This window comes from Zingiber officinale, chromosome 6B (assembly GCF_018446385.1).
Source record: "Zingiber officinale cultivar Zhangliang chromosome 6B, Zo_v1.1, whole genome shotgun sequence".
Lineage (NCBI taxonomy): Eukaryota > Viridiplantae > Streptophyta > Magnoliopsida > Zingiberales > Zingiberaceae > Zingiber > Zingiber officinale.
In genome coordinates, this window is record NC_055996.1 from 4,602,781 (window position 1) to 4,746,959 (window position 144,179).

General features: G+C 38.7%; 2 protein-coding genes, 1 long non-coding RNA gene and 1 pseudogene across 3 annotated transcripts; 2 read left to right on the forward strand and 2 right to left on the reverse strand.

Annotated features, from left to right (window-relative positions):
• Window positions 1-15,103: 15,103 nt before the first annotated feature.
• LOC121990073 lies at window positions 15,104-59,733 on the forward strand (annotated as a pseudogene).
• LOC121989884 lies at window positions 54,812-55,120 on the forward strand. Its single transcript, XR_006114356.1, has 2 exons — window positions 54,812-54,894; window positions 54,986-55,120. It is a non-coding gene; the product is annotated as an uncharacterized LOC121989884 (long non-coding RNA).
• Window positions 59,734-124,235: 64,502 nt separating the features above from the next.
• On the reverse strand, window positions 124,236-125,956 carry LOC121990078 (probable NOT transcription complex subunit VIP2). The gene is made up of 3 exons (XM_042544321.1): window positions 125,777-125,956; window positions 125,335-125,682; window positions 124,236-124,245 (listed from the first exon to the last, which is right to left on the reverse strand). The coding sequence occupies exons 1-3, from the start codon at window positions 125,926-125,928 to the stop codon at window positions 124,236-124,238; spliced, it is 510 nt and encodes a 169-aa protein (XP_042400255.1). The 5' UTR covers window positions 125,929-125,956.
• A 1,592-nt stretch (window positions 125,957-127,548) lies between these two features.
• Window positions 127,549-143,177, reverse strand: LOC121989885 (MADS-box transcription factor 2-like). The gene is made up of 4 exons (XM_042544186.1): window positions 143,155-143,177; window positions 128,129-128,194; window positions 127,832-127,893; window positions 127,549-127,730 (listed from the first exon to the last, which is right to left on the reverse strand). Exons 2-4 carry the CDS (start codon window positions 128,177-128,179, stop codon window positions 127,568-127,570), a joined length of 276 nt encoding a protein of 91 aa, XP_042400120.1. The 5' UTR covers window positions 128,180-128,194; window positions 143,155-143,177; the 3' UTR covers window positions 127,549-127,567.
• Window positions 143,178-144,179: the final 1,002 nt, after the last annotated feature.

The window sequence follows — 144,179 nt, forward strand, 5'->3', positions numbered from 1 at the left end:
CCAAATTACATTTTGGGCTCCTTCTTATTATGAGTGTGTTAATCTCCCTGTGTTTAAGATAACAAATGTCCACTGATTGAGTAAGTTCCTGACAACTCATTTAATTAATATCTAACTCCAAGAGTAGTACCACTCAACTTCATCGTCATGTCGGACTAAGTCCACCTGCAGGGTTTAACATGACAATCCTTATGAGCTCCTCTTGGGGACATTCTCAACCTAGATCACTAGGACACAGTTTCCTTCTATAATCAACAACACACACTATAAGTGATATCATTTCTCAACTTATCGGCTTATTGATTGATCGAACTAAATCTCACCCATTGATAAATTAAAGAAATAAATATCAAATATATGTGCTTGTTATTATATTAGGATTAAGAGCACACACTTCCATAATAACTGAGGTCTTTGTTTCTTTATAAAGTCAGTATAAAAGAAACGACTTCTAATGGTCCTACTCAATACACTCTAAGTGTACTAGTGTAATTATATAGTTAAGATAAACTAATACCTAATTACACTACGACCTTCCAATGGTTTGTTCCTTTCCATTATGGTCGTGAGCTACTGTTTATAATTTATAAGGTACTGATAACATGATCCTCTGTGTGTGACACCACACACCATGTTATCTACAATATAAATTAATTGAACAACTACATTTATCATAAATGTAAACATTTGACCAATGTGATTCTTATTTCTAGATAAATGTTTATACCAAAAGCTAGGCTTTTAGTATACACTCTAACAGTTTTGTCCCAGTCTCAAGCCGACAATCCTTTTTGATTGGTATATCTTGTAGAAGTAAGCATGCAGATCGTTGTCTTCGAGGCCGGCTAGCTATTTGTGCTTTTTTGTTTTAAATTCGAATGTCACTATCTACTTTGAAACAGAACTATTTAGTCTTTGTGTATAGTTGAATTCTCCTGTAAATATTAAACTTTGTAGTTGAATTCTATTGTTTTGGTATGAGTTTGAAATCATTAGCCGAGCTAATTAAATGCTATTTTATATGTTAAATTCGAATCAGAACATGGTAAAAGAAAATTAATAGTTTTGTAAATATAAAAAAATAATTTTGTATATAGATTTTTAATTTTTTATTTTAAGAAGATAACGCTTTTAAAGCGTTGCAACAACATTGTCTTTGCCAAAAACAGCAACGCTTTTAAATAATGATCTTTTCGCAAAAAAAATAACGTTTTTAAAGCGTTGCAAAAGTGTTTTCTTTGCAAAAAAAAAAAAAAACAACAACGTTTTTAAAGCGTTGCAAAAACATTGTCTTTGCTACAAATGACAACGTTTTTAAAGCGTTGTCGTTGAGCGGACTTTTAACAATAGTGCTTTTAACAACGCTTTTTCACCAACAAAGACAACGCTTTAAAAGCATTGTCTATTAGCGTTTTTCTTGTAGTGCACCTAGACAAGCTCTGGGCGATCGGAGCCCTATTTTCCAGCCATTCAATCACTTTCAATCACATGCACCACAGAGTTAGAAAAAACAAGTAATAATATGTAAAGTAAAGTGAATTGTGACAGTCTCTGGACTGTCCGGTCCTGACTTTGAGTTTCGTTGAAACTTTAGTCGGACCGACGTCCGTCTGGACTTTTACTCTGCATCCGAGACTTCAGGACTTTCACCTAGTGCCCTCGACCCTAGGATTTCCCGCCTAGTGTTCACACCCCCTAGGACTTTCACCTAGTATTCTCGACTTCAGTATTTTGCCCAACGTCCTCGACTTACTAAGACTTTATCTAGTCCCACGGGCCAGAACTTCATTGCCTAGCCGCAGCTAGGACTTTTCACTTGCCTAATGTCCACTAGAACTTCTTTGCCTAGCCTCAACTAGGACTTTCACTTTGCCTAAGATTACTTAAGACTTTTCTGCACACTCAACTAGATTTGTTATATCATAACACAACTTAACATTGAACCATGGCCAAATATTAAAATACAAGTTTGATTAATTGGTGCTGCCATCACTAACATAGAATACATGGGAAAAGTATTTGCTTAGAAAACATTACTTTAAAAATTACTTATTTTGCAAAATATTTTGAAAAGTGTTTTGAAAATTGCTTTCCAAGTATTTTGACAATGATTTTAAAAAACTTCTTTGAAAATATTTTACAAAATACTTGCAAAGTTTTATATTTGAAAAGTTTTATGAAAAATACTTGTAAATTTTTATACTTGGAAAATATTCTGAAAAGTACTTGCAATTTTTTATACTTCAAAAATATTTTGAAAAATCTTTACAAGTTTTTATACTTGAAAAGTGTTTTGAAAAATCCTTACAATTTTTTATATCTTGAAAAAACTTGTTGTAAAATTCCTCTTAAAATATTGAGAGAAATTTCTTCGGAAAGTCTCTTGAAAAATTGCTTGAAAAATACTTACCTAAGAAATTTTCTTTATACTTAGTGAAAACTTTTGTAAACCCTCCTTGATATAAACTTGAAAACTATTGGTGTATTTATTAGTTTACCTGACTTATTTACTTGTCTTACACTTTTGCTGTAACTTATTTACATGTCAATTTTTGATGAATTCCAACGGGGGAGGGGAAGGGTTTAAGATAAGAAAAATCATAACCCAAAAATAATGTTAAGAGAACAAAATAATAATTGAAATTATTTTATCATACATGCTTGTATTGTTTTTTATTCTTGTAAAAATTTCTAACTTTAACTCAAGTTGTCATTGCATCAAAAAAGGAGAGATTGTTAGTGCAGTTAGCACTAATAGTTAAATTCAGATTTTGATAAATGACAAATGGTTTAAAGTTAGATGCTATGTTTGTCTAACTTCTTTACAGAGTGTGCAGGAATTGATGGGTCTAGAGGACCTAACACCATGCTGAAGTTCAGATGTGTCATTTTAGCAGGAAGTCTAGTTGGGTCTGAGGGACCTGATAGCTGGTTGAAGTCCAGCCGGGATGTTTGGTTCCAGATGATTGGTTGAAATCTAAATGTGTGATTCCGATAGGAAGACTTGATGGGTCACGAGGTAAGTCAAGAGACTACAAATTGTAAGTGAGGTAAGTTAACTTGAGTGATCCAGTGAGGATGAGTTCTAATGAGACTGTAGGCACTGGTCCAATTTATCTCCATTTTAGAAGTCTAAGCTGAGACCATGACTAGATTCTGGTCTTGGTAAGACATAATCTAACTCATAAATAAATTATTTATTCATATTTTTTCTAACTCTGTGATGTAGATACATACACAAATATTCAAATCTTGTACACGTGTCCATTGACAGAGCCTGATTCCGAGTCCGGAATTAAAAGATATGACCTTTAGAAGATTGTTGTGTTGAATAGTGATTGAAGACGACTCAAGTGGATGAAGTGAATCGAACCGGATAGAACCAGACTAGACCAAACTAAAATGGACCGAACCAAATCAGATCAAACTAAAGTAACGAATAAGATCTGAATTATTTAATTAGTTTTCTCTACAGAATTATCCGTAAGATCTAAAGTTAGAAAGTTTATCCCGAATTCAATGGATCTGATAAGAACATGTTCATCTATAAAAGGAGGCTAGATCTCCAAGAAAAAAAAAATATAACATTTCTACGTGATTCCTCGACCATTTGAATGCTCCGACTTTATATTAATACTGCGTTGCGATATTGCTACAATCGACTACTACAGACGGATCAATACCAATGCATGACACATTCAGATCTTCGTCTAAGTATTGAGTAACAATTTTGATTTAAAGTTAATTATTACTTAAAGAAAGTGTAGGTGTTTTTACACTTTCTTATTTGTTTGTGTATTTAATTATGATTGATTAGTAAATTACCCGGTCGAAAGTTCCAAAGGGCCTGGGTCTTGAAGTAGGAGTCGTCGAAGGCTCTGAACCAAGTAAAAATACTTGTGTTCTATTTCTTTCTATTTTTCTTACTTAGTTTATTTTTCCATTGCGCACTAGTTTTAAAAACTGAAAAGAAGTTTTAAAATACATGTGATTCAACCCTCTCTCATGTGCAATCGATCCAGAGTTTCCCCTGAGTGCCCCAAAGATTCTTCTCTCATAGTAGAAATACCTGCCTGGGTAGGGAATGCCTCTCTCGGAGTTTCCATGAGCCATGTCGACTTCTATTGCAATGTTGGTGAGACTTCAACGAGTTGGGATGGTAGCTCATTTAAGGGGTTGAGCCCAAGCAATGCCGACTATTGGGGTTACCCTTGCAACACAGCCTGTATTATAGCTGCTACCAGTTTATTGAAGTCTTCCATTGTCATAGTGATTACATTTGATTTTTCACTATCCTCAGCATTGGATCTTTTGATGTCATCCATCTTATAACGTCTTAGCTTAGTTTTTAACTGAGAGTTTCAATAGATGGCACCAATTTGATTCTACCTGAGAACACCGATAGTCAACTCGCAGGTGAGGTGTCGCTAATACTGACTTTTTGGCAAATCACCATACCATGTAATCTTGCGAAGCCTTTTCAACTCACTTGAGAAGAAGAACATGCCTAGAGGAGCGGGTTAGAATGATAGCCAGGGGATTCTCTAGCGCAACCACTTCGATGCTCAAGTAAGCCTTTTAGAGTGAGAGTAGTTATCTATAAAATTAGGGTTAGATGTGTTATGTGCGCGTATCTTTGCTCACGAGGGCCGACTACCTTTTATAGGGCCAAGACTGTTTGCTGCATTCTCCCTGTTTCTTGTAGGTATTACCACATTCTTAGAAATAAATGACCCTTTATCACCCATTTATTTTGGAGAAAATAGCTGCACTATCCGCTATTTTTGCAAAAATAGTTGTGTGGTCCATGCTCTCCCATGAATAATGGTTCGTCTGAGAACCGAGTCAAGGGCTAGGATTTGAAACTTGAGAGACGAGAGTAAGTTGAGAAGCGGGAGTCGGGAATTGGTAGTCGGTAGTCGGGAGTCGTTAGCTGCGATTCAACACTCGAGAGTTGGGACTCGGGAGTCGGTAGCCGAGAGTCAGTACTTGGAAGTTCGTAGTCTGCCCTTTCTGACTTTGACTACTACTATGATAAGACTTTTGACCTTTTTCGGCTATGTAGCCTTCATTGATTATCTCCGTATTAGTGGCGTTCACGGGACACCTCCAAAACTGTTTTCATGGACTTGCTAGCTGGTTGAGCAGATCCACGAGATCTCCCCCTTTGACTCTCAAAGTGAGCGGCATATGAGATATACTGACACGAGGATCGATGAGCAGAAGAGGAAGATCTCGATCCAGGCCGTGCCAATGCCTATTGTGCTTGAGGATAGCAATGTAAAGTCGTATCTTTGTAACATAATGAACATGCTTGGCCACGCGAATTTTTTCAGATGAAATGACTGCTGCACTTCATTTAGCAGATGGTGCCGTGCTAGTTGTGGATGCTACGAGAAGGTGTGATTTTGATGCTTCATCACCCTTCCAAGCCTCAAATATTTTGAATCTCTAAACAGCAGTAAAGCATTATGTTCCATCATGTTCAGAAGTGAAGGATCTAATGGAATCAGGGAAAGCAAAGTTAGATGAGGGACTGCTCAATGAGGCTTATACGTTTTTCTAGAAGCCTTCTCTATACTTCAACAAGTGACTAGTCCTTTGCATTGAGATGCTGTTGATAAAATTATTGTGTTAATGGGTGAATATGTTGACATGTTGAGTTAGTGGTGGTGTTAGTGGAGTTGGTGGTTAATGTTGTAGTGTTAGTGGAGTTAGTGGGTTTTATTAATATGTGATGTATTAGCCTATAAATAAGAGATGTAATGATCAATGAATAGATGTGTGAAAAACTTATTTTTTATCCTCCTTGTGTCCTCGACTCGTCTATTTTTCTTATCAGTGGTATTAGACGAGGTTTCGAAGAGAGTTATGTCTTCCGAAAGTTTTGTACAACCTGCCATTGCTCTATTTGATGATCACTATGACCATTTGAGCATACTCATGGAGAATTTTTTAAGATCTAAAGAATATTGGATGGTCATGATTTCTTGAGTAGCAGAACCAATAGAAGGTACTGCGCTAATAGATGCACAATTGAAAGATCTTAAAGCAAATAATTATCTCTTCCAAGCAATTGATCATTCAATCTTGGAAACCATTCTCTGCAAGGATACCGCCAAAGATATCTGGGATTCTATGAAAAAAAAGTACCAAGGTACAACAAGAGCTAAGAGGAAGCAGCTTCAAGCACTTCGTTCGGAGTTCGAAATGCTCCGAATGAAATAAGGAGAATCAGTTTCAGATGATTTTTCAAGAACGATGGCAATTGTTAACAAAATGCGGATCCTTGGCGACAAGACACAGGATGTTCTTATCGTCGAAAAAATTCTTCGATCTATGACACCAAAATTTAATTTTGTTGTCTATGCCATTGAAGAAGAAAATGATGTAAGTCTACTTTCGATTGATGAATTACAAAGTTCATTATTAGTACATGAGCAGAAAATCAATCAATGTGAAAAAGAGGAGCAAGCATTGAAGGCTTTATTAGAAAATCACTCTACAAATGGTAGAAGTGATAGAGGACGAGGAAGAGGCAGAGGACGAGGAAGAGGAGGTAGAGACAATAATGATCATGAGAACCAACAACAAAATCAACACCAAGAAAGTTATTTTGAAAGAAAGGATAGAGGGCGTAGAGGCTATTATTCTACAACTAATAGAACAAGGTCAGCATACAAGTTTAATGTTGAATGTTACCGATGCCATAGGTATGACCATTATAGATCAGAATGTTATACTAATTTGAAGAAACAAAATGAGATCAGACTAACTTTGCAAAAGAAGAAGAAGCACCCCTTTTAATGGTATGCCATGAGAAAGAGAAAACTCAACGGAATATATGGTATTTAGATACAAGTTGCAACAATCACATGTGTGGAGAAAAGGATACATTTTCAGACTTAGATGAATCCTTTTGCAGTTCTGTCAAATTTGGCGACAACTCTACAATTTCTATTATGGGAAAAGGAAAGGTAATCATACAAGCAAAAGGAGACTCTACCCAATATAGATAACCAAAAAAGAGTATGACTTAGATTCCGTCTTTCCGAGACCGGAATCTAGTCACGATCTCGACTTAGATATCCGAAATGGATCTAAGCCGGATCGACGCCTAATGTTCCCTACCCGGGAACGCGTCCTCACAGTCACTCCCCTCCAGTGACTTACCTTACTTACCTGCCAGACCTCCGATCAGCCCTTCGACCCGTATGGACTTCTCGCCAAGCGTCCGGTCAGCCCGTTGACCCACTTGGACTTCTCGCAAGCTATCCGGTCAGCCCGTCGACCTAGCTGGACTTCTCGCCAAGCGTCCGGTCAGCCCGTCGACCCGCTTGGACTTCGTGCCAGACATCCGGTCAGCCCGTCGACCTGTCTGGACTTCGTTTGCACACTCGGTCAGAGTGTTAGATCACAACAAACCTAACTTAATCTGATTTGTCATTCATCAAAACCTGAGTTAGACCGTTAGTGCTAACCGCACCAACAGATGTCTCTCAAAATATTCCTATAGCAGATTAAAGTTCCGTTGAAACAGAATCACAAAGGCCACAACGTTTTCGAAGAAGAACAACATGGATGTCTGCTTATGAGATGATTGGACTTGATCAAGGTGATGATCCTCTTACACATTTTGCTTTGTTTTCAGATTGTGACCCCACTATCTTTGAAGTGGCTGTTAAAGAATTAAAATGGAGAAAAGCTATGGATGATGAAATTACATCAATTGAAAAAAATAATACCTGGGAGTTTAATGTATTTGACAGCGACGAGACCTGATATTATGTATGCTGTAAGTATGATTAGTAGATACATGGATTGGGCTAAAGAAATGCATCTTTTAGCTACAAAAAGAATTTTTCGATACTTGCAAGGTACTAAAGAGTTTGGGTTGTTTTATAAAAAGGGAGAAAAGTCAGATCTATTTGGTTTGACAGACAGTGATTATGCAGGAGATCTAGATGATAAAAAAAGTACATCTGGGTACATTTTTATGTTGGGTACATGAGCTATTTCATGGTCTTCGAAAAAACAATCAATCGTTACATTATCATCCACGGAAGCTGAGTTTGTTGTTGCAACATCTTGTGCTTGTCAAGCTATTTGGCTAAAGAAGATCCTTACATAATTGTATTTCAAAGAGGATGGACCTATTCAGATTTATTGTGACAACAATTCGACAATAAAACTTTCTAAAAATTCAGTGCTATATGGTCGAAGTAAACACATAGATGTGAGGTATCATTTCCTGAGAGATCTCACAAATGATGAAGTCATTAATCTTGTTTACTACAGAAGCGAGGATCAAATTGCTGATATACTAACCAAGCCTCTTAAATTTACTATGTTTCAAAAGCTCAGAAAACTACTTGGTGTTTCTACATTGAGTTTAAAAGTTTGACTCTTTTTAAACTGATTATTACATTTGAAATATCAGTTTAAGGGAGGGATTGTTGATAAAATTAATGTGTTAGTGGGTGAATATGTTGACATGTTGAGTTAGTGGTGGTGTTAGCGGAGTTAGTGGTTAATGTTGTAGTGGTGTTAGTGGTTAATGTTGTAGTGTTAGTGGAGTTAGTGGGTTTTATTAATATGTGATGTATTAGCCTATAAATAGGAGATGTAATGATCAATGAATAGATGTGTGAAAAACTTATTTTTATTCTCCTTGTGTCCTTGACTCATCTATTTTTCTTATCAGATGTCACTAGCTGCTGTTGGTATTTGGCAATGGGTTTATATAGTGCTGGCAATATGGCAAGTGTAATCGTTCAACCTCGTAAGGAATTGCTTATAAATGAGAGATGCCTTGGTTTTGATCACCCTGGTTTCGATCAGTTGGAATATTTTGAGACACGTCACCTAAGACTTGGTGAAGAAGCACTTTGATGTTGTGCTCATCAGTGGGTGGTCAAGGATTTTCAAAGTAATTGCTAGTAGATTTTACTGATTTGGTATTAGATGATTGTCTTTCTAGACTATCACCTGCACTATTCTAAACTCGAGAACAAGTTTTTTCAACTCGGGATGACTGATACAGGAGGTTTCGTAGAATTTTTTATTATTATTTATGATAATTTTTAGTTTTTTAGGATTTAAGGTATTTTTAGTATTTTAAGTATTTTTAGTAATTTATATCTTTTTATATTTTTATATTTTTATATTTTGAGTCGATTTGAGAGTCTTTTTTTCCCTTTTTTATTAGGATTCCTTTCCTTTCCTTTCTTTACAATTTAGAATTGTGGTCTATATTAAGATTTATTGCTTTTCTTATGTATTAGGGTTTAAAGTCTATATAAATATATATTTACTATAAAAAGAATTAATACTCGATTATTAAATAATATAATTTTTTTCAGAAATATTTAGAGGACAACGATTTTTCTTCTTATTTTTTCCTCACCCTCAATTCACAGAATAATCGCAATCTTATCCGGCCTCAATATATTTATTTTGAGAGAGGTTGTTCATGATCAACAAAAAAAAAAAACAAGAGTACTGTTAAGATTTTTTCATTTGAATCATTAATATTAAACATTTCCAAAAGATATTGTGTTTGCACACTAGTTTATGATCGGTGAAGATTCATGAGTTCCAAATAGTACTTAGCATCCTAATTTTTCCCTAGTTTGTAGCATTTTCTTTTGCATTTATAGAGGATGTTATCTTTGGCATGTTCACTGTGTTAGTAGCTCATGTTCACTAGAACACTGTTTATTGAAAATTTTATTCTAAACTGTTGCAATTTCATTTACTTTGGTTCTGATACTTCAATGAGGAAGCTCAAATGTTTAGTTACTTTACTATGATATGTTTTACATGAATATGCATGCCTTTAATCATGTGCTTACTCTTTGAAATCAAACTTAAAAGAAATTTGCAATTATTATCAATTAGTTATTCTTTTATTTTATTTTGTCTTAATAGTTCTTATATTAACTAGTGCAAGGTAATATTCACATGTTGAAAATATGTCTTTAGTTCCCAACCATAATGATACTTTATCTATTTCTAGTTTGTTATGATATTCAATATTTTAAATTATTTTCAATAACTTTATACTTTTATTATTTTATTTTACTTATACAAATATTGCATCGTATTTGTAGGTGACATATATTTGAATTTGACTTATAATATGATAGTTGAAAATGATTCATAGTAAATTAATTTAGTTTTTTATTACAAGATTTTGTTAGTCTAAAATTTAATTTCTAAGTATACTTTACTAGTGTATAGCTAGTTTTGGATATAAACATTATCATTAGTATTGTATAATTTGTGAATTTGACTCAAATGATTACTAGATGAATACAAATTATTTTTTATCTCTTTAAATTTTATTTTGAAAATATTTTATATTCTATGTAGTGGATGAATTATGATGATGCGTAAATTTTGAATTAATATTATATATTATGAATGCATATCGGTGATAATTTTTAATGTCTTTATAAATTATTATAAATGAAATTTAATAGTGTCATTATATATGAGTTAATGTAAGATCTTTAAATAACCTTATAAATTATCATTACGGACATTTAAAATTATCAATATAAATTAACATTTAAATTTAATGACACATACATAAATGTTCTTCAAATATTTTTCCTGATATTTTTGATTGACAGTATATCTTTAGAATTAAGATACTTTTGAAGTTAACATAGATATTTTATAATGACATTGTACAAATGTTAGGAATACCGGAGGGCTTAAGATGATATCATATTGCAATGCATTTTTCGGTAATATTACCATAGTTTCAGTGTCATTAAAAGTATACTATAAGCGTGTTTATGTGTACCCTTAAAGAGCATTATTCTAGTAGTGTTCAGATTGACAAGGTAAAAAAAACTACTAATTAATTAGCTACTAAATGATGCAGGAGGATCCGTAGATTATTATTATTATTATTATTATTATTATTATTATTATTATTATTATTATTATTATTATTATTTGATCCTGCCCGGAAACTAAGTCAGATGTACCGCCGGGTGAGGTGGATGGAATGTTGACCGAGTTGTGATGTCCCGGAGGGGGGTGTGCTGAAATGACTTCTATGTTGACCAAGTCATCAGAAGTCCTCTGGTCAACGCTACCTGCAGCCAGCGACCGGGTTGTCCGGTCCTTGGTATCCTGATGATTGAGGCAGATCCAACGAATATATAAGTAACAAACTAGTACTAGAATAATCAAATGAAGGGAGAGTGAGTACTGAAAACATACCCTGGCTCAGGGGGCACCCTCAAATAGGATGCTACTCGAGTTTTCATGACTTGGAAGAGCAGATGACTAGGAGCAGGCTGAAAAGATGGATCTAACAACGAGGAACCGGACGCAGTGACACAAAACTTGATGCGACCTCGGCACGCAGACCGAGTTATGATATCAGCACGCAGACTGGGACAAGACATCGACACACATGCCGGAATATGAAATTGGCACGTATGCCGAAATAATAATAATGACACGTAAGCCGGAACATGACACACAAATCAGATCAATGCGAAGGTCGGGACATAGCACACACACAAATTGACGCGAAGGCCAGAGCACAACGGAAGTGGAACGCCATTAGATCGGCCACCATAGGGTCTACGACCACAATAGCCGAATCGGTGCTTAAGAGCAGCGACAGGAGAGGGTGTTCCGGCGAAGCCGACAGCAAAGGTGCAGGTCCCAACTGTCAGTGTAAGGGGAGGCGGTGCCTCCTTGGCTGATTCCGACGCTGCTTGGTAGAGGGAAAGGCAGTGTGCGTTGTAGGAAAGAGTTGCTGGCCGGCTAGGCTGCTGGTCGATGAGATTGCAACGGCGTCTGCAGCAGTAAAGGCGAGTGGAGAGAGACGACGGCCAGGAGTCGGCGGCGTTTGCGGTAGCATGGTCGTCGGGAGAAGAGGGGTGGCTTGGAGGAGGCTCCGGCGAGAGGAGAGGAGAGAGAGGGAGAACAGAGGGAGGATGGCTCCGGCATGGACGTCGACGGTGCACGAGCGACGACGAGAGAGGGGGAATAAGCTCCTCCCTTGGTTCGTGGTGGTGGTGGCAGAGAAACCCATGAAGAAGGAAGTAAAAACCCCTTGTTCGTGTCGATGGTGCTAGGAGGAGAAGAAGAGCCGTGGCGGCTGGTGCCGGCGAGGAGCTTAACGTGAGGGAAAGAGGCTGGCCCCCCTTCTTGGCGACGGACACAAAAAATGCAGAAAAAAGGTGCCCTCAACATGATGAACAGTGCCAAAAACACCCCAAAACCCTCTATATGTGAAAAGATCTAATTGCCCCTCCTCTTTTCCCTAATGTCTTCTTTCCCACATGTTTAGCTCCTCGCTGGCGCCGACCGCGACACCTCTTCTTCTCCTCCTAGTGCCATGGACACGAACAGGGGGGTTTTCTTCCTTCTTCGTGGGTTTCTCTGCCGCCACCACCAAGAACCAAGGGAGGAGCTTCTTCCCCCTCTCTCGTCGTCGCTCGTGCATCGCCGACGCCCACGCCGAAGCCATCCTCTCTCTGTTCTCCCTCTCTCTCCTCACCTCTCGCCGGAGCCGCCTCCAAGCCACCCCTCTTCTCCCGACGACCATGCTACAGCAAACGCCGCCGACTCCTGGCCTCGTCTCCTCTCCGCGCGCCTTTACTGTCACAGACGCCGTTGCAGTCTCGTCGACCAGTAGCCTAGCCAGCCAGCAGCTCTTTCCTACCATGCACACTGCCTTTCCCTCTACCGAGCAGCGTCGGAATCAGCCAACGAGGCACCGCCTCCCCTTACACTGACAGTCGGGACCTGCACCTTTGCTGCCGGCTTCGCCGGAACCCCCTCTCCTGTCGCTGCTCTTAAGCATCGATTCGGCTATGTGGCCATAGACCCTATGGTGGCCGATCTAATGGCGTTCCACTTCCGTTGTGCTCTGGCCTTCGCGCCAATTTGTGTGTGTGCTATGTACCGACCTTCGCATTGATCTGATTTGCGTGTCATGTTCCGGCTTGCGTGCCGTTATTATATAATTCTAGCCTGCATGCCAATTTCATATTCCGGCCTGTGTGCCGATGTCTTGTCTCGGTCTGTGCACTGATGTCATAACTCGGTCTGCGTGCTGAGGTCGCATCAGGATTCGTGCTGTATCGTCCGGTTCCTCGTCGTTAGATCAATTTTTTCAGCCTGCTCCTAGTCATCTGCTCTTCCGAGTCACGATAACTCGAGCAGCGTCCTATCTGAGGGCGCCTCCTTGGGCCAGAGTACGTTTTCAGTACTCACTCTCCCTTCATTTGATTATTCTAGTACTAGTATGTTACTTATATATTCGTTGGATCTGCCTTGAGCATCGGGGTACCAGGGATCGGGGTGACCCGGTCGCTAGCTGTAGGTAGCGTTGACCAGATGACTTCTGATGACTTGGTCAACATATAAGCCATCTCAGCGCACCCCCCTCCGGGACATCGCGACTCGGTCAACATTCCATTTACCTCACCCGGCGGTCTATCTGACTCAGTTTCTGGGCAGGATTATTATTATTATTATTATTATTATTATTATAGGTATTTTTTTATTTTTGGTAATTTTCACTTTTTTGGTATTTAAGGTATTTTTGGTATTTTAGGATTTTTTGGTATTTAGGTATTTTTAGTAATTTCTGTCTTTTTATATATTTTTTTATTTTGAGTCCATGAGGGATTTTAGAATTAGGAGTCTTTTTCAATTTTTATTAGGATTCCTTTCCATTATGTACAAGTTAGGAAATTGGAGTCTATATATTAGGATTTAGTTCTTTTCTTTGGTATTAAGGTTTGAAGTCTATATAAACATTTGTATAGTTGTTTAAGTATTTAATCCTCCATTATTGAATAATATTCCTTTTTTTTTTTGATAAAACCTGAAGGATGGTGTAATCTCTTTTTGCATTCTCCTTAAACCCCCTTTTCATCAAGCACATCGGATAATCGATTTCTTGTTCGACATCAGTTGGTATCAAAATTGGCAGGTTTTGATTTGAGGAAGTTGAGCGTCATATCCAATGGAAGGTCGTCGTCGTGGTGCTCGTGGTCATGCGAGGCAGGTTCTGGCTGAGGAAGCCTCGCAACGTGGTCGTAGCACCCAAGACGTGATGAGGATTTATAGAGGGAAGTTGTAGATTTAATTTGGTATAATTTACAGAGATAAGTCGTAGTTTATCCCATCACCTAATATAAATTGTGTGAATTCGTGAAGATCGTCATACACTGGTCGAGAGGATCAACAAGGAGATCTCAGACTTCGAGTTGATCTTAGACTTTGAGTTAATCTATCCAAATTTTATGGTACGTCGCAGGCAGAGAATGTTATTGATTGGATCAACAAAATTGAACGGGTTTTCTATTATAAGCAAGTACTGGATCAGATGATGGTGAGGCTGATTGCCATCTGACTCAAGGATCAAGCTTTGGTGTGGTGAGAGCACTTATGTCACTTACGAGACAAACAAGGTAAAACCAAGATCAAAGATTGGGAGATGATGAAGAAAAAGATTAAAGATCACTTTATTCCATTTGGGTACACACAAACGAAGTTCCAAGGACAATTAGGTTTTGCCACGGAGGACGATAGATTTGACGCCCAAGATGACCTTGACAGATTCAAAGATGATTTGGAATAAGAAGTTGACGATGTATTATATGGTGATGACCTTGAGACTTTTAGTGATTGTCAGAGTTTATTGATTTCTAAGGATTGACGGGTAGAATAAGATAAATCCAGTTGTGGCAAGATTCAGGACGACCCAGATTATGATCAGTTCTACTCTCCCAATCATACGATCGTAGGAGGTAGCGGAGACGATGATAAGATTGAAATACTAGGTGACCCAATCTATGACGACGATGAGATGGATGAAGTTGTTGATAAAATTGGTGACGGTGTGTTGCAGGTTTCAAGTATTGATAATTCTCTCAACGAAGGTGCCATTGACGGAAAAGTTGAAGAGGAAGAACCTTTATCCTTAGGTTCTATTCGTGTCAAGGAGGCTGTTGAGAATGCTGTCATTGCCTTCTAGCAGACGGTGAATGCGGAGGCAGTTGGTGAGGCGAGAACGAACGGATCCTTGGGTTCAGTGAAGGATGACCTCTTGGCCATCATGCCCGGGTGGTTCTTTGAGATCAGCCCCATGTTGCCAAGAGAAACTCATTTCTTAAAAGAGGAAAAGGTTCACATAAGCATTGTGGTCATTGGCCACGTTGACTCTGGAAAATCGACCACAACTGGTCATCTTATTTACAAGCTTGGGGGTATTGATAAGCGTGAGATTGAAAGGTTTGAGGAAGAAGCAGCTTAGATGAATAAAAGGTCTTTCACATATGCTTGGGTTCTCGACAAGCTTAAGGCTGAGCGGGAGCGTAGTATCACCATTGATATTGCTCTTTGGAAGTTTGAGACCACAAAGTACTACTGCACTATTATTGATGCACCCAACATCGTGACTTCATTAAGAACATGATCACTGGAACGTCTCAGGTAGAATGTGCTCTTCTCATTATTGATTCTACTACTGGTATTTTTGAGGCAGGCATTTCAAAGGATGGGCAGACACGAGAACATGCCCTTCTTGCTCTCACCTTTGGTGTAAAACAGATGATTTGTTGCTGCAACAAGATGAATGCCACCACCCCAAAGTACTCAACGGCACGATATGATGAAATCAACAAGGAGGTGTCCTCTTCCCTCAAGAAAGTTGGTTACAACCCTGACAAGATTCCTTTTGTTCTCATTTCTGGTTTTGAATGTGATAACATGATTGAGAGGTCTACCAACCTGGATTGGTACAAGGGTCCGGCCCTTCTTGAGGCCCTTGACTTAATTCACGAGCCAAAGAGACCCACTGACAAGCCCCTTCGCTTGTCTCTTCAGGATGTCTACAAGATTGGAAGTATTGGAACTGTCCCTGTTGGGAGATTTGAGACTGGCCGTGTGCTTAACTAAGCATGGTTGTCACTTTTGGCCCTAACGGTCTGATCACTGAGGTCAAGTCAGTGGAGATGCATCACGAGGCACTGCAAGAGGTTCTTCCTGGTGACAATGTTGGGTTCAATGTTAAGAATGTGGGGTCAACTAAGTACTAAACCTCTCTTCTAAAAAGAATTTAAGGTACTAAACCCCTCTTCTAAAGAAAATTGGGGGAGGGGGGCACCACTCCCCTCTACCTTCCACGATGTCATGCTCATCAACGAAAGTTCTCAAAGTCCAACAACTACTAGTTGGGTCCCTATATGGAGGAGGATCCATAGATTTTTATTATTATTTTGATATTTTAGGTATTTGAGTAATTTTCACCTTTTTTATTATTTAAGGTATTCGTAGTATTTTTTTTTTTTTTTTTTAAGTATTAAGGTCAGGAGTTCATATAAACATGTGCATAATTATTTGAGGAATTATGTTTCTTTTTATTTTTAGAAAAATCTTAAGGATGGTATAATCTCTTCTTGCATTCTCCTCCTCAAACTCTCATTCTCATTAAGCCTGTAGGATAATCACTATCCTATTAAACATCATTAAACAACACATTGTGTAGTCCAGTTTAAGTATTTGATTCGACGAGTTAACATGAGACTTCAAACATTTCTCCATTAATGATTTATTCTTGAAAAACCTCTCTAAATTATGTAATTAATGCTTTTAAAATTTATAAATAAGATGGATACTAGAATGGAAGTAATAATAACACAGAGGTCTACCAATATGGTGATTGCTGGGGTAGATATGTAGTTAAATTTGTATAGAGTGGTGTAACTTACATGCAAGAATAATCTTTGAGGATGACATAAGTTATTTTAAGCAAAACCCTTCTGATAATTAAATCTTTAATTCTGATGCTTAAATTTTATGTAGTGGACTACTAAAAATAGAAAAGCTAAAGATATACATTCCCCTCGAAATAAAACACACATTTATGTATTTATATAATACAAGGTTATCATTTTTTGCCATTAGTTCTGCCTTGATGTTTATTAATTCTCATCGTCTGTTCAACTATGCACTCGGCATGGTTCAATGCTAAGACGTTTGACAAATTCACAGAAGATCAGGGTTTAATACGTACGTAGTTGGAGCATGCAACAAGACTATTAATATTGGATAATTTATTGTGAGAGATATTTTAAAAAATTACTAAATTAAAATTACATAAAATAAATTTTAATTTATCTGTTGAGATAATTTGAACAGATAATCTTAGGCTGCCAACGGAATTGGTTTTGCTAAGCTTCCAGTGGTTCAAGTTATGGAGTTGATGCGGTGTGTAGTCGAATCGTGAGTTGATCGCCGAGTTAGGAAGGGAATTCGCTAAGTAAGATATCGAGGCATGTGCCCAACGCAATTTTCTTGAAACAAATTCGCCCATCTCTGTGCTTCGAGGTTCTTTCGAATTGTCTGTTTCTCAGGATCCAATGGCAAAACCACACACACACAACCAAGCAATGGTTGTTTGTGGCGAACTGAGAATGCATTCGAGTGCTATTATGAGTACTTTATTCAAACGAATGCATGACTGAGAGAGTTTTTGTGGGAGAACACAGGGTGAACTCGAGTCCTCTCACACTCTCTCTTTTGCTCCAGATCTGAGCTCCTTATACATGGGCTCAACCTTTAGTGGTAATAAATGGCTGATTAATGGTTATTTATTGCCATTAATTGTCGATAGTTTTAATTAGATTAATTAATAGTCATTTATTGTCATTAATTATCGATAGTTTCAATTGAATGAATTAATGATTATTATTGTCATTAATTGTCGACAGTTTAAATTGAATGAATTAATGATCATTTATTGTCATTAATTGTCGACAGTTTCAATTGAATTGAATTGAATTAATTAAAATTAATTCATCTGTTTCACCTGAGCAGCAAAAAAATGTGACAAAACATTGGTTTATTCGCTTGGGCAAATCTTGTCCGGTCGTACTCACACATAAGTTAACCTTAGTTCAGTACAATCTGAGCTCTAGATTTGCACCCACCCCTACGCACCCATAAGTGAGAAAGTCTCTCCCCTTTCATATGTTTACAACATCAATACATGTGCCATAATTTAAACTGACAATAAAGCCAAGAGACTTCTAATGTGATACTAAAAATCCATTTGTAATAGAGTCTCTTCATCTCCATCTCTTTATTCCATTCATATTTCCAATAATCCCCCACATGAATGAAAAATAGGGTATGTGATAGCATTCAGCAGTTGAGTCTAGTATTGGATAGGTATGTTTTACCCTTTGAACCTTCGCTTGTGAAGATTTATTTACATATTAGCTAACAGTAGATATGATGTCCTTGAACTGTTTTGCCATCTGTGTAAGCATTGACAAACCTCACTCAAAACTCTTCCTGATACAATTCAGTTCTCATGAGCGTGTTCATTCTTGGCTATGAACATGCTTGGTTCCGTGAGAAGCTCTAAGAATTATGCCTCTAATTCTCTTCAAAGTGACCCTACTTCTTTCTCACATAAGTGATCTCTTAAGAGTATTCCATATTACTTTACTGGATCATTAAAAGTCATGTGCTTAACCTCCATCCTTCACTGATATATTGGGTTGTTCCCCCATAGTGAGTAACTTTGTCGGTACAATTAGGTTATCTCTTTGAACCAAGTTCTTGGGATCTCTAATATGCATAGGTTGGGTTTCCTTTGCACCAACATTTCCTATAGGCATCAAGCCATTCCTCGCAATGAGCTTGCTACTAACTCTTTGTTTAACCCTTTGGTTAATAGATCTGTTAGGTTATCCTTTGATTTCACATGTTTAACCGTGATAACTCCCATTGAGAGTAGTTGTCTAATGGTATTATATCTACAACATATATGCTTAGACTTACAATTATACAGATGGCTCTGTGCCGACCAATTGCTGATAGACTATCGCAATGTATGCAAATTACCAATATCGGTTTCGGCTATCTCGGAATATCTTTTAAGAATTGTCGTAGTCATTCAGCCTATTCACCACATTTGTCAAGAGCTACAAACTCAGATTCCATCATAGATATAATTATTATAATTTGTTTAGATGATTTTCACGAAATTAATGCACTTCCAAGAGTGAATACATATCCACTCGTAGACTTAGAGTCTTTTATATCAGATATTCAACTCGTATCACAGTATTCTTCAATCATAGCAGGATATCTCGTATAGTGCAGTCCATATTCACGAGTATACCTCAAGTACCTCAGTAATCTTGTTATCCCTCTTTAGTGCTCAACATTGGGATTACTCGTATATCTATTCAGTTTACTTACTGCATAGATCAAGTCTGGTCGTGTACAACTCATCAGGTACATCAGACTTCCAATCACTCGAGGGTACTTTATCTGAGAGATACGTTCTTCTCAATTTTTTGATAGATGTTGACTCGTATCTATTAATGTTCATGACAACGCAGTATCACCTTTAGTGAATTTCTTAAGAATCTTGTCCATGTAATGCGACTGATTAAGAACAAGTCATTCTGTTATTCTAAGAATTTTGATTCCTAGAATCATATCAGTTATACCCATGTCTTTCATATTAAATTTTGAGTTCAACATATCTTTAATTAGTGAATTTGATTATCTTATCTTTACTTCCAATGATAAGTATGTCATCTACATATAAGCATAAGATGACGTAGGCATTCTCTATAGCTTTCATTAGACACATTTATCACATTCCTTCATGACATTATCAAATTTCTTATGTCACTACTTTGGTGCTTGTTTATAATTGTTGGTGCAAGCTGCATCAGAATCAAGCCTGAGTTTTGATGTTGTCAAAGGTTCAAGTTAAGTCTTGTTGTGATCTAACAAGTTGACTGAGTGTGCAGGATGTTTACTCAACCGAGAAAGCCCTAGTTGGAGGCTAGACGGAGAAATCTTAGCAGATCGTGGAACCCAGGTGTAAATCCAAGCAGGTCAAGGGGACCCAATGCTTGGTGGTATGATCGAGAGGTCTGGAGGGTCGAAGATCGAAGGAAAAGTCCTCAGGAGCCGATCAAGGCTGAGTGAAAAGTCTAAACTAGATCTGGAGGATCAAAGTTTGGCAGGTGGGTTGAGGTAAACAAACTGGAGGAGCGACTGTGAGGTCGAATTCCAGAATGGAACAACTCTAGGTTGCTGATCCAACTGAAGAAACTGGGAAGGTTTCCAAGTTGAGATCAAGAACAGTTCTATTGTTCTTTTATTAACTCATTCATTATTATGCTGTGTGCTAACATCTATGTTGCAGGAAGCTTTTGTTCTAACACTGTGCTACAGGTCAGACTGGATTGGTCGATCGAGCAAGTGGTTCAGTAGACCGAACAAAGCATAACAGACAAAATCAGAAAGCAAACAGCTTAGACCAGATCAAAGTCAAAATCCGATCAAAGCTTGATCGGTTGACCGAATCGTAAGATCGGTCGACCGATCCCTGGTGACTCAGCAAAGACCAAGTCAACAAACATCGATCAGCAGAAAAGGGAAAAAGGCTAATCGGTCGACCGATCCAATCAGAATTAATTGCAGCATTAATAAAGATCTCGGCTGATTTCGACGAAAAGGGAAATAGGCTGTTCGGTCGATCGAAAAATATGTCTAGTCGACCGAACCATTCATGAGCTTTTACTGCGATAGATCGAGCCAGCTGCAGTCTTCATCGAGGAAGGAATGGAGCTGGTTCGGTCGACCGAAAAGAGGGATCGGTTGACCGAACTTCTAGTACTCTTATAAATTGTAGCTCGAAGTCAGATGCAAAAACAACTTTCTGATAAAAAATTATTGTTCTGCAAGCGACTCGTTCTCATCTGTGCAGCAAGCTACATCATCCAGAAGTGTCGACCTAAGCTATATCTTCATTTTAGTTGTCGGTAAAATTTATTTTAAGCTTGCATTTGTAATTCATTTAAGCAAGGTAGTAGGGTGTTACTATCTTGCTCCATTGTATGATCTGCTTCTTTCCGAAGAATTTCGGAAAGAAGAGTTATAGTGTTTTGCTCACCGGTGCGGTCAAGGATCGCGAGCCTTCGAGTAGGAGTCGAGCTAGGCTCCGAACGAAGTAAACAAACTGTCTCTATTTACTTTCCGCTGTGCATGACTTTGATTTGAAAGAAAAGAATAGTTTTTAAAAGAGCGATATTCACCCCCCCCTCTATCGCTTCAAACGATCTATCAATTGGTATCAGAGCAGGTTAGCTCTGAAATTTCTTAACCGATTTTCAAAGCATTTTTAAAACTCTTTCTTTTCCTTTTAGAATATTTTTTTCTTCAAGCACTACTAATCCCAAGACGAAAGTCTTGGAAATATTTTGTTCTTTAACTTTTTCTTGCAAGGATGTTGAATTCATATCAAGAAGGCTATAGTACGGTCCGACCTCCACTATTCAAAGGAGAGAATTTCAGTTACTGGAAGAATAGGATGGAGTGCTACTTAAAGTCCGACATTAAGCTTTGGTTCACAGTTTTGAAAGGCTATACTCCCCCAATGAAGGATGGAACAACCCTAGAACCAGAAGAATGGACTCCTCATATGATCAAGAAGGTACAACTGAACTACAAAGCAATCAATACCATTCAATGCGGGCTCATGATGGAGGAGTTGAATAGAGTTGGTCCCTACGACAACGCCAAAGAATTGTGGGACTCGATAGTCAAACTACACGAAGGAACGGACGACTCGAAGGTAAACAAACGAGATCTACTTTTAAACAAGTTGTTAAATATAAAAATATTTCCTAGAGAGACGGCCTCACAACTACACGCTCGACTGAAGGACATCCTCAACGGTCTTCACCTGATCAGACATAATCTCGAAAATCGGGACACTATAAGGTACGCTCTGAACGCCTTTCCGAGGAATGCTTTGTGGGCATCAATTGTAGATGCTTATAAAGTTTCTAAGGATCTTTCAGTTCTTAAGTTAGACGAGTTATTTTGTGAATTAGAATTACACGAACAGTCTAACACAAGCCATGTCGAGAAAGGTGTAGCTTTGTATGCATGATCAAGCAAGGAAACAAAATCTAAAAAGAAGATCGAGTCAGAAAGCGAACTAGACTCAGACTCAACAAATGAAGAAGAATTAGTCAACATGGTCCGAAGGTTGTTGACTAAAAAGAAGTTTAGAAGAAGCACCAAAAAGACTCCACCGAACTAGATCCAAAACAAATCAGTAATGATTTGTTATGGATGCAACAAGAAGGGACATTTCAAAAATGAATGTCCAAATCGGAAAGAAGAGGGACCCAAATCAACAAGACGAAAGAAGGCTCTTCAAGCGACATGAGACAAAACTTCTTCCGACGAATCCGATGCGGAGCAAACGGAGCACTCGAGCCACCTTGCATTTATGGCAAGAAACGAAGATTCCGGGACTGAGTCCGACGAAGAGTACGAATCCGAGATCGACATCAAGTCCGATAGAAGCCCCCGATCGGAAGATCCAAATATGGTAACGATTTATTCAAAGTCTAACTTGCTTAAGGTAGTTAAATGTTTGTTTAAAAAATTGTCTAAATCTGAAAAACAAAATAACTTGTTACTTAAGGAAATAGACCACCTTAAGCAACAAGTTAACTTGAGTGACTCGACTAACCAAGTTCAACTCGGAACTTCAACTCAAGTTGAAAAACTTGAGGAAGAAAATTCTGATTTGAAAGGTCAAGTCGAGCGACTCAAGAAAACATTGGAAATGTTCGAAATGGGATCCAAGTGTCTAAATATGGTACTTGGATCGCAACGAGCCGTGTACAACAAATCTGGACTTGGTTACAAACCCAAACAAACAAACAAACCATACTTATCCTTAATCAGTCAAAATACTAGAAGTCAAGTCTAAGCATGGGTTCAAACAAAATTTTTAACCAAACAAATTGAACCAAACCACTACTTGGTCCCTAAGAGTCAAATCCATTACTTAGATAGAACTTATCTAAGCTATGACTCAGGGGGAGCAATTAGAAAAACAATCCAACCAACTTGATTAAACCAAACTCAATACTTAGGCTTAGGATTATTTTTCTGCTTAGAACGGTTAGATGAAAAAGGTTTACCAAACCCTACAACATAGCACCGGAATGGATTGGGATGATAGTATGTCAAGGAAACTTTGTCGAATGCATTTCTAGGCTGAATATGGAATTCTACCAGGTGCACTAGACTTAGTGGATCTGACCGAAACTACCCCAGTCAAACATGGGCTAGTTAGACCAAAATTTAGTATTAAGTTTTTTGAGCGGGAACAGTTTGGAAAGTCATCAGCAAGTGGTCTAATGATATTCAAGTAGGCCGTATGCCTTGCCACTGAATTAAAAGCTTATCCTTAGGACGCCTGCTTGATTAACCCAAAGCTAAGTTTGAATCTAACATGGGTTCAATAACCTCTTTCAATAAAATTAAAATTAATTGAAATCTAATTCAAATCTAATTTGAATCTAATTAATTCAAATTAAAACTTATTTTAAATTTTTTTTATCTTAAAAATTATTTTAAACTTGTCACGTCTCGGGGAGTCCCTGTCCGAAGAAATTTCGGCAACATCTCTCCTGTACGGGTGACAATCTGAAATTTTTCTACAATGCCCTCTGGGCCACATATACATCGGCCAACACGGCCGGAACAATAACAATAATATAAGCACAACACACAGACATCCACGCAATTTAATAGTTAACAAACTAGCACAGTAATAATAAGACTCAAAAATAAACCTACTCAACTACATCCATAAAGCACAAAACCGATGTCCTACTCCACTACACTCATAAAGATCAAATCCGATGATAAAATCAACTTACCTCTTCTGCCGTCTAGGCAGGCGTGTAGTAAAACAAATCCAATAAAACTCATAGGCAATATCCAAAAGTAAACTAATACAAGTCTAGATGTGTAAAGCAGAATAAGTCTAAACAAGAAAAACTAAAAGAGCAACACTCGTCTTCGTGGACTGCAGGGGACTAGCGACTGGAACTCTCTCCGGACAGCATTAACCTGAAAATAACAACGGAGGAGGGTGTGAGTCCAACACTCAGCAGGTATCAACTGATATGCATAATAAAGAAAATAACAATCAACACAAATTATGCGTACAGTCTCCTGATGCAAGAAGGATAAATGCAACTGAAACAAAACAGGAGAAAACTGTACTAACCAGGACCAAGATATAAGTACAACAGGGTCGTCAGACCGAGAGTGTCATAAATCCTGTATGCATGTCAATCATATGCATCCATATAAATGCAGCAAGTAAATGCAGCAAACACAAGCAATAAATGCATCATGCATATGATGCAAATGACATAGTCATCCCTGACGCCAGTCAGTGATCTCACACACAATGGTGAGACCGAGTGGGTAGGGATGTAACAACCGTGCACTCTACCATCACTACCCTTGATGAGTGACCGAGTGGACGGGATGCTGTCGGAGTACACACATACTCCTACCCCAAATCATAAATGGGGGAGCGCAATTCTCTCATCTCCTGGTACACCATGACGGGGAGGGATCTCTGACGTGCTACCACGCTGCGTCACACTACCCATGAGCGGACCAACGGAGCACCGAACAGAGCAAAACTGACGTGCTATCACGCTGCGTCAAGCTACCCATGAGCGGACCAACGGAGCACCGACAAAGATGAAACTGGCGATGTGCTCAACAATAATGGAGCAGACGATCGCGCAGCATGCAATCATGCGAATGGTGCATGACACTAAGCATGACAAAAATCCTGAACAACATAACAATATCCATACATAAATATAAAATGTGTACCTTAGGAAAATGAATCAAATCAAGGTATACAGATCAGATAAGGTATCAAAAACCCTAGGTCCTGAACATGATAAATAACATGGTTGTGTTACTACCTCTATAAATATGCATAATCAGGTAAATACTAACATGAGGTGCATGACAAATAAACAAACAAGCATGTAACAGGTCAGGTAGTGATCAACTGAAACAGATAAGAAAACACAATCATTGCTATTTGTTAAAGACATTATTATGCATATCAAATGACATAAAGTGAAAGTACCCGCCTCCAATCGAAAAGTCCAATCCGATCCAAATTCGACGTCGAGATACTCGTCTCGCGTCGAAGTCCTGTATCACCAATATATACATTTTTATTTAGCTAATATCCAAATGAAATAGCTAAATAAAGATCTCTAACACTAAAAATAGGGCAAACCCTAATTAACACATAACATAAACCTAATTCCTTTGACACATAAACACTATCTAAAATAATCGAATCAAAACCATGATCTATAGCACGTATCAAACGCTCTACACCTTACCTTATCCTCGATCATTCTTGAGCAAAAAGGCTGCTGGATGGGGGGCCTTGTTGCACAGTTAGGGTTATTTGCTGCTGGAAACAGAACAAATAAACTCAAATCAACAATTTTCCTTCCAAACCATGTTCCCAAACCATAACCATTACCTCTACGGTGGCAGTTCCTTGTGTCTAACTGAGACACCCCTCAAGACTAGCTGCAGGTGGTCTTCTGTGGTCAGAGAAATGGCTGACAACGTACACAGCCAAAACCCAAATCCTAACAGCGTAAGGATTCAGTGAAGAAAGAACCCGACAGTGGGATCTAGGGCACCGGCAGAGGGAAGCTAGCGGCTGGCGATCAAAATGATGGTCCAGCACTAGTCCTAGGGCACAGTGATGACAGTAACGCCCTTGCTCCGGCGTCGGCCCACAGTAGATCTCGACGGTGATAGAGTGCCGGCGAGGAGAAGACGTCGACGTCAGGGAGAAGAGAAGAAAAGTGGATCGGGTTGCAATCAGAGGAGAAGAAACTCCGTAATGCTCGGGACGACCACCGGCTAAACTTCAAGAGGTGCTTCGACGATCGGCGCTTGAGGAACCGGTGCCGGCAGTGGAAGGGATTCGACTAGGGCACGCGAGTTCGGCGGCACTGGGTCAGCACTTCTCCATGCGGCGTCGGCTGTGGTGGCGGCTCAGGTAGGAAAATGGAGGAGAGGCGAGGGGAATCGGGTTCGGCGAGGAGATTAAAACCGTCGCATAGCAACAGTTAGGGCAGAAGATCGGGGAAAAAAAAGAAGGCGCGGGGGAACAGTGTCGGGGAACGACGTCAAGCTTAAAACGCAGTGAAGAGAAAAAGAAAAAGGAAAGAAATAAAATAAATAAATAAACATTTTCTCGCTTAAATAGGGTAGCCTAAACAGGCTTTCCTAGGCCCCATTTTTATCCCCGTAAACTCGTCCATACGAGTTCCAAAAAATTTCCAAAAAATTTCCAAAAATTCCAGAAAATTCCCTTATCATTATCCGCCATTTTTTTCCCAGTATTTTACATTCTCCACCACTAATAAAAATTTGGTCCCCAAATTTCGTTATCTACCATCAGCAAATAGTAACAACAGGTAAAGCGTATAAATGCTAAACGGTAAATTAAATCACATACCTCAAGTGAAAAGGTGGGGGTATCGAGCTCGGATCGTATCCTCAAGCTCCCAAGTAGCCTCCTCGTCCGAATGATGCTGCCATCCGACTTTAACAAGTCGGATAGTCCTGTTCCGCAACTGACGCTCTTTCCGGTCCAAAATCCGTACCGGAATCTCCTTATAAGTGACGTCAGACTGAACTGGAACTGAGATATTTGTCAGCACATGCGTCGGGTCGGGTATGTATCTTCTCAGCATAGACACATGGAATATATCATGAACACCTGCCAGGGACGGTGGTAGTGTCAGACGGTAAGCTAACGCTCCAATCCTCTCCAAGATCTGGAAAGGTCCAATGAATCACGGAGCTAACTTATCTCGGAGGTCAAATCTCTTCACCCCCTTCGTGGGTGATACTCCGCTACAAACAATCCACAATAGGTGGGAGCAACGCTCCACCACCAATAATCCATCAGTAACCAAGACATCTAACTATCCAACTAGAGACTGTACAAGATCACTTTACCACATATCATTGTGGCTAGCCAAAGGTATAACAACCTAGTAAGCAAATCAAATCCATTGTCAACTCTCTCAACATCGTAGTGGGGCGGTCACCCACCAATAGGAGAATTAGTTGACAGGGTAATACAACAAATGATGTAATGTAGACACTCCACATTCTACACTCAACATAGGTAGAATCATCGATGCTACCAACAATACACCTAGCACACGTGCACACACAACATAGGTATGATCGACATAATCATTCAATTAGTACACACCAAACACACTCATAACACAGGTATAAATCAGTGTGATACCTCCAACAATACCTACCGAACCCGTGTGCATATATCAACATAGGTATAGTCGACAATACACCTCAAACAACCTCACATGACATATATACACCTATTCCAAGAGTATAATCAACGTAATACTTCCAACAAAGCCTAATAGACACAAGTGCATTCACAAATCAAATATAATCAATAAGATACCTCGAATATTACACCGAACACATCTGCACATATCACAACTCAGATTAAATCGATAAGATACCTCCAATAAACCAATCAGTCTACTCAGGTATATTCTACTAGAAACCCACAATAAACATAACTGGAAAAATACACCCACTACATGAAATCAGACCATCCATCATAACACTCCTACAAACCGTAATAATTATATGTACACACCACATAGATATACAGAATCAGCATCCAATCAACCTTGCATTCTAAAACGACAGGGTGACATTCTAAGTTATCTAACTAGGTACATACAATCTAAAATTAACGTATCTATGGAATAGGATACATCGATCCTCTATAGATTGACTAAACTGATAACGGTATCCGGCTAATTCAGTCTTTTCCACGTCAGTACAAAACATGTACTCAAATGTGCTCTAGATACCAAACTAAGCACAAATAACCCAAAGATTCAAACCTCTAAAATTAGAGTATGACAATCCTCTACTTATCGGACCAATAAAACTAAATCGGTCATTTTCCAACTGATCAAGATTACATTAATCCTCTTCAAGCAACTATGGTAAATCAAACTTCTACTGACCGATCTAACAAGAGTAGATCAATTATCTACTAATGAAATTAATTAAGATAAAATGGTATACTACTGGCTAAGTCAACATGAATATGTAGATACTATCCACTACACAGCTAATACTAGCAGAGGCTGGTATGTGCCTCAATCTGCTAATCAACTAGTAGTAACAGAAGCTAAAACTACTGGTGATATGATATGAAAAATTACTAGAGAGTATAATCCTTGATCTCTATTAAGGTCTACCATAATCAGTGATTTACCTAACACATAAATATATGCTATATCAACTAGACAGGTACTAATAAAGAATACTAATACATGTCATAAACTGTAATAGTGAACAGAGCATAAACTAACCAAAAAAAGGTAGGATAACATATACCAACATACCTCCTATAGCTTGGAGATGTCCTGTCGCTGTCAGGTCCCAAAACTCGAAAAGTCACATCGAGAAGACAAAAACACGAAATCCGAAACACAAGGAAAACAAGACTCGTAAGCCGATCTCTGATACCAAATAAATTGGTATCAGATAAATCTCAAAAATCCAGAACACATAGCAAGTATCGTATACCTGCTCTGATACCACTAAATTGTCACGCCCCGGGGAAGTCCCTGTCCGAAGAAATTTCGGCAACATCACCCTTGTACGGGTGACAATCTGAAACTTTTCTACAATGCCCTCTAGGCCACATATACATCGGCCAACACGGCCAGAACAATAATAATAATATAAGCACAACACACAGACATCCACGTAATTTAATAGTTAACAAACTAGCACAGTAATAATAAGACTCAAAAACAAACATACTCAACTACACCCATAAAGCACAAAACCAATGTCCTACTCCACTACACTCATAAAGCTCAAATCCGACGATAAAATCAACTTACCTCTTCTACCGTCTAGGCAGGCGTGTAGTAAAACAAATCCAATAAAACTCATAGGCAATATCCAAAAGTAAACTAATACAAGTCCAGATGTCAAAAGTAGAATAAGTCTAAACAAGAAAAACTAAAAGAGCAACACTCGTCTTCGTGGACTGCAGGGGACTAGCGACTGAAACTCTCTCCGGACAGCATCAACCTGAAAATAACAACAGAGGAGGGTGTGAGTCCAACACTCAGTAAGTATCAACTGATATGCATAATAAAGAAAATAACAATCAACACAAATCATGCGTACAGTCTCCTGATGCAAGAAGGATAAATGCAACTGAAACAAAACAGGAGAAAACTGTACTAACCAGGACCAAGGTATAAGTACAACAGGGTCATCAGACCGAGAGTGTCATAAATCCTGTATGCATGTCAATCATATGCATCCATATAAATGCAGCAAACACAAGCAATAAATGCATCATGCATATGATACAAATGACATGGTCACCCCTGACGCCAGTCAGTGATCTCACACACAATGGTGAGACCGAGTGGGTAGGGCTGTGACAACCGTGCACTCTGCCATCACTACCCCTGATGAGTGACCGAGTGGACGGGATGCTGTAGGAGTACACACATACTCCTACCCCAAATCATAAATGGGGGAGCGCAATTCTCTCATCTCTCGGGACACCATGACGGGGAGGGATCTCTGACGTGCTACCACACTGCGTCACACTACCCATGAGCGGACCAACGGAGCACCGAACAGAGCAAAATTGACGTGCTACCACGCTGCGTCATGCTACCCATGAGCGGACCAACAGAGCACCGACAGAGATGAAACTGGCGATGTGCTCAACAATAATGGAGCAGACGATCGTGCAGCATGCAATCATACGAATGGTGCATGACGCTAAGCATGACAAAAATCTTGAACAACATAACAATATCCATACATAAATATAAAATGTGTACCTTAGGAAAATGAATCAAATCAAGGTACATAGACCAGATAAGGTATCAAAAACCCTAGGTCCTGAACATGATAAATAACATGGTTGTGTCACTACCTCTATAAATATGCATAATCAGGTAAATACTAACATGAGGTGCATGACAAATAAATAAACAAGCATGTAACAGGTCAGGTAGTGATCAATCGAAACAGACAAGAAAACACAATCGTTGCTATTTGTTAAAGATATTATTATGCATATCAAATGACATAAAGTGAAAGTACCCGCCTCCAATCGAAAAGTCCAATCCGATCCAAATTCAATGTCGAGATACTCGTCTCGCGTCGAAGTCCTGTATCACCAATATATACATTTTTATTTAGCTAATATCCAAATGAAATAGCTAAATAAAGATCTCTAACACTAAAAATAGGGCAAACCCTAATTAACACATAACATAAACCTAATTCCTTTGACACATAAACACTATCTAAAATAATCGAATCAAAACTATGATCTATAGCACGTATCAAATGCTCTACACCTTACCTTATCCTCAATCGTTCTTGAGCAAAAAGGCTGCTGGATGGGGGGTCTTGTTGCACAGTTAGGGTTATTTGCTGCTGGAAACAGAACAAATAAACTCAAATCAACAATTTTCCTTCCAAACCATGTTCCCAAACCATAACCATTACCTCTACGGTTGCAGTTCCTTGTGTCTAACTGAGACACCCCTCAAGACTAGCTGCTGGTGGTCTTCTGTGGCCGGAGAAATGGCTGACAGCGTACACAGCTAAAACCCAAATCCTAACAGCGTAAGGATTCAGTGAAGAAAGAACCCGACAGTGGGATCTAGGGCACCGGCAGAGGGAAACTAGTGGCTGGCGATCAAAATGATGGTCCAGCATTGGTCCTAGGGCACAGCGATGACAGTAACGCCCTTGCTCCGGCGTCGGCCCACAGTAGATCTTGACGGTGCTGGAGTGCCGGCGAGGAGAAGACGTCGACGTCAGGGAGAAGAGAAGAAAAGTGGATCGGGTTGCAATCAGAGGAGAAGAAACTCCGTAATGCTCGGGACGGCGACCGGCTAAACTTCAAGAGGCGCTTCGACGATCGGCGCTTGAGGAACCGGTGCCGGCAGTGGAAGGGATTCGAATAGGGCACGCGAGTTCGGCGGCGCTGGGTCAGCACTACTCCATGCGGCGTCGGCTGTGGTGGCGGCTCGGGAAGGAAAATGGAGGAGAGGCGAGGGGAATCGGGTTCGGCGAGGAGGTGAAAACCGTCGCATAGCAGCAGTTAGGGCAGAAGATCGGGGGAAAAAAAAGAAGGCGCGGGGGAACAATGTCAGGGAACGACGTCGAGCTTAAAACGCAGTGAGGAGAAAAAGAAAAAGGAAAGAAATAAAATAAATAAATAAATATTTTCTCGCTTAAATATGGTCGTCTAAACAGGTTTTCCTAGGCCTCATTTTTATCCCCATAAACTCGTCCATACGAACTCCGAAAAATTTCCAAAAAATTTCCAAAAATTCCAGAAAATGCTCTTATCATTATCCGCCATTTTTCCAGTATTTTACAAAACTTAATTAAAATTATTTTAAAATATAATTAAATTTATTTTAAAACTTAATTAAAAAGTATTTTAAACTTAATTAAAATTATTTTAAACCTTAATTAAATTTATTTTAAAAGTTCATTAAAAATATTTTTAAAGACTTAATTAAAATAATTTTAAAACTTAATTAAATTTATTTTAAAACTTCATTAAAATTATTTTTAAAAACTTAATTAAAATTATTTTAAATATTTAATTAAAATTATTTTAAAAACTTAATTAAAATTATTTTAAAAACTTAATTAAAATTATTTTAAACTTAATTAAAATAATTTTAAAAACTTAATTAAAATTATTTTAAAAACTTAATTAAAATTATTTTAAAACTTGATTCAAATTATTTTCAAACTTAATTAAAATTATTTTAAAACTTAATTAAAATTATTTTAAAACTTAATTCTAATTATTTTCAAACTTAATTTTATTTTAAAACTTAATTAAAAATATTTTAAACTTAATTAAAATTATTTTAAAACTTAATTAAATTTATTTTAAACTTAATTAAAATTATTTTAAAACTTAATTAAATTTATTTTAAAACTTAATAAAAATTATTTTAAACTTAATTAAAATTATTTTAAAACTTAATTAAATTTATTTTGAACTTAATTAAAATTATTTTAAAACTTAATTAAATTTATTTTAAAACTTAATAAAAATTATTTTAAAAATTAATTTTATTTTAAAACTTAATTAAAAAAATTATTTTTAACTTAATTAAAATTATTTTAAGACTTAATTAAATTTATTTTAAAACTTAATAAAAATTATTTTAAAACTTAATTCTAATTATTTTCAAACTTAATTTTAAAACTTAATTAAAAAATTATTTTAAAATTATTTAAATTATTTTAAAACTTAATTAAATTAATTTTAAAATTTGATTAAAATTATTTTAAAACTTAATTAAAATTATTTTTAAAAACCTAATTAAATTATCTTTATTAAAAACTTAATTAGAATTATTTTTAAACTTAATTAAATTATTTTTTTAAAAAATTCATTCTTTTCAAAAATTCATTCTTTTCAATCTATTATTTTAAAAAAAATCATTCTTTTCAAACTCTTATTTTTCAAAAATTCATTCTTTTCAAAATATTATTTTTCAAAAATTCTTTCTTTTCAAAATATTATTTTCAAAATATTTTTCAAAATATTTTTCAAAATTCAAAAGTTTTTTAAAATGTGTTTCACAATTCATTCTTTTTCAAAATATTTTTTCAAAATGTTTTTCAAAATTCAAAATATGATTTTTCAAAATGATTGTTCAAACTTTATTCTTTTCAAAATATAAAATTTCAAATGTTTTAATTTTTAAAATATCTTTCAAATTTTATTCTTTTCAACATATAATTTTTAGATATTTTCAAAATATTTCTTGACTTAGTAAATTTTTTAGTAATGTTTTTCAAAATATTATTCAAACTTAGTATTATGTTTAAATTCTTTGATTATTCTATTCAAAATTTACTTATTTTTTTTGTTCTGCCCCTATTTTTGATGTGTGTCAATGGGGGAGAGATAGTGAATTTAGGGGGAGTTATTCAACTCAGGGGGAGAAAAATTGTTTGTTTATTTACTTGTTGCATATTTTAACTTAACTTTGAACCTTGGTTGCCAACCATCAAAAAGGGGGAGATTTTTGGTGCAAGCTGCATCAGAGTCTAGCCTGAGTTTTGATGTTATCAAAGGTTCAAGTTAAGTCTTGTTGTGATTTAACAAGTTGACTGAGTGTGCAGGATGTTTACTCAACCGAGAAAGCCCTAGTTGGAGGCTAGGCGGAGAAATCTTAGCAGATCGTGGAACCCAGGTGCAAATCCAAGCAAGTCAAGGGGACTCAATGCTTAGTGGTATGATCGAGAGGTCTGGAGGGCCGAAGATCGAAGGAAAAGTCCTGGGGAGCCGATCAAGGCTGAGTGAAAAGTCCAAACTAGATCTGGAGGATCAAAGTTTGGCAGGTGGGTTTAGGTAAACAAACTGGAGGAGCGACTGTGAGGTCGAGTTCCAAAATGGAACATTTCTAGGTCGCTGATTCAACTGAAGAAACTGGGAAGATTTCCAAGTTGAGATCAAGAACAGTTCTACTGTTCTTTTATTAACTCATTCATTATTATGCTGTGTGCTAACATCTATGTTGCAGGAAGCTTTTGTTCTAACACTATGCTGCAGGTCAGACTGGATCGGTCGACCGAACTAGTGGTTCAGTCGACCGAACAAAGCATAACAGACAAAATCAGAAAGCAAACAGCTTAGACCAGATCAAAGTCAAAATCCGATCAAAGCTTGATCGGTCGACCGAACCGTAAGATCGGTCGACCGATCCCTGGTGACTCAGCACAGACCAAGTCAACAAACATCGATCAGCAGAAAAGGGAAAAAGGCTGATCGGTCGACCGATCCAATCTGAATTAATTGTAGCATTAATAAAGATCTCGGCTGATTTCGACGAATAGGGAAATAGGCTGTTCGGTCGATTGAAAAATATGTCCGGTCGACCGAACCATTCATGAGCTTTTACTGTGACAGATCGAGCCAGCTGCAGTCTTCATCGAGGAAGGAATGGAGCTGGTTCGGTCGACTGAAAAGAGGGATCGGTCGACCGAAAAGAGGGATCGGTCGACCGAACCTCCAGTACTCTTATAAATTATGGCTGGAAGTCTGAGGCAAAAACAACTTTCTGATAAAAAATTCCTGTTCTGCAAGTGACTCGTTCTCATCTGTGCAGCAAGCTACATCATCCGGAAGTGGCGACCTAAGCTATATCTTCATTTTAGTTGTCGGTAAAATTTATTTTAAGCTTGCATTTGTAATTCATTTAAGCAAGGTAGTAGGGTGTTACTATCTTGCTCCATTGTACGATTTGCTTCTTTTCGAAGAATTTCGGAAAGAAGAGTTATAGTGGTTTGCTCACCGGTGCGGTCAAGGACCGCAAGCCTTCGAGTAGGAGTCGAGTTAGGCTCCGAACGAAGTAAACAAACTGTCTCTATTTACTTTCCGCTGTGCATGACTTTGATTTGAAAGAAAAGAATAGTTTTAAAAAGAGCGATATTCACCCCCCCCTCTATCGCTTCAAACGATCTATCAATAATGACTTTACTAATCTATAAATATTGTTTTTCTATCCTGGTACAAAAATCCCTTAGGTTACTCCATGTAGATTTCCTCTTCTAAATCTCCATTTAGAAAGACTATCTTTACATCCATCTAACGTATTTTGAGATTCTATAGAGCGAATATAGCCAACAATACGCTTTTGGAAGTTATTCTCAATATCGGAGAATATGTATCAAAGTAATCAAGGTCTTCTTGCTGTTAGTATCCTTTGATTACCAATATGACCTTGTACTTATCAATTGTCATATGACATCATTTTCTTCTTGAAGATCCACTTGCGACCTAGTGGTTTCCTTTTCAAAGATCCACGAGTTCTCAAGTGTGATTTTGCAAGATAGATTTTATCTCATATGCAATTGCCTCTCTCTAGTGAGGTCCATCAGAAGAGCTTGCTTCTTCTGAGTAATTTTAGAGCTCACTTTCCAACATAAAAGTGATAAAATGATCCATAAGATTTTTCTACCCGAGCTATTTTGCTCTGTCTAAGCTCAACCTCGACTAGTTCCTCATCATCATCTTCACCTTGTGTTTCATATGCCCGTTTTGAGGAGTTAGCTTCCTCTCGGGTCTTATACGAAAACACATGCTTATAGAATAAGACATTTCTCGATTCTATTATCGAGTTCTTATATATTTTTGGTATTTATGACTCATACACAAAAAAACTGACACACACTATTGTTATGTGCATATCTAATAAATCTACAATCAATAGTCTTTGGTCCTATCTTAATCCTTTTCGGACCAGGCATCAAAACTTTGGCAAGACGCCCCCACATTCATAAATATTTGTAGGATGATTGTCTTCCATTCCACAACTCATAAGGGCTCTTATCTATATTCTTTCGGGCACCTTATTTAAAAGTAATTAGGTGTTAACATAGCTTCCCCCCACATAAACTCTGACAGTCCAAAGTTTAATAAAAGAGCATTCATCATCTCCTTTAGAGTTTAATTCTTTCGCTCAGCAACTCCATTTTGCTGAGGAGTATAAGGATCTTATTTCGTGTCTGATCCCATGTTCAGTACACAACTCAGTGAACAGTGATACATATTCATCACTTCGGTCACTTCTAACTACCTTAATTTTTTTTTATGATGGTTTTCAACCTCATTCTTATAGAGAGTAAATTTCTCTATAGATTCATCCTTATTTTTTAGAAAATACACATAACAATATTTTATGTTATCATCTATAAAAGTGATGAAGTATTTATTCTCACCACGTGTTGGTGTACCTTTGAGGTTGTACACATTTATATGAATTGGCCAAATGGTTCGTTGCTTCTCTCAACATGTTGAAAAGATGACCTTGTCATTTTCACTTCAACACAAATCTCACACTTGTGTTTTAGGGCAAGGTGGAATGTAGGTATACTTTACATGCTTATTAATTTATGCAACACATCGTAGTTAACATGTCATAGTCTACCATGCCACAAACATGAAGACTCAAGCATATAAGTGGAAGAACTTTCATCTTTATTTATCTTAGGTCTAATGACTATTACATTGAGCTTGAACAACTCATTATATACATAGTTTCTTCCTACAAACATTCCATTCTTTGACAATACAACACTGTCTGACTAAAAAATAATGTGAAAGCCATGCTTGCTTAATAGTGATATGGACACTAGATTCTTCCAAATCTCTAGAACATACAACATATTATTCAGAGTAAGGCTCTTGCCTGAGCTCATCTTCAGTACCACTTTTCCTTAGCCTATGATGTATGAGGTTGTTGAATTCCCCATGAACAACGTATCCTCACCTTTGATTTCTTCAAAGTTATGGAGCAACTCCTTATTGTATCTGACATATTTGGTGACTCCAATATCAATCCATCATTGTCGTGGGTTCGAACTGACCAGGTTTAGTTCGGAGACAACATCATAGAGGTTGTCCATTTTTAGTCCCTCGTTCAGGTTAACCTTCTGCTTCTTCTTCGGCTTTCTACATTCTAAAGATTTATGGCCGACTTGATCATTGTAAAATAAGACACCTAAATAATAATTAAATAATCAGTGTTATTAGAGAAATAAACTTATGAGATTTTTTAGAATTTGTTTGAGATTTAAATGGAGTTTGTATGACACATTTTAGGTGATGAATCTATTAGGCTTAAGGAAAGCTTGTTTAGAATACTTAATTAAAGTGGGAGTTAATTGAGTTGATTAAATTGTAATTAACCTAGGTTATATAATTAACTTAAGTATAAATTATTAAAAACCTAAACTTCTCACACGATTTCCCTTCTCCTCTCCATTTCTCCTGATCCATCTTCATCGCAAAGCCTCCTTGATCACTAACTACTGATCCCGACGCCACTAATGCCGATGATGATCCCGCCGCACTGATCTTTGCCAGAGTAGGCCACAACTGCGATCAGTGCCACGATGATGTAGCACTTCTACTTTGTCGATGCCATCTCTTGATCGTGCCAATGCCACTTGATCTAGCCACCAGCCTTTGCGAGAATGGCTGTGGCCATTTCAGGGAACCACTTCCAATCTTCCTCCTTGCGTCTCCACCTGATGCCGCCACCCGATCCCTCTCCTCATCGTTGCTTCTTTGAGTGAAGGCAACTTGGCGATGCCTCCTCCTTCGGTTGTTCCGAGCTAAGATGATCTCCATTGTCACCTAAACGTTGTGCTACCCTAATCGTGAGATGCTGGAACTTTGCCTCTGTACGCTGCCGCAGCAGCTACTGGACCACACAGGATGCCCCTTTCTGCTCTTAAGAAATCAAAACCGACCACAGTGAGCTTCCACCAGAGAGCAAGAAGGCTGGTTGTTTAATTTAGGTAACTAATTTCATTTGTTGAATTTATTCTAGTGATGATTAGTGTTTAATGGGGGATTTGTGGATGAGTTTATCATTAAGTAAGGGGTTAATCAATTCACAAGGTATTGTTGATCTAAGACATAGATTAAATGATTGATTGAATGTGGGATTTGGTTATTATTGCAAGACTTTAATTCGAGAAGCATCTCGATGTAGAAGACGTTGGAACAATCGAGGATAAATACGAGTACTTCTTTCTTGACCTCTATAGTTCTTTGAACTTAGTGCATGGATTATCTGATAGATTAGATTGCTTTATCTTGACTCCACTCGTTTTTTTATCTGTGTTTGATACTTATATGCTTGATCTCTGAGATAATCCCTTTTTTGTCTATATAGTCTCATTGTTTGATATTCCTAGTATATAGGGTACACACGTATATGGTGTGTACGATAGAAATTTGGATTAAGATTGTTTATATACAGTGGTGTACATATGAGTTTGGTGTGTACTATAGGAGTTATCATGCTGATTATGAATACATTAGTGTGCACATGTGTATATGTGTTGTTACATATTGTAGATATTGTTGGTAGACACATTTTAGATCTTTTCATACATATAGGTATATGTGATTGATGGATCATATTTCTGGATATATGTATGTTGTGTGTGCATACATGTCGGGTGAGTTCTATTGGGAGTATTTTATTGATTATATCTATTTTGTGTGTGCACACGTGCCTATCATGCTTTATCGAAAGTATTATGTTTATTATACTCATGGTGTATGTGCATACATGCCGGGTGAGTATTATTGAAGGTGTATTGTCGATTATACCTATGTTGTTATACACACACATGTCTAGTGTGTACTATTGGAGGTGTCATGTTGATTATATTCGTATTGTGTGTGCACACGTATCAGATGTGTACTATTGGAGGAATCATGGTGATTATACTTGTGTGGTGTGTGCACACATGTCTAGTGGGTACTATTGGACGATCATGTTGATTATATCTATGTTATAGTGTGCACAACTGACTAGTGTACTATAGGTGTTACTACTTATTGTATATGCTGTCTGGTGGACATCTGATGTATCTCTTCATACATATAGCTAGATATATGTGAGTGTTAGATCATGTTTTAGATATACCGAGGTTATCATGCTATGTATGATTATGTATCATTGCATAGAGTTCATATACTCCTGTTGATATAGTTGGTTACTATGTAAGTAACCCTACACTGTGTCGTTGTTTGTATATCCTGTCAATTAAGTCTTTTATGAGTGGGTGACTGACTATTATGTTGAGAGAGTTGGCAGTAACCTGTCAACTAAGTCTCCTACTAGTGGTGACCTATTACGATGTTGAGAGAGTTAACAGTAGTTGTGATATCTATACCCTGTCAGTTAAGTCTCCTACGCATGGGTGACCGACTATGATGTTGAGAGAGTTGATAATGATCTGTCAACTAAGTCTCTTACTGGTGAGTGACCTACTACTACTATGTTGAGAGAGTTGACAACGGAGTTGATATGCTTGCTGGGTTGTTATACCCTTGGCTGCCCATAGTGATCTGTGCTAGAGTGATCTCGCGCAACCCGTAGCTAGATATCTATTTCCTATTTGCGTATAATGATCTGTGGTAGAGTGATCTCGCGCAGATAGGAACCTTGATATTTCGGACCACCCGTAGTGATCTGTAATAGAGTGATCTTGCGTAGTCCTAGCTAGATAATTAGATGTCTTGGTCACTTGTATTTTTTTTGTGGTGGAGTGTTGCTCCCACATATGATGGTATGCCTGTGATTTTATCCTTGGGTTATTATACCCTGGGCTACCCACAGTAATTTGTGGTAGAGTGATCTAGCGCAGTCCGTAGATAGATAGCTACTTTTTGTTTGCGCTACAGTGATCTATGGTAGAGTGATCTCGCATAGACAGAGACCTTGACATTTCGGACTGCTCACAATGATATGTGGTAGAATGATCTCGCATATTCCCTAGCTAGATAGCTAGATGTCTTGGTCACTTGTGGATTGCTTGTGGTGGAGCGTTGCTCTCACATATGATGTATTCTTGTGATGGAGCATTGCTCTCACATTTGATGATCTATTACTGTGATATGTACTAGCACATGCTTAGACTTTGCGGTACCCATGTTGCTTATGTTGTAGACGCATGTTGCATATATTTGAGATCTTGCCATAATTCATACATGTGCATTTATCATACATGAATATACTGTCATATATATTGCTCAAGTGTTATGAGCAGGTCTATTATTGATCCCTAGTGATTTACTAATCATTATACTATGTGTGTTAGACCGCTACTGGTTTGTGTGGTTATCATGTCATATATGATCATGTTCTTATTTCCCTACTAAGACTATACATCTTTGTTCGTCTTACATATTTGTCCATGCACTACCATTTATCTATTACCCGTTGAGTTATTCGGACTCACCACCCCTTTTATTGATTTTTCTTTCGCCAGTTAACAGGTAGATGTTTGAGGAGCTACTTGGAGGATCCTGGCTACTAGTCTCATGTCACATCTGAGATCTGTTTCCTTGGTTATTTTGCACTGTGCTATTCTTTATTTTTCGGACTTGGTGTGTAGTGATTTGTCTTGCTTTTGGATTTTAGCTTTGTGGTTATCTTATTTTGGTTATGTGTTGTGGTTGTTTAAGTCATGTCGGCACACAGTTAGTGATATGTGGTAGAGTGATCTCGTGCAGTCCCTAGCTAGATGTCTTGGTCACTTGTGGATTGCTTGTGGTGGAGCATTGCTCCCACATACGATGGATTGCTTATGGTGGAGCGTTGCTCCCGCATATGATGCATTCTTGTGATGGAGCGTTGTTCTCACATTTGATGATTTATTACTGTTATATGCACTTGTACATGCTTAGGCTTTGTGGTACCCATGTTGCTAATTATGTTGTAGACGCATGTTGCATATATTTGAGATCTTGTTATGATTCATATATGTGAATTTATCATACATGGATATACTGTCATATATATTGCTCAGGTGTTATGGGCAGGTCTTTTACCGATCCCTAGTGATTTACTAATCATTATACTATGTGTGTTAGACCGCTACTGGTTTGTGTGTTTATCATGTCATATATGATCATGTTCTTATTTCCCTACTAAGACTATACATCTTTATTCGCCTTACATATTTGTCCATGCACTACCATTTATCTATTACCCATTAAGTTATCCCGACTCACCACCCCTTTTATTGATTTTTCTTTCGCTAAGTAACAAGTAGATGTTTGAGGAGTTGCTTAAAGGATCCTGGCTGCTAGTCCCACGTCACATCTGAGATTCGTTTTCCCGGTTATTTCGCACTATGCTATTCTTACTTTGTTTTTCGGACTTGGTATGTAGTAATTCGTCTTGCTTTTGGATTTTAGCTTTGTGGCTACCTAATTTTGGTTATGTGTCATGGTTGTGTAAGTCATGTCGGGATGTAGTCAATGTAATATCTTGTATAGTTTATGTTTGTACTAGCCACGTAGGCTATGTATTGTTTTTATATTCCGCTATGTTTGTTTCTAGCCATGTGGGCAATATTGTATTGTTTTTAGCCGTGTGAGATGTTGTATCTAGTGAGTAGCCTTGTGACATTGTATACATGTTTCAATTGTCACTATTACATGGGAGGTGTTGTCCAATTTTCATCAGACAACCTTACTCTCGGGGCCTGACAACTACAGTTGAAGCACTTTCTAGAGAATTTCTTAATGCTTCCTCTGGGTCCCATCTTGGAAGTCTTGGAGGTCTTTCATTTCGAGTTTTGACCATGCTTGACCATGTTGGCTTTCACAGTAGTCTGAGAGAACTACTTTCTCTATGAACTCTTGTTGTCTTCTTCAATGAGAAGTCTAACAATAAGTTCTTCTACATTTATCTTCTTCCGCTTGTGCTTCAGATAGTTTTTGAAGTCCATCCAGTCTGGAGGCAGCTTCTCAATGATAGCAACCACCTGAAAGGTTTCACTCAGAACCATCCCTTCTGAGTGGATCTCGTGCAAATCACCTGAAGCTCCTGGACTTAGCTGATTACCGTCTTAGAGTCAACCATCTTGTAGTCCAAGAATCGACCCACGATGAACTTCTTGGCCTCTGCATCCTCCATCTTATATTTCTTATTCAAGAACTTCCACAGCTCCTTAGCCGTTCTCTTCGTGTTATACAGAGAGTATAGCGAGTCAGCAAGGCAGTTGAGGATGTAGTTTCGACAAAGGAACTCAGGGTGAGTCCATGCCTCTACTGTACTGATAGTCTGTGCATCAGCATCCTCAGCATACTTGGAAGGGTCCTTAGTCAAGAACCGAGCTAGATTGAGCGTTGTTAAGTAGAAGAGCATCTTCTGCTACTATCTCTTGAAGTTTAATCCAGTGAACTTCTCTGGCCTTTCCTTGTGGTTGATTAGCATAATTCCAATCTAGGCGGAGGGGCCTTCATGTGTTGAGTCTGTTGCACCTCAACACTTTGTTCTGAGGCAATCTCAACAGAATGAACTCTGTTTCAAGATTGTTGGATAATCTATTGCTGGAGATATTGGAGAAAATTATTAAATTGAAATTACACAAAATCAATTCTAACTTATTTGTTGAGATGACCTGAGCGGATAATCTTAAGCTGCCAATGGGGCTAGTTCTGCCAAGCTTCCGATGGTCCAAGTTGCGGAGTTGATGCGATGCGTAGCAAAATTAGGAGTCGATCGCTGAGTCAGGAAGGAAATTTGCTGAGTAAGATACTAAGGCATGTGCTCAATGCAGTTCCCTTGAAACATATTCGCCCCACCTCTAGTAGTACTTCGATGTTCTCTCGAGTCGTCTGTTTTCTAGGATACAACGATAAAACCACGCACGTAATCAACCACTGATTGTTCGTGGCAAACTGAGAATGCACTTGAGTGCTATCATGAGTAGTTCAGCTGAACTAATGCATGGCTAAAAGAGATTTTATGGGAGAACACGGGTTGATAGAGGTTTGCTTCCTGCTTTTCATCTCGCTCTCTCTCTCTTCCACTCAAGATCTGAGTTCCTTATATAGATGCTCAACCTTTGACCATCATAAATGACTGATTAATGGTCATTTATTGTCATTAATTGTTGGTAGTTTTAATTGGATTAATTAATAGTCATTTATTGTCATTAATTATTGACAATTTCAATTGAATGAATTAAAGATGATTATTGTCATTAATTGTCGGCAATTTCAATTGAATGAATTAATGATCATTTATTGTCATTAATTGTTAGCAGTTTCAATTGAATTGAATTAATTGAAATTAATTCATCCGTTTCACTTGTGTAGCAAAAAATATGGTAAAATATTGGTTTATTCACTTGGACAAATCTTGCATCGATCGGTGTGACATTCGACGTGTGCAGGTTGTGCTCGCTCATGAGTCAACCTTGGTTCAGTATAATTCAGGCCTTGGATTTACACTCATCTCTACGCATCTATACGTGAGAGAGTCTCTCCCCATACATATGTTTACAACATCAATGCATGTGCCATAATTTAAACTAACAATAAAGCTAAAAAACTTCTAATGTGGACTAAAAATACATGCACAATAGAGTTTATTGTCTCCACTTTTTTATTTCATTCACATTTTCAACAATTATGCAAAGAGGCACATGGTTTGATTAAACAATTAACAAGCATAGATAACTCTAGTGGAAGTAAAATTGCAGAGGTAACCTACCAGATGTACTATCATGAATACTTCTGAATATTTTCCTCGGATGGGTCTAGTGGCTAGCGCATGAGGTGTTGTCATAATGAGGTCTGGGGTTCGAATCTCGGCAAAAGCTGAGGTAAATATCTCCCTTATGTGCTAGTTACTATTCCAAAAGTTAGTAGTCGCCCGTGATTACCTCCTCCGTGTTGGCCCTGGGACGAGTTGGCGGGAGTAATGGAAGCGAACATATTCACCTTTTGTCATAATCAATACTTCTGAATATATCTAATGGATAAACTATGGATGACGTCCATCTCCAAAATAATAATAATAATAATTATTGAGTCCGTAAAAGTGAAAAGAGTTAACTTATAAGTTTTCAAACATTTTTGCATTAATATTTTATGCTTAAAAAAATCTTCTCTAAATTATGTAATAATAAAAAGAAAATATTTACCTCTATCCTGTCATTCGTCTCTTCGGCCTTCTTACTAGAAATCTTTTTGAAACAACATTTTTAATTATATGAGTCTATTTCTATCGCATAAGATCTTAATTTCGCAGTAATTTTTTTTCTAAAATATTATAAATTGATGTAAGGTTATTGAAATTAGAATGACTTGACATTTAATTAATCAAAAACCAAAGGGATGAATTATAAAATCGATAGCTTCATGATCTCTTCGACGGAGTTGACTCACCCCATTTGCACAACAAAGTAATTCATAAATAAATTTGCATTAACCAATAGCACAACCTCAGAGAAATTACAACGACATTAAGACAGAAACACAAATAATTAATTAATTAAAACCCCAACCAACAAACAACATAATTGATGTTTATTTTTTGCAAATCCAAATTATTCAACACCAACATAATTGATGTTTATTTTTGCAAATCCAAATGATTAATTCCCCGAGACAACTCTTTCTGCCGATTATGTTTTGGTGGTAGTGGTGGTTATGGTGGTGGTGGTGGTGGTGGTGGTGGTGGTGGTGGTGGTGTTAGTGGCAGCATTGAGGCATGGGGGGAGGGGTTTTGGTGGTGGTGGAGGTGGAGGAGGAGGAGAGGGTGGTGGGAGAGAGATTTGATGATAGATTCTTAACTGATTATATGTTAAGATTCTCCATTCTCTCCAACCTGGACATGCGGTTTTGATATAAAAGAGTTTATTGACTATCATGACATTATTTTGATTAATATCATTTGCATAGTCTTTGATTATTTGCTGATATTCAGCTTCTAAATCAAATGTATTAATCATGATAGATACTTTTTAGTTTAGGTGTTGAATTCTCAACTCAACCAATGAATTCACTTTATCAGTGGCTCTGATACTCTTTGGCCGACAGCAATCTGCTCTGATACCACGGCGATTCCGAAGCTAGCTAGCTGTGTTCATTCAACATATAATATAGTAGTTAAAGAAAAACAAGTTAGTAATTAAGAGCTTAATTAACTGCATTCTCTCTAAATACATACTTGCGCAGGCTGAGAAGCTGACTCCCTCCAGGATGAGATTTGATGATCCTTCTGGAATTGTTCGGGCTTCTCCTTGCTCTGGATGTCTGCCTGCTTTATAGCTGAGAGGCTGAGACTTTGTTACGTAACTGCTTACGTTTTCTTGTCTTTATTATATAAGTCCACGATTCTTCCATATCGGGGTTTGACTTCGAAATTGCTGAAGTTGATGGCATTCTTTCTTTGTTTTTACAAAAATATAAATGAAAAGCACGAACTGTTGTCACAAACAAAAATATTCTTCAATTCGGATCAAGTGTCTGAAGCATTTTTGCTTAATTACCGCATAAAATCAACAGCCTTGTTTCGAGCTTCAGGATTTTGTTTTGTTCAAGTAGGATAATAAATCTCTGAAGGTATTAGTATGCAGGCTAATCCGATTACCGGATAGCTTCCTTCAGGTTCCGTAAGCATAAATTTTAATAAAGACATGTCTTAAAATATTGTACAGCCAGCTTTTTATGGTTTGGTAGCAATTCCACTTATGGTCCAAAAGCAGCCAATAAATATAGCAATTTTAAGTAAGCAGTTTGGAAATATTGTTGTACCAGTTTAGCGCAGCATCGATGAATTTGCTTTGCCTTTACAACAAGCAGCCATTTACTCTGAGCTAGACATAAGTTAAGTGGCCGTTATATCTTCCATTCCCTGCATCATTGAGTTAGTCGAGTTATCAGCAAGATAATTTTTTTATACCACTGATATGTTCAATATCAAGTTGGCATTGAGAGAACAAAGTTTACCAACGAATTCTTTGCTCTTTTAATTTGGCAAAAGGTCGGTGATACTTCCCTTTATAAAAGAGAGAGTGGACTTATTGTCTGTTCGACAATAAATCTTTCTCTCAAATAAATTTCAAATTTCTATATAGCCATTTTAACGGTCAAGAGTTTGTTGAGATCCGGTGGTAGTGCAATCCGAGCATAGATATGGGCTGTATAACACTGTTTTGAAGAAGCTGAGGTTAAAATTGGATTCTATCTCTTTAAGATGAATTTATCCTGCACATAGTGAAATATAAAGGAGAGGGGACTTATTTATACTAAATGAAATGATATAAAATCTCTTGGTTCAATTATATCTCAACCATCCAATTTGAATTGGATGATTTAGATTGCATCCCTTCTGAAGAGATACAATGTATCTTCATTTGGATGTCAATCAATGGTCGAGATTTAAGTCATCCAAAGGGCACTTATGCCTTCTCAAATCGACGATCCAGATTTATCAATTTTGATCCAACGATCTAGATTTAATTTTTCATTCGCATTATATTTTCAACAATCCCTAACATGAATGAAAATTAATGCATATATGTTATCACCTAAGGAGAGTCCAGTCGAAAGATTATTGCATCATGAAAGGTAGCTTATGACTTAATTTGGATATTCTGTAGTAGAGTATCATCAGATATACTAGGCTATTTAGTAAACGTGATGTCATGAACTACTCAGCCGTTGGTGTAAACTAAGACAATGGTACCTACACAATAACATTTCTCACTTTGTTTATAGTTCTCACTGTTTTGTTCGTTTTGGCCAAGGGCAACATCTTAAATTCATAAGTATTTCATTAAAGTGACCGTTCTTTATACTTATATAGGTGACCTCCTATAAACAGTATACTACCATACTCTACTTTTTCAAATATAGGAGTCATTGAAAGTTTATAACTTAACCTCACTATATATCGTAGGTAGCACTTTTCTATCCTAGGAATGAGAGGGGAACTAGTCCAAGTGCTTAAGCGAAATATCATAATTTCAATGTCTGATTGAACCAAGTTCTTGGGATCTCCAATCAATAAGGTTAGGTTATCACTATGAATATTCTTGTTTGCAAGTACTCCATGTAAGTTTTGATATGATCAACTAGGTTAAGTTAGGTTATGTTGTATTTGATCTTTGTATCTAAATGTGAAGAAACTTAGGAACATAAGAAGTTAAGTGGAAGACATAACTAGCAAGAAGGATGGCATGAGGAGTGCGTCAACGGGCTCAGTGCATCTGAGGGACAAGGTGCTACGGAAGAGTACACCGACGGACGAGAAAGATGTGTGTGGCGCTTCTGAGGGATGAGAAGCTAGAGAAAAGCCTTCTTGAGAAGAAAGATAGAGTTGGGTTCGGGTGAACTCAACTCTGGATGACCAGAGAATTACCCAAGCGACCGGAGTAGCAGCTGGAAAAGTCAATATGCAGTTGACTTGCCCAAGCACTTGGACCAAGTCCAGGCGCTCGGACTCCAATTGCCCAGAGCAGTTTAGGCCAACAAAGGGTGCCCCGTCGAGTCGTTGCAGTGAGGATAGGTCATAGGTCCACGTCAGCAATGCTCCAAGCGCCTGAACCAATCCAAGCGCCTGAACAAGGATAAAATCTTATGCTAAAGTCATTAAAGAGCCATTGCGAAGAAGATAGAGTGCAACGTTGGAGCGCCCAGAGATGCCACGTTAGACAACGATATCTGACCAGAGGGCTATAAAAGGAGAGCTTGTTGTCCTATTCTGATACAACACTTATATTTCATCTACGAATTCTATTTCAATTGTTTGTGTTCTAACTTCTATAAGAGGCTACTCTGCCTTCATCATAGAGGAGATCTTTGAGTAGAGCTTTCATTGCCTTGGACTATCAACCTCCCCGGTTGCAAACCAAGGAAACATTGAGTCTCTTACTTACTTTTACTGTTTTTTTTTACTAACTAACGTATGTTGTCTTTGGTAAAGAAGAAAGCAAAATATTGGTTTTAATTCTAACTTGCAAGCTATTCACCCATTCTAACTAGCCTCACCGGGACGAATAATTGGTATTGGTGCCCAACTGCCTCAAAACAACTAACTGTCAACTGAAACAATAGGACGATGGTCGGTTCAAGCATTAACCCACTGAAGTTCAAGATCCAGCTGGAGTAATTTCAGCTTAGTTTCTTGAGCATCCAATTTTTGTTGTTGCAATCAGCTTCTAGGGTTTTAATGTTTGACAATGTACCTAACTCTGGTTAGTTTGACCAAGGGTTGATCCAAATAGGACTTGATATTTGGAAAAGAGAAGTCTAGCTAGGACTAGATGACTAGTAAGGAAAAGTCCTAACTGAAGGTAAGGCAAGGGGAAGTTCTGGTGAGTAAAGCCAGGTAATGGAAGCTCTAGTGAGTGAAGCTAAGTGGTGGAAGTCCTGGTGAGTGAAGCCAGGTAGTAGAAGTCCTAGTGAGTGAAGCTAGGCGGTAGAAAATCCTAGGGGCGGTAGCCCTAGGTAATGGAAGTCTTGGAGGAGTGAATTCCAAGCATGAAGCCTAGTAGTTCGGGTAGACTTATAGGAGTATGACTTGATCCTAAGGAATTGACTCTTAGGTGGTAGATTTGGAGGAGGGACCTCTAAGCAAAAGGTAAGCCTAGGAAGTTAGGTAGACTTATAGGAGTGCGGCTTGATTATAAGGGATTGACCTTTAGATGGTAGACTTGGAGGAGGGACCTCCAAGCTAAAGGTAAGTCTAGTAGGTCAGCTAGACTTACAAATATATGCTAGGTTTCTTGTTTATGTTTGTATGGTTATTTTGAAGGAACTTGGCGCTGAAAGAAAAATAGAGAACAAACAAATATAAATGGATGAACTGGACTTGACTCGGGTCAAATCGGACCAAACTGGTTTAGTAGATTGAACCAATGATTTAGTAGACCGACTGGGTTCAGTCCAAATTGCTAAGTTGTGAAATGTTGACATGGAAGATGATGTGGCAAAACATCTAGTTCATCTTTATGATTTGGATGAGGATAAGGATAAGCCAGATGATGTGGATAGATATAAGACTTGATTCAAATATGAGTTCATCCAGATATCACTTTATCCAGATAAGAATTTATCCAGATAAGAATATGATCAAACTTTATAAACTGAGACAGGCTCTACATTCAAGATAACTTCTTCAATTCTACTATCCATCTCTACGCTAAGAAAGCTATGCTATGAAGCTCTTTGACCGGGGAAGCTCTAGAAAGGTGCATTGCACTCAAGACTTTCAGTTTGGCCATCATATTTTGTTTGGTTTGTTTATTACAAATTATATTTAATTTATTATTATTTATGCTTGTATCACAAATTGTAAGATGAATTTCTCCGCCTTCGAAAAGTTTCGGAAAGGAAACCACTAGTGTACGGGTGCCTCCCATGATTAGGCCTTTGATGTACTGACCCTGGTGGGTTGGAAACCATGTAAATCCTGCGAGTATTCTTTCCTTTAAGTTTTTATTATATTCCATTGTGACTAACACTTTAATAAAAAGAAACAAAAAAGAAAGCAACGAATCGAGATTCACCCCCCTTCTCTCGACCACATCGATCCTGCAATTGATATCAGAGCAAGGGACTCTGATTGGACTAATTGTTGAAGGAGCAAGCAGGCCAAGAATTGAGGGGGAGCAAGGTATAGATTTTAATTATGGTTTTTAAATTTGACATAATTTGCTTAGTGCAGGGAATGAGGACACTAAAAAAAATAAGTGTCATACTCATAAAAATCGAACAACACCACCGAGACAAAGGAGGAATCAATGCCAAGAGTTGGAGGAGCTAGCAAAGATAAAATTACGAAAAAGGTAAGTAATTTTCTTGGTCAACCCTAGGGATTTCTTCCCTTGTGACCTTTTTAGTGACTTTGTTAGAATTCTTAGAAGTCTTAGTCACCTTAGTTACAAAAATACTCCTAGGGATAACTTTCCTTATACTTTTGACTTGACCCTTAGACCTAGACTCGGTTCCATAGCTATATGGAACTCTATGGTAAGAAATTATATCCTTCTTATCCTTAGGTTTGTATCCCAAACCTCTATGGCTCTTGGATGACCCTTGTTGTACTCCTAGACCTAGATTTTTCTCATTTTGCCCTTTTAGGATATTTTCCATCCTTTTTAGGGTCTTTTCCATTTTATCAAGCCTTGACCTCAAGACTTGATTTTCTATCATTAAATCCTTAGTTTTTGGTTTTTCAATGAATCCATGAGCAATTTTATGTTTAGGCTTGTAACTAAAACTCTTAGTCTTCTTGCCTAGATTTTCATCTACCTTCCTAACCTTAGGTGTGGTAGTCTTAGCATGAAAAGCTACATGATTTTCCTAAAAGCTATCATGCTTTCTATTCTTATGGTAAATAGCATTAAAATGATAAAAGTTAGAACTACCATGCTTTTTACCATTATTTAAAGAGGTAGGCTCAATAAATAATACCTTTCTTTTTACCTTGGAGGCTCCCCCTTGACTTGTGCTTCCTCCAAGAGCCTTGACCGCTTTCTTTCCCTTGGGACATTGGCTCCGGTAATGTCCCTTTTGATTGTAAGAGAAGCACACAATGTGCTCCTTGCTCTTCTTTGTTCCGGGAGCGATCTCCTTGGGCTTCACCTTGCCCTTTAGTGCCACTTGGCCCTTTTTCTTGGCCAATTTGGGGCACTTGCTCTTGTAGTGCCCATGTTCCCTACATTCAAAACATATAATTTGATTTTTATTTTTAATTGAAACATTTATACCTTCATGTGTAGGGACGACACTTGATCCTCCATTTGATTTAGCTTGACTTGTGGAGGTGGAAGCTTCTTCATCCTCTTCTTCTCTTGACCCGGATGTGGAGGCTTCTTCTTGCTCTGGTGTCAATGATCTACACTCCCCCTCAATCCTAGAGGTGGAGGCTTCTTCATCTTCATCTTGTACATGGAACAAGGAGTATGCACTCTCCTTGCCTTCTTCATTGCATTCCTTTGAAGATGAAACTTCTTGGACTTCTTCTTCGGAAGTTGAGCATCTCTCAACTTTGGAATCCTCTTCCTTTTGATCTTGCTCCAATGAGTCGCCCTCTTTGGATTTTTCTTGACTTGGTACAGTGGAGGGGATCTCATGAATCTTGGCCAATTTGCTCCATAGCTCTTTGGCATCTTCAACATCTCCAATTTGCTCCAAGATGTTGCTCGGCAATAAATTGACCAAAAGGTTGGTCACTTTGTCATTAGCCTCACCTCTTTGGATTTGGTCTTGGCTCCACTTGCTTCTTTCGAGAATTTTGCCCTTTGAATTTCTTGGAGCCTTGAACCCTTCCATGAGAGCAAACCATTGCTCTATCTCCATCATCAAGAAGTTTTCGATTCTTGATCTCCAAGAATAGAAGCTAGTCATTGTGAATGGTGGAGGCACCCTCGTATCGAATCCAAGTCCATCTTGGAATTCCATTTGAAGTTGAGCCTTTTGACGAAGTCTTCGACTTGTAGAATTTGCTCCAACTTCTACACCCTCTAGCTTTGTTGCCCCTTCCGGCGATGATTCCGGTGAAGAGTGGCCTCGCTCTGATACCACTTGTTGGGACCAAATATGTAGCTAGAGGGAGGGGGGGTGAATAGCTCGGCGCGATCTCGTGCTCGTCGTTGCTTGCTTCTTGCGATGATGTGCAGTGGAAAATACAAGAACGCAAATACAACAACTCTAACTCGAGGATTTACTTGGTATCCACCTCACAAGAGGTGACTAATCCAAGGATCCACACACTCACGCACCCTCCACTAATAAAACACTCATTTACGGTAACTACCGAAGGCGGAAAAGCCCTACAAGCTCACAATACAACAACAAGAAAGAAAGAAGCAAAATACAAATAAATCTTACAAGATTACAATGAAACCCTAGCTTCTTCTTCTTGTTGTTGTAACTCGCCTCTTGACTTGGAAGAACCTCCAAGAACTTCAAGAACTGGCGGTGAGAACTCTGTGGAGAAGCTCTGTGAAGATCTGTGCTCGCTGGAGAAGAAGCCGTGGAAGTTCTACCGAGAGAACAGCTCGCATACGATGCCAACGGTCAGATCCCAATCGATCAGATTGCTCCCAATCGATTGGGGAGGCTTTGGATCGATCGACCGATCGATCCAGAGCGCCTCTGTGCTCTCGGGAATTGCCTGGATCGATCGGTCGATCGATCCAGGGCTTATCACGTGAAATCGCAGCTCCCAATCGATCCACTGATCGATTGGGGGGTTCTGGATCGAACAACCGATCGATCCAGAATTGTTCTGTGCGATCACGCACTCGTCCCAATCGATCCACTGATCGATTGGGAGGAGGCTTATCGCGATGACTCGCCCAATCGATCAGCCGATCGATTGGGTATGAGTCAATCGATCGGCTGATCGATCCAGCTCATGATTTCTCCCAAAATCAAGTCTAAAGCCTCATAAACCAACATCTGGTCAACCATAACATGTTGGTTCATCGTGCCTAGCATCTGGTCACCCTTGACCTGCTAGGACACCCTCACTAAGTGTCCGGTCAACCCTTTGACCCACTTTGACTTTTCTCCTCGTGCCAAGTATCCAGTCAATCCCTTTGACCTACTTGGACTTTCCAACACCAGATGTCCGATCAGCCTTGATCCATCTGGATTTCCTCGTGCCTGGCTTCACTCACCAGGACTTCCTTCTGCCTAGCTTCACTCACTAGGTCTTCCAACTGCCTAGCTTCACTCACTAGGTCTTTCACCGGGATTCACTCACCAGGATTTCCTTCTGCCTAGCTTCACTCACTAGGTCTTTCCATCTTTCTAGCTTCACTCACTAGGTCTTTCACCTGGCTTCACTCACCAGGACTTTCACCTGGCTTCACTCACCAGGATTTCCTTCTGCCTAGCTTCACTCACTAGCACTACAAGAAAAACCCTCATAGACATCGGTGGAACAACAACAGTTTTAAGCAAAAACCGATGTCTTTGAGTATTTTACACTGATTTTTTCAAAAACCGGTGTCTATGAGCACAGATTTTCGCTCATAGACATCGGTTTTTTAACCGATGTCTATGAGCGCCTTTTTTTTTGTTAATAGACATCGATTTTAACAGTGGTTTTTAAAACCCGGTGTTAATGAACCAAAAAAATATAATTTAATTTTTCCACCAGCCAAAATTTATAATATTTCGCAAAGTTCCCTCCAAACTTAAACCAATATCACGTCCCTTCTCTCACCCTAAACTTAAACCTAAACCATCTCTCTCAGCCTCATCTCCCTCTTCTCTTTCCTGGATCTCTTCCCTTTCCTGGATCGCTGCCCCTTCCTCTCCCGATTAGGATCAAAACCACCTGCTTCGGTCCTAAATAAAATCACATTCCATTCTGCCTCCTCATCCAATCCTCTCTTCTTCCTCCTCCTTCCTCTCTTCGCTCTTCCCGGCTAAGGTTGGGGCCGACGAGATCGCATCGAAGCACTTCGAAGCACTTGATTCATTCGATTCCGGTTCCCGTTCCCGTTCGCGAAACCAGTTTCTTTCGATCGAGGTGATGGCGGACGTGCAGATGGGGGAGACGGAGACCTTCGCGTTCCAGGCGGAGATCAACCAGTTGTTGAGTCTCATCATCAACACCTTCTACTCCAACAAGGAGATCTTCCTGCGCGAGCTGATTAGCAACGCCTCGGATGTGAGACATCGCTGCTTTCATGTTGCTGCTCCCATTTTTTTCCCCTGTGTTGTCGTTGCTGAAGCAAATCGTGTGACTGCAGGCACTCGATAAGATCCGGTTCGAGGGTCTCACCGACAAGAGCAAGCTGAACGCCGCACCTTGTCGCACGGTCTGGCACCAAGGAGTTCATGGAGGCACTAAACCTTTTCCAACTTGCGTTACCTCCCTCCCTCAAGCGCGCCGCTTCCCTCCCGTTGCCTCCCTCGTCGCCCGGCCTCCCTCCAGTGCCGACCTCCAGCGCTGACTCCAGCAGCGCCGCCTCCAGCGCTGACTCCAGCAGCGCCGCCTCCCGCGCCAACTCCAGTAGCGCCGCCAAGAAAATTTGTAATGGTATAATGACATAGCTTTATTTGTTTAAAATTTCCCCAAGAAAATTTTGCTTCGGACATTAAATGCTTTTTACCTTTTACTCTTCTCAAAGCCATAACTTGGTCTTTCTTGAAAAACTTTGTTAAGAAATTAGCGTGTGGTTACTGTTGTCACAATAACAGAATGTAAATTTTACTGCTGCAAAAGTCATATCTTGGTTCTTAATTTTGACACAACCTAGTGTGCTAACTCATTTAAAAGAAAAAAAGGAGCCAGAACTTCCATTTGTAATGGTATTCCTGTTTTTAAGGGTAGAAATCCTCCAAACATAGGAGCCTTTTCAATATGATGGCATTGCTAACCTTCTAATTATATTTATGGCAGTGAGAATCACAATCTAAAGGATCGAACTCATCGGCAATCTAATTTTATTAAACATGACCATGTGTTAACAAAAAACCTTAGGTCCAATCATTCGAGTTGCATTGTGGATCGCTCACTCAATATGGCATGAAGTATATGCGAGCTTTCGCAAACATATGTAACGAGGGTGTCTCAAAGGATGGGATGGAAGAAGCTTGTGGTAATGTTTGTGGAAGCTACAACTCAGCTAAGTGGAGTCCCTTTATCCATGGCTACAGTGCATGATCTTGTATCTCAAAATTGCACGTCTAGTGCAATGTAAGCTCATCAGTGCTCATACATAAATATATACACACTGGCAGTAGGAATAGTCATATGCTTACTTAAACTTGTTCAAGGGTGTTGTTTCAGATAGTCATATGCAATTTTGAAAGCTGGAAATGGTAAAGATGCAATTTTGAAAGCTGGAAATGGTAAAGATGCAATTTTGAAAGCTGGAAATGGTAAAGATTCAGTATGCAGTTGGTCTCAATTAGTTCGGATATGGTTTGTTGGTCGAGTTTTTACTTAAATTCAACTATTATTTTATTAAAGCTTCTTTTATGGTTCTTTAGCATCAAGAGGTTTACCTTGTATTGAAACTTTTGTTGCATATATTTCTTGATTCATAAATTTTCAGTGTGTATATTTCTAATACTCTTGAGTAAATTCCATTAATGCCTCCTTATTGCAAGATACTAGTTTCAGTGAATCTAACTTGTTATAATTTTTCCATTTTGTCATAACCAGATTGAAAGTTGCTAATACTTTACCTCCCTTAGGAATCATCATTAGCAGAGTTACCTTTGTGGGTCATGATCCATACATATTTCTTAGAAGAATTGCACGATATTTCATCCAATATCATCATAGGGAAGCAAAATATCAAATTTTGCAGATAATTTACTTCTGTGATCCCGCAATGAGTTGTATTTGTATCATTTGTTTATTTGCAGATTTGTACTTGTAGGTACGAATATAGATGGGCGGATGGTGTGCAAATAAAGAAACCTATTGAAGTCTGGGCGGATGGTGTGCAGATTTGTACTCTCATTTCCAGAAGATTGTGAGCCTCAAGGAAGAAGCACATCTCAACACCTGCTTCAAGCATTTCATTCTTTTCACTTATGTAAGTGCCTACCTCCGCTTAAAATTTCATTGCTTTCGTCAACCTTTCGTACCCATTTGAGAATCGACATGTTCGTGTTATTGTGACGGAGGAGTTTGGGTTGATCGACAAGAAGGAACTCGCCCCGCTGCAGGAGCTGATTGAGTCCATCGTTCTATAAGTTTGTTACTAATCTAAAGCACTTAAATGATCTTTCAGGTAATCAATCTTATTTCACTGCTAAGTTTCTCTCGAGTGGCTTGTATGTTGATGATGCATTGTTTATTACACATAATTAATGAGTAAATATTAATATGATTTTGTGTGACCCACCTCCACCACCTGTTCCTTGTGGCTCTGAATCAAGAAATTTTGCTGCCACACCTCCCGCCCTCTGCCAGCGTGGTGAGGGCTCGAGAGAGAGAGAGGGAGGCAGAAAGCGGTAGAATTGTATCATTAGAGTAAAATTTGAATCCTATGAGGACGCTTGGGGCCGGCAGTGGAGAAGGCACTTGGAGTGAGGTTACATTATTGCATCTTTACCATTTCCAGCTTTCAAAATTGCATCTTTACTAATATATTATTTATGTGTTTTTACAGTTTACAAATCTCAACTACTCTAGAGTTGAAATTGATGAAGTGAGGTTCGATTGGGCGGAATGCATGCTAGATTACATTTGAAGAGCGGTTCTACCTTGATGTGTTGTTAAAAGAATGTTCTATCTTGATTTTGATATCTATTAGCTAGCTTTTGATGTAAAAAGAATGTTTGGGTATTTTATGGATACTGTTGTAAGAAGATTATTTATATAATTTGTGAATATTTGTGTATTTTATGGATATTGTTAAATGAAGAATATTTGTGTAATTTGTGAATATTTGTGTTTTTTTTATTACTGTCGGTTTTTCATTGTTTCGGAAATCAAATTTGTGCTGGTAAAAAATATTCATATTACATCGGTTTTCCACCGCTGTAAAACCGGTGTTATTAACTAATATTACATCGGTCATTTACCGCTGCCAAAACTGGTGTTATTAACATACAATATTATATCGGTTTTACACCGTTTATGAAACGGTGTCATTAAGTGATACTACACCGGTTAATAACCGATTCGAAGACCGGTGTCGTTAAGTGATACTACACCGGTTTTAACCCGATGTCTAAAATGGCAGACCTTTTACATCGGCTTCATAGACATCGGTCGAAAATGAAATAGACACCGGTGGAAAACCGATGTCTATGAGGATTTTTGTTGTAGTGTAGGTCTTTCCATCTGCCTGGCTTCACTCACCAGGACTTTCACCTAGCTTCACTCACTAGGATTTCCCATTGCCTAACTTCCCAGTTAGGACTTTCCATCTGTCTGACTTCACTCACCAGGACTTCCTTCTGCCTAGCTTCACTCACTAGGACTTCCTTCTGCCTAGCATCACTCACTAGGTCTTCCAGTCAAGTATCCAGTCAATTTTGACCTACTTGACTCTCCTTCACACATGAACAATTGCACCTGCAATCTTCACCTACTTGACTCTCCTTCACACATGAACAATTGCACCTGCAATCTTCATGTATTAACTACATATATTGTCAAACATCGAAACCACAACATCAAGACTCAAGCTTGACTCAATTCAAGCTCAGTCAACACGGTCAACCTTGACCTGGGGAATATTGCACCAACATTTTGATCAACCACAACTTTGGCACTTGAAATATGGACATCTCAATTGGAAAGGACTGCAATTTCTCAAGCAGAAGAACATGGTAATTGGACTGCCAGAAATTGAAGCAAAAGCTCAAATTTCTGAAGGCTGCGTGTATGGGAAAATGCATCGGTCTCCTTTTCCCAAAACAACTTGGAGGGCTAAAGCACCTTTGGAGCTTATTCATGCAGATATTTGGGGTCCTTCAAGAACTCTTTATCATGGAAACAAAAGGTATTTCATTTTATTTGTGGATGACTACACAAGGATGATGTGGATTTATTTTCTAAGTGAAAAGTCCGAGGCTTTTTCTACATTTCTTAAATTTAAAGCTCTTGTAGAAAAGGATTCTGGTCATCAAATTAAGACATTTCGGACAGATCATGGAGAATTTATTTACACTCCATTTATGGAGTATTGCAGAGATAATGGTATTCAAAGACAGTTGACTATTTGAAGAAGTCCCCAACAAAATGGTGTAGCTGAGAGAAAAAATCGCACGATTACTGAAATGGCTAGAAGCATGATGCTTGACAAAAATTTACCAAAAATTTGTTGGGTCGAAGCTGTTCACACAACTATCTACATCCTGAATCGATGTCCTACGAAGGTATTCTAGAATAAAACACCATTCGAAGCCTGGCACAAAAAAAACCAGTGGTTAATCATTTGAAGATTTTTGGCAGCATTGCATATTCTCATATCTCTACACCAAATAGAGATAAATTTGATGAAAAAGGTGAGAAGCTTATTTTTGTTGGCTATAGTGATGAGTCAAAAGGCTATCGCCTTTATAATCCTATAACTTGCAAGCTTGTGGTTTCAAGAGATATAATATTTGACGAAATGGCATCCTGGAGTTGGAAAGAAAGCTCATCCAAATAGATATCTCAAAGTGATTTTTATGAAGCATCAAAACCTGATGATGAATCTGATCCTGCCATTCTAAGTCCAAGTCCAAATCCACCAAGTGCTCTTGATCATGCTGAAAATTCAAGTTTGGAATCACCAATAAGGAAAACTCGATCTTTGAGAGAAATTTATGAGACATCTGAAAGCACTCTTTACTTCTGAACCACAAAATTTTGAAAAAGCAGAAAAGGATGAAGTATGGAGAAAAGCTGTGGAGGAAGAGATTGTTGTGATAGAAAAGAATAAAACTCAGGAATTAGTGGATATACCTAAGCATAAAGATGTCATTGGGCTAAAATGGGTTTTCAAAACCAAATATCATGAAGATGGCAGCATACACAAACACAAGGCGAGGCTTGTAGCAAAGGGATATTCAAACAACCAGGAATTGATTTCCACGAGACTTTTGCACCAGCTGTTAGAATAGAAACTATTTGAGTTGTTCTTGCTGTTGCAACACAATTGGAGCTTCCAGTATTTCATCTTGATATCAAATAAGCTTTTCTCAATGGAGAGCTTGAGGAAGAGGTGTATGTATAACAACCTCAAGGATTTATTGTGGAAGGAAAAGAAGATAAGGTATACTGCCTTAAGAATGCTCTTTACGGGCTGAAGCAAGCCTCAAGAGCTTGGAATAGCAAGATTGATGATTATTTTCTCAAGAATGGTTTTCATCATAGTTCTAATGAGCCTTCTCTTTATATAAAGAAACAAGGAAAAGATTTTTTGATTGTATGCATCTATGTAGATGATCTCATCTATATGTGCACTAACATGGATTTAGTTGAAGATCTCAAGCGAAGGATGATGCACAATTTTGAGGATGGATTTGGGAGTTATGGAATATTTTCTCAAAATTCAAGTGAAGCAGTCCCAAGGAGAAATTTTTATTTCTCAAGAGAAATACACTGAAGATCTCTTGAAAAAACTCCATATGGAGAATTGCAAACCAGTTTCTACTCCTATGGCAGTAAGTGACAAGTTGAGTAAAAGTGATGGTGTTGGAAAAAGTGATGCAAGATTGTTCAGGAGTCTTGTTGGTTCAATAATTTATCTCACGAACACATGGCCGGACATTATTCAAGTTGTAAGTATGATATCAAGGTTCATGAATGAGCCAAGTAAACTTCATTTTGCAGTTGCTAAAAGAGTTCTGAGATACTTGAAAGGAACAAAGAATATGGGCATCATGTAAAGGAAGATCAGTGCAAGCAAGCTAACTGGTTATACCGACAGTGATTGGGTTGGTTCATTGGATGATAGAAAAAGCACTTCAGGTTATTTGTTTTATCTTGGAAGTAATGTTGTTTCATGGAGTAATTAGCATTATCATTGGTAGAAGCAGAATATGTTGCTGTTACAGATGCAGCTTGTGAAGCAATTTGGTTAAGAAGGTTATTTGAAGATTTTCAACAAGTTCAAGAACAACCCACTGTGATTCATTGTTACAATATGTCTGCAATTGCTATGACAAAAAAATCCAGTGTTTCACTCAAGAACGAAACACATCGAATTGTGACATCATTTCATTCGAAATATTGTGAGCAAAGGAGAAATCAGCCAGGAGTTTGTTAGAACAGATGTGCAATATTCAGATTTTCTTACTAAAGCCGTGCACGTAGAGAAATTTCAGAGAGCTAGAGATATGCTCAAGATTGCAAATTAAGAGGGGATGTTGGAAATGTAATTTTGCAATTATTATTAGAAAGTGAATCAGAATAATGCATGCATCTGCCTATTCATGTACTTGATAGGGTGAAGCGTATCATGTTGTTCATGTATAGGCTAGATTCATGTTAAGTCTTATCTATAAATATTTATGTAACTTCAGTATTTGATAATGAGATATATACAAGAAAAGTATTCAGAAGTATAGTAGCACTATATTTTTATATCCTTCTTGCAACTCTTTCTTGTTATTGCTATCATTTCCCAATAAAAGAGACCCACTGACAAGCCCCTTCGCTTGTCTCTTCAGGATGTCTACAAGATTGGAAATATTGGAACTATCCCTGTTGGGACATTTGAGACTAGCTATGTGCTTAACCAGGCATGGTTGTCACTTTTGGCCCTAGTGGTTTGATCACTGAGGTCAAGTCAGGGGAGATGCATCACGAGGCACTGCAAGAGGTTCTTCCTGGTGACAATGTTGGGTTCAATGTTAAGAATGTTGCGGTCAAAGATCTCAAGCGTGGCTTTGTTGCTTCCAACTCCAAGAACCTCTCTAAATTGTATAATTAATGCTTTAAAAATTTATAAATAAGATGGATGCTAAAATGGAAGTAATAATAACACAGAGGCCTATCAATATGGTGATTGTCGAGGTAGATATGTAGTTCAATATTTTGTACAGAGTGGCCTAACTTACATGCAAGAATAATTATATCCTTAAAGGATAACATAAGTTATTTTAAGCGAAACCCTTCTGATAATTAAATCTTTAATTCTGATGCTTAAATCATTAAATATGTAATGGACAACTGAAAATAGAAAACCTAAAGATTATTATAATACAAATAATACAAGGTTATCATATAACACAAGGTTATCATTTTACGCCATTAGTTTTGATGTTTATTAATTCTCATCGTCTGTTCAACTATGTTCAACTATGCCCCCTAGGCAAGGTTCAACGCTAAGACGTTTGACAAATTCACAGAATACCAGGGTTGAATACCCAGTTGGAGCATGTAACACGACTATTAATTTGTGGGGCGGTGTGCAAGGCGGCATATGGTTTGATTAAACAATTAATAAGCATATGCAGCTCTAGTGGGAGTAAAATTATGGAGGTCACCTACTAGGTGTACATACTACGATGCCCACCTCCAAAAAAAATAAATAAATAATTGAGTCTGTATAAGTGAAATGATTAACTTATAAGTCTTCAAGCATTTCTCCATTAATATATTGTATGCTTAAAAAAATCCTCTCTAAATTATGTAATAATAAAAAGAATATATTTACCTCTATTCTGTCATTGGTCTCTTCGACCTTTTTTTTAGAAATCTTTTTGAAACAAAATTTTTAATTATATGAGTCTATTTCAGTCGCATAAGATCTTAATTTTAAGGTAAATTTTTTTACTAAAATATTATAAATGACGTAAGGTTATTGAAGTTAGAATGACTTGATATTTAATTAATCAAAAACCAAAGGGATGAATTATAAAATTGAAATCTTCATGATCTCTTCGACAGAGTTGACTCATCCCATTTGCACAACAAAATAATTCATAAATAAATTTGCATTAACCAGTAGTACAAGCTCAGAGAAATTACAACGATATTAAGACAGAAACACAAATAATTAATTAATTAAAAACCCAACCAGCAAACAATAATTGATCAAATAATTAATTAATTAAAAACCCAACCAGCAAACAACATAATTGATGCTTATTTTTGCAAATCCAAATTATTAATTAATCAAAAGCCCAACCAACAAACGACATAATTGAAGTTTATTTTTGCAAATCCAAATTATTAATTCCCTGAGACAACTCTTTCTGCCGATTATTTTTTGGCGGCGGTGGTGGTGGTGGTGGCGCCGGCGTCAGGGGAGGGGGGGAGGGGTTTTGGTGGTGGTGGTGGTGGTAGTGAAGGAAGGTGGTGGGAGACACATTTGATGACCGATTCTTAACTGATTATATGTTAAGATTCTCCATTCTCTCCAACCTGGACATGCGGTTTTGATATAAAAGAGTTTATTGACTATAATGACATTATTTTGATTAATATCATTTGCATAGTCTTTGATTATTTGCTGATATTCAGCTTCTAAATCAAATGTATTACTCATGATAGATACTTTTTAGTTTAGGTGTTGAATTCTCTAACTCAACCAATGAATTCACTTTATCAGTGGCTCTGATACTCTTTGGCCGACAGCAATCTGCTCTGATATCACGGCGATCCCGAAGCTAGCTGTGTTCATTCAACATATAATATAGTAGTTAAAGAAAAACAATTTAGTAATTAAGAGCTTAATTAACTGCATTCTCTCTAAATACATACTTGCGCAGGCTGAGAAGTTGACTCCCTCCAGGATGAGATTTGATGATCCTTCTGGAATTGTTCGTGCTTCTCCTTGCTCTGGATGTCTGCCTGCTTTATAGCTGAGAGGCTGAGACTTTGTTACGTAACTGCTTACGTTTTCTTGTCTTTATTATTAAAGTCCACGATTCTTCCATATCGAGGTTTGACTTTGACATTGCTGAAGTTGATAGCATGTCATTGGTTGTTTGTTGTTTTTACAAAAATATATATGAAACGCACGAAGTGTTGTCATAAACAAAAATATTCTTCAATTCGGATCAAGTGTCTGAAGCATTTCTGCTTAATTGCCGCAGAAAATCAACAGCCTTGTTTTGAGCTTCTGGATTTTGTTTTGTTCAAGTAGGATAATAAATCTCTGAAGGTATTAGTATGCAGGTTAATCCGATTACCGAATAGCTTCCTTCAGGTTCGTAAGCATAAATCTTAAGACAAGTTTCCTGGTCTTAAAATATTGTACAGCCAGTTTTTTAAGGTCTGGTAGCAATTCCGCTTATGGTCCAAGAGCAGCTAATAAATATAGCATTTTTAAGTAAGCAGTTTGGAAATATTGTTGTACCAGTTTAGCGCAGCATCGACGAATTTGCTTTGCCTTTACAACGACCCATTTGCTCTGAGCTAGACATAAGTTAAGTGGCCGTTATATCTTCCATGCCCTTCATCATTGAGTTAGTCGAGTTACCAGCAAGATAATTTTTTATACCACTAATATGTTCAATATCAAGTTAACAAAAAATATCTATTTTAGTTCTATCATCGGCTATGAGTTCGAATCTAAGAGAAATTCTGGATAATGTTTATTACTCTGAAATTTTATTGTCTTTCCTTAATCTGAATGATAAGAAGAAAAGAAAAGATTGGTCCTTATCAGTAAAAGAAAATGCTATTTTGAAATTTTATCAGCAATTTGCTTGTGTAGGCGGGGATCCGATATTTCCTGAATCCTTATATAAGGAATTACAAAGGAAATTTTTTCAACAAAGATATGAATTAGGAAGATTGGTCGACGAAATATGACATTGAGAGAACAAAGTTTAACAACGAATTCTTTGCTCTTTTAATTTGGCAAAAGGTAGGTGATACTTCCCTTTATAAAAGAGATAGCGGACTTATTGTCTATTTTGACAATAAATCTTTCTCTTAAATAAATTTCAAACTTCTATATAGCCTTTTTAACGGTCAAGAGTTTGTTGATATCTGGTAGTGGTGCAATATGAGCACAGGTAGTATAACACCGCTTTGGTGAAGTTGAGGTTAGAATTGGACTCTATCTCTCTAAGATGAATTTGCCCCGCACATAGTGCTCATGGAATATGACAATCGTCTTCCAAGATACCACGACTTTATCGTATATGTGGAAGATTGTGAAGGAGAGTCAAGTAGGTCAAGGTTGATCTGATACTTGACTGAAAAATCCTAGTGAGTGAAGCCAGGCGGTTGTTGGAAATCTTGGTAAGTGAAGCCAGGTGGAAGTCCTGGTGAGTGAAGCCAGGCAGTTTTGGAAGTCCTGGTGAGTGAAGCCAGGCAGTTTTGGAAGTCCTGGTGAGTGAAGCTAGGCAGTTGTGGAAAGTCCTAGTGAGTGAAGTTAGGCAGAAGGAAAATCCTGGTGAGTGAAGCCAGGTGGAAGTCTTGGTGAGTGAAGTCAGACAGTTGTGAAAAATCCTAGTGAGTGAAGCTAGGCAGAAGGAAAATCCTGGTGAGTGAAGCCAGGTGAAAGACCTAGTGAGTGAAGCTAGGTAGATGGGAAGTCCAAGTAGGTCAAAGGGATTGACCAGATACTTGGCACAAGGAAATCCAGATGGGTCAAGGGTGACCAGACATCTGGTGGAAGTCCAAGTGGGTCAAAGGGATTGACCGGACACTTGGTGAGGGAGACCTAGCAGGTCAAGAGTGACCGGATGCTAGGTATGATGAATCAACAGGTCATAGTTGACCGGATGTTGGTGTAGGGGACTTTGGACTTGTTTTTGGGCAAAAACAGGAGCTGAATCGATCAGCCGATCGATTGGCTCATGCCCAATCGATCAGCTGATCGATTGGGTGAGTCCCCATGACAAACCTCCTCCCAATCGATCAGTGGATCAATTGGGGAGAAGTGTCGCGCGAACAGAAAGCCTCCCAATCGATCAGTCGATCGATTGAGAGCCTCCAATCGATCGGGCGATCGATTGGGAGTTGCGACTTTTCGCGATAAGCCCTGGATCGATCAGTTGATCGATCCAGGCTATTCCCAGGAGCACAGAGGCGCTCTGGATCGATCGGTCAATCGATCCAAAGCCTCCCCAATCGATTGGGAGTAATGCAATCGATTGGGATTTGATCGTTGGCGCAGGATATAGTTGTTGGCGAGCATTTCTCTCGTAAGAACTTTTAGCTTTCATCTCCGATCTTCACAGCGAGTTCACAGCTCCTCCACAGACTTCTCATCGCCAGATCTTGAAGGTTCTTGGAGGCATTTCCAAGTCAAGAGGCGGATCTACAGCAAGAAGACAAAGCTAGGGTTAGGGTTTCTTGTGTAAACCGTGTAAACTTTCCCTTGTATTTGCTTCTCTTTGTTCTTGTTGTATTGAGAGTATTGTAGGGCTTCTCCGCCTTCGGTAGTTACCGAAAAGGAGCGTTTTCATAGTGGAGGGTGCGTGAGTGTGTGAATCCTTGGATTAGTCACATCTTCTTGAGGTGGATACCAAGTAAATTCCTAGTGTTAGTGTTGTGTATTTGTTTCTTTGTATTTTCCGCTGGATTTCATCACAAGAAGCAAGCAACGATGAGCACGAGATCGCACTGAGCTATTCACCCCCCTCTCGCTACATTTCGGTCCCAACAAGTGGTATCAGAGCAAGGTCGCTCTTCACCGGAATCATCACCGGAAGGGGCAAAAAGCTAGAGGGTGAAGAAGTTGGAGCAATTCTACAAGTCAAAGACTTCATCAAAAGGCTCAACCTCAAAATGGAATTCCAAGATGGACTTGGATTCGACACAAGGGTGCCTCCACCATATGTATCTACAAGTTTCGATTCTTGGAAATCAAGGATCAAGAATTTTCTTATGATGGAGATAGAGCAATGGTTTGTTATAATGGAAGGCTTCGAAGCTCTAAAGAATTCAAAGGGCAAAATCCTCAAGAGGAGCAAGTGGAGCCAAGAACAAATCCAAAGGTGTGAGGCTAATGACAAAGTGACCAAACTTTTGGTCAATCTATTGCCGAGCAACATCTTGGAGAAAATTGAAGAATTTGAAGATGCTAAAGAGCTTTGGAGCAAATTGGCCAAGCTTCATGAAGACCCCTCCACTATACAAAATCAAGACAAATCCACAGAGGGCGACTCATTGGAGCAAGACCAAGAGGAGGAGGACTCCGGAGTTGAGAGATGCTCAACTTCCGAAGAAAAAGTCCAAGAAGCTTCATCTTCAAAGGAATACAATGAAAAGGGTAAAGAGGGAGCATACTCTTTGTTCCATATACGAGATGAAGATGAAGAAGTCACCACCTCTAGGATTGAGGGGGAGCGACTTTTGGTGACACCGGATCAAGAAGAAGGAAAAGCTTCTACATCCGGATCAAAAGGAGAAGATGATGTATCCTCCAAAAAATAAGAGACATCAAATGGAGGATCAAGTGTCATCCCTACATGTGAAGGTATAAATATTTCATCTAAAAATAAAGATCATATCATATGTTTTGAATGTAGGGGACATGGGCACTACAAAAGCAAGTACCCTAAATTGGCCAAGAAAAAGGGTCAAGTGGCACCAAAGGACAAAGAGAAGTCCAAAGAGACCGCTCCCTGAATAAAGAAGAGCAAGGAGCACATTGTGTGCTTCTTTTGCAATCAAAGGGGACACTATCGAAGTCAATGTCCCAAGGGGAAGAAAGCGGTCAAGGCTCAAGGAGGAAGCACAACTTAAGGGGGAGCCTCCAAGGTAAAACAAAAGGTATCATTTATTGAGCCTACCCCTTTAAATAATGGTAAAAAGCATGCTAATTCCAATTTTTATCATTTTAATACTATTTACCATAAAAATAGGGAGCATGATAGTATTAAATAAAAATATATGGCTCTCCATGCTAAGACTACCACACATAGGGTTAGGAAGGTAGGTAAAAGTTTAGGCAATAACACTAAGGACTCTAGGTATTTGCCTAAGAAAAAGGAGAATCAAGATCTTAGTGAAAATTCTAAGGTTGAGGAATTATGGAAGGAAAATCAAGTCTTGAAGTCAAGACTTGACAAAATGAAAAGGACCCTTAGAAAGATCACAAATGATACACAAGGGTTCAAGAGTCAAAACCTAGGTTTAGAGAAACAAGGGTCATCCTATGGTCATAAAGGTTTGGGATACAAACCTAAGGCTAAGAAAGATGTAATTTCTTACCATAAGGTTCCATATAGCTATGGAACTAACCCTACGCCTAGTGGTCAAGTCAAAAATACAAGAGAAGTTATCCCTAGAAGTATTTTTGCAACAACAAATATGACTAAGACTTCTAAGAAGTCTAAGAAAGTCACTAAGAAGGTAACAAGGGAAGCAATCCCTAGGATTGACCTAGAAAATGTGACCAAGGCCCCTAAGAAGCCTAACAAGGTCACTAGAAAGATATCTAGGGAGGCTATTTCTAGTGAATACCTAAAGCATCCAAGGAGCACCAATAGGTTTTGAGTTCCTAGGAGCATTTTCTCTACCTCTTAGATGGGTTAGAGAGTGTCAACTCTAATTGAAAAGATAGTTAACTCAATCATGATGAAGTTGACACTCTAAGAGCATTTTCAAGGTTATTGTTAACCTTTGAAAATGATATGGATAAATGGCTTACTCTTGGAAAGAGTAAGATGTGCCATAATGTGAGAAGCTTGATTTTAAAATTAAATTGGCACATTTGGGAAAATCGTAAGAACAACCAAGTTGGGATTGTGGTATGTTCTTAGGAATTAAAGGCAACTTAAGCCTTAACTTAATTTGTTACTCTTTAAAAGAGTAATTTGTGCCAAAAAATTTGATGAATTTGCTTAATTTAAATTGGCACAAAATTAGGAAAATTAAAAGAAATGTCAAAATTGAATTTTGACATTTTCTTGGGAAATAGTGGGCAATCTAGGTTTTAAATTTTAATTTAGCTAAGGATTAAAGATACTTAGATAGATAATCTGGTTATTTGATTTACGCTAATTTACCATGCTTTGTTTGCCCATCATATGTCATGACATCATATTTTGCACTCATGTTTTATTATGAAAATTATGAAAATACCATGTCATGTCATACATGCATCATGTAATTATAGGAAATTTTCTTTTGAAAATTATTTATCTTTGATGTATGTCATAACACATCATGCATTATTTTAATTCCTTACAAATCTAAGGACGAATGACATTCATTAACAAGTAACATCCTTGGTGGATGTTCATAACCTCAAAATGCCTAGATAGATATGCATGATCCCTAGATTAGGGTGAAACAAAATTTTACATCTCACTAAGAACTATAAGGTGACTTGTATGTGGTTTCGTATACATTAAATACAAGTGAGATGTTAGGATGATGAACAAAACTCAAGATGTTGATTTAGTGCATTCTTTTGAGTTTTAGGTTCATCAAAACACATAGTTATGTGTTTTTCAATCATTGGGAAAGTTAATGTACAAGTCATGTGCATTGAGCCCAAAGAACATGGTTGGAAATTGATTTTGAAAATGGTTTTAAAATGTTTTTGGAAAACCTTGGTGAAGATTATCTTTTGATAGTAATCATCATTGAAAAGTTAAACACAAACTAGAAGAAAACACTAAAGTTTTTACGAGTTTTCAAATTTGTGTCAATTTTGAAAAATAGAAAGTATTTTCATAGAAAACTATTTTTCCTTGATAATATATGCCCTAAGGAATGTCTACATGAATTTTCATGATTTTCCGATTTTTGTAGAATTTTAGGGGAGTTTCTGAAATTCACTGAAATAAATTTTCATTTTTTAGAGCTCTAATCGATCACCCGATCGATTAGAGTGCCTCAATCGATCAAGCGATCGATTGAGAGGAGTTTTTCCCGTGAGTAGAAGCTCGCTGGATCGATCAGCCGATCTATCCACGCAGTCTAAATCGATTAGTGGATCGATTCAGCAGGGTTCAATCGATTGGGACCCAACTCCAATCGATTGGGGATGCTGATTTTAGCTGGGAAAGCTTATTTTCAGCATCTTGAACCATTTTTAGTCTATATAACCATTCCTTACCCCTCAAAACACATTTGTATACATTTAGAGGGAGTTTTCATGATGAAAACAAGGATAGATTGGTTAAGAAAGACTAAATAGAGGTTTAGGTTGAGGTTTGGATTCTATATTGAATTTATGAACCTCAAAACTTCTAAATTTGGGTGTCCTAAAGGTTTAGGGATTCCAAGTCATTGTTGGTGCAATGACAGAAGTTACATGCATGTCTTTAAGGGAAGTTACTCTTTAAGGACATGAAAATCTATTTTTCATACACCTTGGAAGGTGGTTAACCTTCTTTAGCGAAAGTGCTCAAGGTTGGGCATTTGAATGTAATGGAGAGTGGATATCTTCATTATTCATGTGGTGTTTGCTCACGGATGAGCATTTGATGACAATGAAGGGAATGAAACCTTCATTTGAATTGTGTGTGAATATACCAAGTGATATATGCTCAGGGATGAGCGTTAAGAATAATGATGGGTATGCGAACTTCGTTATTGTGTTATGAACAACGAGTGAAGTTGTAAACAACGTTGGGTAATTCTTCAGGGGGAGAGTTTTTGATGTGTACCAATAGGGGGAGAATGTAGGGTTTAAGTTAGGCCTTTATTACCTAAGAGGGAGTTTGCCCTCTAGAAAAGGAGAAGAATGAAGGAAATCCTCATTCATATTGGCATGAAGGAAGTTGAGGCTATGAGATTAGTCTAACTTAAAGGAGGTATTGCCAAACATCAAAAAGGGGGAGATTGTTGGTGCAATATTCCCTAGGTCAAGGTTGACCTGGTTGACTAAGCTTGAATGGGTTCAAGCTCGAGTCTTGATGTTTGAGTTTTGATGTTTGATAATACATGTAAACAATACATGGAGACAAGACATGGAGATTGCAAGTGCAATTGTTCATGTGGAAGATTGTGAAGGAGAGTCAAGTAGGTCAAGGTTGACCAGATACTTGACTGGAAAATCCTGGTGAGTGAAGCCAGGCAGTTGTTGGAAATCCTGGTAAGTGAAGCCAGGTGGAAGTCCTGGTGAGTGAAACTAGGTAGTTATGAAAGTCCTGGTGAGTGAAGCCAGGCAGTTGTGGAAAGTCCTAGTGAATGAAGCTAGGCAAAAGGAAAATCCTGGTGAGTGAAACCAGGTGGAAGTCCTGGTGAGTAAAGCCAGGCAGTTATGGAAGTCCTGGTGAGTGAAGCCAGGCAGTTGTGGAAAGTCCTAGTGAGTGAAGCTAGGCAGAAGGAAAATCCTGGTGAGTGAAGCCAAGTGAAAGACCTAGTGAGTGAAGCTAGGTAGTATGGGAAATTCTGGTGAGTGAAGCCAGGTGAAAGACCTAGTGAGTGAAGCTAGGCAGATGGGAAGTCCAAGTAGGTCAAAGGGATTGATCAGATACTTGGCACAAGGAAATCCAGATGGGTCAAGGGTGACCAGACATCTGGTGGAAGTCCAAGTGGGTCAAAGGGATTGACCGGACACTTGGTGAGGGAGACCTAGCAGGTCAAGGGTGACCGGATGCTAGGTATGATGAACCAACAGATCATGGTTGACCGGATGTTGGTGTAGGGGACTTTGGACATGTTTTTGGGCAACAATAGGAGATGAATCGATCAGGCGATCGATTGGCTCATGCCCAATCGATCAGCTGATCGATTGGATGAGTCCCTGCGACAAACCTCCTCCCAATCGATCAGTGGATCGATTGGGGAGAAGTGTCGCGCGAATAAAAAACCTCCCAATCGATTAGATTGGAGCCTCTAATCGATCGGGCGATCGATTGGGAGCTGCGACTTTTCGCGATAAGCCCTGGATAGATTAGTTGATCGATCCAGGCAATTCCCAGGAGCACAGAGGTGCTTTGGATCGATCGGCCGATCGATCCAAAGTCTCCCCAATCGATTGGGAGCAATCCAATCGATTGGGATTTGACCGTTGGCACAGGATATAGCTGTTGGCAAGCGTTTCTCTCGTAAGAACTTTTAGCTTTCATCTCTGATCTTCACAGCGAGTTCACAGATCCTCCACAGACTTCTCATCGCCAGATCTTGAAGGTTTTTGAAGGCATTTCCAAGTCCAGAGGCGGATCTACAGCAAGAAGAAGAAGCTATGGTTAGGGTTTCTTGTGTAAACCGTGTAAGCTTTCCCTTGTATTTGCTTCTCTTTGTTCTTGTTGTATTGAGAGTATTGTAGGGCTTCTTCGCCTTTGGTAGTTACTTAAAAGGAGCGTTTTCATAGTGGAGGGTGCGTGAGTGTGTGGATCCTTGGATTAGTCACCTCTTCTTGAGGTGGATACCAAGTAAATCCCTAGTGTTAGCGTTGTGTATTTAATTTGTTTCTTTGTATTTTCCGCTGCATTTCATCACAAGAAGCAAGCAACGACGAGCACGAGATCGCGCCGAGCTATTCACCCCCCTCTAGCTACATTTCGGTCCCAACACAAACAAATGCAAATGGGTGAACCAAACTTGACTCGGGTCGAATCAGACCTTAACTGGTTCAGTAAACCGAACCAACGATTTTGTAGACCGACTGGGTTCAATCCAAATTGCTAAGTTGTGAAATGTTGACAAGGAAAATGATATGGCAAACGATCTAGTTCATCTTTGTGATTTGGATGAGGATAAGGATACGCCAGATGTTGTGGATAGAGATAAGGCTTGATTCAGATATGAGTTCATCCAGATATGACTTCATCCAAATAAGAGTTTATCCAGATAAGGATATAATCAAACTTTATAAAAGGAGACAAGCTCTACATTCAAGATAACTTCTTCAATTCCACTCTCCATCTCTACACTCATAAAGCTATGCTACGAAGCTTTGTGACCGGGGAAGCTCCAGGAGGGTGCGCTACACTCAGGACTTCTAGATCGACCGTCATCTTTTGTTTGATTTGTTTATTAAAAGTTGTACTTAATTTATTATTATTTGTGCTTGTATTGCAAATTGTAAGACAGTTTCTCCACCTCTGGAAAGTTCCGGAAAGGAAACCACTAGTGGACGAGTGCCTCTCATGATTATGCCTTGGATGTATTGACCATAGGGGGTTAGGAACCCAAGTAAATCCCGTGAGTATTCTTTCCTTTAAGTTTTTATTATATTCCGCTGTGACTAACACTTTGATAGAAAGAAAAAAAAAAGCAACGAATCGATATTCACCCCCCTCTCTCGACCGCACCGATCTTACAATTAGTATTAGAGCAAGGGATCTCTGATCAGACTAATTGCTGAAGGAGCAAGCAGACCAAGAATTGAGGGGTAGCAATGTATACATTTTAATTTTGGTTTTTAAATTTCACATAATTTGCTTCAAGTATAGGGAATGAGGACACTATAAAAATAAGTATCATACTTGTAAGAATCGAACGACACCACTGAGGCAAAGAAGGAATCATTGCTAAGAGTTTGGAGGAGAAAAGATCACATCAAATGCTTAAGTGTCAAGAGTCCGGGCACTACAAGAATCTCTGTCCAATAAGGAAAATTGCGAAAAAGGTTAGTAATTTTATATTTCATGCTAATCTAATTTTTTTTCAATCGTAGTACATTCGAAAATAAGTCTATAAATTTGCATGATGATATTATTTCCAAAACTAACCCTATGCAAGATAATTTAGAGAATAATTTTTCCAATAAATTAGATAATATTGTGCATGATAAATTAGATTTAAAATTTTTAAATAATTCTGATAATTTAAAATTTAATTTAATTAATAAAAATATTTATGTGAAATATTTAAATTTTGATAATTCTTATAATTTGAAAATAAATTTTATTAATTAAAATATTAACATTAATAATTCAAATCTAATTAATCAAGATAATTCTAGAAATAAGTTGACTAATTCAAATATTTAGAATGATCAAGATAAAATTAATTTAAATAATAATCAAGATAAACTTAATAACTTAAATTTGAATTCTAAAAATTTAAATCATAAAAATTTGAAATTAAATCTTCAAAAATTCAAAAATAATTAAAATTATTAAAAACTCAACTAAAGAAAATGACCAAGTTAATATGGATGAACTTGATAAAATATTTAATAAAATATTTATTCAACAAATCTAAAAAAACATTCAAAAAAATGTTACTCTAAAAAATTCAAATCTAAGTAAGAAAATTATTTTTAATTTAATTAAAAATTCAAGTAAGAATGATGAAGATAATTCTAGCTTGAAAATTTTAAATAGTTTAATTAATAATCAAGATAAATTGCACCTAATAAATATTAACAATTCAACCAACCAAGATAGAATTTTGATTAATTAAAATTTTGATCTTAAAAATTTTATTAACTTGGAATTAAATAATGATCTAATTAATCAAGATAATCCTAAAAAAAATTTGATTCATGTTGGATCGAGATGCGCTAGAGAGGAGAGGAGAGGAGAGGAGAGGGGAGGGGAGGGGGGGTGGAATAGCGCTTATGGCTTTCACTTTTCGATTTAAAACTTATCAAATAACGCAACAAAATAATAAAGAAACAATGCACAGAAGGACACCAGCAAACACAGAGATTTACTTGGTTTGGAGCCTATGATGACTCCTACTCCAAGGTCCACGCTCGTTGAGCATTTACTTTGGGTAACAACTATAATTGCGCATAAGGTTATAAAAGATTATTACAAAACTGTACTGAAAAAGCTATAACGACAACAAGGAATTGAAACTTCACAGCTTCGGGTTGTCGGTGTCTTACTGTAGCTCAACCGAATCATCTCGTTAGCTGTGCGCTAAAGAAGGATTGCCAAAACTGTGTTGTTCTAAGCCTCTGCTCGAGACAGACTTATATAAGTCGTTGAGGGTGCCTTCAAGGCCCTTGAGGGCGCCTCCATCACTGGCGGATTCGCAACGTGGATGAGCTTTAACTCCTTCGCAGCCTATCCACCTGAGAGCGCCTCCAATGCCCTTGAAGGCGCCTCCAAGGCCGTCGGAGGCACCTCATTACTCCATGAGGGCGCCTTCAGCTACGTTGCGTGCACACCCTAGCTCTTGCACCCGAGGCGCCTCCAAGCTCCATGGAGGGCACCTCGGGTATTGTTCATCCGAGGTAAATCACACTATTTTGTCCCTGTAAGATATGTTAGTCTCAAAATACCAAGCATACCCTGCAACACAAAGTTAGGACATAATAATAACATAAATATGAATATCTGACAGTCACCGGACTGTCAAGTTCTGACTTCAAATTTCCGTCCGAAAACCCTAGGTCGAACTGACGCCTACTGTTACCTCAGCGGGGAACGCGTCCTCACCTACTCCACTCAGAAGAGTATACCAGTTACTAGTTTGATCCTCTAGATCGACTGGGCTTTTGCTTAGCGCCCAAGTCTTTAGTTCTCTCATAATTGGTATTAGGGCTAACACTAACACTATGTGTATATTGAGCAGGATCATTTGAGGTTGTTCGATTTATACTGACTATATAAAAAAACAAAACTTCTATTATTATGGATGTGCATCCTCTTAATCTCTATATAATAACAAGCACGTATACTTAGTATTTATTTCTTTAACTTATCAATGGGTGAGATTTATTCGTTAAATCAATAGGCTCGATGAGTTGGGAAATAGTACTCTTTATATGGTGTGTTGTTGATTATAGAAGGAATCTGTGTCCTAATTATTTAGGTTGATGATGTCCCCTTGAGGAGCTCATAAGGATTATCATGTAAACCCTACACGTGGACTTAGTGTCACGCCCTCAGAGGAGTCTCTGTCCGAAGAAATTTCGGCAGCATCTCCCCTGTATGGGTGACAATCTGAAGCATTACTATATACAAAATATACCTCAGCCACACTCGGCTGGAATATATATAGGCAAAATAGAAATAACATAACCACGCAGTTAATATACGCAGCCTACCCGGCTGGACATAAATGAATAAAACATATAACATAATACAACAACCCACATGGCTGGATATAAGCACAACCACGCAGTTAATAACAGCCCACTCGGCTGGAACAAAATAAACACACAGCAGCGGAAGACATAAAACGATACGAACGTAAAACCAACAATGACACTAACAAAATTACCTGCCATCACAGACTTGACCGAAAATTCATATCGACTTATTGAAAACAAAATACACAAAATCAATATACCACCCCAAACGATAACAAAACCAAAACGAAAACTATCCTCGAGTGTGACGTGGAACTGGCAGCCGGGACTCTCTAAGCATCCATGACTCATCTACCTATTACCTGGCGAAAGAAAACCAAATTGCGAGGTGGTGAGTATTGGAACTCAGTGGGTAAAGATAAGAAAGTGCATGAACGTAATATACAAATAGAAAGTGAACCAAGGGTATACAGTCTCATAAGAGAAATAATAGATACCAAAATAGAACCATAATAAATACTCATACCTGAAACCATATCCTAGGCTAGGTATAGAAGGTCAGAAAGGCACTAATCTGCTACAGTACTGCTCATAACTAAAGAGGTAATAAGCAAGGTATATACAAATTTTCAAGAAATGAACCAATGTCTAAACATCTATAATGAGAGTATATCTTAACACAAGTAAGCATATCAGCATATGTGAACAACAACAGTAAGCAATAACAGCATATATAAACAGCAGCCAAAGCAAATATAATAATAAACAGTGTATGCACGGATGGTCACTCCCGCCCACCTCTCCGCACCATGACCCCTGTATGGTCGAAAGGCCAGGTCAGTGACAGACTGTACACCACTCCAGCTACCACTCACACGAGTGGCCGAGGGGACAGTTGCATAGTAGCTAACTAGCTACATCTACGACGGGGTCCCTGCTGCTCGTACTCCAGCTACCACTCACACGAGTGGTCGAGTGCGGCACGACAGGACAAGCGACATCAACACCAGCTACCACTCTCTCGAGTGGCCGAGGATGCGACATGCATGCAATGACATGATGCGAACAATGCAATAGTCATCATATATATATAAGCAGAAATAGGTATGCTACATGAAGCCAGCATGCTCAATATAATACATAAATAAACAACAATCAAAGCATACAAACATGGTATCTAATATCTGCTACTTATTATGGACAACGACAAGAGACTGCATTGATATGGAAACGAATATCTCAAAGATCACGTGGAAGTATCAAGCGCAGGAAAAATAAGAGTGGAGTCAAGGTAAACAGTCCTTATCCAAAATAATTCTTGCACTAAGGTCAAAGTACTAAAAGAAAATAAAGCAAGAAGTACCCGCCTTTAATATGTAGCTCGAGCTAAACAATCCCCGTGTTGGAGTGCTCATCTCGAAATAACATCCTGCAATTCATATACTATACAACTTAGCTAATTTCGTAAGAAACAACTAACCAAACTCAAACCCAACTTAATTAGGAAAAAAAACCCTAATCCAACTATGAATCTCGATTCACCCAAATCCAATTGCCAATTCCATTTGAAGATCCAAAAGCATCACCGAGGAGATGAACTATCCCAAATTCAAAAAAAAATCCCAGATCTGTCAAAAGATCTGGAGAACCACATAGATGAAGGAATCATCCTCGGAATCAACTTCAAATCCTTAAGTTGTAATATGAGTATACCATCGCGACTTCTCAAAGAACAGTAAATCCCAAACGATCAAAATCCCTGGTATCGCCAAGAAACTTCAAGAAGATACACAGAACTCCAAACCGACGATCATCTTAAGCGTAGAGACACAGACAACCAAAACCCAATTAACATCACGTTACCACCTCCCGAATCTGTACCTTGAATCAAAACCATACCATGAGATGGAGCAATCAACAAAAGAAAAATCGATCAACATCCCTAGAATCCACTAAATTGAAGTAAATCAACATCAAAAACCATTTGGATACTGTAACGCCCGAAAATTCTCAAATCAATTTTAGAAATATTCTATGATTTTTCTGGAATTTTAGAATATTTTTATGGAATTTTTAGAGTAGTGGAAGTAGCAAAAATAAATAGGAACGTAAAATAGCCTAAGCGGGAATTGAACCCGAGACCTATAGGACTCTAAGTCTTATAGACAACTCTAGTAACCAAGTGAACCCAGCAGGGCCGTGCTGAAAGAAAAGGGAATCAACTATATTTATATTTAAGTTGGGTGAATTAACCACTTAATATAAATAAGAAAATTATTAAGTGGGGAATGGTTTTAACGCAACTTCCTCTCCCTCAAACCCTTACACGCCGCCCCCTCTCCTTTCTCTTCTTCTCTCGGCGCACCAAGCCAAAGGGGTTAGGGTTCCATCCCAAGGGCTATAGGAGCACTTTCCGGCGACAACTCCGGTACGAGGACGCTCCCCTCTATGAGAAGAACACATAGACGTAGGAGGATCGTCGAGAAGATCGTCTTTCCGGAAAACCTAGCGATCAGATCGTAAGGAAAACTAGCGCAGGATGTAAGCAACCCCTCACCTGCAGTATAAGTAGCTTTTCGTACGTTTTATGCATTAGTCTAGTCATGCGCAGGATTTTCAGTATATAGGGTGTGAATTAGCGCACACCATGTGTTCGCTTTAATGCTTAGCTCAGTAAAATGCCCCTATAGGCATTCCAATAGTTTAGATAAATGCAATAGAAGCATTTTATAGCACAGTTAGTCTTGCTACAACTTTTATGGGACTACGGTCCAATGGGTGGGCTCCCACAGTCGCCTCTAGGTTTAGATAACCTAGTTCTAGGTTTAGACAACCTAGTAAAAGCAAGACAAGAATTATTAGCTTATGCTCAGTATTTTACTTTTAGCAGTGGCACTGTACTGGACTAGATGTCCATTGGGTTGGGCTCCCATAGTCGTCCCTAGGTTTAGATAACCTAGTAAACCCTACTAGATTCGGAATTTGCAACCCCGGGTTTAGTTAGGGATGCGCGCACAAGAAGTACAGTTGCCGGGCCCATCAGCAGCATGATTATGTATTTTCATCTATTTATGATAAATAGCTTTCAAAACTTCACAATATAGTTTATGTGAATATAGAACAGCTTAGCATCAGTTAGCAGTAGTGTAGCTTAGTTTTTATTTCAGTTTAGTTCTTATGGATCCACATGATGATTTATGCTTAGCTATGATTGCCATGTATCGTATGTGATTATGTCATGTTTTAGAATCCATGTCTAGCAATGTTCAGCATATATTGCAAATAGCATGTTTTAAAAGCATAAATTGCATCGTATGCATGTTTTGTGAGGTAGATGGTTTCTTACTAAGCTCCCAAGCTTACAGATACTTCTTTTCCTTATACTGCAGATAAAGGTAAAGGAAAGATGGACTAGCGGAGGTTGGAGGTCAATGCTACAAAGATGTGTGTGGGCAGGAACTTGGAATAAAGACCCTTGGGAACTAGCAAATTTAAAGAATTAGAACCTTTTGTTCTTTTAATGTTTATGCACCTTTAGAATGTTTAAGAATTCTGAATTGTGAAATCATGCTTATGTCATGCCTAGGACACTAGTTAGCTTATTGATGAGTAGTAAATCATGCATAATGTTAGTAAAGACCTATTACAATGTTCTCTAGGCATTTTAGGTTTATTATAGTGAGTTGTGTATGATCGAGCTCTAAAATCAGAGTTCTGCAGCGAAATCAGAAACTCCAATCGATCGGTTGATCGATTGAGAGCTGATTTCCATGAATAGTAAGCTCTGGAATCGATCACTGGATCGATCGAGGAATTAGCCTCACGAATAGAGAGCTTCTAAATCGATCACTAGATCGATTGGTATAGCTAGATCGATCAGCCGATCAATCCATAACCTCTTCCGTGCACAGTAGCACGCTGAATCGATCACTGGATCGATTAGTCATAGCTGGATTGATCAGCTGATCGATCCATAAATTCTTCCGTGCACAGTAGCACGCTGAATCGATCAGGGGATCGATCAGATGACTCCAATCGATCAGCCGATCGATTGGAGTGTCTGATTTCAACTGGAAGGGTCTCATTTAAGTCTTTTGAGAAAATATAAAGTTGGGTTCCTTCTCTAGTGTATGTATGTCAAAGGAAAGGTCTTTGAACCTAATCTTACAGGCTGTAATAGTCAGTAGCAGAGTAAGATTTTTAATAGCGCAGATTTCCGCACCTTATAGTTAGCACAGCATAATGTGACGGTCCGGCCTCACAGCCTAGTTAGTAGGAGGTGGGTCGTTACAGAGTGGTATCAGAGCAAAGTTCCATACTTCCTCACACACACATCAGCATTGAACCTGCAGCTTCCAAGTAAGAACATCTCTCACTTCATTTATGTTTTGTTGTTTTTATGTTCCTAGATAACTAAAGCATGCTTGTATATCTATGATAGTACCTAACATGATAACAATGGCTATGCAATATGATCCTATTAGTTATGTATGTCCTCTATGTCTCTAGAAATGGCACGAGGACGCCCAGTTAGAAGGGCACCAGCCACTGAGCCCCAACACGAGGCAGGCAGTTCAGTGCCTCCTCCAGACCTTACAGCAATAGTGGCTCAGTTACAGCAGCAATTAGTTGAACAGCGACAGGAAATCGCCACTTTAAGGGCTAATCAGCAGAACACTCCCGCTGTCACTCCAGAGCCTAACTTGGCAACTCCAGTAGTGATAGAGGTTCCACCAGTCCAACCTGTAGCACCAGTAGCCCCAGCAGTAGGGGCAATGAGGGAAGCCTATCTGATCCAGTGGCAGATGATCAAGCTAAAGAATTTCTCAGGCACCAGTGAAACATGGGATGCTCAAGCATGGTTCAAAACACTAGATAGTACGATGGAGCTTCTGGACTGGCCAGAACATGAGAAGGTAAGTGCACCTCTTTCTGTCTGACAGGAGACACACGTTTGTGGTGGGAGAAAGTTAAAGCGAAGCGCCCAGTGAATCAGATGACATGGGCTGACTTCGAAAAGGAATTCTTCGAGGAGTTCTTTCACATGCGGGTCACAAACCGCCACTACGACGAGTTCACTGAGTTTCGTCAGGGCAACCTTTCAGTTGAGGAGGTTGTGAGGAAATTCAACAGACTAGCTCGTCTATGCCCAGAACTAGTCAGCACTGAAAGGGAACGAGTCCGGTTGATGCTCAAGATGTTAAGGCCGGAAATAGCAATGAATGTGGCCAGCGGTGTCTGTAGGCCGCAAACTACAGAAGAACTAGTGAGCAGTGCTTTAACCACAGAGCATTACCAGAACAGTATCAAGCAGCAGAAGCAAGTCCTCTCAGATTCGAAAGGCCAAGGAGGCTCAGGTACTCAGAAACACCAGGGCCACAGCACCCACGGCTCTAACTGGAAAGGGAACTCCAGCAACAAACGCAAACTAGGGAGTTACCCAAAAGGAGGACCGGCTAGTAAACAACCCAGCTATCCCAAGTGTTCCACTTGTGGAAAATTTCACCCAGGAGTTTATCGCAAAGGCACTCGATGATGTTTCGAATGTTGCCAGGAAGGGCATATGGGTAAACAATGCCCAAACAAGACCAGCTTGCCTCCACCACAGTCGATTCAGTACGAAGTCAAGCCAGCACAGTTCCATCAGATGCAGGCTGCTCTAGACGGTCCATACATCAGCCAGGGTAGATTAGAAGCCCCTTCAGCCACGACGAATGCGAGGATCTACTCACTCACCAGAGAGGACGTAGCGAATGCCTCGACAGTTGTTACAGGTCAGATTAGTATTTTACAGCAAAGTGCAACTGTCTTATTCTATACTGGGGCAACCCATTCTTATATATCTAGGGCATTCGTCGAAAAGTTGGCAATACCTCCAGAGGTACTCAGTAGTCAGTTCTTGACGACACTACCTTCGGGAGAGATTATGGCGTCCACGCACTGGCTCCGAGCAGTGCCGATCATCATAGCAGACAGAGAGCTTTTTGGTGATCTGATAGTATTAGATATAGCTGACTACGACGTCATCTTGGGAATGGACTTTCTGATGAAGTACGGTGCCTCCATAGAGTGCCGTAAACAGAGAGTTGTATTCCAACCCGAAGCAGGAGTGCAGTTTGGGTTCATCGAAGAACCAAAGAGGAAGGCCAAGAAGTTTCTCTCAGCTCTGAAGGCACAGAAACTACTGGATTCGGGATGTATGAGATTCTTAGCACATGTAGTCAGTACCAGCCAGGACAAGGACCGAAAGCTAGAAGAGGTCCGAGTCGTATGTGACTACCCAGCAGTCTTTCCTGAGGAATTACCAGGCCTAGCACCAGACAGGGAGATAGAATTTGAGATAGAGCTTATTCCCGGTACGAATCCCATCTCCAAAGCACCCTATCGCATGGCTCCGGCCGAACTGAAAGAACTTTATGAGCAATTGCAAGAGCTGCTCGACAAGGGCTTCATACGCTCTAGTTACTCACCATGGGGAGCGCCTGTATTGTTCGTGAAGAAGAAGGACGGGAGCATGCGCCTGTGTATAGATTACAGAGCACTAAACCAAGTCATGATTAAGAACAAGTATCCTCTTCCCAGAATAGATGACCTGTTTAATCAGTTAAGGGAGCAGCAGTGTTCTCTAAAATAGACCTCAGATCAGGATATCACCAGGTGAAAGTTAAAGAAGGTGATATACCCAAGACGGCTTTCAGGACCAGATACGGACATTATGAGTTCGTAGTCATGCCCTTTGACGTGACGAATGCTCCAGCTACTTTTATGGACCTCATGAACAGAGTATTCAGGGAATACTTAGATAAGTTTGTTATCGTGTTCATCGACGACATTCTTATCTATTCCAGAACTCAGGAAGAACACGGAGAGCACCTGAAGATAGTATTGCAAACTCTTCAGCAGAATCAGCTGTATGTTAAGTTCACAAAGTGTGAATTCTGGCTAGATCAAGTAGCCTTTTTGGGTCACATCATCTCCAAGGATGGTGTTATGGTAGACCCCAGTAAGATAGAAGCTGTGAGTAACTGGAAAAGACCCAAGAACGCCAGTGAAATCAGAAGTTTTTAGGACTAGCAGGTTATTACAGAAAATTCGTAGAGGACTTCTCCAGTATAGCCTCCCCACTGACAGCTCTTACCAGAAAGAACAGAAAATTTCAGTGGACAGAGGACTGTGAGAACAGCTTCAGCGAGCTAAAGAGGAGATTGACCAGTGCTCCCATTCTGGCTCTACCAGAAAACACAGACAACTTTGACATTTATAGTGATGCCTCTAAGTTGGGACTAGGAGCAGTACTGATGCAAAATGGCAAGGTGATCGCCTACGCCTCCAGACAACTCAAGGATTATGAGAGGAACTTGATGGTTGCTACTCGGAAAACCTAGAGGTTCCACTGTACAAAAATTTTGTACAAAGGTCTGAACCTTTTCCTAGCTACCATGTGTTCTTTTAAATTAAATTTTGGATCGCCTGCGGAACTTAACACGTTTGATCCAAAACTTAATCTATTTGTTCTTTTAGGTTTTGACTTGGATCTCCTGCGGAACTTAACACGTTCGACCCAAGTCACCTTAAGTTATTAATTCCATTAAATATTAATTTCCATAATTGGTTCCCAGTACTGACGTGGCGAGGCACATGGCCTTCTTGGATATGGGAGCAACCACCACCGACTAGACAAAACCTTTTATAGAAAGCTAATATTTAATTTCCTAAAATAACTTTAGGTTAACCGAAAAGAACAATCAAATCACAAGGAAAAATAAAACAAAAGAACACAACATCGAAAAACATATTCGAAATACTAGAATCGTAAGCCTCTTGTATTTGGTATTATTTCCAAAAATAACTAGTATGATGCGGAAAGAAAAATTACTAGTTATACCTTTTAGAAAAACCTCTTGATCTTCTACCGTATTCCTCTTCTAACCTCGGACGTTGTGTGGGCAACGATCTTCCGAGATGAGAAACCACCAACCACCTTCTTCTCCTCCTAGCTAGGTTCGGCCACAAAGAAGCTTTACCAAGGATGAAGAACAAAACACCAACCAAGCTCCAAGAGATGCAAGTTTTCTCTCCTTCTTCTTCTTCTCCAAGTAGTATCCGGCCACCACAAGAGCTCCAAGGGAGAGAGAGGTTCGGCCACCACAAAGAGGAAGAGGAGAGGAGATGATGGCCGGCCACAACACCAAGGAACAAAAGAGGGAGAGAAACAATAGAGGTTATGTATCATGAAGGCACCCTCACCCCTTCTTTTATATTCCTTGGCCTAGGCAAATTAGGAAATTTAATTACAATAAAATTTCCTTAATTTCCTTGACATGATTTAATTGAGAAAAATAAAATAAAATTTCCCAATTAAATTCTAATGGCCGGCCATATCATGAAATCAAAATAGACAAGTTTCAATCAACAATTAAAACTTCCTAATTTGTTTCCGGAAATTTTAAAAATAAAATTTCTCTTCAAAATCTCTTCATGGTTGATAAAAAGAAATTTCCATAATTTTAATTTTATAATATGTGAATAATTTTTAAAGAGAAAATAAAATATCTCACCAATCTACAAATAAGGAAAGAGATCTAATCTCTTTCTTTAATCTTTTGTAGATCTTTTACAAGAGAGATAATTTAATTTTAATTCTCTTTAATAAATTATATCTTTCACATAATAAAAATTAAAATTAAAATTCCTTTTTTAATTTAATTTGGTCGGCCCCTCTAGCTTGGATTCAAGCTAGGGCCGACCACCCCAATTTATACCTAGGCCGGCCCTAGCTTGGTTCCCAAGCTAGCTTGGCCGGCCCCCTTTGGGTGGGTATAGAACTCTATAAATAAGAGGCTACGATAGGGACCGAGAGGAGGAATTGGTTTTGGTCTCCCGATAAAATTAAGCATCCCGTGTTCGCCCCGAACACACAACTTAATTTTATCAATAATAATTCATTCCACTCGAGAACTATTATTGAACTACCGCACCAATCCCAAATTACATTTTTGGGCTCCTTCTTATTATGAGTGTGTTAGTCTCCCTATGTTTAAGATATCGAATGTCCACTAATTAAGTGAGTTACTGACAACTCATTTAATTAATATCTTAGTCCAAGAGTAGTACCACTCAACCTTATCGTCATGTCGGACTAAGTCCACCTGCAGGGTTTAACATGACAATCCTTATGAGCTCCTCTTGAGGACATTATCAACCTAGTATCTCTAGGACACAGTTTCCTTCTATAATCAACAACACACACTATAAGTGATACCATTTCCCAACTTATCGGGCTTATTGATTCATCGAACTAAATCTCACCCATTGATAAATTAAAGAAATAAATATCAAATATATGTGCTTGTTATTATATTAGGATTAAGAGCACACACTTCCATAATAACTGAGGTCTTTGTTCCTTTATAAAGTCAGTATAAAAGAAACGACCTCTAATGGTCCTACTCAATACACTCTAAGTGTACTAGTGTAATTATACAGTCAAGATAAACTAATACCTAATTACACTACGACATTCTAATGGTTTGTTCCTTTCCATTTTGGTCGTGAGCTACTGTTTATAATTTATAAGGTACTGATAACATCATCTTCTGCATGTGGCACCACATACTATGTTATCTACAGTATAAATTAATTGAACAACTACAACTAAATGTAGACAATTTGACCAAATATGATTCTTTATTCATAATGAATGTTTACAAAGCTTAGGCTTTCAGTATACACTCCAACAGAACTATCCTACTCATGACCTTGAGCTTGCAGCAGTCGTCTTCGCTCTCAAAATTTGGAGACATTACTTGTATGGAGCTCAGTGTAGAGTGTATACAGATCATCAGAGTCTGAAGTACTTCTTCACTCAGAAGGATCTAAATATGTGACAGCGCAGATGGCTCGAACTGATCAAGGACTACGATATAGATATCCTCTACCATTCAGGAAAAGCCAATAAGGTGGCAGATGCACTTAGCAGGAAGTCCAGTGTTACCTTACTATCCCAAGCAGCCATGTCACCGCCCCTACAGAGGGAGATCATAGATTTCAGTCTCGAACTTATAGTGGGGCAGCTCTCTACTATGACATTAGAATCCACCTTGTTTGGTGACATCTGGATAGCTCAGGAGCAGGACCCTGAAATTCAGAAAATCAAGCAAGGGTTAGCAGAATCAGGAAGTGGAGAGTTCAGAGTGTCCGAAAGTGGGGTACTACATTTTGGTGACAGACTTTGTGTTCCCGATCAGGAGGAACTACGGAGGAAGATCCTAGACGAGGCTCACAGGACTCCTTATGTGATGCATCCTGGCTCCACCAAGATGTACCAAGACCTAAAGAAACATTTTTGGTGGCCGGGGATGAAAAGAGACATCGCTAGATATGTCAGTACCTGTCTGACCTGCCAGAGGATCAAGGAAGAACATCAGAGACCAGGAGAAGTTCTGCAGCCCATTCAGATTCCAGAATGGAAGTGTGAGGATATTTCTATGGATTTCATAGTGGGATTACCCAGAACCACGAATGGTTTTGATGCCATCTGGGTAATAGTCGATAGATTGACTAAATCAGCCCACTTCCTAGCTATCAGGATATCCTACTCCATGGAACAGCTAGCTCAGTTGTATCTCAAGGAGATTGTTAGATTACATGGAGTCCCACGGACCATCATTTCAGACAGAGACAGCAGATTCACATCACACTTCTGGGAGTGTGTACAGTCAGCGTTGGGCATTAAGTTAAAATTTAGCACAACTTTCCATCCTCAGACAGATGGTTAGACGGAGCGGGTGAATCAGATACTCGAAGATATGCTCCGAGCGTGTGCCCTAGACTTTAAAGGAAGTTGGTGCAAATATCTGAGTTTAGCAGAATTTGCATACAACAATAGCTATCAGGCCACCATCGGCATGGCACCTTACATGGCTCTCTACGGGCGGAGGTGTAGATCTCCAATCTGCTGGTATGAAAGTGGTGAACAGAAAGAACTAGAACTTCAGACAGATCTAGTAGTAGATGCCACAGCATCTATACAGCAGATCCGCCAGAGGATAGAGACAGCCCAGAGCCGCCAGAAAAGCTACGCTGATACACGACGCAGACCCTTAGAGTTTTCAGTTGGGGATACAGTATTCCTCAGAGTGGCTCGCATGAAGGGAGTAATGCATTTTGGGAAGAAGGGCAAATTAAGTCCCAGATATGTGGGACCATACCTTATCACTAGAAGAGTTGGAAAAGTAGCATATGAGCTAGAGCTACCCCAGGAGATGTCAGCTATCCATAATGTATTTCATGTCTCTATGCTGAAAAAGCATATCCCAGATGCCACCCAGGTGATTGAGCCCCAGTCGGTACAAGACCGCGAAGACCTCAGCTATGACAGTCGGCCTATTCAGATAATAGACCGAGCAGTTAAGAAGTTACGGAACAAGGAAGTACCATTAGTAAAAGTTATTTGGCAAAGTCACACAGCAGAAGAGGCAACTTGGGAGACAGAAGCTAGTATGAGACAGAAGTACCCAGAGTTATTCTAAGTTCAAGGATGAACTTTTTATAAGGTATGGGTGATTGTAATGCCCGAAAATTCTCAAATCAATTTTAGAAATATTCTATGATTTTTCTGGAATTTTAGAATATTTTTATGGAATTTTTAGAGTAATGGAAGTAGCAAAAATAAATAGGAACGTAAAATAGCCTAAGCGGGAATTGAACCTGAGACCTATAAGACTCTAAGTTTTATAGACAACTCTAGTAACCAAGTGAACCCAGCAGGGCCGTGATGAAAGAAAAGGGAATCAACTATATTTATATTTAAGTTGGGTGAATTAACCACTTAATATAAATAAGAAAATTATTAAGTGGGGAATGGTTTTAATGCAACTTCCTCTCCCTCAAACCCTTACACGCCGCCCCCTCTCCTTTCTCTTCTTCTCTCGGCGCACCAAGCCAAAGGGGCTAGGGTTCCGTCCCAAGGGCTATAGGAGCACTTTCCGGCGACAACTCCAGTACGAGGACGCTCCCCTCTGTGAGAAGAACACATAGACGTAGGAGGATCGTCGAGAAGATCGTCTTTCCGGAAAACCTAGCGATCAGATCGTAAGGAAAACTAGCGCAGGATGTAAGCAACCCCTCACCTGCAGTTTAAGTAGCTTTTCATACGTTTTATGCATTAGTCTAGTCATGTGCAAGATTTTCAGTATATAGGGTGTGAATTTGCGCACACCAAGTGTTCGCTTTAATGCTTAGCTCAATAAAATGCCCCTATAGGCATTCCAATAGTTTAGATAAATGCAATAGAAGCATTTTATAGCACAGTTAGTCTTACTACAGCTTTTATGGGACTACGGTCCAATGGGTGGGCTCCCACAATCGCCTCTAGGTTTAGATAACCTAGTTCTAGGTTTAGACAACCTAGTAAAAGCAAGACAAGAATTATTAGCTTATGCTCAGTATTTTACTTTTAGCAGTGGCACTGTACTGGACTAGATGTCCATTGGGTTGGGCTCCCATAGTCGTCCCTAGGTTTAGATAACCTAGTAAACCCTACTAGATTCGGAATTTGCAACCCCGGGTTTAGTTAGGGATACGCGCACAACAAGTACAGTTGCCGGGTCCATCAACAGCATGATTATGTATTTTCATCTATTTATGATAAATAACTTTCAAAACTTCACAATATAGTTTATGTGAATATAGAGCAGCTTAGCATCAGTTAGCAGTAGTGTAGCTTAGTTTTTATTTCAGTTTAGTTCTTATGGATCCACATGATGATTTATGCTTAGCTATGATTGTCATGTATCGTATGTGATTATGCCATGTTTTAGAATCCATGTCTAGCAATGTTCAGCATATATTGCAAATAGCATGTTTTAAAAGCATAAATTGCATCGTATGCATGTTTTGTAAGGTAGATGGTTTCTTACTAAGCTCCCAAGCTTACAGATACTTCTTTTCCTTATACTGCAGATAAAGATAAAGGAAAGATGGATTAGCGGAGGTTGGAGGTCAATGCTACAAAGATGTGTGTGGGCAGGAACTTGGAATAAAGACCCTTGGGAACTAGCTAAAGAATTAGAACCTTTTGTTCTTTTAACGTTTATGCACCTTTAGAATGTTTAAGAATTCTGAATTGTGAAACCATGCTTATGTCATGCCTTGGACACTAGTTAGCTTATTGATGAGTAGTAAATCATGCATAATGTTAGTAAAGACCTATTACAATGTTCTCTAGGCATTTTAGGTTTATTATAGTGAGTTGTGTATGATCGAGCTCTGAAATCAGAGTTCTGCAGCGAAATCAGAAACTCCAATCGATCGACCGATCGATTGGAGGGACCTCAATCGATCGGTTGATCGATTGAGAGCTGATTTCCGCGAACAGTAAGCTCTGGAATCGATCACTGGATCGATCGAGGAATTAGCCTCGCGAACAGAGAGCTTCTGAATCGATCACTGGATCGATTGGTTTAACTGGATCGATCAGCCGATCGATCCATAACCTCTTCCGTGCACAGTAGCACGCTGAATCGATCACTGGATCGATTAGTCATAGCTGGATCAATCAGCCGATCGATCCATAAATTCTTCCGTGCACAGTAGCACGCTGAATCGATTAGGGGATCGATCAGATGACTCCAATCGATCAGCCGATCGATTGGAGTGTCTGATTTCAGCTGGAAGGGTCTCATTTCAGTCTTTTGAGCAAATAGAAAGGTGGGTTCCTTCCCTAGTGTATGTATGTCAAAGGAAAGGTCTTTGAACCTAATCTTACAGGCTGTAATAGTCAGTAGCAGAGTAAGATTTTTAATAGCAGATTTCCGCACCTTATAGTTAGCACAACATAATGTGACGGTCCGGCCTCGCAACCTAGTTAGTAGGAGGTGGGTCGTTACAGATACCTCCCAAATCTGAGGCAGAAACCATCAAATTATCCTTCAGAATCACTGAATCATTCACTCGATCTCAGATCTAGAACACCGAAACCTCCAAAAACATCTTCGATTCACATGTTAAACTGAAACCAACATACCTAGAACTCTATCCGTATCTACCGAGGAAGAAACTTACTGGGTCGGTTAGGGCATGGCGAGGAGAGGAGAGGATCGGCGGCGGTGATCTATGGTGCTCGTGCGAGGGAGCAAGAGCAAGATCGCCAGCTGCTGCGATGCTCGCGCGCGAGGAGGGAGGAGACCAACGGCTGGGCTCGTCTCTGGTGTTGACGCGAGGGGTGGCCGGCGGCTGCGATCTGTGGTGCTCGTGCGAGGGAGAAGAGTCACGGCTGGGGTGCTCGCGTGAGGGAGCGAGATCGGCGGCGCTGGAGGGCTCGCATAAGGAGAGGATCGACGACGCTAGGTGAGAGCTCGAGAAGAGAGGAGGTCGGCGGCTATGCGGTGCTCGGGCGAGGGAGAGGGAAGGGCGACAGTGAGGTTTCGGCAACAAAGAGGAAGAGGGAGAAGGGGTTTCGGCAATGAAGGGGAGGTTAAGGTTTTATTTATAACTTAGGTTTTGATTAATTCAATTATACGTTAATCAAATTGATCAACTCCCACCTTTGGGTATTCCAAACAGATTTTTTCTCGAGCCCATGAACACATCCCCTCTAAGTACGTCATATAAGCTCCGATTAAATCCCAGAAAATTTCTAAAAATTCCTAAAAATTCCAATAAGAATATTTCCTCAATAACCTTATTATTTAATTATTATTTTGTTATCGTATTTTACATTCTCCCCAACTAATAAAAATTTGGTCCCCAAATTTACTGCTTAACCTAGTGAATCCTCATCCGAGGGTAACAACCAAATAACACACCCATATACTAGTCCATCATAGTGTCATGATCAAATCCTTAACCGAAAAGAATGCTTCTGTGGGATATGGACTCATCTTGCTTCCATTGCGCCACTCTGATATTCTACCTTTGCTTGTTGACACACAGAGAATCAGACTTCAAAGTTCACAATAGCATCCTCTACATTTTCCCTTTCCATAATTGCTATATATATAGGGAGTCTTAGACCTATGAAAGAGTAAGTCGGTCTCCTACTGATCAAGATAATAAGAGTAAATCAGTCCTCTACTAACCAAACCAACGCGAGTAAACCGATACTCTATACATCGGGTCTATAAAAATATCTAGGACACTGTAAACCTAAAAAGCAATATCAAGGACTCCTCATTTCCGTACAACAAACATACCCAAAAATAAGATCACTGGCACAAAGTCTGTAATCTAACCTTCAAAGAAAAACCCAAAGGGAAGAAAAGAAAGTGACACTGCAGAGGACTCACTAAATGTAGATAGGGTTGACAATAAATTGTCACTTATTATTTACTAAATCAAAGCGCTTACTACATATCCCTTCTTACCTCATAAACCCATACTCCTACATGAAGGTGACAAAGACACCAGATCCGTCATGATAGCTACACGCCATTGTCCTATGTTGAAGGTACCAAGGTCACTCATTCCTACACATAATGTTCCTTCTCATTGTGTTGCAATTCCTTCTTATCTTCAATAAGATAAATTGGCAAAGAACTAGTCACACGTTGGAATGCCAAGGTTCAACTAACATAAGGGATTTTTTTTTTCCTATGTATCAAAAACGCATAATTATTTCTCAAGAAGAGAATCATCATAAAATATGTAATTAAATTCTAGAACTGTGACAGCAATTAAAAACTTATTTCTCCCCAGGAAACTAGTAAAGTCCATCAAATTTTCTACTTCTGAACGGATATGATCAATCAACTTGTCATGAGTATTTAATTAAGTTACATCTAACTACGATATCTACAATATATCTACAACTTTGTAAATCTCTTCTACTTTAAAGTTACTGAATATATTCAAATTTAGGGTAGCTAAGAAAAGAATTACTTAGTACCATAAATCAAACAGAACCCAAAATCATCATATTAGAAGTTATTTACACAAATCCTAATTACTATGACATTTAACTTGCTAAGAATAACCTACACCAAGTAATGAATTCAAAAGATATAACAAACTAAAGATATACCTTACTTCCTATAGCTCGGAGATATCCTGCCGCTGCCTGGTCCCAAAACTCGAAAGTCACATCGAGGAATCCAATTACACAGGGAAAACAAAATAATCGGAACATCGAAAATCATAAATCAAAACAAGATCGGAATCCCAAAACACAAGAATAGGCTTCGCAAAACCTGAGCTCTGATACCACTAAATTGGTATCAGGTTAACTCGAAAATAATCATAAATCGAAACAAGATCGAAACTGCTCTGATACCACTAAATTGGTATCAGATTAATTCGAAAATCCAACACACGAAAAACAACGGACATCGTATACCTGCTCTGATACCACTAAATTGGTATCATATTAACTAGATTTAACACAAAAAAACAGGCATCGAAAAACGGCTCTGATACCACTAAATTGTCACGCCCCCAGAGGAGTCCCTGTCCGAAGAAATTTCGGCAGCATCTCACCTGTACGGGTGACAATCTGAAGCATTACTACATACAAAATATACCTCAGCCACACTCGGCTGGAATATATATAGGCAAAATAGAAATAACATAACCACGCAGTTAATATACGCAGTCTACCCGGCTGGACATAAATGAATAAAACATATAACATAATACAACAGCCCACATGGCTGGATATAAGCACAACCACACAGTTAATAACAGCCCACTCGGCTGGAACAAAATAAACACACAACAGTGGAAGACATAAAATGATACGAACGTAAAACCAACAATGACACTAACAAAATTACCTGCCATCACAGACTTGACCCAAAATTCATATCGACTTATTGAAAACAAAATACACAAAATCAATATACCACCCCAAACGATAACAAAACCAAAACGAAAACTATCCTCGAGTGTGACGTGGGACTGGCAGCCGGGACTCTCCAAGCATCCATGACTCAACTACCTGTTACCTGGCGAAAGAAAACCAAATTACGAGGTGGTGAGTATTGGAACTCAGCGGGTAAAGATAAGATAGTGCATGAACGTAATATACAAATAGAAAGTGAACCAAGGGTATACAGTCTCATAAGAGAAATAACAGATACCAAAATAGAACCATAATAAATGCTCATACCTGAAACCATATCCTAGGCTAGGTATAGAAGGTCAGAAAGACACTAATCTGCTACAGTACTACTCATAACTAAAGAGGTAATAAGCAAGGTATATACAAATTTTCAAGGAATGAACCAATGTCTAAACATCTACAATGAGAGTATATCTTAACACAAGTAAGCATATCTGCATATGTGAACAACAACAGTAAGCAATAACAGCATATATAAACAGCAGCCAAAGCAAATATAATAATAAACAGCGTATGCACGGATGGTCACTCCCGCCCACCTCTCCGCACCATGACCCCTGTATGGTCGAAAGGTCAAGTCAGTGACAGACTGTACACCACTCCAGCTACCACTCACACGAGTGGCCGAGGGGATAGTTGCATAGTAGCTAACTAGCTACATCTGCGACGGGGTCCCTGCTGCTCATACTGCAGCTACCACTCACACGAGTGGTCGAGTGTGGCACGACAGGACAAGCGGCATCAACTCCAGCTACCACTCTCTTGAGTGGCTGAGGATGCGGCATGCATGCAATAACATGATGCGAACAATGCAACAGTCATCATATATATATAAGCAGAAACAGGTATACTACATGAAGCCAGCATGCTCAATATAGTACATAAATAAACAACAATCAAAGCATACAAACATGGTATCTAATATCTGCTACTTATCATGGACAACGACAAGAGACTGCATTGATATGGAAACGAATATCTCAAAGATCACGTGGAAGTATCAAGCGCAGGAAAAATAAGAGTGGAGTCAAGGTAAACAGTCCTTATCCAAAATAATTCATGCACTAAGGTCAAAGTACTAAAAGAAAACAAAGCAAGAAGTACCCGCCTTTAATATGTAGCTCGAGCTAAACAATCCCCGCGTTGGAGTGCTCATCTCGAAATAACATCCTGCAATTCATATACTATACAACTTAGCTAATTTCGTAAGCAACAACTAACCAAACTCAAACCCAACTTAATTAGGAAAAAAAATCCTAATCCAACTATGAATCTCGATTCACCCAAATCCAATTGCCAATTCCATTTGAAGATCCAAAAGCATCACCGAGGAGATGAACTATACCAAATTCAAACAAAAATCCCAGATCTGTCAAAAGATCTGGAGAACCACATAGATGAAGGAATCATCCTCGGAATCAACTTCAAATCCTTAAGTTGTAATATGAGTATACCATCGCGACTTCTCAAAGAACAGTAAATCCCAAACGATTAAAATCCCTGGTATCGCCAAGAAACTTCAAGAAGATACACAGAACTCCAAACCGACGATCATCTTAAGCGTAGAGACACAGACAACCAAAACCCAATTAACATCACGTTACCACCTCCCTAATCTATACCTTGAATCAAAACCATAACATGAGATGGAGCAATCAACAAAAGAAAAACCGATCAACATCCCTAGAATCCACTAAATTGAAGTAAATCAACATCAAAAACCATTCGGATACCTCCCAAATCTGAGGCAGAAACCATCAAATTATCCTCCAGAATCACTGAATCATTCACTCGATCTCAGATCTAGAACACCGAAACCTCCAAAAACATCTTCAATTCACATGTTAAACTGAAACCAACATACCTAGAACTCTATCCGTATCTACCGAGGAAGAAACTTACTGGGTCGGTTAGGGCATGGCTCGGAGAGGAGAGGATCGGCGGCGGTGATCTATGGTGCTCGTGCGAGGGAGCAAGAGCAAGATCGCCAGCTGCTGCGATGCTCGCGCGCAAGGAGGGAGGAGACCAACGGCTGGGCTCGTCTCTGGTGTTGGCGCGAGGGGTGGTCGGCGGCTGCGATCTGTGGTGCTCGTGCGAGGGAGAAGAGTCGCGGCTGGGGTGCTCGCGTGAGGGAGCGAGATCGGCGGCGCTGGAGGGCTCGCACAAGGAGAGGATCGGCGACGCTAGGTGAGAGCTCGAGAAGAGAGGAGGCCGGCGGCTATGCGGTGCTCGGGCGAGGGAGAGGGAAGGGCGACAGTGAGGTCTCGGCAACAAAGAGGAAGAGGGAGAAGGGGTTTCGGCAATGAAGAGGGGGGGGGGGAGGTTAAGGTTTTATTTATAACTTAGGTTTTGATTAATTCAATTATACGTTAATCAAATTGATCAACTCCCACCTTTGGGTATTCCAAACAGACTTTTTCTCGGGCCCATGAACACATCCCCTCTAAGTACGCCATATAAGCTCCAATTAAATCCCAGAAAATTTCTAAAAATTCCTAAAAATTTCAATAAGATTATTTCCTCAATAACCTTATTATTTAATTATTATTTTATTGTCGTATTTTACACTTAGTCTGACATGATAATAAAGTTAAGTGGTACTACTCTTGGAATCAAATGTTAATTAATTATGTTGTTAGTAACTCATTTAATTAATGGACATACGATATCTTAAATACAGAGAGATTAATGCACTCATGATAAGAAGGAACTCATATTGTAATATGGGATTGGTGCAGTAGTTCAATAATAACCCTTTAGTGGTATGAGTTATTATTGATGGACTTGGGTTGGGTGTTCGGGCCGAACACAGGAAGCCCAAGCCCATCAGGAGGCCTAAACCAATTCCTCCTCTAGGTCCTTGTTGTAGCCTTTATATAAAGCCTCGCATCCACCCATCCATAACTTGGTTTGGTTTAACTTGGTTTGGCTTAACTTGATTTGGTTTAACTTGGTTTGGTTTAACTTGGTTATAGAAAGGGAGATTTTTTCTAAACAGAGTTCTGTTATTTTCCTTTCTTTGTAACCGACAGTAAAGGTTATAAAAGGAGTAGGTTGTGCCCCCTTAAAACCTAATTTTCCATAAGCCCCTTCTCTCCTTGTGGCTAGCGCCCCTTCTCCACCTACGGCCGGCACCCCTCTCTTCCTCCTTGTGGCCGGTGCCCCTTCTCCACCTAGGGCCGGCACCCCTCCCCTCCTCCTTGCTTAGGGTCGGCGCCCTTTCTCCCTTGGTGGGTGGTGGCTTGAAGAAGAGGAAGAAGAAGAGAAGGAAGAAGATTAGAAGGTGCCCCATCCTAGAGCCTCCTTTTGTGGCCGGCGGTTTGGAAATCGAGAAGAGAAGAAGGGTGGTGTTGTCTTGGTAGATCGTCGCCCACACAACGTCCAAAAAGAGGAGAGGAATACGGTAGAAGATCAAGAGGTCTTTAGCTACAAAGGAAACATACAACTAATTCTTTAATTCTGCTGTGTAATTAGTTTAGTTTTCTTTGTATTGATCTTGAATACTAACACAAGAGGCCAGTGATCTTGTACTTTGATCAAGGTGTGCTTTGATCATTCAAGAACTTGCTTGATTGATCGAACACATCTTTGATCGAACATGCGGGTTGCTAGGAAGAGTTCTGTTCTTGTACAATTTTTTTTGTACAGGAAAATTGAAACAGAACGGAATTCCATCACCTTCACCCTTCTCGTCTGTCGGTGTACTCTTCCGCAACACCTCATCCCTCAGATGCACTGAGTCCGTCGGCTCTCTCCCATGTCGTCCTTCTCGCTAGTTGCATTTTTTGCTCGACTTCCTGTGCTCCTAAGTTCTTGCACACTTAGACACATAGTTAAACACAATAGGACCTAACCTAACTTAGTTGAATACATCAAAACCACCTTGGGGTTCCAACAATTTCTCCCTTTTTGATGTGATCAAGCCAAGTTAAGCTAGGGTAAACAACAATAAAGTTAAAATAATAAATTTTGCAATAAGTGCAAAACAAGTAACAAAAATCTACCACCCCTAGACTTATTCTCTTTTTTCTCCCCCTTTGATCACATAAAAAATGGGGTCCAAGAAAAATCTAAAGGTAAGTTTGATTTTCAAATAATTTTGAAAAAACTTATCAAGTTTTAAAAATTCTAAAAATTATTTTGATATAAAAAAAATTGCAATAATTTTAGAAACTTTAAGTGTTTCAAAATATTTCTAAGTAAGAAAATTTCAAGCAAAAAAACTTTGTAAGTTTAAACAAAATTTTTGTGCAACGTATAAAATAAATTTTGGCAAGGCAAAGTTTATAAAATAACTTAAAAAATTTAAGTTAAACAGATTAAAAAATGAGAAAATTTTCTAAGTTAAACAAATTTACAGAGAAAAATTTGAATTTTTTTTTAAAAAATAGAGTAACTATTTAAAGCGTTATCTAATTTCAATTTTAATGCTCTATCAGTTAGTCAATTAAATATTTTATTTCAATATTTGACTTCTAGGTGTGGTGAGGCACTAGCTTTCTTAGTTATTGGAGCAACAACCACTTTCTAGACAAAGCCTCATAAGGAAATTAAACGTCTAATGTATTCTCTGAAAGCCCTAAGTTCAATTAAACTTTTAATTAAGACAAGACTTTGGAACCCAGTAAAGGTTCCTTCCAACTAGTTAATTAGGAATTTCTTTGGGACATATTTCTTTGAAATGTTTCTAATTTATCCTTTATGATATTTAAATTTTCAATGTAGTTCTTTATAATTTCTAAAATTTGAAGTAGAGAATTTTGAACATGTATGATTTTTCAAATTTTCTACTTCTATTTTCAATTGATCATTTTTCAATTTCAATTTATCATTTCCTATCTTGATTTTATCAAAATCTTCCAATTGAGAGGTTGTTGTTAGAGTACCTTTTAAATCCTTATTTTCTTTTAATAACTTTTTATTCTCTATTTCTAATTTGCAAGACTCTTTCGATAATATTTTTATAAATTTAAACAATTGGTTAGGAGGTAGAGACCATACCTTACTTACCTTGTCGATTTCTAATACTCCCCCTAAAGAGCTGCTTTCTTTCGAAGATTCTTCCCCTTCATCGATGCTCATCTGGGATAAGCTTTCTATGTCCCCAAGAAGGAATTCGGATATGAGGGCTATCCCGATAATTTCCTCATTTTCAGCTTCTAATGATGACTCGGTGTCCATCAAGGTGTTGGATTTGGCTTCAATTGGTTCTTCATAGAGCTTCAAGAACTTTTTCCAAAGTTCTTTTTTACTTTGGTAGTTGCTGATTTTGTCGAGATCCTCCACCGGTAGTACGCTTATTAGATGATATTCAACCTTACCATTTGACATGAAACCGTTGCGCTGCTTTTTGGTCCAGAGGTGTTTTCCAATTTCTTCTCTGTTTATGTCCTTTAACGCTTCATAACCATATTTCATTATTAATAAAATATTAAAATCTATTTTAAGAAATATCTCCATTCATTGCTTTCAAAACATGAACTCCCCCTCGAACGTTGGTGGATAGATGTTAGCTCCAGCCATCTCTTTGCTTCAGTTGGCGATTAGTTCTTCTGAGGTGTCATGGCTCTGATACCACTTGTTAGAACCATTGGCCGGCTAGAAGGATGGTTGAATTGCCCTGCACAAAATCAAAACAAACGAACTCTTCTCGGACTTATAACTTAATTAAACACTTGCATAAACGTAGAACAAATAATGAACTAAAAAGAAAGAGGCTCCGAAATTTACTTGGTTACAACCGAGGAGGTTGTTAATCCAAGAAAGTGAAACACACTAAATTCTCCTTTAGGCGGAGAAACCTCTTTACAGTAATTTACGCACAAAAATGAAGAAGCTAAACTAGAAAGGAAAGCGCATAAGTGTTATTTCAGTAATTGTTTGTTGTTTTTTAGCTTCTGGACCAAGACTATATTTATAGCCTTGTCGGGGCGCCTGAAAGCGTTCTAGGTGCCTGGAGTGGAATAGAATTCTATCCTTGATGCAACGGTCAACATCCACGTCGAAAGTGGATAAAATGAGGTTCTAGGCGCCTGGACCATAAAAGTCAATAGGGTTGACTTTTTTGATCCAGGTGCTCTGCTCCGATTCTGCTCGTCTCGGTCAAGGTCTTCTACTCCGGCTCCACTCGCTTGGGTGATTTCAGCCATATGGAATAGGACTTACTCGAACCTAACTTCCGACCTTCTCCTCGAGCAAGCTTTCGCTCCGGCTTCTCGTACCTCGGAATCGTCACATGCTTCCTTCTCGTCCACCAGCATACTCTTCCGTAGCTTCGTCCCTCAGATGCACTAAGCCCGTCGGCTCTCTCCCGTGCTGACTTTCTCTCTAGCTGCATCTTTTGCTACCTGAGCAATCTTCTACTCCAGCTTCTCATTCCTCAGAAACATCGCACATTCCCTTCTCATCCGCCGATGTATTCTTCCACAACACCTCGTCCCTCAGATGCACCGAGCCCGTCGGCTATCTCCCGTACCTTCCTTCTCGCTAGTTGCGTCCTTTGCTCAACTTCCTGTGCTCCTAAGTTCCTGCACACTTAGACACATGGTTAAACACAACATGACCTAACGTAACTTAGTTGATCACATCAAAACCACCTTGGGGTTTCAACACTTAGAACCGATGATATGATAAGGATACATAAATTGAAAATAGTTTGAAAAAGTTTTCAAAATGTATAGATTATTTTCTAAAAAATTATATTCAAAATAGTGATTCAACATATTCATGTTTTAGCGAAATTCATGCTTGATTGAATGTACTTATAGATATATTTTTAAAAATTTATATATCTTTAAAAATTTATTGACCAACATGTAGACACAAGATTCCTTGGGTCAATATTAGACCAAGTCCCCTAGATACTTAGGTAGAGTTCCTTATGGCTAACAAGGATAAGTAGGGTGTGTTAGGTTAAGGGAAAGGTAACTTTAAAAACTATACAAATGTTTTTAAAAATTATTTGAAAAGAAAAGTTCCTTAAACGCTTTGAAAAATCTAGAAACTTTTTAAAAATATCTGAAAATTTTTGTCTTAAAAAGGTCTTCACAAATAATTTTGGAAAGTCTTTGAAAATTATTTTTTTAAAAAAATATTTTTGAAAAATGTTTTGAAAATATTTTTGAAAACTCTTGAAAATATTTTGGAAAATTCTTGAACATGTTTTTAAAAATTCTTCAAAATACTTTTGAAAATATTTTTTGAAAATTCTTGAAAATACTTTTGAAAACTCTTTAAAATATGTTTTGAAAATTCTTGAACATGTTTTAAAAATCATTGAAATTGTTTTGAAAAAAAATAATTTTAATTGTTCTTTAGATTTGGATCAACCTCTAAGACACATAGGGAGTTTTTTCTTGTAGTTAACAAAGATTCCTAAGGGTGTGTTAAGTTAAGGGGAGTCTTGATTGGAAGATCAAATATAATTTTCAAAATTAATTTTACAAATCCTTGAAAACTCTTTGAATGTTTGAAAACCTTTTGAATTTTTTTTGCAAAACTTTTGAAAAATACTTTGGAATAATTTTTCAAAAATCCTTTAAAAAATTTTTTGGAAATATTTTGGAACGCAATTTCTAAAGGGATATTGTGACTTGGATTGGTTCAGTCAATCAAAAAAATTGATCTGGGTGACCAATTGGGTTAAGTTGACCAGATTGTTGAGTTGTCAGAGAAATTAACATGAATAATGATGTGAAAAAAAGATCAAGTTCAACTTTATGATTTAAATGAGGATAAAGATAAGTCAAATGATGTTGATAAAAATAAGGTTTGATCCAGATACTGCTTCATCCAAATAAGAGTTGATCCAGTTATGGATCTAATCCAACTATATAAATGGAGAGGAAGGCTCTACATTTAAGGAAAACAATTCTCCACTCTATGGCTCTCTGACTCTGCACTCAAAACACGATATAGCTCTACTCATGTGACCGAGCGTCGGGAGGATCATGAAACACTCAAGACTTCGGGACCGATCATCGACACTTTGTTTGTATTTTTCATTATAAGTATGTTATCATTTATATATTCTTGTGCTTGTACTTAAACTTGTAAACAGTTTCTCCCCCTCCAGAAAGGTGAAGATCTAGTGGACGGGCGCATCCCATACTTAGGCCTTGGATGTACTTGTAAGTATCCCGTAGTAGTTTTGATGTGGTCAACCAAGTTAAGTTAAGTCCTGTTTGTATTTGATGTCTTGTGTCTAAGTGTGTAGGAATATATGAGCACAAGAAGTCAAGTAAAAGATGCATCTAGAGAGAAGGATGGCACGGGAAGCGATCTACGGACTCGGTGCATCCGAGAGACGAGGTGCTGCGGAAGAGTACACTAGTGGACAAGAAGAACATGTACGTTGTTCGAGAAACAAGAAGTAGAGGAGGAAGCCTGCTCGAGGAGAAGGCTGGAGTTGGGTTCAAGTGAGCTCAATTCCAAATAGTCGGAGCATCACCCAAGCAAGCACAAAGAAAAGACTATTCGGATGAATAATGCTCGATATGCCTCCAATGGATTTGAAGGCACCTTGAGCTTCAACAGTGAAGTTGATGTATACAGTACCGAAGGCATCTCTAATGTGCTTGAGGGTGCCTCAAATGAATAGTATCGAAGGTACCTTCAAGCACATTGAAGGCGCCTCCAAATGCGATTAAGCTGTTAAGTGAGCATTGTTGTGTGGATAAAAGTTTATCCAATTAAAGCCGCCTTGGACCTCCTTGGAGGTGCCTCCGAGCAACGGGTAGATTTTTTCATGGGATATAAAAAGACCCCTAGAGATAGGAATTGAAAAACAACTTAACTACAAATCCTGTATTCATTTTTCTAGTCTTTTACAAGCTTAAAAGTGTGTAAGAGGCTACTCTGCCTTCAGCGAAGGAGTACTTTCTAGTGAAGCTTTCTTCAACCCTTAGATTAACAACCACCTAAGTTGTAACCAAGTAAATGTTAGTCCCTTGGTGGTCGACAAGAGAGGAGGGGTGAATTTCCCTACAAAACAAATCAACCCTTTCTCGACTTATAGCTTGAATAAGAACACTTGTAATTAAAAATAAATAGACTAATTAAAAAGAAATAGACACAAGAGAAATTACTTGGTTTACAATCAGAAGATTGATAATCCAAGGAGAATGAAGTGCACTTTTCTGAAGATCTCCTTTGGGCGGAGTAGCCTCTTACAACGTTAACAGCTCACAAACAAAAGTAGAATACAAAGAATGGAATTACAAGTTGTTGTTCTAACTGTTGAAATCAGCGCTATATTTATAGCACTGTTCAGAATGCCTAGAAGGGTTTCAGGTGCCTGGAGTGGGATAGAATTCTATCCCCGACGCATCGGTCAACGTCCATGTCACTGGTGATAAACTTTGGGTTCCGGGCACCCGGAAGGGTTCCAGGCACCCGGACTCTATAGGCTCCAGGCGCTCGGACCACAAAAGTCAACAAGGTTGACTTTTTGTAGTCCAGTTCCTCTGCTCCGGTTCTGTTCGTCTCGATCCAGATCTTCATCTCCGACTTCGCTAGCTTGGGTGATCTCAGCCATCCGAAATAGGGCTCACCCGAACCCAACTTCCGGCCTTCTCCTCGAGCAGCCATCCTCCCCAATTTCTCGTCCCTCGAACGTCACGTACATTCTTCTCGTCCACCGGTGTACTCTTCCACGGTACCTCGTCTCTTGAACACATCAAGCCCATTGGCTCTCTCCCGTGCCGAACTTTTCGCTAGCCGCGTCTTTAGCTCGACTTCCTGTGCTCCTAAGCTCCTGCACACTTAGACACAAGGGTTAAACTAAACAGGACCTAACTTAACTTGTTTGATCACATCAAAACACTCTTGGGGTTCCAACAATCTCCTCCTTTTTGATGTAAGCAACCCAAGTTAAGCTAGGGTAAACAAATGCAATGTAAAAACAAATATAAATAATTTTGCAAATAAGTGCAAAAAGATTTTTCAAATTGGATTATACCTCCCCCTAGACTTAATATCCTTCTCTCCCTTTGATCATATAAAAAATGGGGTTTCGTAACAAGTCTAAGGGTAAGTTCTATAAAAAAAAAATTCTAAGTTAAAGATAAAATTTTGTGCAACGTATCAAAATAGAAAAAAAAACTTTAAGTTAAAAAAATTTAACAGAAATAATTTAAATGAAGTTTGTAAAAAAATTTCATATTTTTTAAATAAAATTTAACAAAATGTTAAATTATTGACAAATATTGAAAGCATTTTATTTAACTATTTCATAATTATCGATTTGTCAATTAAATATTTAATCCAGACATTAGCTTCCAGGTTATGGCAAGGCACTAGGCCTTCTTGGTTATTAGATTATCAACCACTTCTAAACAAAGTCTTTTAATGAATTCAAATATTTAATTTCTACCTAAAAGCCTTAAGTCTAATTTCACTTTTGATTTAAACAAGTTTTTGGAACACAATATAGGTTCCTTCCTACAGGGTTAATCAGGTATTTTCTAAGAATATAGGCTTTTGTTATTTTTCTGATTTGTCCTTTGTGAAATCTATAATACCAGTTTAATCCTCTATAGTTTCTAAAAACAGAAATATTTGGACAAGCAGAATTTTTTAAGTTATCTATTTCTTCCTTTAATTTAGTATTTTCAAGTTTTATTTTTTTCAAAATCTTCTATCAAACATGATTTTGCTAAAATTCTTTTTTATTTCTAAATTTTTATTTTTTTAATTTATTATTTTTACTTTTTAACTTGTACATAGATTTTGTCATAGACTTAATACCAAAATAAAGTTGATCGGGAGGTAAGAGTCATACCTCACTTACCATATCAGACTTGAAGTCTGGCTCTCCCCCTGCTTCTCTGCACTCATCTGAAGTCGCTCCCCCTTCATCGATGTTGGCTTCTGAGGTGCTTTGCTCTTCATGGTTTGCCATCAGTGCTAATCCGACATATTCTCTTATTTCTGATTCTGATGAAGAGTTGTTGTCCCAAGTAGCAGTTAGAGTCTTGTGTTTGTTTTGCTTGGGCATCTTACATTTTTTTCTTTTTGAGTTCTGGGCAATCCTCTTTTAAGTGTCCTTTCTTTTGACACTAGTAACATCGAACCCTTCTTCTATTTCTTGGACTTTTCTTATTCTGGAATTCTTTAAATTTGTTAGATCTAAAGAATTTTCTGAAATTCCTTACCATATAAGCTTCTTGATCTTCTTCTGAGTCTGACTTAGGTTCATCCTTCTTGGTTGCATTTAGTGACATAATTTGGCTTGAGTCTTTTGTTGTCCCTGCCCATCTGGTTTCATGTAATTCTAGAGTAGAAAAGAGTTCCTCTAGGGTACTTACCTACAAGTCCTTTAAGATATAGTAGGCGTCGATTATTGAGGTCCATTCTGGAGTCCTGGAAAAGACATTGAGTGCGTAGCGTATCGTGTCCCGGTTGGTTACCGTTTCATCGAGGTTTTCGAGTCCAGTGATTAGTTTTTTTACCTTCGCATGTAGATCGGCTACCTTCTCACCTCTTTCCAGACGGATATTCGTCAATTTATTCCGAAGTATGTCTCTTCTTGCAAGCTTGGCTTCAGATGTGCCTTCGTGGAGTTCCAAAATTTTTTTTCCAGAGTTCTTTGGCCGACGAGTAGCTTCAAATGTGGTTGACTGCTTGATGTTAGTTAGAGCCCTAGAGCCAATCATATGATGATTGTTGTATGGACTCGATGTATCATATTCCTATATACTTATAAAAGCATTTCTTTATGGTTATTATACTTACTTGTATTGGTGCCAAATAACTAAGTATAATAGCGTCCTTGAGTAGAAGGTTCTTATCTATATCAATCGATTGGTTGAATCGATAATGAGATGATATAGAGAACACTACTCTTAATCATTCCTAGTCAAGTATTAACATTCGATCAGGGACAATGTCAATGTGATGAGACTAGCATGTAGGTCAACTCGATGACTTGATCTCACAAGTCATGGATATAGAGATATCAGTTGACACATGGGTATGCATTGGAGAATGTATACTGAATGACCCGCCATGAGAAAGTATCATGGATCGCTATATGAGTGTCATATACTTTCTCATGTGACTATTAGTATGACTATTAGTGCTTGGACCTGAAGTCACCATGGTTCCCTACATAAGGAGTTGCATACTTTGGCTTCGTCAAACGTCACCCGTAATTGGGTGGACTATAAAAGTGATTACTGAGTATGTAACAAATTATGCGGAGGGATGTGAGTGATGTAGATGGGATATATCCCTCCTATATGATGGGAGTGACATCATTATTCTTGATAGAGTGAGACCACTAAGTACATGGCCATGCCCAAATGAGTCAATATGAGATATTGAGCTCATTTGATTAGAGTGAGTCTACTTGGAGTTCAAGATATAGATTGATGAGGATGACACGGTCTATGCCTCAATTGATCAATCTAGATGTCAAGGATAGAAGGACATTGTCACATATTGTGAGAGTCATAATTAGTAGTCACAAAGGTGATGTTGGATATAAACATTCTTGTAACTTGGGTAGTAATGATGTGTTGCTAGATACCGCTCATTACTTATGCTTCTAAATGGATTTAGGAGCATTGCCAACATTACAAGAACCTATAGGGTCACACACAAAGGACAGTTAGATGGAGATTATGTTCATATGATGGACCAAGAGGATTAGGTTCATGTGATGGACCAAAGTGGATTAAGAGTAATCCAAATTAGATTAATTGAGTAAGACTCGATTGAGTTAGACTTGAGTTAGACTCAAGTGAGGCTAGACTTGAGTTAGACTCAAGTGAGGCTTAATGATGATATTCATTGAATTTTGAATTCAATGATAAATGGTGTCATTCATTGAATTATGAATTCAATTTGAATATTAGATTCAAATTTCGATTCAAATTATGAAGAGAGAAAAAAAAGGAGTTTCAAAATGGTCATTTAATGAAGAATGAAGATTCATTAAATACTCATTAAGACTCATTAATGAGGCTCATTAATGGAGTTAATGAGCATTAAGTATTTTCATTAGATGAAAATACTTAAGCCAATTTTACTCTTATTTTTGCTAAGGGCATCATCATCATTCTTCCTCTCTTCTAGTTCTCTCCCTCTCCTCCATTGCCGAGCCACCCAAGAGTGCTAGCACACTCTAAGTGGTTTTTCTCCACCTATTGTTTGTGTGGATACGTGTAGAGGAGTGTTCACTTGACACTCTACGAGATCCGACAACATTTTGGATGAGCGGGATAAGCGAAGGGCTTCGCTACAAAGGTATAACCTCTATCATGTAGATCTAGTGTAGATCTAGGAGAAAACTATGTATATGTAAAATTTTTATCTTCGCATGGATCCCGTGGCGAAGTTCGAGGTTTTCCGCAACGCAAAAAGCGATTTTTGCAACTCGAATTTATAACAGTGGTATCAGAGCCACGTGTGAAGCATATACTAGTTTTATTTGCACTTTTATATAAAATTTGCAAATCTGTAAATTTCAATAAATTTACTAAATTTCAACATTTTTTATGAGTATATTTCTATTTGGGGCAAAACAACAAGTGTATAGTCACTTGGAGTTTTCGGCCACTAAGAGAAAATTTTCGCAAACGAGTTGATCTCGACCAAATCGGCGATCTAATGATTTTAGGTACTGTAAGGTCTATATAACACTCACAAAATTAATTTTGTGAGTAGCGGTGCTACCCCTAACCTTGCAAGGGGAGTGTTACTTGACCTCGTCCGAAAAATCAACAAACTAGACCGCCGCGAAGTTGCGGCTCATAAAGGGTTGTTAGAATAGTAGTAAATTTATAAAAATTTATGAAAAATGCATATTTTGAATATGTTTGTGATGTGTTCATGGTTATGGCCCAAAAGACCCAATATGATTGGAAATTAAATTATGTGTTGTAATTCATAATACGGCCTGCGAGCCGTCATTTGGTTGTGAGTGTTGTATTATGTTACACGACCTGTGTGTCGTGCCCTCCTTCTTTTAATATTCCTGTTGTAAAATAGTTTTAGACTCGAATGTAACTCGATTTTCACTTTTGTAATGTACAATTGAAGATGGAGTTACAAGAAGGAAGCCGACAACACAAGGTGGTCAAATGAAGACCTTAGAGAAGGTGCTATCCCTAGGTTGACCATTCAATCTTCTCTTTGGCTAGAGAGGATCGTAGTAGGGTCATAACCATGTCACATTATTTTTCTTTGTGTGTATGTGATGCATGCTATTGTAGGGTAATTAGTGCCTTGATGCGTATATGATACACATTAACGATTAGATTAGATCTTAATCAAATCAACTCGAAATACCTACCAAGTTTTGATACCCATCACTACCTCAATCATTTGTTGTTGTTGAATCTGCCAAAGCAGAGCAACGCATTTTATCTTGGTAGGGTGCGGAGGGCAATCTTGGTCCCGCCTATCAAAGCTTGGGTGAGAACAAACTCAATTAGATTGAGTATAACTAGTTAACTCAATTTGATCGGGTATAACTATAGGCATATTCCAACGGTTGGGAAAATAGGATAAAGATCACATTTATACTAAATCTTGGGCAATTTAGTCAAAGTTAACTCAAGGTTTTTATAAATGAGGATCTTGATCCTATAAACAAGAGTTGCATAGATATGTAATTGATAATTAGTTATCTACCGATCATACTAAGTCTTGGGCGATTTAGCCAAAGCTAACTCAAGGCGTAGTATGATGTGGATCTTGTCCCACATGAATTATAGCTCCTTAGGTTAGAATCTAGTAGTGTGGTTTGACCACATCCATGACTTGATTCTACAAAAGTCCTATAATTCAGTGGGAGCATCATTTAGTTAAAGGCCTAATTAAATGATAAAATAGAATATGATATTTACTTTCTACATTATTTCTGTTGTAGATTGCCATGTCGATAAACACGAACACTTTCTCCCTGCATTCTGTCCTTGACAAGGACAAGCTCAATGGAGCTAATTTCCTGGACTGGTACAAGAATTTGAGAATTGTTCTCACACAAGAAAGAAAACTGTACGTCCTGGAGCAGCCCATTCCCGAGGCACCTCCTGCCACTGCCACGCGAGCCGACCGAGATGCTTATAAGAAGCATCAAGATGATGCATTAGATGTGTTATGCCTCATGCTCGCAACCATGAACTTTGAGCTTCAGAAGCAACCCGAGTTGATGACTGCTTATCATATGATTGAACATCTTCGTCAACTATATCAAGGACAAGCAAGGCACGAGAGATTCGAGATCTCTAAGGCACTGTTTCAGTGCAAGATGCAAGATGGGACTCCCGTAGGCCCATATATACTCAAGATGATTGGGTACATAGAGAACCTACAAAGGTTGGGATTCCCACTTGGCCAAGAGCTGGCCACTGACTTGATCTTGCAATCCTTGCCAGAGTGCTATAGTCAATTTGTCATGAATTACAACATGAACAAAATTGATAAGCCACTACCTGAGCTGCTTAGCATGTTGAGAACTGCTGAGCTTAACCTTAAGAAGGTAAAGACCAACTCCATTTTGATGGTGCAAAAGGGAAAAGGCAAGGGCAAGCCTAAAAATATGGGAAAGTCCCAAGTCAAGGGCAAAGGCAAGGCACTGAAACCTAAAGGAGGGGTTGCCAAGGATGCTACCTGCTTCCACTGCGGTCAGACCGGGCACTGGAAGAGGAACTGCAAAGTATATCGGGAAGATCTTAAGTAGAAAAGAAGTGAGGCTTCTTCTTCAGGTATACATGTTATAGAAGTCAATCTATCTATTTCTACATTGTGGGTATTAGATACCGGATGTGCTTATCACATTTGTACTAATGTGCAGGCGCTGAGAAATAGCAGGGCATTGACGAAGGGCGAGGTGGACCTACGAGTAGGCAATGGAGCACGGGTTGCTGCTGTTGCTGTAGGAACTTACTATCTATCTCTATCCTCTGGGCTTGTACTAGAATTAGATGAATGTTGTTATGTGCCTGCTCTTACAAAGAACATCATTTCAGTTTCTTGTTTAGACAAGAAAGGTTTTTCTTTTATAATAAAGGACAAATGTTGTTCCGTTTATTTGAAAGATATGTTATATTGTAGTGCACCTATGATGAAAGGACTCTACATTCTAGACTTAGAGAACCTCATCTATAACATAAGTACCAAAAGGTTCATGTCAAATGAAATGAACCAAACCTATCTCTAGCATTGTCGCTTAGGTCATATAAATGAGAATCGCTTATCCCAGCTCCATAAAGATGGTTTGCTGGACTCATTTGATTTCGAATCATATGAGACATGCGAGTCATGCCTACTCGGCAAGATGACCAAGACTCCCTTTAGTGGACACAGCGAAAGAGTGACTGACTTGTTAGGACATGCGAGTCATATACATAGTGATGTATGTGGCCCTTTCAATGTCGCTGTCAGAGGTGGTTATAGGTACTTCATTACATTTACTGATGACTTCAGTAGATATGGTTATGTGTATCTGATGACACATAAGTCACAATCCTTTGAAAAGTTCAAAGAATTCAAGAATGAAGTACAAAACCATCTTGACAAGAGTATTAAGATACTTCGATCAGATCGAGGTGGTGAATACCTTAGCCATGAATTTCGTGACTATCTAGCTGAGTGTGGGATTCTATCTCAATTCACTCCTCTTGGAACACCACAGTGGAATGGTGTATCCGAAAGGAGGAATTGTACCCTATTAGATATGGTACGATCTATGATGAGTCACACAGATCTTCTTATATCTTTCTGGGGATATGCTCTAGACACAGCAGCCTTCACACTTAACCATGTTCCATCCAAGGCTGTGATAAAGACATCATATAGGATATGGACCGGGAGAGATGCCCAACTATTTTTTATAAGGATTTGGTGTTGTGAGGCTTACGTTCGACATCAAGTCTCGGACAAACTGGGACCCAAATCTGATAAGTGCTATTTTATTGGATATCCCAAGGAAATGAAGGGATATTACTTCTACATTCCCAGTCAGCACAAAGTGTTTGTGGCTAAGACTGGGGTATTTCTAGAAAAGGACTTTGTTTCTAGATAAACTAGTAGGAGTACGTTCGATCTTGAAGAAGTTCAAGATATGGACCATAGCACTGAAGCCTTGATGGAAGTTGAACTGGAACCACAAAGTGTTGTGGATGATGAGATTGTTCCACAAGGAGTTGAGGAACAATATCCAGTTCAAGTAGACCTTCCTCTTCGCAGGAATGATAGGGTACGTCGTCAGCCTGAGAGATACTCATTTCTCTTGTCTGACCATGATGATGTTATGCTCATTGAGAATGAGCCTATCTCCTATCAGGAAGCTGTGATGAGCCCAGATTCTGAGAAATGGCTAGAGGCCATGAGATCCGAGATGGAATCCATGTACACCAACCAAGTATGGACTTTGGTTGATCCACCTGAAGGCATCAAATCCATTGAGTGTAAGTGGGTCTTTAAGAGAAAGACTGACATAGATGGACTTATTACCTATAAGGGTCGCTAAGTAGCTAAAGGTTTCAAGAAAATTCATGGTATTGACTATGATGAAACTTTTTCTCCAGTAACGATGTTTAAGTCCATTCGGATCATGCTTGCTATTGCAGCATACCACGATTATGAGATCTGGTAGATGGATGTCAAAACCACGTTTCTGAATGGAAACTTGCTCGAGGATGTGTACATGACACAACCTGAGGGTTTTGTAGATCCACTGCATACTGGCAGAGTTTGCAAGCTGCAAAAGGCCATTTATGGACTAAAGCAAGCTTCTCGGAGCTGGAATCTTTGATTCGATGATGCGATCAAACAGTTTGGTTTCATCAAGAATGAAGATGAACCATGTGTCTACAAAAAGGTTGTTGGGAACACAGTTGTCTTTCTTGTATTGTATGTGGATGATATACTACTCATTGGGAACGACATCCCTTTGCTGCAGTCTGTAAAGACTTGGCTAGGGAATTGTTTATCAATGAAGGACTTAGGTGAAGCAGCCTGTATTCTAGGCATAAAGATCTATAGGGATAGATCTAAGAGATTGCTTGGCCTAAGTCAGAGTGCATATATTGACAAGGTATTACTACAGTTTTCCATGCAGAATTCCAAGAAAAGATTTCTGCCGATGTTACATGGTATGAGTCTTTTGAAGACTCAAAGTCCCTCTTCTAGAGAGGAGAGAGACTGCATGAATAAGATCCCTTATGCTTTAGCCATAGGATCTATCATGTACGCCATGCTATGTACTCATCCTGATGTCTCGTATGCTTTGAGCATGACAAGTAGATACCAGTCAGATCCAGGTGAGCATCACTGGATAGCGGTAAAGAATATTCTTAAGTACTTAAGAAGGACTAAAGAATATTTCTTGATATATGGAGGCGATGATGAGCTAGCTGTAAAGGGTTACACTGATGCCAGCTTCCAAACTGATCAGGATGACTATAAATCGCAGTCTAGATTCGTGTTTTGCTTGAATGGTGGTGTTGTGAGCTGGAAGAGTTTGAAGCAGGACACGGTTGATGATTCTACAACAAATGCCGAGTATATTGCTGCATCAGAAGCAGCAAAGGAGGCAGTTTGGATCCGCAAGTTCATTACTAAGCTTGGGGTGGTTCCTAGCATAACAGATCCTATAGAGCTCTATTGTGACAACAATGGAACAATTGCGCAGGCTAAGGAACCTCGCTCACACCAGCGGACCAAACACATACTACGGCGCTTCCATCTCATTAGAGCCCAAGAGTCAATCAAATGATGATTGTTGTATGGACTCGATGTATCATATTCCTATATACTTATAAAGGCATTTCTTTATGGTTATTATACTTACTTGTATTGGTGCCAAATAACTAAGTATAATAGCGTCCTTGAGTAGAAGGTTCTTATCTATATCAATCGATTGGTTGAATCGATAGTGAGATGATATAGAGAACACTACTCTTAATCATTCCTAGTCAAGTATTAACATTCGATCAGGGACAATGTTAATGCGATGAGACTAGCATGTAGGTCAACTCGATGACTTGATCTCACAAGTCATGGATATAGAGATATCAAGTTGACACATGGGTATGTATTGGAGAATGTATACTGAATGCCCCGCCATGAGAAAGTATCATGGATCGTTATATGAGTGTCATATACTTTCTCATGTGACTATTAATACTTGGACCTGAAGTCACCATGGTTCCCTACATAAGGAGTTGCATACTTTGGCTTCGTCAAACGTCACCCGTAATTCGGTGGACTATAAAGGCGATTACTGAGTATGTAACAAATTATGCGGAGGGATGTGAGTGATGTAAATGAGATCTATCCCTCCTGTATGACGGGAGTGACATCATTATTCTTGATAGAGTGAGACCACAAAGTGCATAGCCATGCCCAAATGAGTTAATATGAGATATTGAGCTCATTTGATTAGAGTGAGTCTACTTGGAATTCAAGATATAGATTGATGACGATGACACGGTCTATGCCTTAATTGATCAATCTAGATGTCAAGGATAGAAGGACATTGTCACATATTGTGAGTCACAATTAGTAGTCACAAAGGTGATGTTGGATCTCAACATTCTTGTAACTTGGGTAGTAATGATGTGTTGCTAGATACCGCTCATTACTTATGCTTCTAAATGGGTTTAGGAGCATTGCCAACATTATAAGAACCTATAGGTCACACACAAAGGACAGTTAGATGGAGATTAGGTTCATATGATGGACCAAGAGGATTAGGTTCATGTGATGGACCAAAGTGGATTAAGAGAATCCAAATTAGATTAATTGAGTAAGACTCGATTGAGTTAGACTTGAGTTAGACTCAAGTGAGGCTAGACTTGAGTTAGACTCAAGTAAGGCTTAATGATGATATTCATTGAAGTTTGAATTCAATGATAAATGGTGGCATTCATTGAATTATGAATTCAATTTGAATATTAGATTCAAATTTCGATTCAAATTATGAAGAGAAAAAAAAGGAGTTTCAAAATGGCCATTTAATGAAGACTGAATATTCATTAAATACTCATTAAGACTCATTAATGAGGCTCATTAATGGAGTTAATGAGCATTAAGTATTTTCATTAGATGAAAATACTTAAGCCAATTTTACTCTTATTTTTGCTAAGGGCATCATCATCATTCTTCCTCTCTTCTAGTTCTCTCCCTCTCCTCCATTGCCGAGCCACCCAAGAGTGCTAGCACACTCTAAGTGGTTTTTCTCCACCTATTGTCTGTGTGGATATGTGTAGAGGAGTGTTCACTTGACACTCTACGAGATCCGACAACCTTTTGGACGAGCGAGATAAACGAAGGGCTTCGCTACAAAGGTATAACCTCTATCATGTAGATCTAGTGTAGATCTAGGAGAAAACTATGTATATGTAAAAAAATTTATCTTCGCATGGATCCCGTGGCGAAGTTCGAGGTTTTCCGCAACGCAAAAAGCGGTTTTTGCTGCTCGAATTTATAACACTTGAGGCGGCAGCTCGTTCTGCAAGTGATATTCTGCTCGGTTATTTGCTACAGAATCATTTTATTCTTTCTTCGTCCAAAGACTCTCTTCCTTCTCCTCTCTGTTTTGATTAATAGGAGGTACAAAACCATATTTGATTATTAAACGAATTTCAAAGTCTATCAGACATACCTCCATTCAGCGTTTCCAGTGTGCGAAGTCTCTCTCGAATTTTGGTGGAACGATGCTTGGTCCGGCCATTGGTTTCTTTGCTTCGGTCGACGGTTAGTCCTTCTAAAGCGTCCTTGCTCTGATACCACTTGTTGGTCCCTTCATGGTCGGCAAGAGGGGAGGGGTGAATTGCCCTACAAAAACAAATCAACTCATTCTCGACTTATAGCTTGAATAAGAACACCTGTAATTAAAAATAAAGAGATTAATTAAAAAGAAATAGACACAAGAGGAATTACTTGGTTTGCAATCAGAAGATTGCTAATCCAAGGAGAATGAAGCGCGCACTTTTCTGAAGATCTCCTTTGGGCAGAGTAGCCTCTTATAACGTTAACAGCTCACAAACAAAAGTAGAACAGAAATAATCGAATTACAAGTTGTTGTTCTAACTGTTGAAATCAGCGATATATTTATAGTACTGTTCTGGGCGCATGGAGTGGGATAGAATTTTATCCCCGATGAATCGGTCAACGTCCACGTCACTTGTGTTAAACTTTGGGTTCTGAGTGCCCGGACCATAAAAGTCAACAAGGTTGACTTTTTACGATCTGGTTCCTTTACTCTAGTTCTGCTCATCTTGGTCCGGGTCTTTCGCTCCGGCTCCGCTAGCTTGGGTGATCTCGGTCATCTGGAATAGGGCTCACCCGAACCCAACTTCTGGCCTTCTCCTCGAGCAACCTTCCTCCTTGGTTTCTCGTCCCTCGAACGTCGCATACGTTCTTCACGTCCACCGGTGTACTCTTCCCCGGCACCTCATCCCTCAAACGCACCGAGCCCATCGGCTCTCTCCCGTGTCGTCCTTCTCGCTAGCCACCTCTTCTACTCAACTTCATGTGCTCCTAAACTCCTGCACACTTAGACGCAAGGGTTAAACCAAACAGGATCTAACTTAACTTGTTTGATTACATCAAAACACTCTTGGGGTTCCAACAGTAATTAGACTGTCCTCTTACTTTGTTATAATCTAATTAAGTTAAAGATGGAGAAAGGGTTTGAATTTTATTTTGCAGGCAATTCACCCCCACTCTTGTCGGTCTCCGCTGCACCAATAGTACTAACCCTGGGAGGTTAGGAACCAAGTAAATCTCACTCGTCTCTTTTCATTTTTTATGTTTTTATTATTTTCTACTGCAACTAACTCTGATAGATCAAACAAACAATGAAACAAAAAAGAAAGAAGATGAATTGAGATTCACCCCAATCCTATAATAATTAGCTGATGATTCCTCCCATAAAAATGAAGGGTTAGATGATGAAGCAACAGAAGGTCCAAATGGATCAAACACATAAGGTCATCTATGGCAATACCATTTATAGTAATTTGGAACAAATTTATTTCTACCTAGATGTATTTTCATGGTATCCTCATCGTGGAAAGTTATATTCTGCATTTGCAATGATTACACAAACAATGTAACTCATTATCATTCATACACTCAGGATGACTCTTAGCAAAACTTCACAAACTCTTCAACTCTATGAAATATTCTTGAGTGATAAATTCATTTTCTAACCTATTTTACATTCAAAATTTGTTCATATATATTGTAACCTAATTAAAAATAAATTTGCAACATTATTAAAAGTATAAAATTAATCATGCATATAGTTTAAACATAATCTTAAGCACTTAAATTTAATACTATCAATAGCACTTAAAATTTAAACTAAACATTGAGTTTGAACCTCAAAAGAAGCATAATAGTATTCAAAAAGAAAGATCAGAAATGGTTTCGCCTCCACTGTTAAACTCGTGTAGATCAAAAAATACAATATACCAGAAGATAAGAAAAGCAATACAAAATTAGCTAAAATCAATCACATTACATAATACCTTAAACACAATAAGAGATATAACAGCGCGAGCTTGCGGCCAACCAAGATCGTGACTAGGATTAGCTAAGGCCACAACTGAGCACGTGGCCAAGGCTACCTGAGTCGTGGCTGGCCAAGCGCTAGGGCATGGCTGAAGCAAGAATTAAAGTCTTGTGCTCAGCCAAACTCATGGTCGTGCGAGCTTGCAGTAAATCTCATGGCTGGCCAAGCTCGTAGTTGGGGGAGCTCACAGCAGAGTTCGTGGTCGGTCAAGTTCATGGTCGGACAAGCTCACTGTCATGAGGTAGAGGCTAGCCAATCATGTGATCGGCCAATCTCACGACCATCCAAACTCGCGGACGCAAGGTCGCAGATGGCCAAGCTTGTGGATAGCTAAGCACATGGAATGCCAAGATCGCAGCCCTGAGCTCGTGATGAGAAGGGGATGATGTAGGAGAGAATCAAAAATTGAGTTTTTTAAGTAGTTATCCATTAATTAAGTTTAGTTTATTTTTATATTTAATTTTATCCTAAATCTTAGGAACCGAGTCTTGATAATTAATTTATCCTAAATCTTAGGGAATAAGTCTAGTTGATTATTTTTCTGTTTAGATTTTTTTGAGGATTTTGAGAGTTATATAAACCTATGCTTAGATGATGCATGGGGACAAGTTATTTTGATATTGAATCAATTAGTTTCGCTTAAGCCACGCTACGACTACATCTCTTTTGTTCTTTATTTCCCGCTCTTATTTTCTCAAGAAGGTTTTTTTTTAAAACCTATCTTGAGCTACTTCTTATTTCGTTATTTCTCTCTTGTTTCTTCTTAATCCCTCTATAACTTCACGCCCCAGAATAATATATATTCTGCTTGGCATCAGTTGGTATTAGAGCTCATTAAGATCTAATGAAGGGTCGTCGTGGACGTGGTCATGATCATGAAAGGCAGGTTCCGGCTAAGGAAGCCTCACATTGTAGTCGTAGCACCCAAAACAAGATTCAGTATCTATAGAGACAAGTCACAAAATTATCTCAACATCTAGCGACACGAGAACGTAAATATCATAAGTTTCTTTATTCCCCTTTTGAAAAATCTCTAATTTCCAATCGAGAAGAGTTGTCCAAGCACAAGTTTAGTTTCGATAAATACGGGTTCAACCACCCCACCACCTACAACTTCGAGAGAACACCAACTCCCCAGTGCCTCTACGTTCCCCCTTCCTCTCACGGCGGTGGAGACAACCATGAGGATGCGGACCTCGACAACTGTTGGAGTGTATACTGAAAGCATAAGCTTTTGTAAACATTTGTTTTGAATAAAGAATCACATTTGGTCAAATTATCTACATTTGTTTGTAGTTGTTCAATTAATTTATATTGTAGATAACATAGCATGTGGTGTCACATGCAGAAGATGATGTTATCAGTACCTTATAAATTATAAACAGTAGCTCACGACCAAAATTGAAAGGAACAAATCATTAGAAGGTCGTAGTGTAATTAGGTATCAGTTTATCTTGACTGTATAATTACACTAGTACACTTAGAGTGTATTGAGTAGGACCATTTGAGGTCATTTCTTTTATACTGACTTTATAAAGGAACAAAGACCTCAGTTATTATGGAAGTGTGTGCTCTTAATCCTAATATAATAACAAGCACATATGTTTGATATTTATTTCTTTAATTTATCAATGGGTGAGATTTAGTTCGATGAACCAATAAGCCCGATAAATTGGGAAATGATATCACTTATAGTGTGTGTTGTTGATTATAGAAGGAAGCTGTGTCCTAGAGATACTAGGTTGATAATGTCCTCAAGAGGAGCTCATAAGGATTGTCATGTTAAACCCTGCAGGTGGACTTAGTCCGACATGATGATAAGGTTGAGTGGTACTACTCTTGGACTAAGATATTAATTAAATGAGTTGTCAGTAACTCACTTAATTAGTGGACATTCGATATCTTAAACACAGGGAGACTAACACACTCATAATAAGAAGGAGCCCAAAAATGTAATTTGGGATTGGTGCGGTAGTTCAATAATAGTTCTCTAGTGGAATGAATTATTATTGATAAAATTAAGTTGTGTGTTCGGGGCGAACACGGGATGCTTAATTTTATCGGGAGACCAAAACCAATTCCTCCTCTTGGTCCCTATCGTAGCCTCTTATTTATAGAGTACTATACCCACCTATACCCACCTTCTATACCCACCTAAAGGGGGCCGGCCAAGCTAGGGTCGGCCTAAGCATTGTTTAGGGTGGCCGGCCCTAGCTTGAACCCAAGCTAGAGGGGGTCGGCCACATTAAATTAAAAAAAGAATTTTAATTTTAATTTTTTATTATGTGGAAGATATAATTTATTATAGAGAATTAAAATTAAAATATCTCTCTTTAAAAGATCTACAAAAGATTAAAAGAAAGAGATTAGATCTCTTTTCTTATTTGTAGATTGGAAAGATATTTTATTTTTTATCTTTGAAAATTATTCACATGTAGAAAATTAAAATTATAGAAATTTCTTTTTATCAACCATGAAGGGATTTTAAAAGGAAATTTTATTTTTTAAAATTTCCAAAGACAAATAAGGAAGTTTTAATTGTTGATTGAAACTCTCCTAATTTTTCTATTTGAGGTGGCCGGCCATGATTAGTTGATTAAGAAATTTTATTAATTTTTTCTTAATTAATTATTGTCAAAGAAAGTTAAGTAAATTTTATTATAAATAAATTTCCTTATTTGCCAAAGCCAAGGAATATAAAAGAAAGGGTAGAGGTGCCTTCATGGGTTACAACTTCTATTGTTCTCTTCCTCTTCTCCTTGGTGTTGTGGCCGGCCATCATCCTCTCCCTCTCTTCCTCTTGTAGTGGTCGAATCCTTCATCTCCCTTGGAGCTCTTGCGGTGGCCGGATACTTCTTGAAGAAGAAGAAGAAGAAGGAGAGAAAGCTTTCATCTCTTGGAGCTTGGTTGGTGTTTTGTTCTTCATCCTTGGTAAAGCTTCCTTGTTGTGGTCGAACCTAGCTAGGAGGAGAAGAAGGTGGTTGGTGGTTTCTCATCTCGGAAGATCGTTGCCCACACAACGTCCGAGGTTAGAAGAGGAATACGGTAGAAGATCAAGAGGTCTTTTAAAAGGTATAACTAGTAATTTTTCTTTCCGCATCATACTAGTTATTTTTGGAAATAATATCAAATACAAGAGGCTTACGATTCTAGGATTTCGAATATATTTTTCGATGTTGTGTTCTTTTGTTTTTTCTTTTCCTTGTGATTTGATTGTTCTTTTCGGTTAACCTAAAGTTATTTTAGGAAATTAAATATTAGCTTTTTATAAAAGGTTTTGTCTAGTCGGTGGTGGTTGCTCCCATATCCAAGAAGGTCATGTGCCTCGCCACGTCAGTACTGGGAACCAATTATGGAAATTAATATTTAATGGAATTAATAACTTAAGGTGACTTGGGTCGAACGTGTTAAGTTCCGCAGGAGATCCAAGTCAAAACCTAAAAGAACAAATAGATTAAGTTTTGGATCAAACGTGTTAAGTTCCGCAGGTGATCCAAAATTTAATTTAAAAGAACACATGGTAGCTAGGAAAGGATTCAGACCTTTGTACAAAATTTTTGTACAGTGGAACCTCTAGGTTTTCCGAGTAGCAACCAACAATTGGTATCAGAGCTAGGGTTTTGCCTCTGTGTATTTGGTATTAGTTTAATTATGCACATGTCATACATAATTTCGGCAGGTTAATAGTAGGATGTGCTAACTTTGTGGATGCAGGATCCAACTATTATGACTTTTAGTTATTATGTGTGATTGGACCCTTGGACATGTCAAGGGCATTTATATGTGTGTGCATGATTGTATTAAAAATACAGCAGGAGCTGTATTTAGTTTTATTAGGATTTTATTTTTGATCTAGATACATGTACATTCCTTTTATGGAATATATGATCAAAATGTAAAATTCTATTTATGTCGTCGGTCAAATCTTGCAAAGCGTGGAACCTTCTAAGGACCAGAGGCGCAACGGAACTAGGAGCAAGATGGATGCGACAGCTAGACCTGGTGGCGGTGGCCAATTATGGCAGTAGCTTGGGATGACAACACACGAAAGACAACTATAGATAAAAGCCATAATAGTTGAAAATTAGATTTTCTATTTATTGCTTTTATATTGTGCTGTGTGTGCATGATAGTATAGATGACTAGTAGGCTAGCATAGTTAAAAATTCCTCGTTTATAAATAACTAAGTGGGAGAGGGATTTTTAAATAAATCACATGGTCTCCATTACTGGTTTGTAAGTGATGCAAACAAGCTTGCGCGTTGGCTCTGAGTGCCTTCCATCATCATGATCATCTCACTCAACTTCCTTTTGGATGACTGAAGTTAATAAAGGCGTGTGATCTTCCCCAACGGAAGGGGCATAATCTTATTAATGGACTTAGTGTCAAGTAATGGTATACACTTAGACACATCTAATAGTATCCTTCCCATCGGAGTCACTGCTATTATTTGTGTGACCAAAAGACACCAACTATTAATTTTATTTGTCAAAAAGTTAGGTTGACAAGATAATAAAATTAATGGGATAAAACCCTCCTTTTACAAATGTTGAATTTGTATACGTCCACACTAACGTGGCATACAAAATTCACGGTGTTTTGAGGTGTTGGTTAATTTAAAATAGTATTGTTTGAGGAATCAATATTATTCTAAATTTAGAGTTCTGACCATAAGTTATTTGTGATTCTTAGGATGACTTTCAACCCACTGTCCATCATACTTCAACAAAATAGACTTACTGGACCTAATTACATAGATTGGAAAAGGAATCTGGACATTGTCCTTACTGCTGAAAGCTATAAATTTGTACTGACTAAGCAGTTCCCTGAAGCACCTACTAGTGAATCTACCCAAGAGGAAATGGGTAAAAGCAGATGAGATGGCGCGGTGTTACATTTTGGCTTCAATGTCAAATGTATTGCAACATCAACATCAAGATTTACCAACGACTATGATATTATGAACAATCTCAAGGAACTCTTTGTCATCATAGAGCTTCTGACAAGAAGCCATGAGAAAGATAATGACCACCATGCAAGAGGGTACTCCGTGAGGATCATATCCTAAAGATGATGGCTTATCTAAACGAGATACGGATCCTTGGAGGAGAAATTGATGGGAAACCCAGATCGATATGATCCTCCAAGCGCTACCTAGAAGTTTTGAGCAGTTCCGCCGAACTATAATATGAATAAGAGGATTTATTCATTAGCGGAACTACTGACTTCAAGCAGTAGAAGGATTATTTTGTCACAATGCTCAAATTCACTATCTGAAAATGGTTCTACTTCTAAACCGAGGGAAGAAGAAGAAACAAGTAGATTCAGCAAAGAAAGTGAATAAGTCTCAGTGTAAGGTAGGAATGAAGAAGACGAAAGGCAAGTGCTTCATCTGCAGGCAGGCTGGATTGTCCTCGTAGGAATCAAAACAAAGGTATATCTCATGCTCTAGTTGTTGAAACATGTTTAGCGGTGTTATCTACCAAGACCTGGTGTGTAGATACGGGAGACACTGATCATGTAATTCCTTGCAGGGGTTCCAGGAAACCCGACGACTATCTGAAGGAGAAATTACCGTCTACATGGGCAATGCTACTAAGGTGGCGGCTGTTGCAGTGGGAGACGTCTACTTATCTTTTAGTAGAAATAGAAATTTGGTTTTAAGAAATTGTCTTTATGTACCAGTTTTAGAAAGAATTTAATTTCAGTTTCTAAACTGTTTTTAGATGGATATTCAGTTTCTTTCAGTAACGATGTAGTTATTAAAAGAAATAAAGTGATTATCTGTTTTGGTGCATTAGTTGGTAATTTGTATACTTTAAATCCAATTTCTTCCACAAGGCAAAACATGGAAATTTATAACTCATCTTCTAACTCTAATAAAAGAAAAGAACCTTCATAAATGAACCAAGCATATCTTTGGCATCTAAGGCTTGGTCATATTAACTTAAGTAGGATTCAGAGGCTTATAGCTGATGGACTTTTGAGTTCGTTAGAGTTGGAAAATTTTCCAACTTGTGAATCTTGCTTGGAAGGTAAAATGACCAAGAGGCCGTTCAAGGCCAAGGGGTATAGAGCCAAAGAAGTGTTGGAATTGATTCATTCTGATTTGTGTGGTCCTATGTCTGTCCAGGCAAGAGGAGGTTTTGAATATTTTGTCTCTTTTATAGATGATTATTCAAGATACGGATATATTTACCTAATGCGCCGAGTGCTTTGATAAGTTCAAAGAGTACAAGGCTGATGTGAAAAATGACTAGGTAAAAGTATCAAGACACTACGATCTGATCGTGGTGGCGAATACCTCTTAGGAGAGTTTAGGAATTACTTATCGAGGTGGGATTCAATCCGCACCTGGTACACCCCAACGAATGGTGTGGCGAGCGAAGGAATAGGACTCTTATGGAGATGGTTAGATCGATGATGAGCTATTCATTACCAAATTCATTTTGGGGATATGCTTTGGAAACAGTACATTCCGAACTTAGTACCTTCTAAATCAGTTTCTTCTACTCCCAGTAATTGTGGAATGGGCGAAAGTCCGGCCTAAGACATATTCGGATTTGGGGTAGTCCACACATGTGCTAAACCAGATCTTGATAAGTTAGAATCTCGTAGAAGTTCGTGTGTTTGTAGGGTATCCCAAAGGAACGAAGGTGGTTTATTTTATAGTCCTAAAGACCGAAGGTCATTGTTAGCACCAATGCCCGCTTTTAGAAGAAGACTATATAATGGATCACAAGCCCGATGTAAAGTTGTTTTAGAAGAACTTAGAGAGGACACGTCTACTTCAGTACCAACAGTACAAGATGAAGTACCACAAGAGACTGCAACACGTGTCACACATGATACACAACCACAGACAGTGCCTCGTCGTAGTGGGAGGGTTGTAAGGCAGCCTGAAAGATTCATGTTTTTGGGGGAGTCTTCGGACTTGATCCCGGGTAAACATGAACCTGATCCACGAACATATGACGAAGCACTCCAAGATATAGATGCAGCATCTTGGCAAAAGGCAATGAATTCTGAAATAGAGTCTATGTACTCTAATAAGGTATGGGAGCTTGTAGAACCACCTGATGGTGTAAAAGCCGTTGGATGCAAGTGGATCTACAAAAGGAAAAGAGGGACAGACGGGAAGGTAGAAACTTTCAAAGCTAGGCTTGTTGCGAAAGGGTACACTCAGAAAGAGGGAATCGATTATGAGGAAACTTTTTCACCGGTAGCCATGCTTAAGTCTATCCGGATACTCTTATCCATTGTAGCTCATATGGATTATGAGATTTGGAAAATGGATGTCAAGACAACTTTCCTTAATGGAAGTCTTGAAGAGAACATCCATATGAAGCAACCAGAAGGGTTCATTGAAAAAGGCAAAGAGCATCTAGTGTGTAAGATCAATCGGTCTATTTATGGACTGAAGCAAGCTTCAAGATCTTGGAACATCCAGTTTAATGAAGTAATCCAGTCATATGGATTTATTCAAAGTCCGGATGAGTCTTGTGTATACAAGAAGTGTAACGGAAACGTGGTGGTATTTCTTGTACTATACGTAGATGATATTTTGTTAATTGGCAACAATGTCAAGGTATTATCATACGTAAGGGTATGGTTGTCCAAACAATTTGATATGAAGGACTTAGGAGAGTGTGCACACATTCTTGGGATCAAAGTAATAAGGGATCGCAAGAAAAGAATGTTGTGTCTGTCCCAAGCTTCATATATAGATACAATCCTTGCTCGTTTTAGCATGCAAGATTCCAAGAAAGGTTTCTTACCTTTTAGGCATAGAATAGCTCTATCTAAAGAGATATCTCCTAAGACATCAAAGGAGATAGAAGACATGAAAGCAGTTCCTTATGCCTCGGCTGTAGGAAGCCTTATGTATGCAATGCTATGTACGAGACCAGATATTTGTTTTGCCGTGGGCATGGTCAGCAGATATCAGAGTAGCCCTGGACAAGGACATTGGACTACGGTAAAACATATATTAAAGTACCTGAGAAGGACTAGAGATTATATGCTAGTTTACCAAGCAGACGATTTGCTCCCTATGGGTTACACGGATTCAGATTTCCAATCAGATAGGGACAACAGTAAGTCTACATCAGGCTATGTGTTTACTTTAGGAGGTGGAGCCATTTCATGGAGGAGTGTTAAGCATAAATGCGTTTCAGACTCAACCATGGAAGCAGAGTATGTAGCAGCCTCTAAGGCAGCTAAAGAAGCAGTATGGCTCAGGAACTTTCTAATGGACTTAGATGTGATTCCTGGTTTGCCCAAAATCATCACAATTTATTGTGATAATAGCGGTGCAGTTGTAAACTCAAAGGAACCACGAGCTCATAAGACAAGTAAACATATAGAGCGCAAGTACCACCTGATACGAGATATCGTGAAGCGAGGAGAAGTTGTCATCGCCAAGATTGCATCAGCGGATAACCTGGCAGATCCTTTCACTAAGGCCCTTCCGGCGAAAGCTTTAGATCGGCATGTGGAGGGAATGGGAATCAGATGTATGGTAGAAGATATGGCAGCTTAGTCATTAGTATAAGTGGGAGATTGTTGGAGTGTATACTGAAAGCCTAAGCTTTTGTAAACATTTATTTTGAATAAAGAATCACATTTGGATAACATAGCATAGCTTTTGTCAAATTATCTACATTTGTTTGTAGTTGTTCAATTAATTTATATTGTAGATAACATAGCATGTGATGTCACATGTAGAAGATGATGTTATCAGTACCTTATAAATTATAAACAGTAGCTCACGACCAAAATGGAAAGGAACAAATCATTAGAAGGTCGTAGTGTAATTAGGTATCAGTTTATCTTGACTGTATAATTACACTAGTACACTTAGAGTGTATTGAGTAGGACCATTTGAGGTAGTTTCTTTTATACTAACTTTATAAAGGAACAAAGACCTCAGTTATTATGGAAGTGTGTGCTCTTAATCCTATATATAATAACAAGCACATATGTTTGATATTTATTTCTTTAATTTATCAATGGGTGAGATTTAGTTCGATGAACCAATAAGCCCGATAAATTGGAAAATGGTATCACTTATAGTGTGTGTTGTTGATTATAGAAGGAAGCTGTGTCCTAGAGATACTAGGTTGATAATGTCCTCAAGAGGAGCTCATAAGGATTGTCATGTTAAACCCTGCAGGTGGACTTAGTCCGACATGATGATAAGGTTGAGTGGTACTACTCTTGGACTAAGATATTAATTAAATGAGTTGTCAGTAACTCACTTAATTAGTGGACATTCGATATCTTAAACACAGGGAGACTAACACACTCATAATAAGAAGGAGCCCAAAAATATAATTTGGGATTGGTGCGGTAGTTCAATAATAGTTCTCTAGTGGAATGAATTATTATTGATAAAATTAAGTTGTGTGTTCGGGGCGAACACGGGATGCTTAATTTTATCGGGAGACCAAAATCAATTCCTCCTCTCGGTCCCTATCGTAGCCTCTTATTTATAGAGTACTATACTCACCTATACCCACCTTCTATACCCACCTAAAGGGGGCCGGCCAAGTTAGCTTGGGAACCAAGCTAGGGCCGGCCTAGGCATTGTTTAGGGTGGCTGGCCCTAGCTTGAACCCAAGCTAGAGGGGGCCGACCACATTAAATTAAAAAAAAAAATAATTTTAATTTTTTATTATGTGGAAGATATAATTTATTACAGAGAATTAAAATTAAAATATCTCTCTTTAAAAGATCTACAAAAGATTAAAAGAAAGAGATTAGATCTCTTTCCTTATTTGTAGATTGGAAAGATATTTTATTTTTTCTCTTTGAAAATTATTCACATGTAGAAAATTAAAATTATAGAAATTTCTTTTTATCAACCATGAAGGGATTTTAAAAGGAAATTTTATTTTTTAAAATTCCCAAAGACAAATAAGGAAGTTTTAATTGTTGATTGAAACTCTCCTAATTTTTCTATTTGAGGTGGCCGACCATGATTAGTTGATTAAAAAATTTTATTAAATTTTTCTTAATTAATTATTGTCAAAGAAAGTTAAGGAAATTTTATTATAAATAAATTTCCTTATTTGCCAAAGCCAAGGAATATAAAAGAAGGGGTAGAGGTGCCTTCATGGGTTACAACTTCTATTGTTCTCTTCCTCTTCTCCTTCGTGTTGTGGCCGGCCATCATCCTCTCCCTCTCTTCCTCTTGTGGTGGCCGAATCCTTCATCTCCCTTGGAGCTCTTGCGGTGGCCGGATACTACTTGAAGAAGAAGAAGAAGAAGGAGAGAAAGCTTGCATCTCTTGGAGCTTGGTTGGTGTTTTGTTCTTCATCCTTGGTAAAGCTTCCTTGTTGTGGCCGAACCTAGCTAGGAGGAGAAGAAGGTGGTTGGTGGTTTCTCATCTCGGAAGATCGTTGTCCACACAACGTCCGAAGTTAGAAGAGGAATACGGTAGAAGATCAAGAGGTCTTTCTAAAAGGTATAACTAGTAATTTTTCTTTTCGCATCATACTAGTTATTTTTGGAAATAATACCAAATACAAGAGGCTTACGATTCTAAGATTTCGAATATGTTTTTCGATGTTGTGTTCTTTTGTTTTTTCTTTTCCTTGTGATTTGATTGTTCTTTTCGGTTAACCTAAAGTTATTTTAGGAAATTAAATATTAGCTTTCTATAAAAGGTTTTGTCTAGTCGGTGGTGGTTGCTCCCATATCCAAGAAGGCCATGTGCCTCGCCACGTCAGTACTGGGAACCAATTATGGAAATTAATATTTAATGAAATTAATAACTTAAGGTGACTTGGGTCGAACGTGTTAAGTTCCACAGGATATCCAAGTCAAAACCTAAAAGAACAAATAGATTAAGTTTTGGATCAAACGTGTTAAGTTCCGCAGGCGATCCAAAATTTAATTTAAAAGAACACATGGTAGCTAGGACAAGGATCAAAGGTTCAGACCTTTGTACCCATCTTCCTTCACATAACTCAGGAACAAGTTATGAGAGGCGTTTAGGATGAGCATAATCACCTTTTGCTACAATATTAAAATAACTTGAGTAGATAATTTCAAGTTGCTACCTGAGCTCCAAGTGGACTTTCCTTGTGAGATACCTTGTACTATTGAGTGTCGAGTCGGAAGAAGATGTCGAGTATTGCATCGATGCAATCTCTTTAAAATAGATTTGTCTCCTCCGATGATGCTATGAGGCCACGTTGGATCACTGTTTCTTAGGATAAAACCATGAAACCACAATAACAATCTAGCATAAGTTGTCACAGATATCTGTTGAGCAAACTGAATATGTATATGAACACTATCACAGATATCTATCGAACGAAGAATTACATAACAGAGAGAAAGAAGACAAATTGAAGGAATCAAGGTGGAAGAATCCCTTCTCTTTGAAATCTCTCCTTACATAAGAACAGCTCTTCTTGAAATCTTTTTCTCAAGAATGCTCAGTATCTCAACCACTTGCTTGAGAATACACTCTTGCTTAAGCTCAACCTCTCTTATATGGGGAGCTTTTTCTTGAGTAACAAGTAAACTTTCTTGAATAACAAGAAACACATGTAGCTTGATGAAAGCTTTTTTGAAAAACAAAAAACACATGTGTCTTGAACAACAAACAAGGAAGAAGGAAACCTTCTTGAGCAACTAGTTAAGATTTGAGTAACAAGTTTTAGCTATTTCTTAAGCAACAATTTTTTGCAATTTCTTGAGCAACAAGTCTTAATCAAAGACTTGAGCAATAAGTCTTCTTGATTTCTTGAGCACCAAATCTTCATCAAAGACTTGAGTAACAAAGAGATGTGTAACAAATACTAGCTACACTACAACAAAAACCCTCATAGACATCGGTTTTCCACCGCTGTCTATTACATTTTCGACCGATGTCTATGAAGGTGATGTAAAAGGTCTGTCATTTTAGACATCAGGTTAAAACCGGTGTAGTATCACTTAACGACATCGGGTGTAAAACCGATGTAATATTATATGTTAATAACACCAGTTTTGGCAGCGGTATACGACCGATGTAATATTAGTTAATGACACCGATTTTGCAACGGTGGAAAACCGATGTAATATCAATATTGTTTAACGACACAAATCCGATTTCCGAAATAGTGAAAAACCAATGTTATCACCAAGCAAATCATAAAATTAAGTCAATATTATTAATTCACTGACAAAATCACAAATAAAAATGCACCGATGTATCTAAACACACCAAGTCAATATCCATATAACCAACACATAAATATTCTTCTTACAACATAAAAAGATAATAGATATTGTGCACATCAAGTCGGTATCCACAAATTACACATAACTATTCTTCTTACAACATCAAAAGGTAATAGATAGTACACAAATATGTTTGTTATTGGTGCCAACGTTATCCTTCTTGCTCTGTGCATAGTAGCTAAGTTTACCCGTGAAGCTAAACCGGGCACAGACAATCCTCCAAAACTGATGCTTCTTCCCATGTTACCACTGCCAACAATCTTGCCTACAAAGCTTGTAAGTCTTGGCCCTACATTACCCAATACTGGAGAAACTCCCAAACCAGGAACAGAACTATGATTCCCAGAAGCTGAACTTGAGGAAATACCAGTTATTGACCCAGTGACTCCATTAATATTACTACTACCAAAAGCATGATTTCCAACAACATTAATACCCCCTTCTATTTGTGACACCAGAGCCATGAGGCATCTACATGAAAAAAAATCCAGAATCAATACTATAAAACACATTCAAAGGACCATATGATGCAGTGAAGTAATGTGGAAATAAAGTCATGCCAGACCTGAGATAATGCAACCAAAAGATTGTTTGATGAGAACCGTCCACTAGGAATGCTTCCTCCTGGTTGCTGAACACCACCTGATGGTACAACACCCATTGCGGCCTCTTTGGATGCAAGCGAACCAGGCACATTTGGCAGGTTGAAGCTTCCATGAATATTATGCAATCCTTGAAGACCACCTATTTTTTTACAAACCGTAATCAAAATTCCACATACAAGCAAAATTTCACATGAAAATGTTAATAAAGTTTATGTAGGAATGTCTAACCAGAAGAATGGAACCCAGGCACTGCCGTAGACTGGCGAGAAAACAATGTGGTATAGAGTCGGCCTGAGGAGTCCGCAAGATTAGATGTTGAACCATTAAGATTTGACTGTACCAAGAGACCCAGTAATTTGATCAACAAAAGCAAGACTAGTAAAAGCACAGGGCATGGGCTAGGTGCTAACAAACTTGGTATGCTAACCAACAAGAAAGAAACAACCGCGTCAAGTTAGTATTTACATAAACTGTATTGAACATCTGCACCAAACAACAAAAGCTACTCATATCTAACAATTGAAACTCAGCTAAGAATAAGGGATTATATTATTAATACCAAGAGTAAAATTACATCAGATACAAATCCCATACATAAAATAACAGATAGGCAATTTGGGATGAATATTGAAGTCTATAACTATTTGTTCTACTTCTCTCCATCAAGCTAGAACATAATGGAGCATAGACATTGATGGTGCTTAGTTTGTCAAGTTGTACTCAATAAAGATTTGATTATCAATTTAGTAACCTTGTGATTTCTTAAACCATGCTCTAAAAATTTGTTTGACAGCATAGATAACTTTCTTAAATTGGAACATACCCTAGTGATTTCTCTGTATACACCCTAGTACGATGTTTATGAAATCTATCTGGTAATCATGAATAATACCAAGGAGAATCCAGTGATCATGAAAAATAGTTTTAAGTAAAATAAATTAATTCCATCAACGAGAGAAAATATCCCAAATAATCCTCACAAAATGTCTAGATGAAGCCTTTTGCAACTAAGTGTATTTTCTACTGATCAATGTTGTCAACCACAACTATATTTAACAATAAAAAATATAGTTGTTAAATCATACAATTCAAAATTCTCGGGGGCACTACTCAGTTTGTAGGCACAAGATCCAATTTTGTTAACAAGAGTATTACATGTCAACTGAAAATGAGATGCAATTAAAAAAATATATCAAGTAGTATTTCATCAATTTAAAAATATCAGCAGTGATCTCATAAAATTGATTGGTCTAAAAGGAAAACTATGATTTTGTCTCACAAATTTTCCATAGAAAATATATGGAATGGAGAGAATTAGAAAAACCTGAACATCGAGCATACAGGTTATATAGTCCTATGTCATGCGAATGAGACTAGAAAATGCAATTAATAAACTGAAAATCAGAAAAGCAAGAGTTACATTTAGAAGCCAAGACATTATAACTTTGCCAAGTTACATTTGGACTTGGATAAAATGTTACCCATCAGTAATAAAATTGTGAATAATGAAACAGGTATAATAAGCTATGAAACATCAACTGACAAGAAGATTACCAGCATATAAGTCAGTTGTTTGTTCTCCTCCTCTAGAAATTTTTCCTATTCGAGAGATGAAAACCATTAAGAGCATAAACAAAATTAAGAGAGAAAAAACATTCAACAAATTAAAACTCGAGGGAATATGTATGCCAACATTCTTCTTGTGCATCTTCCAGATTTCCATCTAGAATTGGCAAGAAATGAGAATCAATTCAACAGCACAAAGGTAATCTCAATTGAAATGACAAGCAAATACCATTAAACAAATTTCTCACTTGCTTTTCCCTTACGCTGGTGAGCCCAATCTGGAGTGCCTCCTTAATAGGAATCAATTCCTTTGGGTAAAGGGAGTTGAGATCCTCACCCTTAAGATGCCTAATTCGCACAGAACAAAGCCATCATAAGAGAGCACAAATTTCACCAGATGAGTGATACATATGAACATATGAATCAAACAATATATTAGCACACCAAACCTTAGTTCAATATGCATGTTGTCGTTTTCTTTCTTAACTCGCTCAATTTCAACGCTCAGACTCTGCAAAAGACAGCAATTTGCTTCACAGAAAATTGAAAATGATTCATTTGGTGTAGAGAGAATAATTGATTTAAAAATGAGATGAATGGAATAAAAAAAAATAGAATCTCCATGATTTTGCACAAGATATCATAAATTTTCTTATTCACCATTTAGATTCATGGGCGAAACTAGAGTCATCTAAAACAAAGGAAGAGAGAGAGAGAAAAGAGCATTTTTAATTTAGCAACGATACCTCATGCTTGGCATCCCAGAGCTTTTCGCCGGAGTTCGTCTGGTACCTCATGCTACTTTTTTTTTCCTACTTTTGCGCCAAGGGAAAATGTTTTTATCTGAGATTATTATTCGCAGAGTTCGCATTAAGTGAGCAAATTAAATTTAAAACGTGTAATATTTGAGAAATCTAAAATTAGGAAATAAGACCAAGAAGGAAGGGAAAGGGAGAACGGAGGTGAAGACAAAGAAGCAAAGATAAGCAACAAGAGAGTTGGGGATATTAAAAGCAAGAAGGGAAAAAGTGTTGAATTGTAATTCAAACTATTCCCTTCTCATTAGTTTTTAGTTCCACATTGCCAAGCTAAAAAATTTGGAAGGCCTTATATATGGAACCCTTCCATCCTTGCTTAGCAATGATAAGGGGGTCTACACGCATGCGCGGGCCAAGCCCAAATCGAATGGATTTGGGGGGTTCGAGTCTGAAATTCATAAACCGGGCGTCACGTACAGGGGGGGTGCAAATCCCCAACTCGTGGGCCTCGCGCTTACGGGCGGCCCGGTTTGTTTTGCCAGTCCGGTTTGGTTCACTCCATTCGGTTTTGTTGCCTGATTTATCTATTCCGGTTCGGTCCTTTTTCGCGCCGCGTGAGGAATCAAAACAGCGCGACGCACTGTTTCTATCCGCGTGAACGAAGAGACGCGGTTCTGTTCGCGTGAAGGAGCAAAGCGACGTACACTTTGGTGCGTGCGCTGTTTCGAAGTGTATAAATACACTTCCTCCGTTCCTTCTGAAAAACACACCGAAGCAAAGCATTTCTTGCCTTCAGCTTCTTCTTCTCTCCCCTTGTTCTGCCTTGTTCAGAGTTCTGAGGCTTGGTTCGCGATCTGAGGTTGAGTCCAAGTGCGGCGCTCGTTTTGGAGTGCACCTACGAGCGACGCGAGCGGTTGTCGGATCTTGGGAGGATTTTGCCGGAGAGCCTCTGCACCGTGGGCGGCAATCAATTCTTTAAAGACAGTCGGCACATCCGACGCTTCGACCAGAGATACACAATTTCTTAACCCTTACTGTTATTAAAGTTTATTGCATGCTCGTTCATTTATTGGTGCAATTATAAATTACTGTATTAGCGTAATTAGTTCTATTGCAATTATTACAATTTTAGAGAATTGATTGTAGCATCAATAAACATGATGAACGATAGGGTAACGGGGTCTGATGAGGCTAGCGCCCGACCCGAAAGATTTTTCGGGCAAAACTTCAGACGTTGGCAACAACGAATGAAATTTTGGCTTACTACGCTAGGGCTATTCTCCGTTATAGAAACAGACCCTCCTTCACCCAATGAAGAGGAACTTGCCCGTAGTGCTACCTTAGAGAGGTTTAAGCAAAGGGATTATCTCTGCCATGGGAGAATCCTATCTGCCCTCTCAGATGCACTATTTGATGTGTACTGTTCAACCGCTTCAGCTAAAGAGCTGTGGAAATCTTTGGATAAAAAATACAATTCTGAAGATTCTGGTTTAGAAAAATACACTGTGGCAAAATTCCTAAACATCAAAATGGTTGAAGGCAAATCTGTGATAGAGCAGACACATGAATTCCAAGTCCAAATTCATGGTCTTGCTGAAGGAGATATGTCATTACCTGAAAAATTTCAGGTCTTGTCAATCATCGAAAAATTGCCTCCGAGTTGGGAAGATTTTGGCATGACTCTTAAACATCGGAGAGGTAAAATCTCTCTCGAAGATTTGATGATTGCCTTAAATATCGAAGAAGAACATCGGAAGCAACATAAAAATGATGATACAAGAATGCCTATGGATTTTATTCCAAAGGCGAATGTAGTAGTCTCATCTGACAAGAAGAAATTCAAAAATCAGAAAATGAAAAACAAGATGAAACCCAACCCAAAGGTTCAAAGAAAACTGGAACCAAACCTAAGCATTGCTGGGCATGTGGACAGGTTGGACATTATGCCAAATTCTGCCCTAAGCGAAAGGACAAGGAGAAAAACCAAAGCAATACGTCCAAGGCACAAGTAAATGTCGTGACTGCTAGTGACGACACCAGCGATAGGTTTGTTACCTTCAAACCTGAACTAAACTTGATCTATCAACCCAATGAATGGTTAGTTAATACAGGTGCTAATGTACACTGTTGTGCTGATCGCTCAGCCTTCCTTACTTATCAGGTAATTGAAGGCACTTCCGTGACCATGGGGAACCATTCTGCAGCCAGGGTGTTTGGGATAGGACAAGTTGACCTGAGGTTCACCTCTGGAAAAGTCCTGTCACTGCATGAGGTGCATCACGTTCTAGCGGTCCGTCGGAATTTGATTAGCGGATCAAAGTTAGTCCGTGCTGGTTATGAGTTGAACTTTAAATGTAATAAAGTTGTAATATTACATTTAAGAACCTTTATTGGAAAAGGTTACCTTAATGAAGGTTTATTTAAACACAATGTAGAAAATGCTACTTTAAATAAATCTTCTGATATTGGTTGTTCATATAACATTGAGTCTTATGATCTGTGGCATGATATATTAGGACATGTCAATTTTAATACCGTAAAAAGGATGATGAATCTTGACATGATCCCTAAGCATGCTATAAATGATAAGAAAAAATATGAAATTTGTGTGCAATATAAACAACCCCGTAAACCCTTCAAATCAGTTAATAGAAATTCTGATATTTTAGAATTGATTCATACTGACTGTTGTGAGTTTAACGGTACAATAACGAGAGACCATAAAAGGTATTTCATTACCTTCATTGATGACCACTCTCGTTATTGTTATGTTTATTTGCTAAAAACCAAGGATAAAGCTTTAGATAAATTTATGATTTTTAAATCTGAAGCTGAGAATCAAACCGATAAAACTATTAAGAGGTTAATGTCTGATAGGGGTGGAGAATTTACCTCGAACCTGTTTCAAAAATTTTGTCAAGATACAGGTATAATCCATGAGGTAACTGCTCCATATAGTCCTCAATCCAATGGTATAACAGAACGAAAAAATCGAACCCTTGAAGATATGATTAATTCCATGTTAGGCAGTTCTGGGTTACCCAACTTTATGTGGGGGGAAGCTCTATACACTGCATGTCATGTGCTAAATAGAGTCCCAATGAAGTCAAGGGATAAAACCCCATATGAGCTTTGGAAAGGTCGAAGGACAAGTTTGAAATACCTTAAAGTGTGGGGGTGTCTGGCAAAGGTACTAGTACCTGAACACAGAAGAAAAAAACTTGGTCCAAAGACCGTAGATGGTATCTTCTTGGGTTATGCTCAAAATAGTATTGCATATAGGTTCCTGATTATTAAATCAGAAATTCCTGGAATAGATGCAAATACTATTGTAGAACTTCGCGATGCTACATTTTTTGAGGATATATTTCCTATGAAGATGAGAACACCTCAATCTAGTATTTCTACTAGAAATGAGCCTTCTTCCGTAGAGGTCCCATTATCCGTAGTGGGTACACCTTCCTCAAGTCACTCTAGACTAGATGAATCTAGTGAGTATACAGAACCGAAAAGGAGCAAGAGGCAACGTGTGTCTACGGATTTAGGCCAGGACTTTATCACCTATAATATAGAAGGTGACCCTGTGACATATAGAGATGCTATGGCTTCTCCTGAAGCTAAGCACTGGAAAGAGGCCATTAAAAGTGAAATGGACTCTATTATCTCTAATGCCACTTGGGAGTTGGTAGATTTACCTCCTGGGTGTAACACTATAGGATGTAAATGGGTGTTTAAAAGAAAACTAAAACCTGATGGGTCAGTAGATAAATTCAAAGCCCGCCTAGTTGCTAAGGGATTCAAACAGAAAGAAGGGATTGACTATTTTGACACTTATTCTCCTGTTACCAGAATTACTACAATCCGAGTGTTAATAGCATTGGCATCCATATATCATCTTGAGGTCCATCAAATGGATGTCAAAACGACATTCCTTAATGGAGATCTTGAAGAAGAGATATATATGGATCAACCAGAGGGATATGTAGTTTCTGGAAATGAGAACAAAGTCTGTAGGTTAGTCAAATCTCTTTATGGTTTGAAGCAAGCCCCAAAGCAGTGGCACGAAAAATTTGATAGAGCTATGTTATCATTTGACTTTGAAATGAATGACTCTGATAAATGTGTGTATGCTAAAATGAAAGGTGATAATTGTATTATCTTATGTTTGTATGTAGATGATATTCTACTGTTTGGTTCTAACATTTCTATTATTAATGAGACTAAGGCCCTCTTAAGTGGTAAGTTTGATATGAAGGATATGGGTTGTGCTGATATGATTTTAGGGCTGAAGTTGACTCGTTCAACTGATGGAATAGCAATTTCTCAATCACTCTATATTGAGAGAGTATTAGAGAAATATGGCTATAGCCAAGTTAAATCTGTAGTCACACCCTATGATCCTTCAAAAACTCTCCACAAGAATAAGAGTGGTGTGGCAGTGTCTCAATTAAGATACTCACAAATAATAGGTAGTCTAATGCATTTAGCAAATTGTTCTAGACCTGATATTTCTTTTGCTATATCGAAATTGAGTAGGTTTACCAGCTGTCTGGACAGAACGCATTGGGATGCATTAGATAGAGTACTCAGATATCTGAAAGGCACTATATCCTTGGGCTTGTGGTATGGGAGATTCCCTGCAGTCCTGGAGGGATATAGTGATGCCAGTTGGATAGCTGACACTATTGAGTGTAAAGGTGTTACTGGTTATGTCTTTACACTTGGAGGCGGTGCAGTTTCTTGGAGGTCTGTTAAACAGACGATTATAACCCGGTCTACATCTGAGGCAGAATTGTGTGCTTTGGATACCACAGTAACTGAAGCTGATTGGCTTAAGGGTCTTATTTCTGAAATTCCCTTGATGATGAAGCCAATACCTTCAATTTCAGTACACTGTGATAATCAAACAACAATAGTTCAGATTAGAAGCTCCAAGTATAACCAAAAACAGAAGAGACATGTACGAATAAGATTAAAATCTATTCGTGAGCTAGTGTCTCTTGGAGTGGTGTCATTGGACTTTGTAAGTTCAAAAGACAATATTGCTGACCCACTCACTAAAGGACTTGATTCTGAGAAAATCAAGAGATCCAGTAAGGGAATGGGACTGAGTCCTGTCCTGGTTTCATCTATAGCGGCAACCCAACCTATCTGATTGGAGATCCTAAAAAGTAGGTTCAATGTGGTACAAACAAGCTATAAGGGTGAAACGTAAGCATCAAATTGATTGAGATGTAATCTCATAGTCTCTTCCCTGGATAGATGCTTGACTGCTAGTAAGGATGAGCTTAGGAGCTCTTAATGAGTTCAAGGTCTTAATGACAGGATGCTTGCAGTACATCCTTGGAGAACTCACCTATGTAAGTGTAACTGTGAGGCCACAGTGTGGGGGGTCTAGGCAACTCTCCTTAGCACTTATGAAACAAGATTCGATGGCATGGCCGTAATGCACCAACCCAGAAGGATTCAACCGTCGCCAGTGATGAGTTGTTACCAATTGATCTTCACATATAAAAGGTTTAAGATCAAGACTCAGTTCTCTTCAAACCTATGTGAATAAGATTGGTGTACTTAGGTGAAAATTCAAACCGGAAGGTATTTTCACTGAAAGCTCATTGCAACCAAGCCTCAGAACTCATCTTTCTTTTCTTCTAAAATAATTTGAATTAGTGGGGAATTGTTGAATTGTAATTCAAACTATTCCCTTCCCTTTAGTTTTTAGTCCCACATTGCCAAGCTAAGAACTTTGGAAGGCCTTATATATGGAACCCTTCCATCCTTGCTTAGCAATGATAAGGGGGCCTACACGCATGCGCGGGCCAAGCTCAAATTGTTGGATCGAGACAGCGCTAGAGGGGGGGTGAATAGCGCTCGTGGCTATTTCGTTCGATTCGTAAAACTATAGGAGTAAAATACGCAACGGAAAATGTAAATAAACACAAACACAGAGACACGGTCGTTTACTTCGTTCGGAGCCTAAGGCGACTCCTACTCGAAGGCCCGCGATTCTTGATCGCTTCCGGTGGGCAACAACTATAAGCTCGATAAAAGATTACAAGTTGAAGTACAATAAACGACAGTAAATAATTATACCAACGACAAAGAAATGAAGATTCGGAGCTCCTGGTCGTCGGGCACAAGTAGCAGCACTTCGGAACGTCGTTTGGAGCAGCACGTAGCACTTGAATCACTTAAGACTTGATGTTATGAAGTGCTGGTCGAAACCCCCTTATAAAGGGTGTTCAAGGCGCCTTGAAGGCTGTTCAAGGCGCCTCCATGCTACCGATTCTTCCGCACGGATCAAACTTGATCTGGTCGAACTTCATCTGCTTAAGGCGCCTCAAACCCTGCTTAAGGCGCCTTCCAAGGTGCCTTATACTCCCATTCACATTTTGCACCCGAGGCGCCTCCAAGCTCCATGGAGGCGCCTCGGACACTGTTCATCCGAGGTTAACCTTTGCACTTTGGTCCCTGCAAGATACATTAATCCCAAATATACCCTGCAGCACAAAGTTAGCACATAACGCATAATAGAAGTGATATTGATAGTCTCCGGACTATCCGAGCCTGACTTCGGGTTTCCTACCGGAAACCCTAGGTCGACCCGACGCCTACTGTTCCCTCTACGGGGAACGCGTCCTCACCTACTCCACTCAGGAGATTTACCTGTTGCCAGTGCGATCCTTCAGATCGGCTGGACTTTTGCTCAGCACTCGATGCTTCCGGACTTTCTGCTGGACATCCGCTTCCCGGCTAGTCCAGACTTTCACCTGGTTCGCGACACCAAGACTTTCCACCTAGGGTTACCACCCCCTAGGACTTTTGCCTGAAGCTATCTACCTGCCATGACTTTCCGCATAGGGTTACCACCCCCTATGACCTAGGGTTACCACCCCCTAGGGTTTTCCCTTTTGCCTAACCGCAGCTAGGATTTTCCTGACATTCTCAAGTAGACTTGTTAGATTACAAAATATCTTAACTTTGAATTCTTTGCCGTTATCAAAACACGAGTTCGATCGTCGGATGCTTCCCGCACCAACAATCTCCCCCTTTTTGATTATGGCAACCCAAATTCGAAGTTAAGTAAACAAGCGAATAGATAGTCATTTTAAACACATGCAAAATTTGCTAAGTATAGATGAATAAGGTAACTAAAGTAAATTTTGCCCTATATACTCCCCCTTAACTTTGGCTCCCCCTTAACTTTTGCTCCCCCTTAATTTTTAACTTGAATTTTATGTTTACATTTTTGCTACTCTCCCCCTTTGCCATAACTCAAAAAATGGGCAATGCATAAAGAGTTGTACATGATTAAAGTTAGCAATATTCAACAAAGTTTGGAAGTTAAGGTCAATTGGAATTTAAGTTTTTAGGACAACATTATTCATTTAAGTTCAGTTGGTCCTTAAGTCCAAGCACAAGTCATGTTTATATATTTAGGTATCAGAGCCATAGAGAACAAAACATTCTTGAAAAAAGAAATCGAGTATCTTTTGCCAACTGTCTAACCTTTAGTTACTTGCTGATTGTCTATAGGACAATAGCTTTTACTAGGTTAGTCAAGTTAAGTTATTTAGGTCCAGATAGACTTGACTAGAGCTGGAGAACTTTAACTTGATTAATGTTTATTGCATATTTAACGCCCAGACTCATATTGATGCACAGATATAAGCATTCTTGAGTCCAGGCTATACCCTATGCATCTCACGCCATTCTATATTTTTCAATCACAATCAAGGTAAACCTAGGTGTTTTGTGAGATGCTCTGGCTTAATTCTAGGGGAACATGATATCTAGGGGGAAAGGCTAGGTTAATTCCAGAAAGTTTTAACAATCTAACAAAATTGGAGTTTTGAAAACTATTTTTCCTAGATTTAAAAAAAACAATCAAACCTATGCTCATAACACATAAAACTGAGTAATAACATGTCTAATCAGTTTAAAACATCTAAGATATACATCAAAAGCTGAGTAAGAGAAAGATCCCAGATGTCAATAATATGTCAAGGCAGGTGGATAGATAAAATCAAGCAGGTGGATCGTCGGCTGGAGGATCGGCTAGGTGCTGCTCAGGTGGTGGCTGAGGCTGTCCTTGACGCCGAAGCTCGCCTCGAAGAGATGCGAATCCAACAGCTATCTTAGATCGCATAGTCCGAAGAAAACGATGCGTCTGTGTGGACTGGATCTCAAGTCGAGTGAGTCTATCCTCGACAGAGAGTGGTGCTGAAGATGACGGCCCAGCTGAAGAGGAAGGTCCGACAGAGGTGGAAGGATCTGCGAAGAAGTCCTCTGCCAGAAAATCTGGCCACTCCTCATCTGCATCAGGTGCGCCCTCGGCCTCTGGAGCACCAGGGGCAGCAGCTGGTGGTGGTCGGCCCTTCCAGGCCAGAATCCCCTCGGCAGTGATCTCTGCCCCTGCTAATCTAAGGCTACGCTGACCGACCTCATCATAGAGGGTAAGTGGGATGAGAACTCCTCTAGTAATGTCTATCCTAGAGCTGGAGAATATCTGGGTCAGGATATGACAATAAGACATATGAATTACTCCAGATGTGACTGTGTTAGATGCAAGGATAATATTATGAAACATATGGAGGGCTATGTCTATATTCAGGTGCTGGGTGAGTGCGTACAAGAAGAACGAGTGGGACGGTCGCATCGTCGAGACATCCCGAGTTGATAAGGGTAGAATACAAGCTGTCAGGACTCTGTACATAGCATAATCCTGAACTTGAAGAAGAGTGGATCTGAACTCAGTCAGGCCTAAGGGTCTCTCCTCACCATAGAAATGCATGTAAATGTCATCTAATGTAACGTGGGAATAGGGGGCACCAAAAGGTAGGGGCCTACTCGGATAACATAAAAATGTACACTCAGACTCCCTAATCTCTAGGCTGGTGCGAAGTAGTGATGGAGTGAACTGAATGTCAGTACCTCCTACCCTGGTGGTATAAGTTCTATCATCAACCTTTTCAAGGTTGTGATAGAACTGGGCACATAGGTCTTGATTGACAGTCGTGGTGCAATCAACCAATTTATCTAAATGATAATGGTTTATCATTTGGATAGTGGGTTGACAATTTTGTGACAAAAACTCCCTACCAATATATCTAGGTTTGATGGACTCAAAGGTAAACCTAGAGAAATCTATCCTATGCTGTTCCGAGGGGAATCTCGGATCCGTGGAAGGGGCCCTTGCTGGTGTGGTATCCACAATACGACGCTTCCTATTATGCAAGAAAAATTGCAAAACTAGCAAAAAATAGGATTTAAGCACTTAAAGAAGGGTTTAGATTGTACCTAGGAGGCATAGCTTTGATTAAAGGGAAGGAAATAGGTAGAAGGCGCCTTGGTTGGGAAGAAACCGAAGAGATCGGTGGCTTGCGGCGAGACACGAACAGAAGCAACAATGCTTCTGTTCGTGACAAAAGAGAGATTTTAAGGCGCCTCCAGATCCCTTTAGGGCGCATTTGGAGGCGCCTTAAGGGCTTCTTAAGGCGCCTTAAGTGAGCGGCGGGAAATTTCCCGCCGCTGCTTGAGGGCACCTCCTCTTAGATGGAGGCGCCTTCGGATGCTACGTATCCCTTTTTTTTTTTTTTTTTTTTAAATGATTTTGAAATTAATTTTGAAAAGATTTTTAAATAATTTTGAAATTAATTTTGAAAAGATTTTTAAAGTAATTTTGAAATTAATTTTGAAAAAGATTTTAAAGTAATTTTGAAATTAATTTTCAAAAGTTTTTAAAGTAATTTTGAAATTAATTTTGAAAAGGTTTTTTAAGTAATTTTGAAATTAATTTTAAATAATTTTAAAATTAATTTTGAAAAGGATTTTTAAAGTAATTTTGAAATTAATTTTGAAAAGATTTTTAAATAATTTTGAAATTAATTTTGAAAAGATTTTTAAAGTAATTTTGAAAATAATTTTGGAAATTAATTTTGAAAAGATTTTTAAAGTAATTTTGAAAATAATTTTGAAAAGATTTTTAAAGTAATTTTGAAATTAATTTTGAAAAATATTTTAAAGTAATTTTGAAATTAATTTTGAAAAGTTTTTAAAGTAATTTGAAAAGATTTTTAAATAATTTTGAAATTAATTTTGAAAAGATTTTTAAAGTAATTTTGAAATTAATTTTGAAAAGTTTTTAAAGTAATTTTGAAGTTAATTTTGAAAAGATTTTTAAAGTAATTTTGAAATTAATTTTGAAAAAGATTTTTAAAGTAATTTTGAAATTAATTTTGAAAAAGATTTTTAAAGTAATTTTGAAATTAATTTTGAAAAGATTTTTAAATAAATTTATTTCTTAGTCATCTCACCCGATCTAAGTTGTCAATCAGGGAATCCTATAATTGATGTGAGATGATTTATTGTTGAATTCAAGGGTCTGGTTTAACTTTGTGTTAGATTCAGGTTTAGCTTTGGGTTCAACAAGTAAACATTCTTTGGATAAACTTCTGGGCTATCGTGAGTCACAAGGAACTCATTAAAGTAACCATGCCTTCGAGGTTTCCCAAATAGTCCTACCCACTGAACTTAGTACGAAACCTTGGTCTAACTAGTTAGGATCCATTTAAGGGTAGCTTCGGTCAGTTCCACTTGGCCAAAGTCATATCTTCCTAGTCATGCGATGCCCAAGCTTCCCTAACGTACTATCATCCAAAAACTTCACCAATACTGTGGTTCAAGTTAAACTTATCCCGTTTTTAATCTAATCTTAATTGCCCTGCCGGGTAATCTATTCTTATTTTACCCATTCCGGGTAAATTAGGTTCAGTTACCCTGTCGGGTAGTTCAGTTGGAGGTGCCAGCTAGTTTGGATCCTCCATCTACTTTTCATAATTTCAACTTGTTGAATTTTGAATTTTAATTTTAAATCTGATTTTTTAATTTTAGATTTTTAATTTAATTTTGAATTTTAAATTTGATTTTTAATTTTAGATTTTCAATTTAATTTCGAATTTTGAATTTTGAATTTGATTTTTAATTTTCGATTTTTAATTTAATTTCGAATTTTGAATTTTGATTGTTTTCATTTTAGCTTTCCCTGGATCACAGCCTCGATATGGTCTGTCGAGGTAGTATATTTGATCCTTCGGAACCCAGTATTGGCCAAGTCCAATTTGATTGATCAATTTGGACTTGGGGACCCATGCTTGGACTGATTTACTACTTTGTTTGTTTATTAAGGATAAATAGGATTTATATTTCTTTTTACTTTTATATCCTAGTCCAGTTCTATTGTAGACGGCTCTTTGTGTTCCAAGAATTAGATCCAAATTCTTGGATCCCAGAGAGAACTTTTCTAAAGTAATTTTTAAATCATTTAACTGATTTTTCAGATTTGAATTTTCTTTCTCAAGTTGTTGTACTTGAGTTGAATCTTCAGTTAAAGATTTTGAGTTAGTTACTCCTTTAAGAATGGTTATTTCTTTTAAAAGTGACTTAATTTTCAAATTTGACTTGGCTAATTTGCGAAGTAAATAATTGACTAAATTATTAAGCCTAGGAATACTTACAGCGGAGTCTGGCCCTTCGGAAACCGATGCGAATCCGTGGCTTTGCTCGGAGTCGGCTTCTGACTCGCTCTCGGATTCGCTGATCTGGCCCCGGGCCATCAATGCGAGTAGACTCGTTTGGTCGAGTTCGTCGTCTTCGTCCTCTGAAGAGGATTCGTCCCAGGTTGCCTTTAGGACTTTCCTTCTTCTTTGCTTCTTGGCTTCCTTTTGATTTGGGCAGTTGGCTTTTATATGCCCCTTTTGGTTGCACCCGTAGCAAGTGACTTCGAACTTTGTCTTTGAGTTCTGTTGAGCCTCCTTGGATTGAACTGCCTTCTTCAGATCTTTCTTGTTGAAGCCCTTCTTCTTCTTGTAGAGTTTCTTTACAAGATTCACAAATTCGCTGGCCAGTTCATCTTCTGAATCGGGTTCGTCTTCTGATTCCGATTCAACTTTTCGCCGTCCTCTTGATTCCCGTGTTCGACTCGTTCCTGCAACCAAAGCAATCCCTTTCTCGGATGGCTGTGCATTAGTTTGTTCATGGAGTTCAAACTCACTAAATAATTCATCTAATTTTAAGGAGGACAAATCCTTAGAGACTTTATAGGCATCTACCATTGATGCCCATAGTGTACTCCTAGGGAATGAGTTAAGGGCATACCTTATTATGTCTCTGTTTTCTACCTTCTGCCCGATTCCATGTAGAGAATTCAGGATATCTTGAATTCGGGCGTGCAAAGAGCTTGCCGTCTCGCCTTCCTGCATTTTCAAATTGTACAGTTTATTTAGTAACAAATCACGCTTACTTACCTTGGTTTCCGAGGTGCCTTCGTGAAGTTCGATCAGTTTCTCCCATAGTTCCTTTGCGGAGGAGAATGGACCGACTCTGTTGAGCTCTTCTTTGGTAAGACCGCATTGGATGGTGCAGGTGGCTTTTGCGTCGGCTTCCACCTTTTTGATAAATGCTGGCTCCCAATTTTCACAGGATGTGGGCTTACCGTCGGTACCAGTTGGCAGTTCCAGTCCTGTTTTGACGATCATCCAGGTGTCGAACTGGATCTTCAGATATATCTCCATTCGCCCCTTCCAATATCCGAAGTCTTCTTCGGAAAATAGTTGGGGACGAACGGTGCTATATCCTTCTTGTTGGGCCATTCAGATCTAAAAGAACAAAAACAACAAGATCTATTCCAAGACTGAGTCTTGGATTAGTAGTGTGGGAAGAGAAAAAAGAATAACAGGCTCAAGTGGTATTGACCAACTTTGAGCAGAAAATCGATTCGTGAAAAGAAATTAGAATATAGCTATGAGGCTAAATTCTAATCGACTCCGAACAAAACCACAAAAAAAATTGTCTCGAATAGTGGTTGCACTGATTCAAGACGACCCCGCTCTGATACCAATTGTTGGATCGAGACGCGCTAGAGGGGGTGAATAGCGCTCGTGGCTATTTCGTTCGATTCGTAAAACTATCGGAGTAAAATACGCAGCGGAAAATGTAAATAAACACAAACACAGAGACACGGTCGTTTACTTCGTTCGGAGCCTAAGGCGACTCCTACTCGAAGGCCCGCGATCCTTGATCGCTTCCGGTGGGCAACAACTATAAGCTCGATAAAAGATTACAAGTTGAAGTACAATAAACGACAGTAAATAATTATACCAACGACAAAGAAATGAAGATTCGGAGCTCCTGGTCGTCGGGCACAAGTAGCAGCACTTCGGAACATCGTTTGGAGCAGCACGTAGCACTTGAATCACTTAAGACTTGATGTTATGAAGTGCTGGTCGAAACCCCCTTATAAAGGGTGTTCAAGGCGCCTTGAAGGCTGTTCAAGGCGCCTCCATGCTGCCGATTCTTCCGCACGGATCAAACTTGATCTGGTCGAACTTCATCTGCTTAAGGCGCCTCCAACCCTGCTCAAGGCGCCTTAAACCCCCTTCAAGGCGCCTCCATTGAAGCTTCGCAGCCAGCTCATCCTTTGCACCCGAGGCCACCCGAGGCGCCTCCAGACTGCTCATCCGAGGTTAACCTTTGCACTTTGGTCCCCGCAAGATACATTAATCCCAAATATACCCTGCAGCACAAAGTTAGCACATAACGCATAATAGAAGTGATATTGATAGTCTCCGGACTATCCGAGCCTGACTTCGGGTTTCCTACCGGAAACCCTAGGTCGACCCGACGCCTACTGTTCCCTCTACGGGGAACGCGTCCTCACCTACTCCACTCAAGATATTTACCTGTTGCCAGTGCGATCCTCCAGATCGGCTGGACTTTTGCTCAGCACTCGATGCTTCCGGACTTTCTACTGGACATCCGCTTCCCGGCTAGTCCAGACTTTCACCTGGTTCGCGACACCAGGACTTTCCACCTAGGGTTACCACCCCCTAGGACTTTTGCCTGAAGCTATCTACCTGCCAAGACTTTCCGCATAGAGTTACCACCCCCTATGACCTAGGGTTACCACCCCCTAGGGTTTTCCCTTTTGCCTAACCGCAGCTAGGACTTTCCTGACATTCTCAAGTAGACTTGTTAGATTACAAAACATCTTAACTTTGAATTCTTTGCCGTTATCAAAACACGAGTTCGATCGTCGGATGCTTCCCTCACCAACACAAATCGAATGGATTTGGGGGGTTCGAGCCGGAAATCCATAAATCGGGCGTCACGTACGCGATTATCGCGCGCAGGGGGGGTGCAAATCCCCAGCTCGTGGGCCTCGCGCTTACGGGCGGCCCGGTCTGTTTTTGCCAGTCCAGTTTGGTTCACTCCATTCGGTTTTGTTGCCTGATTTATCTATTCCGGTTCGGTCCTTTTCCGCGCCGCGTGAGGAATCAAAACAGCGCGACGCACTGTTTCTGTCCGCGTGGACGAAGAGACGCGGTTCTGTTCGCGTGAAGGAGCAAAGCGACGTACACTTTGGTGTGTGCGCTGTTTCGAAGTGTATAAATACACTTCCTCCGTTCCTTCTGAAAAACACACCGAAGCAAAGGATTTCTTGCCTTCAGCTTCTTCTTCTCTCCCCTTGTTCTGCCTTGTTCTGAGTTCTGAGGCTTGGTTCGCGATCTGAGGTTGAGTCCAAGTGCGGCGCTCGTTTTGGAGTGCACCTACGAGCGACGCGAGCGGTTGTCGGATCTTGGGAGGATTTTGCCGGAGAGCCTCTGCACCGTGGGCGGCAATCAATTCTCTAAAGACAGTCGGCACATCCGACGCTTCGACCGGAGATACACAATTTCTTAACTCTTACTGTTATTAAAGTTTATTGCATGCTCGTTCATTTATTGGTGTAATTATAAATTACTGTATTAGCGTAATTAGTTTTATTTTAATTATTACAAAAAGGGGGGAAAGAGAGCTTCATCTTGGGAGCCCAAAGGAATCGGGTTCTCAGATAAAGCACCAAAAAAGAAGAGGAAAGGAAGAAATTTTGGATCCAACATTTATGGGATCATTCAAAAAAAATACGAAGCAGGAAGATAAACACAAAACAAACCAAAAAACCACCGAACTCAGACCTAAACCTCGATCATTGTCCCCGTAGCCGTACGTCTGGGTCAGAAAAAAAAACGAAGAGATCATTCGCAGAGCTCCTAACCAAGTTCCCCTCAAGATTGCTCAAACCAAAATCAACTCCACCACCGAAGAAAGAAACAATAAAAAAAGAAGACAGATGGATATTAGAAAGAATAAGAAAACCTCGAACACGCCTACCGAGACTCATTAGTCAAGATTCAGTCTCTCCATCCTCTCCACGCAGCAAAACTGGGACAAAAGAGGTGGAGAAAACACAAGAAAACTGAGAGAGGAGAGTACCGAACACGCTGTCTCGAATCCAACGCCGACCACAGGAAACGAAGACTTCGCTCGATTTCTCGATTCCGCTCTTCAATCGGATTCCATTGATCCTGGACGAAACTAGAGTCATCTTCATTTGGTGTGGTTGTCCTGATCGAAAGAGGAAGAGGCGTCAATCTATCTAGGAAGTAAAGAGGGAGATGAGGCTAGGAGATGGTCGGACGGCTAGCGGCGAGGAGAAAAGTGGTCGTGGCATTGAGACGGTATATGGTGGACGGCGTGATATAGATTTAGGTTTGGAGGGAAGAGTGAAGTGTTACAAATTTTGGTTAAGTATTAGTGGGAAAATTAAATTATTTTATTTTATCATAGACACCGGGTTTTAAAAACCGCTCTTAAAATCGGTGTCTATTAACAAAAAAAATGTGCTCATAGACATCGGCTTAAAAACCGATGTCTATGACAAAAATATGCGCTTATAGACATTGGTTTTTAGAAAAACTAGTGTAAAATACTTAAAGACATCGGTTTTTGCTTAAAATCGTTATTGTTCCACCGATGTCTATGAGGGTTTTTCTTGTAGTGTTAGTCCATGTGCAATTGATCAGTCCGCTACCATTAGCAATATTCACACATCAATGAGTTGTGTAATCCAAACCTTAGATTTGCACATCAACAATTATGTCCAGGTTTAAATGTCACTTAACTTGGACTAATGTCTCATTCACATCAGACTTTATTATTT

Coding starts and splice junctions, on each gene's coding strand:
- LOC121989885 (XM_042544186.1), bottom strand. CDS start 128,179: ATGAGGTACCAGACGAACTCCGGCGAAAAGCTCTGGGATGCCAAGCAT. Junction 127,894..128,128: donor TCTGGGATGCCAAGCATGAG/GTATCGTTGCTA, acceptor TGTCTTTTGCAG/AGTCTGAGCGTTGAAATTGA. Junction 127,731..127,831: donor AACATGCATATTGAACTAAG/GTTTGGTGTGCT, acceptor TGTGCGAATTAG/GCATCTTAAGGGTGAGGATC.
- LOC121990078 (XM_042544321.1), bottom strand. CDS start 125,928: ATGGAAGCTTCAACCTGCCAAATGTGCCTGGTTCGCTTGCATCCAAAG. Junction 125,683..125,776: donor TTTTGGTTGCATTATCTCAG/GTCTGGCATGAC, acceptor TTTTTCATGTAG/ATGCCTCATGGCTCTGGTGT.